This window comes from Cricetulus griseus, chromosome 4 (genome assembly GCF_003668045.3).
Source record: "Cricetulus griseus strain 17A/GY chromosome 4, alternate assembly CriGri-PICRH-1.0, whole genome shotgun sequence".
Taxonomy (NCBI): Eukaryota; Metazoa; Chordata; class Mammalia; order Rodentia; family Cricetidae; genus Cricetulus; species Cricetulus griseus.
In genome coordinates, this window is record NC_048597.1 from 159,821,237 (window position 1) to 159,943,866 (window position 122,630).

Genomic DNA, 122,630 nt, shown 5'->3' on the forward strand with positions numbered 1-122,630 from the left:
CTGGAGCACAGCAGACTGTGGAGAGAGGGGCAGAGTTGTGGATTTAGGGCCTGGGTCTGAGATTTTCCATAGGGGTCCTGAATGGAGTCAATATCCCGAACGAGCAAGACAGGAACATGAAATGTGTATTTCTGTGTGTGACACATGCCTGGGGGTGGTAGATATAGGAAGAGTAACAGCAGAAAGTGGAGTTTCCTCCCAGAACTGCCTCTCAACAGGAAGGATATAGCAACTTGCTTGTGATGTCATTATTGGCAGCCCGCCCCTACATACAGGGACAGAGACTGCTATAAAGAAAGGGGTGGGGTAAATTATATCATCTAGATCAGTACAGAAAGGACTAGGGCTACAATATCTTCAATTTCATTTTATTTTCTTATTTTATGTATTGTTTGTTTGTTTAAGACAGGGTCTCTGTGTAGCCCCAAATGGCCTGCAACACATTACATTCATAGACCAGGCTGGTTTTGAACTCACAGAGCTCTGCCTTCCTCTGTCCCTAGAATACTACCATTAAAGGCACATACCACCATACCCAACTTGAGACAATATCCAGTCTGGCTTTGAACTCACACTGTAGAGCAAGCTGGTCTTGAACTCACAGAGATCTGCCTGCTTTTGCTCCCCAAGTGCTAGAATTAAATGCAAGTGCCACCATACCTGGCTTGTCTTATATACTTTTCAGTTATAATTTTGCACGTTAATTGCTCTGTTTTAGATCCCATTTCACTAAGAAGGCTTTTGTGGTTCTTTGTCTGCACCTACTCAACAATATTGTCCTGTTATTTCTCACACCATTAAGCCATATACTTGCCTTCTCAACCATACTTACACTTTCCCCAATTCTCCCTCACGTGGCTTCTTAATTATTAATAATCTTAGCTCTAAAAGCCTATAAACTACATTTCCCCCAATCAATATCTTAGTGTTTCTGTCTCCAAACCTTATCAGGGACATGAGAGATTCACGCAATTGTCTTGTTAATGCAAGTTAATACGGAAACTGCTGAGAGATCATTAGGACTGCTAATGCAGGTGGCTTTCCCGTAGATGGCAGTAGGGGACATAAATCCAAGTCTCTTAGGGTTCCTGTTGCTGTGATAATACACTATGACTAAAAGCAACTTGGAGAGGAAGGGGTTTATTTCAGCTCACAGCTTATTGTCTATCATCCAGGGAAGTGAGAAAAACTCAAGGCAGGAACCTAGAGGCAGGAACTGATGCAGAGGCCATGGAGGAGTGTTGCTTATTCCTTTGCCCAGTTTGCTTTCTTGTACACCTTAGGACCTCCCACCTCGGAACCAGCACTGCCCAGAGTGGGCTGAACCCTTCCACATCAATCATCAGTCAAGAAAATGCCCCACAAGCCTTTTTTTTTTTTTTTTTTTTTTTTTTTTTTGGTTTTTTTTTGAGACAGGGTTTCTCTGTGTAGCTTTGGAGTGTATCCTGGCACTCGCTCTGGAGACCAGGTTGGCCTTGAACTCACAGAGATCCACCTGCCTCTGCCTCCCGAGTGATGGGATTAAAGGTGTGCGCCACCAACCCCCAGCTACCACAAGCCAATCTTATGGAGGCATTTTCTCAACTGAGGTTGCCCTTGTAGCATGACCCCAGCCTATGCCAAGTTGACAAAACAAAACAACTGGGACACCAAATGAAGACACCTCACTAGGAAGCTTGTCATAAACTAAAACAAATTAAGAGAGTGGGAAAGAGACATGTAAAAATGAATGGCTACATCTACTGTAACAGACGTGTAAAACACACACAAAAAGAAAGACAAATATGTGAGAAAACAAGTCCCTACTACATCCCCATGCGTGCAGTATTCCTCAACACCAGAAATCAAAGAACAAAACAGCCAAAACCCCAGAAAAACAAAACAAAACTTAAGAGTCTCACTTTTAAGAAGGACCAATGTCCATGAAATGGTTAAGAATTTGAAGGAGACATTTAAAAATATGTAGGGGAAAAAGTCAGACTGAAAAAGACCAGACAAAATGATGTATGCAGAAGAGTCGATCAATCAAATAAAGACAAAGTGGAAAGCATCATCAACAAACGAGGCCAACCAATAGAATGAGTATCAGGCTGGAGAGAAAGTCTGGGAAAATAAACATTTAAGAGACCAAATCCTAGACTCCACAGTATATCAGAGGGAACTGAGATTAAGTCTACACCCACAGCAATTATTCAATGGCATTATAGTAAAATTTTTCCCAAGCCAGAGAAAGAAATGGTCGTATACATGCAAGAGGCATTTAGAATCCCAAATACACATGATCAGAGAGGATCTCCAAATATATCATAGTCAAAATGTCAAAAATGTAAACAAAGAAACAATGTGAAAATCTGTAATGTAGAAGTGAGATGGCTCAGGGAGTAAAGGTGCTTGCTGTCCAGCATGGTTACCTGAGTTAGATCACGAAAGCCATATGGTGGAAGAGGAGAACTGTCTCACAGGTTGTTCTCTGTTCTCCACACACGGAGTGGCATGTGCACACACACAAGCAACCAATAAGTAAATTAAATAGCTAATTAAATGTTTTTTTAAAAGTCAAGTATACCATAAATTGTAAAACCCAGAAAATCATGGGATTATAATTTTCAAGCCCTGAAGGTAAATGACTACCAACCAAAATTGCTATGTCCAGCAAAGTTGTTTCTTAAAGTAGGGAAACAAAGAAATAAACACATAGTAAAACAATCCTTGATTAAATAACCAACACTTCAGAAATTATTTAAAGGAACGCTATACAAAGGGAAGAAGAAATACAGTCTCATTTATGAAAGTACAGAAAGAGTACATATTATGAAAAGAATGTATGAACAAGGGAGAGCTGAGAGGGAACCCATCATATCCAAAAAGGTAAACCAGCAAGTTCTGATACAAATAAAAGGAAAAGTAAAATAACTAACACTATCCAACCGACCAGAGTTACCAACAAAACCAAAGGCAATAGCAAGTCCCTCTCAGCAAAAAACATTAACTACAATCAGGATTCAACTCACCATTTAAAGCCCACAGGTAAGCTTTTAAAAATGATTCAAATATCTGTTGTCTCCAAGAAATTCATCTTACAAAGACACTCACAGATCAAGAGTCAAATTATGAAAATGAACCTACTAAGTGGATGAAGACAACAAATAAGCAGGAATAGCTATTTTGACATTCAATAAAATAGATTTAAAATAAAACTAGCCAGGAGAGATAAATAAGGATACTATATATTAATAAGAGAACAGCTCATCAAGGAGATAAAAAAATCTTTTGATATTTATGCACCAACTATTGGAGCTCTCAAATGTACACACAAACACACACATAGACACACACACACACATAGACACACACACATACACACATACACACACACACACACACACACACACACACACACACACACCACTACCAACACCACTGCCACTGCCACAGCCACCAACCCAAATAGCAACAAACCACACTTAAAAACATGAAAATGTCAAGCAGGTCTCTCTATATATATACCAGGAGTAGGAGACATCAATATCTTGCCTTACATTTAGCTAATTCTTTCAACTAAAAACCAATAAAGAAACTCTGAAGCTTAATTACACCATAAATCAACTGTATTTAACAGATAGCCATGGAATTGTCTGTCTATTAATCCCAGTATGGAATATATATTTTTCTCAGTGGGAAACCAACATGGAACTGATCCAGGCCCCATAAATGTGGGTGTCAGTGAGGAAGCCTCTGAAATACATGCGGCCTCTTGCAGTAGATCAGTACTTATCCCTAGCATAGGAATGGACTTTGGGATCCCATTTCACATAGAGGGGTATTCCCTCAGTCTAGACACACAGGGGTGGGCCTAGGCCCTATCCCAAAGGATATGACAGACTCTGAAGCACCCCCATGGAAGGCCTCACTCTCCCTGGGGAGCAGAAATGGTATTGGATAGGTAGAGTGTTAGTGAGGGGCAGGGGAGGAGGAGAGGGAGAGGGAATGGGGATTGACATGTAAAACAATCTTGTTTCTAATTTAAATTAAAATAAAAAAAGAAAGGAAAAAAGAAACTTCTCTGAAATTGATTATTTTATAGGCTTTATAAGAGGCCATAACAAATACAAAGGAACTGAATAGGTCTTAAGAGGTCATATTGGAATAATATAAGAAATCAACAGCAAGATAAACCACACAAATACCTGATTGAACAATGCACTTTTTTAATAAATGTGGGCCATTAACAAAATCAGAAGTAATTTACAAATTCCTAGAATCAAATGAAAATGGAATCTCAATAAAAAGCAGGAAAGGAATTTGACAAGGTTTAATATCCTTTTATGATGAAAAAGTTTTAATGAAATTAAAAATAGAAGGAATGAATACCTCTCAACAAGGTAAAGGCTAAACACAACAAATATGCATACAGAAGTTTACTAAATGGGTTTGAAGATATGTATTGAGACCTCAAAATCTGGAGAAAGACAATAATGTCTACTCTCTTTACTATTATTCAATATAGTACTCAAGATCCTAGCTGGATCAATAAGAGAAGAGAAAGAATTAAGGATATACAATAGGAGAAGAAACCAAATTATCCCTGTTTGCAGTTGACATGATCCAACACTTAGAAGACCCTATACACTTCACAAGCCAATTAAATAGATATAATAAACACTTACAGCAAAGTGGCAAGATACAAAATCAGCATACAAAACAAGCAGCTTTCCTATATATCAATAATAAATTTGCAAGAAAATATTAGGAAAAATCACATTTACAACATCTTCAAAAATGCCTAGGAATAGACCTAAGGAGGTGAAATATCCAAATAATGAAAACTTTAAGACACTGAAGAAAGAAATTGAGGAAGACACTAGAAGTTAGAAAAACTTTCTATGATCACGTATTGGCAGAATTGCAGATCACGTATTGCAAAAGTGACCATATTAACATAAGTGGTCGACAGAAGATCCAGTGTAATTGTCATAATATTTCTAATAACCAGAAAAAGGAATACTAAGACCACAAAGAATCCAAACAATACTGGAGATGTCATAGTACCTGGCCTCAAATTATACTACAGAGCCACAGTGACAAAGATCATGCAGTAATGACACAAAAGCAAATTTGTAGATCAATGGCATAGTTCAGAAGATTCAGAAATAATACCAAACAGCCATCACTACCTAGTTTCTATGAAGTTGCCAAAAATATACATTGGGTAAAAGATAGCCTATTCAACAAATGGTGCTGGGAAAACTGGATTACCACACATAGATGAGTGAAATTAAATTTGTATCTCCCACCCTACACAAAAATCATCTTAAGATGGATTAAAGACCTTAATATAAGACCTGAAATCTTGAAACTGCTAGAAGGAAAATGCTTCAACATGTAGGTAAGAACTTTCTGGAATGGATTTCAATAACTAGTATTGTCAAAAGCATGAACTGACAAATGGGATTACATGAAATTTAAAAACTTCTGTACTGCAAAGGAACTGATGAATAAAGAGGCATCCTACAGAATGAGAGGAAATTTTTGTCAACATCAGGCAGGTATTAAATTAAAATCAATAATATATATTTTAATATCAAAATTTAAAGACCCCAAACCTCAGATCGTCCAATCAACAAATGGGTCAATGAACTGAACAAACAGTTATCAAAAGAATAAACATAAGTGGCTAAGATATATTTTCAACTTGTTCAGTGTCCTTAGTCATCAAGGAAATGCAAAGTAAAACTACATAAGGGTCCCTCCACACCATAATCTCACCACCCTCAGAATGGTTGGCATCAAGAAAGCAAGTGACAGAGAATAATGCCAAGAATGTGTGGAAATAGGAATCCCTTTTCACTATTGGCAGGAGGGTCAACTTGGTGAAGCCAGATGGAAATCAATATGGAGGTTTCTCCTGAAACTGAAAATAGAACAACCATATGACCCAGTTATACTACTTATTTCAAAAATACTTAAAAGACTCTAAATCAACATACCAGAGATATATGCGCAACTATGTTTATTGCTGTTCTATTCACAATAGCCAGAAAATGGAACAAGACTAGATGTTCATTAGTGAATGAATGGGTAAAGAAAATATTATATATACTTTATGTAGCCTATTGCCTTTCCTCTTTCAGGAAATAAGCCATGCCATACACAGGAAGATGGAAATCTCTAGAAACCATTATGTGAAGTGAAATAAGAAAGACTGTGGTAGTTTAAATGTTATTGGCCCCCACAAGCTCATAGAGAGTGTCAGTATTAGGGGGTATGGCTTTGTTGGAGTGGGTATGTTCTTGTTAAAGGAAGTATGTCACTGTGGGGGAGGGCTTTGAGGTTTCCTATGAAGGATACAGCCCAGTGTTTCTGCCAACTTCCTGTTGCCTGTAAGATGTAGGACTCTTAGCTACTTCTCCAGCACTATGTTTGCCGGCATGACACCATGCTCCCTGCCATAATGAAAATGGACTGAGCCTCTGAACTATAAGCCAGCCCCAATTCAATGTTTTCCTTTATAAGAGTTGCCATGGTCATAGTGTCTCTTCACAGCAATAGAAACCCTAAATATGACAAAGACCAAGAAAGGTAAATATTGTATAGTTTCTCTCAAATACTGATTTCTTATTTTAAGAATGTGTGTGTGTGTGTGTGTGTGTGTGTGTGTGTGTGTGTGTGTGTGTGTATGTACATGTATGTGTGCAGGAGTCAAGAACATGAAACTAGAAATGGAATCGTGAGAAGAAAGAGGAGATATTAAGAGAGGAAGAGCATAAGAAAAAAGAGGGCAATAGAAATAATCTGACAGGAAGACAATGGAATTCATGTGACATGTGAGCAGAAAAGAATACTGCAGGGAGGAAAGGGATGAGCAATGGGGCCATGTCAGAGGGACATGGGATACGAGTAGGGGAGGGGAACCAGTAAGAACAAAGTGTATGAAAATGACACAATTAAATCCCTTATTTTATATACTAAGCTAAAATTTTTAAAAGTATTTCAGAAAAACCTGATGTTAGGTCCACCTGTATTTTTTAACATCTCCTATCACAATTATAATTCATAAATGATTACCTATTTGTTTAATAGTTTTTCCAGTTAGACTCTAAGCTATACAAGAGACTAGCCTTTCTGCCTAATTTATTTCAATATTCTCAGTATCAAATGAAGTGGTTGATAGATAGTTGATAAAGGAATGAATGCACACAGGCATCCTAAATCAGATCCCGCCCTGTCTCTCCAGTCATCCATCGGTATGGAGTGTCTTTATTGGCCAGAGCACCATCAATAGAGTGTTGTGATTTGGAACAAGAGTTTGTGAGCCAGAAAGACTTGGGTTTTAGTCATAGATTAGCAAATTACTAAATACACATAATACTTCCTTTAACTTAAAATTACACTTATTTATTGTATATATGTGCACGTGTGGAGGTCAGAGAACAACTTTCAGGTGCTGGTTCTCACTTTCCATGAATATGAGCTCCGGGAATTGAACTCAGGATATCATGATTGTTGGAAAGCATTTATTGGCTATCCTATCTTGCCAGTCTCGGACTTTCTTAGTGGTAGTTTTGGCCTTAGAACAAAAAAGATAGGTCAATAATATTTCTCCCTTCATGGTGTTGCCATGAGAATTGAATGATATGCACAAAAGCACTTCAGATGTTATCAAATAGTAAATATGAAAAAAATGCTGTTTATAAAGATATGAGCAGTCAATGTAAAGAGGAAGAAGCCCTGGAGGTTAATAAGCACATGAAGAGATGTGAAAATTAATTAGAGATCAAAGAAATGCAAATTAGAAAGGCAGTGCCACATTATCTTATACTTATTAGACCAGAACTATTAGGATCTTAACACATCCCGGTGAGAAGTGGGGTTCACGGAGCCCTTGAGCACTGACCACTAGAAGGATATACAGCCATTCTGGGCAGTGTTCTACACATACTTGGGTATTTCTGCAAGTAGAGCATCCAGCACTGTTGCTTCTTGAATGCATCTAGATATTTCCCCACACAGGTCCATAAGATGACAAGAGAAGGTTTCCATGGCAATACTGTTTGTGGTAACAATAGAAGGATATTTGGTGTTCATTGCTAGGAGTGCAGGCAGGTACAGAGTAGTGACTTTTCTCATTGTTGTGACAGATTATCTGACAAGAGCAATTTAATGGAGGAAGGGTTTATCCTGGCTTACACTTCAAGGGGACACAGCCCATCATGGGAGAGAGCACATGGTAGCAGGACCTTGAGACAGCTGGTCACATTGCATTCACAGTCAGGAAGCAATAAATAATGCGTATTAGCGCTTGGCTGACTTTCTCTGTTTGATGCAACCTGAGACCTCAGTCCATAGAATGATGTTACCCACATTTAGGGTTGGTCTTCCCACCTCAGTTGACTTAACTAGATTTTTTTTTCCGAGACAGGGTTTCTCTGTGTAGCTTTGGAGCCTATCCTGGCACTCGCTCTGGAGACCAAGCTGGCCTCGAACTCACAGAGATCCATCTGCCTCTGCCTCCCGAGTACTGGAATTAAAGGTGTGCACCACCAACGCCTGGCCTTAACCTAGATTTTACCTCTCAGAAATACTAGTTAACTTATCCTAGATTTTACCTCACAGACATACCAGCTAACTTAACCTAGATTTTACCTCACAGACAAACCAGTTAACTTAACCTACATTTTACTTCACAGACATACCCCCAGGTCTGTCTCTTTGGGGATTCTAGATTCTTTCAAATCAACAATAAAAAAAATCGAATTAACCATAACAGGGTAGATGGGTACCAGAGAGCAACCGTGCAGCATCTAAAAGCAGCAAACTGGATGTAGTCACGGATAGCTGGCACTTCAAAACAATGCTATGGGGGGGGGTGGGATATAATGAGATGCACATAATAAATGCACTAAGAACAAAAAAGATGTGCAGTAAACACAATAGTGTGGTTGCCTGGGAGTTTGGAACTTGATGAGAGTGAAGAACTAGAATAAAAATAGATAAATTTAAAGAAAAGATAACACAATAAAAGAGGCCTGGATGGAAAATAAGTCTGATTATGTGCCCTGTACTGAGGCCGGTGAGGAAGTCAACCCTCTGTATCTTAAGTATTAAAAACATTAGCAATTGTGATAGCCTAGCAGGATCACGAAATGAGCATGGTCACTTGTGTCAAAGAGAAGCTTCACTTGCAGTGTGACAGTGCCCAGGTCCACGGGCTTACCTCCCAAGAAAGCTGGTGAGAATTATTTTAAAATTTCAATCTCTGGAAATGGTCTTAAGGGGTCATTGAAGAAACATTTATTCAAGATGTTCTACTCCAACTTAGTTAGAGAAGTGAATGCCTTCAAATTGAACCAAGACCTGTCTGCTCTCATCTGGCAGCCTGGTAAGAATGAAACTGTCCTCCAGACATGTATAGATGGGAACTCAGGGCTCCTTCTCTAGGAACCTACATCCTGAGGGGCTGGTCACCAGCCATTATCATCCTGCCTCAGCTATTTATGGCCAAAGCTAGATTCTGCCTTCCCAGTCCCTGAAGAACAAAAGGAACAGTGGGCAGTCTGGGGCCACCATGGTCAGGACCAGTGTAGGTGCTAGAGGCAAGTGGGCCCCTGACAACAAAGTTCATGCTTTTGTGGAGTTTACACTTCAGTGAGGACAGACATAGAGCAAGCAAACAGCTATTGAAGCAGCTCAGTATCACTTGGTGGCAGACATTATGAAGAAAAGCAAATGTAGGGATCAGAGTAGGAGAAGGTAGGGGGCTGCTGATTCAGTAGGCTTGTCAGGGAAAGGCTCTTCAAGGGCACCTCTGGGTAGCTACCTGAATGAAGTGAGGGCTAAGTCGGGGATAACATTTCAGACACTGGGGCTACACAGTCTGTGCAGAGACTCCAAGCAAGAGCACTGTTAACATGAAGAGGGGACAGCCAGGAGGCAGTACAGCTGCAACGGTTGCTGATGAGTCACAGGACAATAGCCTGGGGACAGATTAGTTGTACAGCCCTACAGGTGATCATATTGACCTAGCTTGTAACCTCATTCTTAAGAAAGAGCTGACAAGATTTCCTGACAGTTGATGGTGGTGGAAAAGGAAGGGAAGACAGGAGTTATCAATGAGAGGGTCAAGAATAAGAAAGAAAGGAATAAAATATGACTCTGTGGGCTTTGAACTGGGAGGATGGGCAGATGATTGAATGATGTTTCAGGTTGGTCCTGGCTAGAAGAAGGGTGCTCAGTCCATGTGGATGTATCCATCTGAAGCCAGTCTGGCTCTTTCCTGTACAGGCATAGCATTTTATGATTTTGGCTGAGTGTGAAATGCTCATTAGCCATTCAGCTGGAGATGCCGAGGTGACAGTTGGATATACAGGCCTGGAGTTCAAGGAAGAGGTCAGATCCACAAATATGAAATAAGAAGCAATCAGCATGCAGATGGCGACTAAAACCACAGGACAGGATGAAATTAGACGAGGTCTATGGCCTGAGTCCAGGGCTACACAGTCACTCAGGGGTCAGGGAAATGAGGAAAACCTAACAGAGATGAAGAAAGGTCAACTTATGGAGCAGAAAGAAAACCAAAACACTGTGTCGTCCCAGAAACCAAGGAAAGATGTCTGCAGACAGAGGTGTGGGTCAGCCTGTCGCAGCTGCTCAGCGGTCAGGTGGCATGGGGGCTGAGAATTGACCCTCAGATTTGGGAAGGCAAAGCTCACAGTGACCTTGACCAGAATGTTTTCATGATGGAGTTGAAAGCTTGATGGAATCATTTTCCTGAAAGAATGAGAGAGTAGGACATGGAGACTTTAAGAAGCAATTCCTGATAGGGAGATGGAGACTAAGAGGTTCAGGGTTTTTGTTGTTTGACTATGAAAGAGAGTGAAGCAACTGCCTGTCACTGGAAATGATCCTTTAGAAGAGGAAGTGCTGATGACAGAGGTGAGAGAAGAGTGACAGGAACAAAGTGCTGGAGAGTGAGGTGGGCCTCAGCATTTCAGTAATTTAGTCCATGCACCAGAAAGAGGAGAGTGGTGGAGGATGTGAGCTCAGGAGAGGGGGGATGATAGATGGGCTGGTGGGAGTATGTGGAGATGCTGTTTTGGTTGCATCTATTTTCTCTGTAAAGTTGGGTACCAGGATCCTCTGCTGAAAGCAGGAGAGAGGATGTGGAGCTCTAAGGAAACAGTGTAATGGTCAAGGTTTTTTGTTTTTTGTTTTCATCTATGAGCAATGCAGATGCTCAAAACAACAGGGCCCTAGTTCAGTCAGGTGCTTGGAAATGGCCCATCCAGTGTTGATGCCGGAACCCTACTTGATGAGGTTCTAGGGGTGTCCTAGATTTGCTTTATAGTGCTGTGATAAACACCACAACAAAAGCCTAGGGAGGGAAGGGTTTATTTCATCTTTACAGCTCATAGTTCATTATTAAGAGACATCAGGTAGGAGAGACTCAAGCAGGAACATGTTTACTGGCTTGCTCCTCCTGGCTTGCTCAGCTTGCCTTCTTGTACAATCCGGCATCACTTACACAAGGGTGACACTATCCACAGTGAGCTGGTCACTCCCACATCAATCATTAACCAAGAACAAGCCCCAGTAACTTGCCTACAGGTCAATCTGATTGAAGCAATCCCCCAGTTAATATCCTCTCTTCCCGGGTGACTTTAACTTGTATCAAGTGACAAGAACCAACCAGCATAAAGTGTCACTTGCTTCTCAAGCTTTCTACTCCGTTTTTCCTAGGACACAGCTCTCACACTCATGGTTTGAGATTAAGTCTCAAAGCAGTCATGTCCACACTCCAAGCAGTGGGATATGGGATATGAGTAAGACACAAAGTGGAGGTAAAGCCAGAGGTGGTGGCACACACCTTTAATCCCAGCACTTGGGAGACAGAGAGAGGCAGGTAGATCTCTGAGTTTGAGGCCAGCCTGGTCTACAGAGCAAGTTCCAGGACAGGCCTGGATATACAGAGAAACGGTTTTTCGAAAAATCAAAATAAAATATAACAAAGATAGGGTCATGGGATCTGAAGGGAATCAGTCCACAAAGATTTTTTTTTGCGAGGAGGGGAAGACAGGCCATTAGCTCTACATGATATTGGCTTCCGAAACACTGTCCCCATAGTGTGTCAGATGTTGCACTATGGGTAGATGGAGTTCTAGGGAATTGTCATATCCCTGGGAAAATTAAACAGTGGGTACACCAGCTGTGTGTTATGGAAACCCAGGGTGCTGCAACAAGGAGCGGACAACACAGAATAGTTCTTCAGGAGGTCATCTCAACAGATGTGAAGTCAAAACATATCACACAAGGTCAAACCTACTCCTCATTTCAGTTTAGAATAGACAGATATGGCTTTAACATAAAAGTAATGTTTGAAAGTTGAAAAAACATTCTTCTTAATGTCATGAATAAGAAAAGAGTCCTCTATCATCACCATTATTCCAAATTGTTTTAGATACAACATATGGGTTGGGGAAAAAAAGCAAAGAAGTAAGTAGGAAAATAACTATCTTTAGATATGAGTGTAAATCTGGAGAAACTGAAAAGCATTAAAAAAACTATTAACTAAGAAAGAATTTAGTACAAGAGTTGGGTAAAAACTTCAAGATATAAAAACCAGTAGCTACCTTTTTATTGTATAAATGGTTATACAGTAACCAGTTATGAGATGTTTTTGAAAAACAAAAATTCTCACTCACAGTAACAATAGATAAAATAATGCAGTCAGTGTGGCTAAAGAGGTATGCAGGGCCTTATGAAGAAACACTAAACATTCTAGGGACAGTTATTGAATAAAATTTAAATAAGTAGAAAGATATACTGATCTTGAATAAGTTGATTAAGCTTGGCCATTTGTGTCATTAAAATAAACGAATCTATGTTCTAGTTTCATTTCTGTTGCTGTGACAAGCTTCCAAGACATAAAGCAACTTAAAGGAGAAGGGTTGCTTGTAGCTCATGATAGCAGGTTATAGTGCATTATAACAGGGAAGCCCAAGGAGCAGGGGTTTCAAGCAGCCAGTCACATGACATCCACAGTCATGAGCAGAGAGAAATGGATACATGGACGATCACTAACTTGCTTGATAGCTGTAATGGTTTGAAAGAAAATGGCCCCCAAAGGAGTGAAACTATTTGGAGGTGTAGCCCTGTTGGAGTGAGTGTGGTCTTATTGGAGGAGGTGTGTCACCGTGGGGGTGGTCTTTGAGGTCTCTTATGCTTAAGCTAAACCCAGTGAGACAGTTCACTTCTTGTTGCCTGCAAGATGTAGAACTGTCAGCTACCTCTCCACCATGTTTGCTTGCATGCCAACATGTCTGACCATGATGATCATGGACTGAACCTCTGAACTATAAGTCACCCAACTGAATATTTTCCTTTATAAGAGTTCCTGTGGTCATAGTGTCTCTTCACAGCAATAGGAACAAACCCGAACTAAGAAGTTGATACCAGAGATTGGGGTATTGTAAGGATACAGGTATTATGCGGGCCTGCCCCTGTCATCCCAATGTTCGATGAGTATTAGTCTACATGCAAGTACAAAGGACTCCTTTAAAAGAAAAGCTTCTGCCCACTCACGCTCTTTCTGGCTCTGCTCTCTCCCCACTCTCTTCTCTTTCTGATCTTTTCCAGTTCTCTTTCCTGCTCTTTCCTGCTGTTCCCCTGGGACAAACAGGGCTTTTCCTGTCTCCCTCTTCTGTCCTCTCTCTGTCTGTGTCTCTTTATCACTTTTCTCTTTCCTTCCCTCTCCTTTCCCTTTCTAATAAAACTTCTCACTTAAGCTCTGTCTGCCTGGCGTGTTTGTCCCTCCACCTAGGGAGGTGATCCTCGCCTGCCATGGAACCCACCCATGGTCCCCTTACACAGGACCCCATTGAGCTTTACCCTAACAGGTAGTGCTGTGATAGACTGGACCATGTTTTTGTTTGAGGAATTTGGACTTTGGTACTTTGGGTTAGGGAAGTAGTGCTTTCCTTTACAAGAGTTGCTGTGGTCATGGTGTCTCTTCACAGCAATAGAGGCCCTAACTAAGATACTAGCTTTCTCCACTCTTAGACAGTTTAGTTCCATGCCAAGTCTATGGGAACTGTGCAGCCCACAGTGGGCTGGATCTTTCTATATTAGTTAATTATCAAAATACTCCCCCACAGACATGCCCATGGGTCAACCTGATCTAGATAATTTCTCATTAAGAGTCTCTTCTCAGGTGAGTCTAGTTTGTATAAAACTGACAGTTAAAACTAACCACCACAGTTTGTAAACTTACTTTGGCCCCAACCAAATAATTTGACAAAACAATACTTGTGTTCTTCTAGAAAACAAATGGAGTGAAATAGTCAGGCAAGGTGAGGAAGGGAATGAAAGCCATGAATAGAAAGTTGAACTGCAAAATATGGTCAGAAATGAGTATATTAAGAAGCTGAAGAAATTAAATATTTAGGAGCTAGAGGAAGAACAGAAAAACAGAATCCAAAAATAAACTCAAATGTATGGTGCTATTGAACACTCTAAAAGTTGCATTTCAGTGAAGTAAAGGTAGACTATTGGAAAAATGAAATAGTATTAGGCTCTGGGCTAGGTGCTCTGGTGGAGGGGTGGGGAAAGGAGGACACAGAGCCCTCCCCAGATTAGTGACCTGACTTGGCAGTGGCTCATTTTGAGAGCTGGCAGTAGAGAAGATGGATTCCCTTCTGGCCTTTCAACTCTGGGAGAGGTGACATTCACAATTGTCTTGTGTGTAGGGGTCGCAGCAAGGAGCTGCAGAAATCAAGCTGTAAGGTGACTGATGCTGGGGAGAGGAAGCAGGAAGTCCAGGAGGGGCTGAGACAGGATGGAGCCTGGAGAGGAGGGGACGGGGGAGGGGGGGGAGGGATGCGGAAACAGCTCAGGGAATGAGATGAGGCAGGCGCCAGTCAGAGCCGGTAGGGCCACAGGCCACAGCAAGAACTGTATTTTATTCTTAAGTGCATTGAGAAGGCCTTTGTGGGCAGTCAGCTGCTGGTGGTGGTGTGATTTAATCTGATTTGTATTTTTAAAAATTATTGTAAAGTGGCTAAGATGGTAATTTATGCTATTTATGTGTACTTTGCTATAATTTTAGAAATACTAATTTAAGAGAAAAGAGTGTGTCTGACATGAGCAAGTGCTTTGGGCCCAATAGTAATTAGCCCATCTTGGGGACCTGTTTTTATTGTTTAACCAGCACTGTGACCTTGACCCCACAGAATCTTTTCCCCCTTCTCAGTACTGATCTATGCAATCTGCCTGGACTTTGGTATCTACAACCATTACCTTACCACAGAATAAACCTCAGAGGGCTAAGATATTCAAACGTCAAAATTACACATTGAAGGAAACGTGAAAGTTTATTCTCACCTTGAGGAAAGGAAGGTGATTCTAACTGTGACAATGGTCCAACAGCAGAAACACAGTTGTGTGGCAGAGGCTGTGGGAATCCTGCAAAGGAGCAAGAAAGGATAAGGCAGAGAAAGTGTCACAGGCAGGGGGTGAGTGAATGAGGGAAGACTGAAAGTCCTGGCTGTAATTTATTGAACACGAAATGTGAGAAGCGTTTACACATTTTACCTTATTGGTTTTAACAATGTCATGTTCACAGTTAACTTCCTGTTCTGTTAAAAAAAATAAATAAATAAGTGAACTGGAGCTCAGGGTAGTTAAGACACTTGTCCAAAGTCACTCAGCTGGTAGATGTAGGAATTGGGATTTGATCACATGCCTTAAACTGGCTGTCTTCTCTGTTGGAGCAGAGCCTCTCTGCACTCATTCTCCACCCTATTTCCACCCAAAAGGTAGGGACTCTTGTAAGAGTTCTTTGGTGAACTCCATGCCCTCTACTTCCTACTGGACTCTACCAATGGGAGGTGCTGGCAGGAGGCAGAACAGGCATTTGCCCCCCAACTTCCTTTTCCCTGGGTCTCTACCTGTATTTTTATGCCATTTCAAAATCCATACAGTTTATCTGATCATTATCTCCTTGTTCACAGCTTTCTGGCTTCCCTTTTATTTTACGTCTAGCAGGCAGTGGTGGCAAACACCTTTAATTCCATCACTCTGGAGGCAGAGACAGGCTGATCTCTGAGTTCAAGGCCAGCCTGGTCTACAGAGTGAGCGACAGGACAGCCAGAGCTACAAAGAGAAGCCCTGTCTCAAAAAAAAAACCAAAATAATAATGATAATAAAAATATAAAAGCCCTTGTCCCTGCTGCCACTGCTGTCTTGTTGGTCAATATTTCCTGTCAATCTCCAAGGCTGCCACACACTTTTATAAATAGCCCAACTGTGGGCAGGAGCACAGAGGCTGGGAATGAGTCATGAGCCTGACAACAGCGATGTCTAGGTGCCAAAGAGCAGGAAAAACAGTGGTTGGTCATGGCATTTGACAATCAGATAAAGACCCTGTTTAAAGTAGGGCTGAGGATCCCCAAGACTTTCCTTGCTGCCAAGAGCCTAAACCAGACGATTCTGCATTAGCAAGTGTGACAGGTTCCTGAGGATTACTCTGCCTTGTGTAGAATAAACAAACCCAGCACGGTACACACTCAGGGGTGGGGGCTCTTCTGGGGTTGAAGAGGACATCAGGGGAAAAACTGTTTCCAATGGCTCCAGTTTGACATGAACCTTTTGCCTCATGTGCATCCCTGGGCAGTTCAGCAAGGCCCTCCCCTACCCCCACTCCACCCCTACAGGCCCTGGCAACCTTTCCTCTCTGGCTGTAACATTCCAGAAAATCTCAGCTCAAGATTGATGGCTTCATAACCTGCCCAGAGTCCTTGTGCTGCTGTTGCCTCGTCATGAATCACGAATGCCACATTGCCTGACTCCCACCAAACAGGACCCGGAGGACACCCTTGAGCGTGGGCGGGCACTGGAATTACTCCTGCTAGCCGGACACTGGGCCTGTGGCCATGAGGAGTGTCAGGCCAGACCCTGCAGCTGTGAATCAGAGCTACTTCAAGGTCTCCATGCTCTGTGCTCTGCCTGCCTTTTCTCTGGCATTAATTTAATCTCACCAGCAACAATAGCAACAGTACTGGATTACTTGAATAGATCATTTAATCCAAACTTTACACGCATGTTCCAGTTTTGTCTCCTTGGAAGAATGCTAACTGATTTTTCTGTGTCATCCATCTAATGGTTGGGAAAACAGAAACACAGTGAGTGTCCAGTGGAGAGTAGGACGTGACCACATCCCAGATGCTGAGCCCATATTGGCTGGTTGTAGTCACAGAGGTGAACTTTATTGGTAGAATCTCCTCTGTCCTGGGTTCTTTCTGTCCATGGGGAAGGCTTCTTGTATTCCAGACACCGAATTAGTTTATTACTGTGGCTGCTCTATCAGGGCCCCACTAGCTGGGCTGGTTAAGTAGCAGACATTGTTCATCACACAGTTCTAGTCTCAGAGTTGAAGATTAAGGTGTCAGTAGGATCATGCTCCCTGAAGGTACTAGGAAAGGTCGGTGTGGCCCTCTCCAGTGCCCAGTGGGTCCTCTGCTCCAGCAGCACCGTTCTAATCTAGTGGATTCTTTTCTTTTTCCTCCTTTATTCCTTCCTTCTATTTTTTTCAGTGCTTAGGATTGAATGTAGGGCGTTGTGCACATTAGGCAACCCCCCTAACACTGAGATGTATCCCCAACCCTTTTTTGACTTTGAAACAGGGTCTTACTAAGTTGCCTGTGCTGGCATTGAACTCGTTCTGTAGCCCAAGTAGGCTTTGAACATGTGACCTTTGTGTCTCAGCTTCCCGAATAGCTGGGAAGATAAGCTTGCATAAAGGGCCAGCTGCAGCTCCCATCTTTGTCAGACTTTCTCCCGTATGTATGCAGGTTGCTGTGTCCAAATAATGAGATGACTCACTGAGGACTAAGGCCCACTATGATGACTTGATCTTATTTCCAAATAAGGTCACCAGTTTGGTTACTTTCCTCACTGTTGTGACAAATAGCAGACCAAAGCAGCTTAAGGAAAGAAGTGTGGATTCTTGCACACCATTTGAGTGGGATAGCCCATCACAGCAGGGACATCAAGGGCCAGCAGCTTGAGCTGGTTACATGGCCCCCATAGTCAGGATGCTGACAGAGATCCATATGGTATTTAGCTTGCATCCTGCTGTTTCTTTAATATGGCACCTCTAGCTCGTGAGATGATATTGCCACATTCAGGGTGGCTCATCCCTTTTTGGTTACGCTTTCCTGGAAGGACCCTTATAGACATACTCAGGGGTGCTTCCATGTTGATTATCAGTCCAGTCTAGCTGACAATGACAGCTACCCATTAGAGTCAAATTCGCCAGTGCTGGAGTCAAGGTTACAGTATCTTAGTGGGGAGACTCAACTCGACTTGTAATCCACTTAATCATAGGGTCCTACACATATGCCTGCCCTGCCTGTAGTCTGTCTGCCATTCCTGACGCCCACCCTGCTTCCTATGCAATCACTCTTCCTTGCTGGCACCCCATGCATACACCTACTCTGCCTTATCTGCCTTCCTTGCCTTCCTGTCCTGATGTTTAGGTGTTTTGGACTCGTCCATAGGACCTTGTGGAAGAAGGGAGGGGGTAGCCAGGAGAATGTCTGCCTTGGGGAGTGGGGTTAGAAATGACCACCAGGGAGGAAAAGCACAGGGGCCCTTCTGCCCTTTGCTGCCCTTGAGCAGAGTCTGTATTTTAAGAGGCTTTGGGCCGCCCCAGCTCCTGGCATCTCAGTTTTATGAAATGAGAGTTTGCAGGCAGGAGCTCATCCGAGTGCACAGATTACCATTAGCGATAGCACCTCACAAGCACTGTACCTATTGTCCCGGCTCACTGAGTGCCCGACAGCCCTCCGCAGGGGAATCGGAACGCACAGGACCCAGTTCTATCAGCACACTCTATATCTCTCTCTGCTGGCGCCAATGGCCACTCAATATCCCAGGAGATAGAGATCAATCCCAGCACCACAGAGGAAACTGATCAGTGGAGGGAGGCGGACAGCCCCTGCTCAGAGATTAGCTCACCTAGGGGGAGGGGAAATTAACAGTGTTAATTCAGTCACAATTTCAAGTCTTCCCAACAAGGAGTTTGATCTAGATCGAATAAAGCCGAATCCGTGCACTTGACATAACGGGACAACTTGATGAACCCTTTCAGGAACTGGGGATCAACCAGTTTTCTTATTTTCTTCCTATCTCTAGTCCTGTAGATGACTATTGCCAAGTGACAGAGTCTGCAAATGGTTTTGCATTTGATAACAGCATCGGATAAGATGGGAAGCATTGCTATTTGAATTCAAATGATGAGTTCAAGTATACATACCATTTATTATTCCCTATTCACTATGTGCTCAACAAACATTTAATAAGCAACTATTACGTGCCTGGCTTTGTGGTGGGGAGGCATGGGGGTCATGGTTATGAATATGCTGTCGTTCCTTCCACTCACGTGCTCTTCGTCGAGAAAATAGTATTGGCAATGAGGAAGCCACTGCTCAGGGCAATAAGTGCTTAGGAGACATTTGAGGGAGCATGTTTTGGGAAATGCAGAAAAGGATAATTAATTCAGGGATTTAGATGCAATATGGGCTGGGAAAGTGATATCTGAGGCATTTTTGAAGGATGAGTAGGAGGATCTTCCAGGGAAACATTACTTTAGAGTGGTGGTCAGGTAGTGTTCATTCGGTCATAGTTCCAAGGATTCGGGCTGCCAATGGCACAGCTAGGCTTGAACCCTGGACCCTGAGCATAGAGGCAATGCTCTCTCTGTTAATTGCATTCTTTTCCTTTCCAACTCTGAGATGAAGGATTCTTTACTGCCGGGGGTGGGGGAGCAGCTAAAAGAGGAAGCACCTGGAGAAGTCTTGTCTCAAAAAAACCGCAGGGCCAACTGTCCAGTGCTGCCAAGAAAGGCTGTGATTCAGGCTTGGTAGCCTGCCTTGGACTGAACCTCTAGGTGACCTCTTTGGCACACAGTGTTGATGAACAGTCACCCTCCCGGTCCAGGCCCGGCTGTATGGCTTCCTCCAACAACTGAACTGATTAGAAGAAAACTTGGACTTGATTAGAGATCATTGTCTCCATGCAGCCGTGCCTGTAAGCCTGCTCATTTTAGGGAGGAGAGGACGCTTGGAAAATACACCAGCAGGCATCTCATTGCCTGAGTGAAAGACAGGCTCAGCTCAGCCCCTCTCCACATCTGTTCTTTCTCTTGATTTGCTTCCAAATCAGTATTGGCCTTTCCTGGGAGGGGCTGGATGGGCAGGGCAGAGTGGGGTCCCTTGCCCACATCACTTCTACCCACAGCAGGGTACCAAAAGTGCATATACTACGAATGGTGGCAAACACCATTGTCTCTTTTTCCTTCTGCTTTCTCAGTCTGATTTCTTGTGATTATTCCTGTTACTGCTTCTCTGCCGAGTCTGCCCCGAAGAAGTGCAGACATTGCTGTGCATCTTCAGGCTCTGGCTCTTGTCTCAGATGATGGTGCAACCATTTACTGCCATCCAAGACTGCCCTAGAGCCCAGAGAGGTAGAAAACCACCAGGTCAATCATGGCCATTATTCTCTGGCCCAGCTGCATGCTAGCCGCATGAACTCTGGCAAAGTTTTGCATCTCTGAACTTGATCTTCATCTTCCTTCCCCTTCCTGAGATAGTCAACAAATAGCTAACTAGACCCTGAGATGGGAGTACCACAGATGGGTCTCCTGAGGCTTTGATGGACTTCTAGATCTGTCACATGACTTTGGCCAAATCTCTACCTTTGAACGTCAGTTCCCTATTTGTGAAATGAACGTCTTTCAGCGTTCAGCAAGGATTCAGTGAGGTAATGATAGAAAAATGCCTTATAAATGAAAAAACTCTGGTCTCAGCTGCAGATTGTCCCCCTCAGCTGCACTGTCCCCCATCCACCATCTCCCCTTGGGGGAGGGCTGGCTGCATTCCCAAAGCTGCTTATGAAGGTGCCCTTTTCCCCTTCCTCCTAAGGGACTCTGTTCTGTCTCCTCCAACCAGCTGCCTTTCCTGCCAACCTGGATGCCTTGCCCTGACAGACCCCTGCTAAACAGTCCTGTGTCCAAGAGTCCAGAGCCTGACCATGTTGGGTTTGTCCGCAAACTCCTGGCAGCCTAGCCGCTGATTTATCTCCTGATGCACTCTTTGCCATCTGTTTTTATATTGCTTTCAGCACAAGATAAGTGGTTCCCACACAGCGCTGAGCTTCAGAGATTGCAAAGTTCATGAGTTTGCAGAATTTATGATAAGGCAGAGAATTGTCTTAGCGCATCATTCATGGGCGCAAGGTCCAGAACGAAATGCTGCTGCTTCCAGATGTTTCTTCCCTTCCACCCATCCTCTCCTCAGGAGGTAGGGATGGCCAGCCAATATGCCCTTCTCTTCATCCTGGACCTTGTAAAGCCATTGGTTCCTTCTTCAGTGACAAAAATAGGGAGCATCTCTTCACAGGAGCAAGAAGGAGCAAGGAGCTAAGCATAGAACTGTCCTCCAGGGGTGGCTGGCCATCATGGTGCTGAGCCAGGGGTTGGATGGCATCTAGCATCTTTCTTCTGATCACATCTTTGTTTTTAAAATGTTCCAACACTTATTGCGATGACTGGTATCATGAATTATAAATGCACAATAATAGGTCCCAAATGATTGTTGGGAGTATAGACTTCCCTATCCACTACTATCTTCATCTGGAACTTTGAAGTCAATGACACTGGGTTGGATTCTTAGCCATGTCACTCGGTTTTACTGGGACAAGTTGTTTAGCAGAGCCAGTGACTACCATCTCATTAATTGAGAATTAAATGAGACAATATACATAATGATACATATTTCTTAGAAAGCCACATAGGTGCATGCATGCCTGTTGTATGCATTTATACGTGTGTGTGTGTGTGTGTGTGTGTGTGTTTCTGTGGAGATCAGAGGTCGACATTAGGTACTTTCCTCTATTGATCTCCAACTTATTTTTTGGGCCACTTAACATAGAGCTCACCCAACAGGGTTTCCTCCTGTCTATACCTGCCCAGCCCTGGGATGACAGTCAGGTGTTACCATAATTAGCCTTTTATGTGGGTGCTGGGGATCCAAAATCAGATCCTCAGGCTTGCTTAGAAAACACTTTACTGACTCACTGCCCCAGCTGCTACATATTTGATTTTATTGTTAAAACTATTGTTTTGTTTTTATTTCTGTGTTAGGTCCATGGTTACATAAACAGAGCTCCACAGTCCTGCTGTCAAGGAGTTCTGAGTAGTAGTTGTGCAGGGAATACTTATAGTTTCCATAGTAGGGGATCCTACCTCATAGGTTAGGGTTTGATTTTGGGGCTAATGGTTAGTGCAGGAGCCAGGTGGGTGAAGAAAGCTTGAGAATAGTCTAAGAAGGAGCGATGGTGGGTGCAAATTCTCAGAGACTGATAAGCACGTGAACTCTAAATCTAGAGCTATGAGTCAGAGTGTGGCTGGGGAGATGGGGACACATGGAAGGTATGACAAATGAAAAGGAGTGGGTGTAAAGTAGACTTGCTCAAAACTTACAGATCACACTAATCCACAGTGAGCCACAGGACAAATTTACTTATTTATTTAACATAAGCTATCGAAAATTCAGTGCTTCCTATATATGCGGTCTAGAAATCAAATATACATAAATTATGCCTTAATTTATATTTCACAGATGTTCTGCAAAGTTGGTCTGAAGATGTTCAGAGTACAGGTGAGGATACCAAGATGAATCCACTTGTGGAAGATGGCACAACATATGGTAGAGCTGGGATTTCTTTGTAGAGCATTCTGATATCAAAACCTATCACCACTATTTCGTGGTTCATCCTTGGTGTGTCAATCGGCACCTTCAAGACCGTAAACATCTTAAATAGCATCTTAAAGCTAGGAAAGCATGGCTTATAAATTAGAGCAAGTCTGGGAAAGCCATGAAGTGACTGGTGCTGTGGAATATTTGTTTAAATACGCAAAGATGTGTTACATTTCGTTTAGGCTACATTTTGTTTAACTGTGCAAAGATGCATTGCATTTGTTTTACCTTGCCTGACTAAGGCACCTGATTGGTCTAATGAAACGCTGAACGGCCAGGCAGTAGAGGGATAGGTGGGGCTGGCAGGCAGAAAGAATAAGTAGGCCGAATCTAGTCTTGAGAGGGAACAAGGGAGAAAGAGGAAGATGCCAGGGGCCAGCCAGCCAGCCATGCAGTTGCCAGCCAGCCAGACACAGAGGAAGCAGGAAAGTAGGACATACAAAATGAAAGAAAGGAAAAAAAAAAAAACCCTGAGGCAAAACATACTTGAAGAGAAACAGGTTGATACTAAGTCATAAGAGCTAAACTAAGTCATAATCCTAAACTAAGGCCAAACATTCCTAAGTAGTAATAAGTCTCCATGTCATGATTTGGGAGCTAGTGGTCCAAGAAAGCCTACTACAGACTGAGATGGACCAGGCACTTGGGTAGTAAGCTTTGTCTGCTAAAGTAACAGGTCACAGCTTGATAAGTAGTTGGCAGCAGTGAAAACAAGTTTTGGCTGAAGTGTCAGGTGTTCCAGAGTGTGGGCACAGGCATTTGAAGGACCCTAGAGGTAGTTATAAATCCTGGGGAATCAGTAAGGGTCTTCAGGAGCCACACGCCTAAGAGTCTATGTGGGTTTGACATAAAGCCACATCTCCACTAAGGACCCAGCTCCTGGACTTCCTGAGTCTTTCGTGCCTCTCCTATCTTCTCCCTTGACTCACAGTAATGAGCTCCGCTCTTTCTCTTACACTCCTCCCACCCCCTCTGAAGAACTTTCCTTGGTCCCTCAGATGATGTGTGTAACTTTGTCCCTGTTGTGATTTGGAGGTGAAATGACTCAAATAAGCTCATGTGTTTGGACATTTGGTCCCCACTAGGCACTACTGTTTTGGAAGGTGGTGAAATCTTTAATAGGCACATCAACAGAGGAAGTAGGTTAGTGGGAACAAAACTGACAATTTTATAGTCTGACCTCACTTGCTGTCAGTTCTCTGGTTCCTGACTACAGATGCAATGTGACCTAGTACTCCTGTGACCAGGACTTCCCTGCCATGACAGATTGTATTGCTTCAGAGATAAGCCAGCATGATCCCTGCCCACCACACACACACACACACACACACACACACACACACACACACACACAGGTATTTAGTCTTAGAAACAAACAAAAAAGGTGACTAGAAAAGTCCCCAAGAATCTTGTGTGCATCTCCCTAGGTGCCCCCACCAGCTTGCCTGGCCCTTAGAGACACATTCAGACAAACCCAGGTGATAGGTGGTGACAAAGCAACCAGAAAAAGTACAGAGAATGGACAGAAGGATGGTGAGAGAATGTGATCAGAAGAGGAATTTGTAGAAATGGTTATGAGCAGAGAACTGTATTTACATCCCAGTCTAATGACAGAAAACATATAGAGGTGTCCTGGCTGCCTGGGAACAAGGGACTCTAGTCAGTAGGGAAGAGCTGCCTGGGGTGGGTGGGGGGCAGTTCATAAGGAACACAAAAGTCCTTGCTTCAATGCCAAGCCCCAAAAAGAATCAACTTTTTTTTTTAATAAGCAACTTTTGTATAGTAAATTTATATTGTCGTGAATTTATTTTTGATTCCCCAGACTACAATAAATCCCTGGGAGAGTTAATCAGGCAAGAACCCACTGTGCCAAATCATCTGGGCAAAAGCCTTTAGAAAGTGTCCAAGAGATCCAGGCTGGGCAAGGCAGGACAGTTCTGATGACAGACACAAAGAGGGGATAACAAGAAGGGCACAACACACCATTCAACTCCCATGCTGCCCCTGCATGCTCTGTTGCACTTGGTCCTGGGCAGTGCCCCTCTCACAGGCCAGGAAGCAGAATTCTTGAAAGTCCCAGCCAAGGTGGTATCAGTGGTAAGAGGCAGAGTATTCCCTGGGGTCAGGTGTGTCCTGCTCTGAGTGTCATACTTCCATCCACTAAATGGTCGGAGCTACATAACATTCCTGTGGTGATTTGAATGAAGTGGCCCCCCCCATACCTCATAGGGAGAGGCACTATTAGGAGGTGTGGCCTTGTTGGGGTAGGTGTGGCCTTGTTGGAGGAAGTGTGTCACTGGGGTGGAATTTGAGGTTTCAGAGGCTTAAACTGGGCCCAGTGTCTCTCTTTCTTCCTGCTGCCTGAGGATCCAGATTCAGATGTACAACTCTTGGCTCCTTCTCCAGCACCATGTCTGTTTGCAAACGGCCATGCTTCCTGCCATAATGACAATGGTTTGAACCTCGGAACTGTAAGCCACCCCCAATGCAATGTTTTCCTTTCTAAGAGTTGCCATGGTCATAGTGTCTCTTCACAGCAATAGAAACCCTGACTAAGACAATTCCTATTTCTGTGTTCTTTCGTATTTCCCTGGGGTGTTTATATTTTAATGATGAGCTCTTGAAAGGAGAAAACCCATCATAACTCAAATGGTAAAGCTCTGGCTTCTTAATAGAATTTTGGGATTATGCTTTCTTTTCAGAGGTGCCTAATACATTAGCTACTAGCCACGCATGGCTCTTGAACATTTGAAATGTGGTTAGTCTGAATGGAAATGAGCCACAAGTGGGAAATACAAGCCAGAGTTTGAAGACTTGCATAAAGAAATCATGTCAAATAGCTCATTCATAATTTTGGTAAATACCATATGAGAAAAGAATAACAATTTGGATATAATGTGTTAAATAAAATATCTTACTAGAATTAAATTTATCTGTTCTTCCTGTATTTCTACAACAGCGGAAGAAATCTTGATTCCAAAACATGGCTCATATTTGTAGCTTGGTCCATATTTTTAAATTTTATTTTGTTTTGAGGCTTTCATGTATGAGTACATTGCTCCGTCACCGTAGTCTCCTTCTAACTCCTCCCATGTCCCCTCGCCATCCCTGTCTCAAATTTATGTTCTCGCTTACTAAGTTCTCTTAGTGTTGCCTGTATGTACTTTACTATAGGGTTGATGTTTTGGGGCACAGACAACTTATCAAACGGCTTGTTCATGAAGAAAACTGACTATCCTTTCCTTTGTAGCCACTGACTGCCTGTACGGTTCAACTAGGGGTGGGGTTTTGTGAGCCCTCCCTCTTCCATATAGGAAGGCTGGCTGGTATGGTCTTGTGCAGGCAATCATGTCACTGAAAATTCATGGGTGTGTGTTTCTGTCATGTCTGGAAGACACTATTTCTCAGCAGTCCACCTTGTTCTCTGGCTCTTATGATCTCTCTGGTCCCACTTCCTTGGTGTTCCCTGAGCCTTGGGTGTGGGGGTTGTGTTGTAAATGTCCCATTTGGGGATGTGCACTCCACAGTCACTTATTCTTTACAGTCCATTCTCTGTAATGGCCTCAGTCTGCTTGAAAGAAAAAAACAGCTTCTTTGATGGGGGGTTGAGAACTGCACTCACGAAAGAAGCCTGAGAGTGCTTGGCTTATATTTTTCATAAACATATTACTCTTGACAACATTTGTATATTCCCCATTTCTTTCATTCAAAACATATTTATTAAATGTGACTACTCTTTACTGAAGATTTATTATGTTCCAGGAACCTACATAGTTAATAGAATTGCTAATGTATCATTATACACATTTCACAGATGAATATGAGAATCAGGCTGATTAAACTCAATGTCCACCACCCTTGAAAAGCAAAGCACAGTGCATGAGTACAGATATGAGCTCTGGCTTGGATTCTGCTGTCATTGTATACGGTGACCTGGTGCCCAAGAATTAACCTCTCCACATCTTTGCTTCCTATTATATACCAGAGATCACACCATAATTTGCTTAGACTAGGTAAGAGGATTTAGAAACTTTATACATGCTAAATACTGTGAACAGTACCTAACACATGAAAAGAAATGACTATTGGCTGTGTGTTGCCTACCAGTGGTGAGCACCATAAGCCCATCCAGCTTTCCCCAATGCTCTCCCCACAAGCCCACAGGCCTTGCATGTATCAGGTACCCATTCTGCTACTACAGTCTTCAAAGCATAACTAGGAGATAGATTTACCCTCAACTGGTGTGCAGCTCATAGAGAAAAATGACACTAAAATGGGGGTAAGAAGAGGATACACAATCACCCAAAAATGACTTCATGGGTGATGCAGAGAAAAAATTGCTCAGAAGCTAAAGGGAGGTCAATCTCAAGTGGAGGTGACAAGATGAGGGTTGTTGGAGGAGGTATCTGGGAATGATCTTAACATGAATAATGGCAAGCAAAGATGCAACTTTGGAGTGAAGGCTTGAGTGTGAGAGAGTGAAGGCAGGCTTGGGGAGGAATCATGAATGTTCTGCTTGGGTGTGGATATGTGGCAAGCTACATGAGGAAGGAGGCTGGTTCATCAGGGTGGGGCTGGCGTCCTGGTAGGCCAGAAATGGCAGACTTCAGAGTTTGTTCATCACACACTGAGGAGTGCTGTGGACCACTAGGCAGATGGTATCTACATAAACACCGCCAGTCTGGAGAATAGCTAAGAGCAGGAGCCTGAATTCATCCATCTCCCTCGCCAAGAAGTTATGTGTCTTCCACTCTAGGAAGGACACATTTTTCCCTGGTGTCACCCTTGTCACCACTTTCTCCTTTACCAGGCTCACCAACCACTAACACCACATAGTGACCCCTTCCCCATTCTTGGGGTTGTAGTTTCTCTCTTTGAACTCTCAGGTAAAAGGTTTCTTTCTTTAAAAGCTATAGGGGCTGGTGAGATAGCTCAGTGGGTAAAGATGCTAAGTTTGGTGACCTAGGTTCAATACTTAGCACCTATGTATTGAAAGAACAAGACCAACTCTTGCAAGTTCTTTTGGTCTCCACATTTGCTCCATGACATGGTGTACCCACACATATACATACCCACATGCATACAAAAGGAATGGAAAATGTGAATGGACAAATAAATATTCCAATTCTGTGCAGAGCTCCATGAACAGGCATCTCCCTGCCCTCCAATGACCATAAATGAGGGTTCTGTCCCCAGTGGCACGCTGGCACTGTTCACAAGTGCCTTGATGTCTCATTGTCATGGCAGGAAGAGATTCAGGGTCATCTCCCATTCTCAATGACAGTGTCTTCTGTGACCTCAGCACCCAGCCCTGCCTCCACGGGACTGAACAGAAGCATGGTGCCTCTTCTGTCATTTCCTGAGGAGCTTGGCTCTCTTAGATTGAGTTACTCACTGCTCCTAACTTTGCCGTCATCATTCCCTTCTGCAGCCTATTATAACTCTATCCCTGACTAATGTAGCTGAACATACTGCTCCCACCCTGCTCTTCTGCCAGCAGCATCTGTAAAAAAAAAAAAAAATCAGCTTTGTCAGGCAGCCTTCGCTCCCCCCTCCCCTTGCCATGGCTCCCTCTCCCCTCTTCTCTCAAGAGTCTATTAGTAACCGTCCTCTGCAAATAGGCCAGAAAGCTCCCCATGCCCTTGAGCTGTCCTTAGCCCAGGATCCAGGATTCTGGCTGGCCACTTGTCTCTGGACCTGGCAGGTGGCAGGGTCCTTCTCTCAACCAGCTGCCCTCTCCATCAGCCCATATGGACAGACAATATGCTTTCCATAGAAGCCCTGGTAGGTCCCACACATCCCGGCACAGCCAATTCCCAGCCCTGCCTGACTGCTTTATGTGAGAAGCAGGAACAAACCAGACAGTTTGTTGACATGTTCCACACAGGCAGTTGAGGGATGGGATCCAGGTTGAATGTATTTGGGTGGTTGTTAAGTATGCTTTTCTTCAGTGGCCTTGATTTCATGCCTCTGTGTGTATAATGATCACACATGCATGTGTGTGTGTGCGCCTGCCTGTACACACACACACACACACACACACACACACACACACACACACACACCATGTGGCCACATAGAAACAGAGCCACTAGATTTCAAAGCAGGCAGGCAGTGGGCTTGTTTGTACATTTGACTCCTACACTCTGCCTGTTCTCTCTGATTTCATGGAATTCTGTGCTAGTGAATTCTGGAGATGTTTCACCTCAATCATGGACCATGAGGGAAGAGGCTTGTCAAGCTGCATAGGGTAGGGGTGTTTTGCAAATGTTAGAGAGTAAACAGTGTGAAAATTGTGCTTCCTTCCTCAGAGTATTTTTTTCTTTTCTGTTCTTTTTTAAAAAATCTATCTCATCTAGAGCTAGAGGCTGACTAATGTCCACAGCAGGAAATAGGAACAAGCAAATTTGTCAATTAGAATCCTGTTTGTACTTCTGAGGGCTGGGTCAATTATTCCACTAATTAGTTCATTCATTCATTCATTGATTTCTTCACTTATTTGTTCATCCAACATCAATTTTTTAAAATAATTTTTCTGATTATAATAACAATGCATATTTATTGCAGAATTGTGGAAGATTTGTTAAAGTATAGAGAGAGGAGTCTATGAGAATCACTTTCTTTTCTTTCCACCTAAAGTCAGCGACTGTCTAATACTTGGGTATGTCATCTTTTATCATGAGCTCCTAGCTAAGGCTGAACCCCTCAGGCTATCTTGCTCCCTGCTTCTGAACAAGAGTCTGCACTTGGTCACCTCTCTTCCAAGCAAACCAACCTTCACCAAGCAGAAAAGAAAAATGAAGATTTTACTCAAGTTTTCAGGACAAGGCAGAAGAAAAGTATACATACATGACACACAGCAAAACTTGTTAAAATGCCTCCATTAGACATCTGGGTTCAAGGCCATGCCTCTAACTCCAGTAACTGCCAACTGGTTTCTGTCCTCATCTACATCACTCCTCAGTCCTGTGTTATCCCCAGCTCTAGGCTCTCTCCTCATAGACACACATGCAGCCCTCCACTTAGAGAACAACAGATCCATCTTAGCATTCTTTATCTTCTTAACTCAAAAGGGGGAATTGCAAGAAATGTTCCTATTTCCTTGAAATGAATAATTTTGTTCTGTCTTTCAGCCCTGTATGCATGTATGCACATATGTACTCACACACAGGGATCAGGCATACATTTTATAAATATTAGGCACATTATATTTGTTATATTTTAGAACTAATGCTTTTTCTCCCACATATTTTCCTCTGATAATTAAATGTTCTTTCAAAACACGCTTTTCATAATTATCTAGTATTTCACCCGTGCAATGTTTACAACCTATCTGATTAGTACTCTGTTGTTAGAAGTCTAGATTTTATGTGCCTCTGCATTCACTTTCTCCCTCTCCCTCTCTTTCTCTCTGTCTCTCTCACTCAAGCATACCTACCTATCTCATCTATTTACATGGCAGTGATAAACCGTCTACAAATCCCTAGTTATCGTCTTCTTTGTGAGCACTCCCAGCCTTCTTCTGAGGATAAACATGTAAACTTGGAGTTTTCCACTGAAAACTCAATAAACATTTTGAAATGTGTTATAAATTGCCACCTAGAAAAAGTCTTAATTGAATATACATATATATTCAAGATAGAGACACAGGCAAGGACTTTCTGAAAAGGACTCCAATGGCACAGACAATAATCATAAGAATGAACTAATAGAATTACATGGAATTAAAAGGCTTTTGCACTGCAAAGGAAAGAACCAGCAGAGGGAAGAAACAGCTCCAGAGTAGGAGAAACTCTATTTCACAACTACACATCAGATAGGTAGGGCACATCTAAAATGTATAAAGAACTGCAGAAATTAAGCAACAAAAAACTGTCTAATCAATAAATAGACCAATGGACTGAATAGACAAATCTCAAAAGAAGAATCATAAACAGGCAATAAATACTTGGAAACATGTTTGAAAACCTTAGTTCATCGGGGGAAATGCAAATTAAGACTACTTTCAGATTCTATCCCACAATAGGGAGAGGGGCCAGCATCAAGAAAGTAAATGACAAGTGGTGACAAGGATAGGGATGGAGGGGGGAATCTTTCTATGCTGCTGGAGTGTGAACTGTGCAGCCACTGTGGAAATGGGCATAGAAATTCTTTTAAAACAAAACAAACAAACAAAAAACCCGAGATGAGAACCTCCATAAGACCTGGCGACACCACTCCTGTGTATGGACTTAATGGCCTCTAAATCAGCATGTCGCAGAGACACTTGCACAGCCATGTTTGTTTTTTTCTACTCACAATAGCCAGAAAACAGAACCAGATAGAATACTGGTAGCAGATAAATGGATGAAGAAAATGTGGCACAAGTACACAATGGAGTTTTATACAGCTGCAAAGAGAAGCAAAATCATTACATTTGCAGGAAAGCAGATGAAATAAGCCAAACACTGAAAGACAAGTGCTGCCTGTTTTCTCTCATCTGCCTAACATATATTTAAGTTTATATATAGGAGTGTGTATCTGTGTGTGCATATTTTAAAAAGTTATTGATCGTTTACTCAATGCTAGGCATTATTAGCTGCTAAGGATTTAAAACTATGTAAAATGTATTTTTTTGTTGTTGTTGCTATCGGAGAACTTATAATTGAGCATTTGCTTTAGCTAAATGGTGGGCTCCTGCTCTCCTCCCCAAATCTCTATTTGGATTTGTATTTAATAATATGTTGGATGAAATACTGTCTCTGCCTCTAAATATATTTTTCATCTGCATCTATGACACACACAGAAGACCTTTCTAATTCTTGAAGCCAACCTCCAACATCTCTGCTATGTGCTAGTTTACAAAACACATAGGCATATGAAATGCTTCTATTTTTATCTTCAGCTTGTATATTTGGAAGAACGGAATAAGTACTTACAGATTGCAATATATATTAATTTGGTCTTAAAGGGGAAATGACCACTTTGTTCACACCCATGCTGGATCATATAGGAAATCCTAAATTCTGGTTCTGCAGGGCTCATCTACCTGCAGCATGTGTTAACTTTATCTTTGTGTTTGGGCTTTCTCTGCCGCCTCTCTCTACCATCAGCTTTTGTGTTCCTCTAGACACTTCTCCCACAAGATCATAAGTTAATTGCCTGTGAGTGTTTCTTAGCATTCTCACTACAGTGAAATAGTGTCCGCACTGAGCAAGGACTATATATTATAATGATGTGGTGGTCATAATATTTGCATTTTATTTGTTTGATTTTGCCATATGTGGGGTCAAACCCAGGGCCTCATCCACACTAAAGAAGAGCTTTACATTGACTTTAAACCATGATCCTCCTGCATCAACCTCCCCAGTAGCTCACATTAAAGACCTACGCTGCTGTGTTGTCTAGATAGCTTTTTTTTTATTCATTATTTATTTTTAGATACAGTTTGATGTAGTCCAGGTTGACCTTAAATTGGCTTTGTATTCAAGGATGATCTTGAATTCCTGATTCCCCTGTTTTAACCTTCTGAATGCTGAAGTTACAGGTATGCACCACCACCAATTTTTCTCCTGGGTTAAGCATTAAACCCAGGGCTTTGTGTATACTAGGTAAGCACTCTACCCCTGAGCCACATACCCAGTTTCTCTGTTGCTTTTATTTTTCTATTTGTAGGAGCTTTGACATCTCTGATTCAATGATGCCAGCCTTGGCCGTATGATAGTCAATGAAATGTCAATGGCATTAGTTACATCCAAGCATAAGCTTTAAGAGCCAGCCCTCAGCTATGTAATGTCTCTTCTTTTGCCTCAACACTAACACATCCCTGACCAGAGCTGCTGTTTCAGTGTGGGTCAAGGAATAAAGATGAATACAACATCTGCGAAGCGTAAGTAAGAAATAAGTTTATGGGGTGGAAGCCATTAAGGTTTTCAGATCATCTGCTGCTGCAGCACAATGCAGCCTGAGATGACTGTCCTGTACACTAAAAGCAGTATGGCACTGTATGAGATGAGGTCCCTGTTCTCTCCTTAATCCAATTCATTTGTTTACATTTGTAACATGTGACTTTACTTTCATAGTATCAGCACATTGGATGACAGTGTAATGTTTGGAGGGTCAAGTAGGAGAAATGTCTTATATCTCTTCGCCATTTTTTTTCTTTTTCCAAACACTGAGATAGCATTTCATGATGATCATCAAATTTCTAGCTCTAATCTGTGGTATCAACCAATTACCAATTGACTTCGAACTAAAATGCAAGAAGAAATTGCCATCTAATTCAATCACATGAAAGAAAGAAAGAAAGAAAGAAAGAAAGAAAGAAAGAAAGAAAGAAAGAATCTTGACTTGACTGTGGTCTTTCAAGATTACTTACCAGGTAAAGGAGCTTGTTTCAAGTCAGATGTCCCGAGTTTGATTCCAGGGATCCACAGGATGGAGTGAGAGAAGTGACTCCCCCAAGTTGTCCTTTGACCTCTATGCACACACCTGTACTTATATGCATACATCAATCAATCATTCAATCAATGCAATAAAAAATCTATCTACCAGATCCCTAGATTTTCATGCTATTTTTAACTATCCTTTTCACAGAAGAAATAACTGTATTGTCTTTATGCTTGTATTCTATCTACTTGGTCTTTCCTTGAGAACAATGGGGAATATTTTGTTCAATATATAATGTATATTATGGCAACAGAGTCATTTATTTCCCCAACCATTCATTTACTGATTCAATGACTATTTACTGAGTAGATTGACAGATAAAGTTGTCAATCTAGGGAATCCTGTGGTGAGCTAACAGACATGGCCTTTGACCTCATGGAAGAGACAAACACTAAACAAGCAAGAAACAGAAAAGCAAAAAGGAATTTAAATGTTGTGAAAGAGAGACCCAAGTTGAAATACTAAGTGATAATGGTGGGTTTGTAGGTTCAGAGTTAGAAAGGGCTGTTAGGGAAGACTGAGGCTTGGTTTAGGAGCCAACTTCAGAAGAAATGCTTCATAGCTCTAAGAAAAAAGAAGGCCAAAATCTCCAGGACCAATAAGATTTAGATTGGTTCCTTGTTTGAGGAGCTGAAAGCCATGGCATTATAATAGACAGACTCAGGGAGGAGCAGTTAAAAATGAAGTGCCTTTGGTTGTGAAGAAGCATGTCTGGGACAGCAAGCATAAGGGATAGTTTAGCAGCCCCAGACTCCAGCTGGTTTAGGGTACACACACCCTCTTTCTCCACGCGCCCCCCCCACACACTGCTCTTCTAAATGCACTTGTCAGCTTGTGAGCCTTACCTGCATGCACTGTGCATACATAATACATACATAATACACACATGCATATCTCCAGATAATGCATTTCACAACCTGTTAGGAACATAGGACTGAACCTGCATCGAGCATGAACAACGGAACAGGTTTCTCTTCTGCTTAACAACCTCCAGTAACAACACTTCTAGGATGTGTCAAGGAATGTGAAGGCCACTAATGGGTCTCCCATGGGAGAACAGCCAGGTCCTGTGTGTGCTTTTTAAGACTATTTTTCTTAGGGATGATATGGATGAATTTGGAGGAGAGCAAACTGCCAGAGTCATGCACAGAAAATATGATCACAGACCAGATGGATGAGACAACAGTGATTGGGGAAGGAGAGGGCAGATTTGGCTAGGTTTCAGAACAAGCAATTCTGACATGGCTACCAGAGGAATTGTGGAGAGAGGAGAGCAAGGTGAGCTTCATGTTTCTGCTTTATGTAAATAAGCCATTTACCAATATGCAATCCACTGAGAAAGAAACAGCCTTACAGTGGGAGGAGGTAAGAATTCTCTGTTGGGTATGTTAAGGATGAAGGGTCTGGAAGATAGGTAGAAGGAAACGTTGTTGAGTGGGCAGCAAGAGACACGAGCCTGTAATAGAGGGAAAAAAGCTTTGAGCTTAAATTAAAAGCTTGGAGTTGTCAGCATATAGATGTTACATAAAGCCAGGGAATAGGTGAGATACTGTAGGGGGAAGACACTGGGTGAATGAATGAGTGAATGAGGGAGGGGGGTTGATGGCTCCCTTGTGAATGTGATGATCCTAGAGCAGCTGGCTGGGCAGTACAGATGGAGGGGAGAATGGGTGCTGCTTGGGTTCGTGAGCTGGCGACACCTGCTCCTCGTAAAGCCAGAGTGCCAGAAGGTATTCTCAAATGAGAACTGAGCTGTGGGAGGATTGTAGCTCAAGAGAGTATGTAGGGCTCATCAGCCTTCCTCGTGGGAGGATGAACTGTTAGAATGGATACTGAGATGGTTGGTTGGGCAGCCCACAAAGAGTGGGAAGAGAACTACTTGCTGCCTGGGACTTGAGTAGAGTTGAGGTGGGTGGAGGATAAGCATCTGAGAAGGGATTTAGGAAGGGATGAGAAGGGATGATGGGAAATGCTGCAATATAGGGACAAGAGAATTTAGTAGACCATGGGAAGGCTGATTTAGAAGTTCACAGCCAACAAAGTCAATGAAGCAGCAAATGAATAGGAGGTCATTGACTCTGCCCATCATAGTTGGATTTCCCAGGAAAAGGCTGAGGTAGTACAAGGAATGACTTCCAGAAAGGTGAGAGAAGTGGCAGCAGAGGATGGTGAGGGCCTCACTGCAGATGGGAAAGAGATAACTTGAGGGAAAAGAAGGTTGGAGAAAGATATTGTTGAGACATCTTTTGAGCCTGGGTATGCCGATCACGGAGAACACAATCATATATAGTAACTACTGTCCCCAGACCTCTGCCCAGGGAGGGAACTGAGTATGTAGGAAATTACTTTGACATGGTATAGTTCTGAAACAAATGATTAAATCCCCTAAGTTAGTGTGAGAAGACATAGCAAAATAAGGAAACTCCCAACCAGCTCTGAGTAAGACTCGAAGAATTTAAAGGTTGGGTAAGATGGAGGCTGGTGGCCAAGGAAAGGAAGGTGGTGGGGAGGGGAGAGGGAAGGTGGTGGGAGGGGAGAGAGAGGTGGTGGGGAGGCTGGAAGCTGGAAGGGCAAAGAGGCTGCAAGGGAATACTCCTCTTTGGATGAAGGTCTTCCTGGGAGAATGATCTTGTTAGTTGAGGTTGTTGTGGCCCATGATGTGGTTCTCTGATACCCATGTTTCAGCGTAAGTCTGTGGAACTCAGTGTGAATGTAGTGAAGAGGGTGATTATCACTGAATAATAAAGTGAGCCCCAAACTGAACTTACTTGGGTGCAATCTGGAGAAGCATTATGCCCCAGCCAAGAGCCTTCACAAGTCAGATTGGATATGTGGGCCAATTTCATTTAGGTACCTCCAAGTGACATTGGGTCTTATGAATACTCAGACATAGCACTCAACAACCTTAACTAGATGGCATCTTATACATTATTTGAGATGCACTAGCAGGTAAATATTATATATTTGCCCCTATTTTCAGATGGGAAACGTGAGCCTCAGAGAGGCAGGATAACCTGTCTGATGCCACACAGCTGGTAGTAATGGAAGAGTGGTTCAAATTCACATCTCCCAGACTCCAATACATCTTTTATTTCGCCTGACAGATCTTACGTGTACGTAAGTCCTTGGAGTGGGTGATTCGGAGGACAGACTGGAATCATGAACAGAAATGGCAGGAGAGGACTTGGGGAGATGGCTCAGTCTGTAAAGTGCTTGCCAGGCAAGCATGAGTCCTGGGGAGAAAGCTGGGCATAGCAGCACACACCTAACATCCCATTACTGGGAGATGCAGACAGAATTAAACCCAGGGAACTCTGAGTGGCCAGCCAATCTGGATTAATCAGCTTGTTCTAGATTGCTCTGGTGAGAGATGCTGTCTCAGAAAAAAATTAAAATGGAGACAGATTACAGAAGGCACTTGGTGTTGACCTCTAGACTCACATGTTCACACACCTGTCCACACACCTGCATACATGTTCATGCACACATACACATCAGGTACAAGTATGCACAGCTGAGGGAGGGAAGGAGGAAAGGAGGGAAAAATTAAGAAGTGGGAGGGCGTTTGATGATGTGAACTTATTTCCCTGTCTCTGCCCCTCCTCCAACTTTCCTTCCATCTGCTTGGGAGATTCTGAGAACAGCTTCATGCTATTGGGAGGGGGGAAGGAGGGAGGAAGAGAAGGAAGGAGAGAGGAAAGAAAGAGAGAAAGGGAGAGAGAGGGGAGAAGGAGGCTTTACTTCCCCTGCTTAATTTTGGATGCCTAGCCCCTTTTTAGGGTAGTTACTTTCTACTTGGCCAAGCAGATATGAGCAGTGCTAATTTTATAATTGGCCTACCACCCTGGGTGCCCGATAAGCATTTTGTGCCAAACAACATTCTTCCAACTCAAACAGCTTTCTCCTTCAAGCCATTGGTGCCATTTGTAGGCCCTGAGGCCTGTGCATGCTTCAAATAGGCTTAAACTGTATACTTGCTATTTCACAGCAGGAGCCGGCTATCTTAGCACTTGGTTTTCACCCAGAATCTCTCTGGATTATGCTCTGGCTTAATGATGACTTCCCCAGGCCCAAATGTGAAAACAGGACCTCTATTCATAAGTACACATTCCTTGGTGCCCTCTGCAGTTGTCAGGCACTCCCCAAACATTAGCACAGTGTCTGAATTATTGAGTCCTCAGAAAAAAAATGGCAGCACAGACTCCAGAACAGCACTTGGGGTTGTGAGTTGGAAAGGCTGACTTCTGTCCAGGTTTGTCAGTTAGGAGCTGATGGAGACACTTGTTTTGGGTTCTTCTCTGCAGAGGGAGGGCCTTAGACTGGATTGAGGAAGATGAGTGGGTCTCCAAAATGACGAAGGTTATCCTGGCAGGGAAGGCATGAAGTCGAGGGCGAAAGGCTAGCTGGTCACACTTTACAACAGTCAGGAAGCAGAGATAGAACAGGCTATAAAACCTCAAAACCTTACCCCCAGTGACCTACTTTCTTAAGCAAGGCTCCACTTCCTAAAGGTCCCTTCTCAAACAGCATGACCAGCTGTGACAAGTGTGCAAACAATTGAGTCTGTGGGGGCATTTCTCTTTCAAACAACACCAGCAGATATTGTACATTCACTTGCTATCTGGAATGTTCTTAAGATAGCCCTCTACACCATAACTGTTTGTAGCTGCATGCATGTCATGAATGGCTTTGTTTGCTTGGGAAAATGACCCACTTTGTGATTGCTTCAAGGAGGACTGCTTTAAGTCTATTCCAACATGTAGGAATCTGTCCTGTTCTTCACTCCAGGATTCTATTACATTATTTCATGGACTTTATGGGCATTTTATAGCTATTCCCAATGGGAAAGTCTTTGGGTTACAATTCCCCTGTTAGCATGTTAGGCTGCACCTCTATTTTTTCTTTAGTAGGAGAGAAGAATGATAGATTTCATAATAAAGTTAGGGAAGACCTTGGAGATCAACAGTAGGTTGATGTCACTAATAAGTGTGTATTAAGGCTTACTATCCCATTGGCTGTGGGTGTATTTCCTCTATTTTTTCTATATATTTATTTTTCTCTACTATGTATGGTAGATACAACATTTGGGTAGCAAGTGACCTAGGTGTGTTCAACTGTCTCACACTCCATTCTGCTGGCAAACCTATGTGTTATAAGAGACCAAAGTACAATCCTATCGTGTTCCAAGTTGGTAATCCAGTACAATTACTGTGGTTACTTGTAGGAATGTAGGTGAGGGGTCACTTACAGAAGCAGGGATGACTCAAAGGCATCATTGAAAAACTCTCCCCAGCATAGGTGACAACTCAAGAAAGCTGCAACCCTGGAGCTCTCTGCATGACTTACAGGCAGCTCAACAGGTCAGAGCCTCATCTTGGCAGCCTGCTAAAGTCTCTTGTCCCAGAAGTCATTTACTATTTCAATAAGCATGGGTGTAGCCCTGTGTATCTTGTCAGTTTTAGGAACTTCTTGAGACTTGTAAGTTGTTTATTTCCTAAATATCATGAGTCTTCTCCTCTTTCCTAGAAGGAATGTTTTAATTTAGAATTTCCTGAACCTTGAGGAGCTTCCCTCAAGCCTCCTTGTGGCTGACAACAGTGTGGAGGGGATGAGACTCTGAAAGGTAGAGCATGATTCACTTCTTGATTTAAATTGCAACTTTATCACTCACGACTTCAGAAACATTCTTTAATCTCAGTATGACTTCCTTACATTTTGTATATAAAGGAAAGAATTTATATTTTTTAGAATTGAGTGCAGCAATCCAAATATCTACATATTACACCAGTGATACATATAGTGGTGTTACTACTACTGACTTTACTGCTGCTGTCCTTATGCATTTATTCATCCTGCCATTTTTCCAGCATATCAGGTACCACTAGAGTCCTCTGCCCATCTTCTACCCCAACTTGCCTTGTCTCCCTTACATAACCAATTCACTCAGACGTATACCTCACCAACCTCCAGAAGCTTCCTTCAAAGCCTACAGTTGGGGCAAAGCCTTCCTGTGCTTTTCCTGTAGCATTATCATCCAACAGCCAGCCTGCCACTTTATGTCCTAGCCTAAGCCGTAAGTCACCAGAGGAAGAAGACCAGCATGGTTCCGTGTATAAGGGTACCTGCAGCAAAGCACAGCTGTATAAGTGACTAGTGAGTCATTCCAGTGCATTCACACTTACTCAATATTGAGAATGAGTGTCCCTTTCTTCTGTATTTACTCTCTCTTGGTAGAACCCTCATCCCTAACAACCCTAACAACCAATTGCAGTGGCATTTCTTTTGTCTCAGATGGAGGATGAAGAATGGCGGTCAAGGCTTCGCTTCTTTTTCTAAGACAGTGGAGTCCTCTATAGCCTCTTGGCTGTGAGTGCAGGCAATTCTGAAACTTTTCCCATGATATGTGTCTGTCCCCTGAGCCCACAGTACACTGGGCATGAATGGGTTAATCACAGTTTAGGAAAAGAACCTGTTAAGGGGTAGAAGAAATATAAATGGTCCTTTGAAAGCTTTTCTAATTTGCTACTAATCATTCAAAATATTAGCCTGCCCCTGCCACTGGAGCCAATCTGCTTCTCTCTTCATTAAATGTACAGGGCCAGCATCCAAATAAGAACCAGTCTTTGGTTTTACAAGGAAAAGGTGGATTCAGAGGCTGAAGGGAGCTAATCGTTTTCGATTAGTTAGTTTCAGACTTCACTGAGTTTTGTTTGGTGTAGATTATCTGAATCTTTATTAAGTGAACTGGCCTTGGCAGCAACAGCTCTAGGAACAGGGGCGTGGTGAGGGATGCGTTTACACAGTGGCAGCGCTGTGGGCACCAGGACACACATGTTCACCCGTGCTTGTGGTGTGCTCCATCGTGCCTCTGGTGAGGTAAATGGGGCATGGGCCTTTGATTTGCACATGCATAGGATTGACAGCAGATGGTTTCTGGGGTACAAGCTCTCCCAGAAGGCCAACGGGCATCTTCTTAGCCTCTCCAACTCTTTCTTCTAGCCCAGCCCCTGGGAGACTCGCCTGCCTGCAGGTAATTTTATTTAATCTTGGCAATCTTCCGGGATAGGCGTAAGTAAACAAGGATCAAGCCACTCACAACCTTAATTAGGCGACACATAAATAATGGATTGCTGGATTAGCCGAGAACATACAGGAGGGATGTGAGAGCAATAAAACCAACTTTCTTTAAGTGGTCCCTTACTTGAAGGGGCTCCATTTTCTCTAGGCAGGTGTCTGTGTCACGTGCCAAGGAGACATTCCAGAAACTCATCACTCATCCATTTATTCATCTGTTTATCTATTCACTTCACAGATTCATAAGAAACCATTTTAGAAATAAGATAGGATGCTAATATGTTTCTGGAGAAGGCAAAGGTGAAGACAAGAGCTCTCAAATGGCACAGTGACAAGACGGGCTTTTATAGTAAAAAAAAAAAAAAAAAAAAAAAAAAAAACCTTGATGAAAGTTGAAGAGGAATGTGACAGATTATCTTTTCTAAGTATGGCCCCAGCAACAAAAGCTCCACCCAGTTCTACAGGTTCTTTTTGTCCTGTCATCTTGACCTTTCTACCAACTAGTGGCAGAGTCCATTGAACCCACACAGACTTTTGTGACCACGTTAGTAAAGAGTATATAGCAGAAGTGATAGAGTGACTTCTAAGGCTGCATGAAAATGTCATGTGCCTCAATCCCTCAATGTTCTTGTTCCTAGAAGCTAACCATGAGCTCTACGAAGTTGAAGCCTGCCTAGGCCATGTGACTGCGGTCACCAGCTCACCTGAGGTCCAAGTGGACAGCAAACATCAGCCACTAGCTATGCCAATGTGTATGGCTCCAGGTGATTCCTGCCCCAGCCATTGTTTCATCAAGCTATCTAACTTTCAGGCCCTTCCTGCTGGGGCCAAGACATCACCGAGCAGAGATCGACCACCCCACTATGCCTTTCTGTGTTCCTAACTCACAGACTCTGAACTTAACATGGATGTTTGACGTTGCTATGTTAGGGGTTCATTTGTTATATAGCAAGGTGACTGTAATAAGTGGTGTGGGAGAAACTCTAAGTCCCCTGGGACTTTTCCTTCTACTTAATGACCCCCAATCATCAAGCCTTGGTAAATCTGTACTGATGCCCCCTTATTTCTTTCTATTTGTTTCTATTGTCGTTGCCTTTCTTAGTCAATATCACCTCCTACATGGACCCTCTGCACCTGTGCTTACTCCTTTCCTGCCTTCTTGCTGGGGCTCAGGGTACAGCCATGTACCCCATCATCACCAGCCCTCACCTTTCAACACGGAAGAGTGTATCACAGGGGCCTTGGTGGTATGCTGGGAATTAGAAAAACCACAGGGGGACACAGGGAACCTTAGTGTGACAATAGGAAGTGGTTGAAAATGCCAATTTTATAGAAAGAGAAACACAGATGAGATATGCCACACAATAAAAATTGATATAGATTTAAAAGATAAAACCAAGACATCTGGAACATTCTCTTGCAGCAGTGATTTCTTAGATTGCTACTGGTGTGACTTCACCCAATCGCTCAGTCCTGTTTGCAGCAGGCTGGTGGCAGCTGTTGAGGAGGAGAAATTTAAACCTTCAGACTCTCAGCATAGCACGTGAGGTCTGCCATGTCCATCCCGAACCCAGGTTGGAGGTTGGCTAGCATAAAACTAGTTTCCTGAACCAGCTGGGCAGTTTCCCAACACCTACCTGGAGAGAGAAGAAAAAATGGGAGAAGTGATGATCCACCCAGAGATGATCCCTCTAGCTAAGGGAATCCTTTGTCTCTCCTGGGATTCCCTGGTGGTAGATTCTGCTCTGTGTGTTCTGACCTTGGTGCTGACTGGCTCTAGATCAACTGTGCACTGCTTCCTTTTAACACATTCTTCAGGATGCTGCTCCATTATTCTTTCATCTTCTCAGGACAGCCTTCCAAGTGACTGTCCACCTTTCTTGGTTCCCAGAGCATTTCTACATATAACATTTATTAACTGGAGCAGCAGATCTTTCTGGGCATCTGGTTATCTCTACCATTACACATGAAACTGTTGGGGTGACAGTCATAGCTAACTCAGTTTTAAAAACTGTCTTTTTAATATAGCCGTCTTCAAGGTATTAATTCTGCCAACCCAGGAGCATGGAAGATCTTTCTAGCTCCAAGTATCATTTTAACTTCCTTTTCCAATGTCTTGACATTTTTATTGCCAAGACCTTTCTTTTCTTTGGTTAGGTGTGTTCTTAGATGCTTAATTTTTTTAAAAGTTACTATGAATGGGATATTTGTCCTAATTTCTTTCTGCCAAAGTACATTACCGGTATATACAAAGGCTACTGGTTTTTTAAAAATCAATTTTTGTGTCCTGCAATTTTACCGTGCTTATTAGATCTAAGAGATTTTAGTAGATGCTTTAGGGTCTTGTAAATACAGAATCATGTCAGCTGCAAATAGAGCTAAAAAATAACAGTCTTCTCCATTGGAGTCCCCCGCCTGACTCCCCACATGGTGCTCTGAAATGATCCAGTCTCTCATGATATTGGTTGGAGAAAATATGTTACTTCCTTTATTCCTGTTTATAAGAATACATACCTTCAGAGTGGTTAGCCCATCTCCATCTAAGTGAGCTTGCAGAGGCTCGTGAGAAGAAGTTGTATATTGTCTTTAGAAGCCAGTATTTCCCCAGAGGGCCTGCTTCAAGTGTGACCCAGGTCATTGATGTTGGGATATAAGGTGCTGTGGGATGGGATGCTGTGAGCCTCTTTCTTCATTGGGAGAGAAAGTGGGCTGTCCTTCCCAAGTCCCCCAGGTGGGCCATGAAGGCGGGGCCTGCATGAGGTGCAGGGAGAAGGTGAATCCCTGCAGAGAGGTGTCCCCAGTCACAAAAGAACTACCTCCTGATGTCTGAAACTCTACCATTAGGGATTCATTCATTCTTTGCCACTGAAGCCTTTTTTAACCTTTCAGAGTTCTCTGCTAAAATGCAGATAGTCCTGAGGTAGGTAGGGGGAAAGACTTGAGCCTTTTGAAAACTACCACCTCAGTAAAAAGTCAATGATGGCCCGGCTGAGAGCAGTGGCCCTTAAAGAAATGGAACAAAAGGTAAGAGCAATTCTGATGAAAAGAAGAAAAAAATTTTTTTTGCTCTGTTCACCAAATTGTATCAGCGAATCAAAAGGCTCTCTACTTGCATTGTGTGTATCTGTGGATGGCTGATATGCAGCATAATGGGGTTAATTCCAGGGCTTAGAGCACTGGCTGGCAATCGGAAGGATGCTTCTACTGGGACGAAAAGGGGGTGATGGCGGGTTTATTCTTTCCTATAATTTCTCTCTTTTTGTCTAGAAGGTGGAGGCTTCTCTCTCCCAGGACTCCAGACCTCAGAGAACATGAAAAGGGGGGTTAAAAGATAGCTTTTGTCTTTGAAGAAAATAAGATCTTTTTGTAAAATTTCCAACACTAGAAAACGCTATAGGAAGCGTCAGGTTTGGGGGGCAGAGAACAATGGCCAGGCAAGGCAGTAGAGAGCTACATGAATGGGAGGTGATTTTCCACTCCAGCTGCTCTCCCTGTTAGTTAAAAAATTGCTTTAATATCTGTGTGTTTAATTAAGAGGAGTCCCACACATAACTGGAACTCTTAGAAGCAGATGGCACATTGCAGATTGGCAGCTCTACACCCCACAGCCCCCTTCAGAGAGGTGAAGCCAATGTCCCTCACTACACAGTTTGTGTACAGATGAGTACCTACAGAATCCCTTGTCTCCCAGATGCAGTCCTGGGTACCACTAAGGGAGTGCCAGGCTTCCTCCAGTCTTCCCATCTCAGACTTGAGACGTGGAAAAGGTATTTCTTTTCCCTGCTTGTGATGGCACAGGGATGACAGGATGGAGACCCCATCCCATGAATACTGAAGTGTTGATGTGCAGACCACAGTAGAATCAGGTTAAGTGCCCAGAAGAACTGGAGATGCTCAGTGCCTGGCTGCTTGACGGCTGTTTTTACATTACAGACCTATGGCAAGGGGCCTGCCTACAGTAGAACTGTTCACAGGGAGGTGTCAAAGCCACTTGTCTATGTCCTTTTTAGTTCTGAGGATACAGCTGGTCCTTGGAGCTACACTCCAGCCTGCTTCAGGGGTCTCTCAGGGGACCTGGCCCACCTTGGTCTAAGATCAAGTTTACTGCTATATCCTATGTCATCTGTCCAATCTAGAGCCCTGCTCAGTCACATATAATCCTTTCAGTGGTGGCATCTCACCCTGATTCAGCAGCCTATGTGGTTGTCCCTGCCCTAAGATGAGAGAACTGAGAAGAGTTTAGCTGTTTACACAAGGTCATTTTATTAACAGTGAAATTGTTCTTACAAATATTGAGAGCTCAAATCTCTCTCTCTCTCTCTCTCTCTCTCTCTCTCTCTCTCTCTCTCTCTGTGTGTGTGTGTGTGTGTGTGTGTGTGTGTGTGTGTGTCTGTGTGTCTGTGTGTCTGTGTGTCTGTGTGTCTGTGTCTGTGTCTACCACTCATCCACCCATACCCTATGGGCTCCAAGAGCTTTTCAGAGCCACTGCTCTTTTGTCCTAGGAGACTGAGTTGGTAGAGGCTGACCCAGGACAGTAGTGTCCTCATGACCACCTCATAGTTTCTTCCAAGCACACTTGGTGGACTCCCAGAGAATCTGGCCCTTGTCACAGGCCAGTGGTTAGGAATTCAGTGTGCTCCTGGCCATTTCTTAGATTTGTTGGGGACACTGCAGTTTATAAATACTTTCCCCATTCTTCACAGTGACCCATCATCTGAACGAGGGCTTGAGAGAGAGGTGGTTTCACAGTCCTATCAAGGGAGTGCTGGAATTCTGATGAAGAACCAGAACTGAAGACCGTTGAGGTTCTTGGTTTAAAACTTCACAGCCTATGCTCAGGAACCAGAAGAGTCTAGATTTCCATCTCGCTTTCCCATTTACTGACCGAGTAGTCTTGCGTGACTAATTTTTTGCTATAGTTCCTTCAGATTTTATTTCTGTCATTTTTTTGGAGTAGTTTTAAGCTAACATAAAGACTGAGGGAAAAGACCAGAGAGCTGCTGTATGCAGGTCCCTCATATCCACCGCTTCTTCACTCAAGGTCTTGCTTTGGTGCCCACAGTGGCTGTCACAGTCAGTGAGCTGCCATGGCTAGCCTTGTGATGTTACCTTAAGTCCACATTGAACATGGAGCCACATGTGTGTTCTGCCTTCTCCAGGTTATGGCGTGTGTTGAATGTCACAGTGTTATACAGACCTTTCACCACCCTTAAATTCTTCAGTGCCTCTGTGCATCCCTTCCTGTCTCCTTCCCTCTCCACCAGCCATGGCAATTACTCATCTTTTCATTGTTGCTATGCCTTTTCCAGAATGTCATGGAGCTGGGATCACTCAGTGTGTGGTCTTTCCACAGTGGCTTCTTTCATCAAGCAATGTGCACCTTCTTGTGTCTTGACAGCATCTTTCCTCTTCCTCTTCCCTCCTCCTCCTTCTCCTCTTCCTCTGACTTTTCCTCTCTCTTCCTTCTTCTTTTTCTTCTCCACCTTTCTCCTTTCCTTCCCACAACTTCCTTTCTCTTCCTTTTCCTTTTTCTTCTTCCTCCCTCTTCTATTTCTTCTCTCCCCCTCTTCCTCCTCTCTTCTGTCTTTATCCTCTCCTCCACTTTCTTCCTCCCTCTCCCTCCACCTTTCCCTCTTGCTTTTCACTATGAAAACAAAGTTTCATTCACTCTCCTTTATTTTTCTTTGCATCTATATTTTATTGTTGAGGATTTTTACATTCGGCTGTAATTTTTCAAGGAGTTTTAACAAAATTAAGAAGAAACTAGGGACAGGGACAGTTTCTGACAAGCCTTCTGTGGCCTGCATTCAAGGCTTCCCTTAAACTATTAACAGAATGGGGCATTTGATGTAACTGATGAGCCAGCACTGACATGTCATTATCACTTAAAGCCATAGCTAATCTTAAGGCTCACTCTTGGAGTGTGAAGTCTATAGATGTCAGCAAATGTGTGATGTGATGTGTCCATGATTACAGTATCACATAGGATAATTTTACTCCCTGAAAGTCTTCTGTGTGGTGCCTCTACACACACACACACACACACAGAGAGAGAGAGAGAGAGAGAGAGAGAGAGAGGGAGAGGGAGAGGGAGAGAGAGAGAAAGAGACCCTTTCAAAACCACTGAGGTTTTTGACCTCTTCCCCAGTTTATAGGATGCCATACAGTTGGAATCAGACAGCCTGTAGTTTTGCCACATTGACTCTCTTTAGTTGGTAATATGCCATTAGGATTTCGCTATTTCTGTTCATATCTTGATAGCTCATTGACTCTCTCTCTCTCTCTCTCTCTCTCTCTCTCTCTCTCTCTGTGTGTGTGTGTGTGTGTGTGTGTGTGTGTGTGTATTGTTGTAATTTAAGAAAAGTGATGCTAGAGAGAAAGATGCCAAGTGACAGGGTTCAAGCAGAGGTTTTTTTTTTTTTTTAATTAGGGAAATGGATCATAAAAACAGGAAAGGGAAAGGGGGAGACAGGAGCAGCAGCAGGAGAGAGGAGAGAGGAAAGAGGGGTTGAGAGGATAGAAGGGTAGAGAGGAAAGAGGGAGAGAAAGAGGAACAGAGGGAGAAAAAGAGAGAGAAGGATGGGAAGTGGGCAGGGCCTATTTAAAAGGGAACATAGTGAATATGCACAGGTGGTGCTCTTGGTGGCTGCAGCTGAGAGTGTATCCTGTCAGAACCCCAAGGACAGGCCAGTACAGATGCCTGAATACTAGCATGTATGATGAAACCAAAGGTCAATGCTAGGCATCTTCCTCAACTAGTCTCCCTTCATCTTATTTATCCAGAAAAAGGATTTCCAGTTGTACCTAGAGGTCATCAATTTAGCCAGATAAGCAAGCTAAACAGGGATCCTTCTCTCTCTGCTGCCGCAAAGCTGGGATTATAGGTGCATAAACCACATGGCAGCTTTTATGTGGATCCTGGAGACTCAAACTCAGGTCCTCATGTTTGTGCAGTTATCACTTTACTGACTGAGCCATCTGCAGAGCCCCTCTCATTGGCTTTTGTTGGTAAATAATATCTCACTCTATAAATGTGCCACCAAAAGGTTTGCTTTAGATTGTTTGTTTTTATAGTTTTTATACTATAAAATGGAGCTAATAGAGCTGTTAACCCACTACAGGGTTTTTGCAGAGGCTGACAACTACTGCATCTCATAAGACACTAAGCTCATAGTGAACTCCACCCACACCTCTTACTGTTGTTACTCCTCCTGCTATCTTATTCTTACACACTGACTTCAGGACATCTGGGATGTTATAGAACATTGTTCTGGAATGGGCTGGGGAGTTTTTATAATACAGAATGTGAGATCAGGAACTCTGGGCTTGGGACTGGAGGATAACATCACCTGTGTACAACTAGGTCCTATTTTTCTCTGGGTCTCCACTCAACAACCCAGGAAATGAAAATGAAACTGAAGTGAAGTATGAGTGTCCCTCAGAAGACTTTTGGCAGGTCCATGTCAGCCCAATGCCTCTACTGCTATTGAAACCCCTATAGCCTGTTGTACTTATGACTGCATAATTCTGCCTAGTGTCTGATTGTCAGATGGGACAAAAGATTGGTCTCAATAGGGACCTTCCCAGACAAGTGGAGTGTTATAGTTCATATTTATACTCAAACCTCAATAGAAAATAGTGAGAATTGGGAGAATAACAAACTGTACAGACCCATGTCACTTTAACTCATGGGTTTGTGTGTTAATACCTAGAAAACTACTAGAAACTTTAGGTGGTATGACCCAGCTGGAGAAAGTAGGTCATTGGGAGTGGTGACTTGGGGGAGATATTCTTCCCTGGCTCTTTCTTGTGCTCTCCCTCTGCCGCTTGGCTACCATGGCGTCAGCTTCTGTAGTCTACCACAGCTTCTCCAACATGATGAGGTTAAGCCTTTGAAATGATGAGCTGAAAAGAAAAAAAGCTCTCCTCTCTTCATCCACTTCTCACAGGCTTCTGCCACAGTGCTAGGAAGTCTAACATGGAGTCTAGGATCTTCTGAGTAGAAAGGTGATTGGCAGAGATGGCTCGATGCTTCCCTGCTTGACTTGAAGGATTCCAAAGACTGTAAGCATTCATCAGATATCTGAACTCAAGGGCTACTGGAGTAATCAAGTGTGTGGGCAAAACCACAGGAGGAAGCAGCATTGGACAATGGGTGTGTGGACCCATTTTCTCATAATCATTCTGCTGCCTAACTTCGCTCCCATTATTACTATAAGGGTCAAATGAGAAGTTTAGGGAAACGCTTTGTCACAGAAACCAAGTATAAGTGTAATTCTCAGTACCTATTATGAATTCCTTACCATCCCAGGCCAATGGCTTAGCTTTTGTAGACTCACTTCCATTGACACCAGTGGAAGTCAGGGTTCAGGAGAGTTAATGAGATAAACCACCTTCCAAGTAGCCTGGTGCTTGGCGTGTGTCTGTCAGAAGTGTGCATTAAATGCTCACCACATTGTATGACTTCCACCTCAGGTAGCACTCCAAAGTCTGTTTGGTTCACTATTATTCTTATCATCTCCATTTTTTTTTTAAATTTCCAAGTCTCAAGCTCAGGGAAATTAATAACTTGCTCAAAAATACCTGCCTCGTTAGAGTCGTTTTGTTTTCATCTTCTAAAAAGCCCTGGCTGTAAAAATGCTACACCTCGATTGGAAAAATGCCAGGTAGCATATCTCCCACTGAGGTCAATTTAGCTCTCCGATCCTTAGAGGTGAAGAATGGGGAGGTTGTGGTAATAATGGCAAGAAAAATGTCTCCTGTCCAGGTGATTTCGGCTGGAGCTCCGCTTCTGTGCTGCGGAGAATGTATATGCATTCAGCCCAGGGCCTCCATCTGTACCGAGGAGAGCAAGTCACACTGTCTAGGAAAGAGAATGACTCAGGAGGAGCTGCGGAGACACTTGAAGTCAACCCAGTGTTGATGTATGATAACCAGGGCATGTTACTGAAAGGCATAACGTAATACGAAAAGTTATTTTTCAGCCAATCTGCTGATGCAGCACCATTTTGGGTCCCTAACTGAAAATGATATATGAATTATCTCAACCCAAAGTCAGAAGTATAAATTATAGAATATATCTTTCACTGTTTTATTTGGGCTGTAAAGCGACACCTTATTATTTCTCCCTCCTGGGCTTCTTTTAATGAATCGGGATTTGAAAGTGAAATATTTATTATATTGCAGGGGAGAGATTACATCGTGCCTCAGAAAGGGCGGGGGGAGGGATATGGAAATCAGCCGGCATCTTGGAAATTGGGCTCTTTCTAGTTATGAGAAATGGCTGATGCGGGTGTTTTTCCTGAGCTTTGTGTTAGTTGCAGAAGAGACCCCCCCCCCAGCGTGCTGAACACAGCTTGCTGAGTCAGGGGCACCCCCATCCCCCACCCCACTCTCATCTGCTCTTACCCACACACCCTCCTCATCCGACTGGGGAAGAGTACTACCTGGCTGTGAAAGAGGGAATACCATGAGCCGTCTCATCCCATGTGACCATGGAAAGGGTACCAGAGGGGGGCAGAGGAAGGAGCCAAGTCATCTCCATGGGTATGCTGGGTAATAAGATTTCTTATTTGTACAATAGGGCAGTTGTTGAGACTCAGCACTGGCATGATAGGTATGTTTCTTCCTCTAGATCCCTGATTAGTCCTGATGGATGGCTCTGGGAGTTTAGCATGTCATGTAACTGCTCAGGGACAGGCGGCCAGATTATCTGACTGTTAAAAGTAAAAACACCAACAAGGGATGCTCAGGGTTCCTCATCACACACGAAGAGAGGAGAAGCAGGTAAGAAGCCAGACTCGCATCACACCATAGCGCTATTACATGGCTGAGCCTGTAGTTCAGGCATGGGAGTCTGTGCAAAAAGTGTGAAGTACTTACTCTCCACTCATCATTTATTTATAAATAGTATGGATGCTTATGTGAGCTATGCCTGATGTACTGTAAGAAGGGAAATAGGATGTATAGCTCTTGTGCCCAGTGAACTGTGGACTGGTGGTGAAAACAAACGGTGTGTAGAAATCAAAAGAGTGTGTTGTGTCAGCCATTAGGGCCAGCAAGGGCATGGTGATGGCTAGCTTTGCTAGAGCAAAGCTTCAAGCCTGTGCAGGTTGATTGACAGGTAAGTATATGCTGAGTGGGTTCACTTGCCATAAACAGATGAACAGAGGCAGTAGTTAACTAGGAATGGGAGAGCAAGTTTGTTATGGTCCTTCACTCTGTGGACACAGATCTGTGCTCCTGTGAGAAATCTCTTTTGCTTTCACAGTGATCTCATCATGGTCATTCTGATCTTTATATTGTTCATATGGCTGCACAATGGAAATATGCCCCTTGGTCCCTGCTCTGAATAGTGTATTCTACAATTTATGAACTGGACTTAATCATCAATGTGATGGTGTTAAAAGGTGAGGTCTTCAAGGATGTTATTGTCATTGAGATGGAGCACTGGTGAACAGAATCAGGGACCACAGAAAAGGGCTTGAGACAATGTGAATGTGTTCATTCCCTTCCATTTCTTCCACTGGGGTGGACATAGTGTTTGTCTATTTTGGAGGCTGTAGCATCAGTACCATCTTGGAAGCAGAGAGCAGTCCTGGACAGACATTACATCTGCTCAGAGCCTTGATGTTGGGTTTCTAGCCTCCAGAGCTATGGAAGCAAAATTTTATTCTTTGCAATTTACCTAGTCTCAGGTATTCTATTAGAACAACACAAATGATCAAATACAGTCCTCTGACTTACACACACAACACCTATCAAAAAGACTGGTAAGCACAGAGGTAGACAGTTTTCTCTCTAGCCCAAGAAATCCGTCCAGAAGAACAGTGTCTCCTTCCCTACCCCCACACCTTTTTGCCCCCCAACATTCTGTTCCTAGCTGCCTATCTCCTGCAGTCTGATACAGTGGTGGTTACTGATGGGAGCATATTATCTACATATAGAGCCAGGGATGGGCACCTCTCTCCAAAAGCCAAGAGCCCTAAGCATTTTAGAGCAAGTGGCCTGAGGCTGCTTTGTAAACAGAAGGTGTCAGGGATGGATTTGACTGGTATCCTGAGCCTGGGAGGCTAGAAGGCTGAACTCCATTTGTCAGGGCAGTGTTTTTATGTTGAACACCATTAGCACCAGGGAAGGACCACATGGTTTGAAAGGCTGATGTACCAGCCAAGTGGCCGCAGCCTTGGTCCACAGCTGAGGAAGTCAGTAGTATGGGAACCCTGGCAGGGACTCTGCAGTTCTCCTGCATTAGCAATTCAGAAGGGGCTGGTAACAAGTCTGAGCTCTCCCCTGACAGCCAGCTCCCAGGAGTTGTGAATTAAGGTGAGGCCCCTGCCAATTGTAAAATCCCCTATGTGTTCTGATTTACCATGGCTGCGGCAGCCTGCAAGGGGAGGCCACGGCATTTCCTCCTGACAGGAATGGCATAACTCAGCCATTGCACCTCAGCCCTTTGCCACAGTAGCACATACATGTCATGCATGGAAGCACAGAGCTGTGTGGGAGCTTACACAACATCCTGTCCAAAATCTTCGTTCTGTGACTGCACAGGAAAGTGAGATTGTCAGGGCCTGAACCTAAGATTCCTGATCATTAGTCTGTCCTTTGGCTTTATCGCCGCATATCACCGTAGGAGAAACTAATTCCTGCAAACAAAATGTAGCATACTCACCATGCTTTTAATAACTAGGCATCAACTGTTTCAGAACTAGTATGCTCTGATTTCTGCTACATTTTTAAAAGTGGGTTCTTAGTCATGCATTCCATTTATCGGTACCAATTACTCAGAGCAGCATATATTTTTTTTCTCCCTTGCCTCAGCATATATGAATTTACATTGCAGCTAGCAAGATTAAAGAAAATAACAGAGACACAGCAATTCCATACCATGGGCAGGCAGCAAGAGCTGGATGAACCTTGGCTGTGGCTGAGTTTAGATAAAAACCCTTGGGAAAGTGAAACAGGACAGAGGTGTTGGCCACTAGAGGTCTCTTTCTGTCCTAGGATGAGGCCACTCCAGGCATGAGCAGCTGCCCAACCCGAGTTTGTCTAGGTGGGAATGTTAACCAGCCATGGGTTACCAGAGCTCTTGGGCCTTTGGGGGGGGGGAGTATAGAGTCTTGATATTTACTTTGAAATATCTGTTGTGGTTGGAGAAAATAGAGAACTTCATCAGATTTGGGGAGGTGTGGTGTGTGTGTGTGTGTGTGTGTGTGTGTGTGTGTGTGTGTGTGTGTGTACAAGCATGTGCATATGGAGGCTGCAGAGCGGTGTGGAGAGGTGATTTTCTTCCACACTGTCTCCTCTGCATAGCTACCAGGCTCCTCCTCCTTTTAATACCTTCAAAAGAGAAGTCAGAGACTCCTTTTCTGTGCCCCACTTCCCGGGCTTAGAGGTCAACTGCTTGGTAATGAAACTGAGTGTTAAAGGTGAACACTTCAGAACTTTCAAATGCTAAAGGTAGTTTCCTGTTTTCAATTGTTATCCTGAGAGACGAAGTCCACCTTTTGCCCAATAAAGAGGGCTGTCTTTGCTTGAGTGGTCCTTCAACCTCTCCTTTATGTGGGAATCTTCATTTGTGATGCTAGCATTCAGTCTTGCTTGTGCAGAACCAAGAGTGAGTTCAAGAAGGATGGTCAGCAAGAGATAGCACTAGTGTTGGTCCCAAACCAAGAGGGACCCTATGATAGTGAGATAGCCATCATCTAGTCTTTGTCTACCCAATCTTTGGTACCAGAAGCATCCTTCAGATAGTTGTATTATTCATTGCTATGACAAACACCTATGAAGAACACAGTGAAAGGAGGAAGTAATTCTGTTGACCCGTGTTCTCAGTCCATGCTCAGCACAGGGATTGTGGGGAGACAGAATGCCATGGTGGCAGGCTGCCCAACTCATTACAGCCAGAAGGCACAAAGGAATAATGGGAAAGGGACTAGATCAGGTGGACCCTTCATTTAGGCCCCGCCTTCCACAGTTCATCACCCATCAGAATGCTCTTCAGATTTTGAGCCTATCAGTTGATTAAACCGTTCATTGGTCAGACCCCTTAAGATCCAATTGTCTTTGGAAATTCCCCTACAGACACACCCAGGTGTGATTTACTAATCTCCTAGATACCTCTCGGTTTAATCAAGAGGACGGTCAATTAACCATCATGCCTTGTGATGCTGACTCTTGGTGCAGTAGCCTGCATTCCCTCTGTTATTTCCAATCTGTTAACAAGGCTGGAGCACTAGGGGGCCTGGGGTTGACTTTCAGTTATCTGCCAGATATGGGAACTTCAGGATGTCATTTGACTTCAGCAAATCTCAGTTTTCTGAGATACAGAAAATGAACACAATATTTCCCCCTTGAAAATTTGCTGTGAAAGCTAAAGCAACTAATAAAACGCAGTGTCCAGCTCAGATAATTATGTCTTTAGCCCCCTAGCTGCAGGGTGTGAGGAGACTGGTCTCAATCTGTCTTCTCACTTTTGGGATATCACTGTTATGCCTTGCATGACTTTTTCTTTCTCTTTCATCAAGAAGCTTTTGGAGGAGGAAGAGAAGAAGCAGTACAGGGTAATGGAAGGGGTAGATACAGCCAAGCATGGCTCTACCCCTATCTTAGGGATTACTCTGAACCTCACTGTACCCTGCTAATCTGAAAGCACCCTCTGCATCATGAGACTTAGAAGATTCCCTCTCGCATTTTGTTCCTTTTAAGAAAGAAGGAAATTTCTGGAAGAAAGCACCCAGAACAAGAGCTGAGGTCCACACTAGAATCTGAGAGTACAGAGGGGAATAAGGCCCAGTTCTTATCATCAGGGTATTTACTGTGTTCCATTCTCATTTTCTTGTTGAAGACAGAGGAGAGATAATAGGAACTCTCAAGATGGCCTCCAATGGACCCTGACTTCAGATGTTCATTTACTCGCATAGTGCCTCCTCTTGACTGGGAGTGGGCTGTGGTGACCACTTTGTACCAAGAATCTGGGAAAATGTATCTGGGGAGACATCTCAGGTGGTAGAGAGCCTGTATACAATGTATACAAGCATAAGGAACTGAGTTCAAACTCCCCAGTACCCATGTAAAGAGTCTGGTGTGGTGGTATACATCTAACCCCAGCACTAGGGGAGTGTAGAGATTAGAGACAGATGGACGCCTGAAGTTCATTCGTCAGCCAGTGTAGCCAAACCAATGAGCTCCAGGTTCGGTGAGAACCCCTCAAAAGATGCAGAGAAGTGAGCTTGAGGACAACCAGGACTGACCTGTGGCCTCCATACCCACATGTACATATCTGTATCCACACCTGCATGCACACATGCACACATCCACAGAAATATGTACATACATCACACACATCACACACGCACACACATGTAACAAAATTTATGGGATGTCACATCAGATATTAAGTTACCAGTAGACTATGACCTTGAGAGAAGCCAACTGGAAGGTTTTGAGCCACAGTGCTGGAGTCTAGGGAAGTGTCCAACAGAAGGTCAGCAAGTCACTGAAGTCCTCAGTTCAACAGGTGGCAGTGAATGGACTCTTGTCAATACCCACATGAGTGAACTTGGAAGCAAATCCTTCCCATGTTCAGCCTTAGTCTGAGACATGAGTCCCAGGAGACACTGTGGCAGAAGCATTTTGAGACACTCCTATGAAGTACCTGTATTATCTGGGTCTAGATTCTTGACCCATAGAGACTGTAAGATAATAAAGCTTGGGATCATTTGTTACACAGCAATGGACACCTAATTCAGAACAGATGGGGGAGGAGTAACTGTCATATACATTGTATTGTGTTGTTTTCTGTTTGAGACTGGGTCTCACTATGTTGGCTGGCCTCAAACTTCCAATCCTGCCTGAGCCTCCTGCAGACTGCTATTGCAGGCAATGGCCACTATGCCTGCCTCCATGTTTTTAAAAAGCAGAATATCTGATCTTGAAGAGCTATCAAGGGTGTGGGTTTTTACCAAAATTTTCAGGCAAGCAGGTGGCAGTGGCACTGACTGAATAATTCTTGTAAGTCCCCCTGGTCAGATTCTCCAGGTCAGGTACTGCATCCTTTCTCCTCCATGTCTTCCCCAGCCCTTTTCTATGTGTCTCCCTTCCTGCACCCGAGGTGCTCTTGCCACACCTCAGCTGCACCAAACAACTGGAGGAAGAAGCAATTCTGTCAGGACCCCCAAGAAGCCGCGTGGGTCTCATACATCAGACACTGTGAGGTCTGGGGCTCTTGTCTTGGTTATACAGGACACATCTGTAAATACAAAATATGCACTGCGTCTCCATAAACAGAGAGGCCTCACCAAGTTCTACTTTATCTGTCCAATTTAGCACCTTGTACCTGCAGCCTGGCTCAAGGTGTAAGCTTACCACATGACAGGCCAATAGTCTAAAAGAGGGTCCTCACTGTTCTTGTCATTCCTCACCTGGGGACAGAATTTTAGAGTTCCGGAGTCAGTCACTTGTGCTCTCAGAACCGGTAGTGTTGCCAGCCTAAGGTACCTTTCTTGGATCATCCTCATTCCCATAGCTGGTCAAGATGGCTTCCTGCCAACCTCTCATAGGTTTCCCCAACCAGCCTGGAAAAGCACAGCGATTCTCACAGTCTCAATATGTTTTGTCTCTTCAGTATCAGCCTATGTTCACTTATGCCTGCTTCCCCAAATCAATGCATGCTCACATGCAACACTCTCTCTCTCTCTCTCTCTCTCTCTCTCTCTCTCTCTCTCTCTCTCTCTCTCTCTCTCCTCTCTCTCATTTCTCTCTCCCTCTCCCTCCTTTCTCTCCCTCTCTTTCTCTCTCTTTATCTTCCTCCACCCCCTGATTCCCCTTGATTCTAAGTTTTCTTTTAAAAATGAGATCTATTATCCTCTCAAATAATCATGCCACCACCACCCCTCCCCAAAGTTGATTAGCATCTGTGAGAATTATTTAAAGTACTGCATGGTTCCTATTTTGCAAAGCTATTTCCCCCTCCCTTTCATGCCCAATCCCCAATGTAGGCTCGATGCAGGGAGCAGCTCGGCATGGCTGAGAGAGGTCAGCTCTCATTAATACCAATCCCATTTATTTAAAAATAGCAATATTATGCCACTTTCAAATAGCCCGAGTGAGCTAAGCCATTAAAGGCTTGTGCGTCGCTGACTTCGGACCTATTGTGAAGGCTTAATATTTCATAGCACAGTGACATATGGTACATAAGCCATGGAGCTGTGCTGCTGGTTTGGCTGTTCTGAAATGAGAAGTAAGGAAATAATTGAAGAGAACATTTTATAATCCAGTGCAGATCAGGAAAGAAAACAGGAGCTTGGAAAATGTTGTGAAAGCCTCCTGAGGCTAAGGGTGGGACCTGAGGCAGGGATGGGATGGCTATGTTAATGATGTATATGTACAGGGATACCCAGGGTCTAGATGGGAAGATGGATGGGTGGGTAGGTGAATGGATGAGTGGACTGTCCATCTCCCAGGACCCAAATTCAGTGTGCCACTGTGACTAGTGACATCCACATGTTTCCACTGAATACAGAAAATGGCCAAACTACGTGATATCGAGAACTGAGTCACATTTGGAGGACTTGAAGATGAATTGAGGAATTCTGGAGGGCTGCCACTGCTTTAACAACAGGAACAGTTCTTTTGTGTCTCTCTGTGTGTATGAATACCTGTGTGAGAATGCTTGTGTACTTGTGTGTATGTAGAGGCCAGATGTTGACACTGGGTGCCTTCCTCAAACATTCTCTTATTTTTAGACATTTATTCATGTGAATGAATGTTTTGACTGCATGTATATGTCTATGCATCACATGTCTTCCTGATCCCTGGTGATGGATTTCCCTAGGACTGGAGTTACAGATGTTAGTGAGCCACCATGTGGGTGCTGAGAATTAAACCCAGGTTCTCTGGAATAGAAGTCAGCACTCTTAAGTGCTAAGCTATGTCTCCAACCCTCCACCTAGTTTTCTGGTAGGGCAAAGTCTGTCACTGAACCTGGTGTTCATCCTCTCTTCCTCACACCCTAGCACTGGAATTACAGGTGTAGTTTTATGTAGGATCTGTGATTCAAACTCAGGTCCCCATGTTTGTGCAGCTGGCACTTTACATGCCAAGCCATCACCTCAAACCAGTTCCCTAATCTCTAGCAAGAGAGTAATAAAAGCTGTATCTGAGACTGTGGTAAAGTTCAGTGTTAGACACCAGTAAATCTGGTTTATTTTTTCTTGCACCTTTAATTGTGTATGTTAACTCTTCCCTTTAACTAACATCCAGTATTTTCTTCTCCATCAATAGCATGGAGTGTTGTCTCTCACAGGTGTGGTCACTGAATGAAAAAGTTATGTGAGTGCCAGGCTTTGGCATTGCTATAACCAAATACCCAAGAAAAACAACTCAAGGAGAAAAGGATTATTTGGGCTTATTATTTCAAAGGTGGCAGTTTATCACAGTGCAGGAGCAGGGAGAACTCCGGAACAAAGAAGGTCCCATTATGGAGGCCAGAAAGCAGAGGAAAGGGACACAAGAAGAGAACAGGATAAGGTGGAGCACCTTTGGTGACCTAGTTCCTCCAATGAGGCTCCATCTTTTACTTTGCATATCCTGCTAATAAAGAAGGCATGAATGCATTAATGGATCAGAGTCAGAGCACATGTGTAATACAACATGGCTGGTCTTCTCTTGGAGCTATCCCAGGCACACTCCAGGGTGTACTTAACTATGGTACTCAGCCGTATTAGTTGGATCAAGTTAAGGATCACAATTAACCATCATATGAAGTTACTCAGGCCTACCAGTCCAAACACCAGGCTCTGCTCTGTCCTCTCTTCCTTTGGTCTTGGCCTCGGCAAGACTATCTTATTTATAAGTGCTTTTCCCAAAGAGGCCAGGGAGGTACTCTCAGTAGAGATTGTGATTCCAGAACTCAGTGGTAGGAGGCACAGATCTTGGGGATCTGGGAGAACTTGGTTAGGTGGTCGTCTAACACTTTAGGTCTCCTAAGGCCTTTCCCAAGGCTCTGAGCCCCACGGACTATGGCTTCATGCCTAGGAGTCTTCCTCCGGACTTCTGAGATTTTTCCTCAATGAGGATGAGAAACCTAAGACATGTGGACCCTCCTGACCCCTTGAGGCAGCATGGTCCTCCTTCTGGGTCTCCTATGGTTTTGATTTGAGAGAGAGAAGAGGTGGGTTTCTCTGTTGAAGCACACCATCCCCTGAATCAGTCCCCTCTCACCTTAGAAGTGGGACATCTTGACAGGCATTTGAGATAAGAAGACAAAATCCTCTACCCGCCCATTTCTCCCTCTCCCACATCTGACACAGTGCCTCATGTCCTACACCTGTCTCTTATTTTCATGTTCTCCTTCTTTCTCGGACTCGCTCCTCTGCCCTCAGGTAACCACCTTCCTTTCCTTTCATTCTCTACTGATTTCTTAAAACAAAATAATAATAAAAAAAAATGTTTTCCCAAATCAAAGGTAACACAAGAGACACCTTCTGTTTTGTTGGTCTCTTGAAGAAAATAGGCTTTGATTCTCTCTGCCTTTAACCATCGGGGGCTTCTTGGCCTTTGCCACTGCTTCTGAGCACGAGGAGTCCCCTGCCACTCCAGAGACTCTTAATTAGACGACGAATGGTGGGGGTGGGCAGGGAGGGTGGGAGAGTTCATTTGCTCACCCACCTCTGCTCCAGCAGCTACCCAGCAAAAGCTGCCTGTGGAGCTAAAGATGCAGAAGTTTGCATGCTCCTGGAGATGCCATTGAAGTGCCAGGAGAGAAGAAAGGGACACTGGGGGACCGAATTTCCAAATATGTTACCCCACCCCCCCTGCCCTCTTCTGCCAGGTGGAATGCCTGCCTCCTCCTTGTCAAGGCTAAAGGATCTTTCTGAAATAAAATCATGCTTCATGGAATTCTGGTGACCTTGAGAGGTCATCCAATGGGGAGGGGCCAGGACAGTACTGATATTGCTGAAGGCTGTAATGCAACAGTTCTTCTAGTGGGACATTTCATTTAGCCGCATGTATGCATGTTTCCATGGTGGGTTCGTGTGTGTGGTTGTGTGTGTGTTTAGGCCAGAGGTTGACAATGGTTGTCTTCCTCTGTCACTCTCTGCTTTATTGGCTGAGGTGGGAGGTCTCTGCTCCAACTCAGAAACTGCTGATTTGGTTAGTCTAGCTTTCGATCTCCCTTGGTGGGGGGGCTGTCATCACCTTGCAGGTGCTGTGACTTAGCAGGCTTGCCTGACTTTTATGTGGGCTGGGGATCTGGACCCTGGTCCTCATTCTTGTGAAGCAAGTACTTTCCCAGCTGAGCCCCCTCCCCAGCCCCTTAGCTTCTATAATGAGGACCATGACTCAGTAGATTCTCTGATGCTCCCCTTCTTTCCCTTCATCCTTTTGCATGAATTCCCCCAATAAAATCTAAACTAGAGCTTTATGGTAGAGTGTGCAAAGTAGGGAACATCCTGGAAGACACTGGGTGGAAATTCTGTTTTTTTTTTTTTCCGCAGCCTTAAGGCCTGCCTCAGAGGCCAAGCAGAGCTACTGATGACATTTGGCTCATTTGTGACTTGGCTGTGTTACTTGGAGACACATTTTCCCATCAAAAGTGATTGATGACTGGGCTCTGCACTTGCTTGCAGATGCCCATTTAACCTAATGGTGGCCTTGAGACATGAGTCACCTCAAATTTCCCAGAATTCTGTGAGGAAAAAAAGTCCTGCACAGCCTAAATGAAGACTCCATCCATGAATTTTGGAGCCACTCTGAAGCTGGAGTCCCCGAGTCACTGAAAGTTCTCTGCAGAGGTGCTAGGGAATCTGGACCATTAGCTTTAGAATTAATTTCAGCTGCGGTCTCCATTCTAGAAACTCCAGAGAAAGAGTATGTGGGTGGGGAAGAGGGTGGCATCAGTCTCCTGTGTGTTCTTGGGAGACAGTGTGGTCCAGTGGGAAGCATCAATCTGTGTGCTGGAGAGCAGTGCTAAATCTTGCCTCTCCATTTTTACTTGTATTACAGAGTGAGTCACTGAGCACTTCTGTATCTCATTTTCCTAATAAATGTTTCAGACAAACACAGAGAAACACAAATAAAGGAACGCAAATGGAGCCTTATATGTCTATTTTGGCCATTTTTTTTGTCAATTTGACATAGCTAGAGTCATTGAAGAAGAGGAAGCCTAGACTAAGAAAACGCCTTCACCAGACTGGCCTATGTGCAAGACTGAGGGAATTCTCTTAATGGTGTGGGAGGGCCCTGTGCACTGTGGCAGGGATGGCCCTGAGCAGGTAGCTGTATAAGAAAGCAATCTGTGCAAGCTGTGAGGAGCAGTTCCTGACTCCAGGTTCTGCCTTGACCCCCTGCCCTGAATTCCTTAGATGATGAACTGTGATGTGGAAGTGTAAGCCAAATAAACCCTTTCATCCCCAAGTTGATTCTGGTCACGGTGATTCTGGTCACAGTGATGGAAACATAACTAACAGGAAAGAAAGTAACAAAGTTGTAGTAAATAGGCTATTTATTAAATAATTAGTGTGAGTGATGTGCCATCTTAAATGTTTGTACAGATAGAACAAGCTGAGAAAGTATTGTGTATAAACAATACTCTTTGTAGGGAAGAGATCATCTTTATAAAAATAGCATTATTATTATTATTATCATTATTATTATTGGAGGCAGATATGCCTGTGCCCTGGCATGCATATTATCAGAGGACAACTTTGGATAGTCCGTTCTCTCCTTTCACAGTAGGATCCAGCTATCACACTCAGCTTCTCAGGGTAGCACAATGATCACTTGCCTGCTGAGACATCTTGCCACCCTAGAAACTGTCTTTAAAAAATAGTCTGTCATAATCCTGCTATGTGAAGGGTGAGTTTTGAAGGCATCCTTTGAAAAGAGGCACAAAGGCAGAATCTTTGGAGGTTCTGCCTAAGAATTGAAAAGTGTCTGGTTCAAAATGGCAGATGAAGGCATATAAATCAACCCACCATTTCTCTAGAGCCCCTATTAACACAATGGCAGAGGAATGCAAAATGAATAAACCAGTAGCAATAAAAAGAACCAGAATGAGGTCACAGCCATCAGCAGAAGAGGCATTTCAACAACCCGTGGAAAATGAAAACTTGTTGAAATAGATACATGAAACACAGCAAGGGAGACAGAATCACTTCCAGAAGAGGCAGAGCCAATCTTTCCCCAAAACGTGGACCAGGCTCAGAGTGGATGTGAACGTGGAAGGAGATGGAAGAGAGAAGAAGTCTTCACCAGTCTCCCTGAAGTGCATGGCTCCCGTCCTACAGTAGGTGACCGACTTGAGTGCTAGAGCTACAGATTTCTCTCACTCTGGCTCCAGCTTTATAGGCGACTTTCTAGCTGACATCTTCATGCAAGCCTGCCACCGAAAAGAAAAAAAAAAAAACCTGCCCCTTGAGTCCCTCCACTACTTGTGAAACTCTGAGTCCTTATTCTCAGTATTTATGTACAACTGTGGACTGCCCCTACCAGGAAAACCATCTTAGTGACTTATGTAGACCAAGGGAATCAAGTGACTGGGACAAAACATGGTGAACTTAGCAGGAGAGGGCTCTCTAAACCCAAGCTCTTCCCAGTAAGACAGCTGACTCCCAGGTCAGAATCTGATGTCTCTATGATAGGACAAAAATCATACTTTTTAACAAAGTTATTTTTCACTTTCCACAGAGTAATCAATAAGTGACATATGATACCTAACACTTCATTATAAAATAAGCTTTGTGTCACATGACCTCGGTCTTCTTGTAGATCATGTAAGTGTTTGGAGTCTGATTATAGCAGGCTATGCTAAGCTGTGATGCTTGGTAGAATAGTTGTATGAATGTACTGTTGGCTTACAGTATTTTCCTGTTCTAACACTATTTATTATTATTATTGCCATTATTATTATTATTGATACATGTGTGTTATGTGTAAGTGTGCACCATAGCATGCATGGGGACATCAAAGGACATATTCAGGAGCCAGTTCTTCCCTTCCACTGTAGGTTCCAGGCATAGGACTCAGGTTGTCTGGCTTGCAGAGCAAAAGCTTTTAGCTGCTGAGTCACCTCACCAACCTAGCTTATGATATTTTCAACTTACTTCATTGTAAGTTTAGAAGTATCTATACTCTGTCCATCATCATCATCACCATCATCTTCTGGGACAGACACAATTTTAAGCATGATACATACGTGTGTGTGTGTGTGTGTGTGTGTGTGTGTGTGTGTGTGTGTGTGTGTGTGAAATATATGAAATATACTTGTGTGCATACATAGATCTGCATATATTTACTACATATATTAGCTCACTTATTTTTTATCATATCATGATACAACCGTCTTTGTGTTCCAGGTGAGGAAACTGTCACAGAGATCCTGAGTGACTCACCCACATTCATACAACTAACAAGACACAGGGTTGAGGTTTAAACTCGGTTGGTCTGACTTCCCAGTCTCTGTTTTTAACCATGACACTAAACTTTTTTCTCATTAAAAATAAAACAAAATAATAAAAATTTAAAAATTAAAAAGATAAAAAGTCCATGAAATAGAAATAACCAAAGAACAAGAAGTTCTTGTGAAAATTAAAAATATATGACTGCCAAAGTAAAAAATTCAGTAGCAAACTGTAGGATGAGGTCAGAGACACTTCTCAGGGTGTAGAGAAGAAAGAAAAAATGAGAGAGGGAAGAAAGAGGTCATAAGAGGAGAAGAAGAGGAGGAGGAAGAAGAAGAGGGGGAGGGGGAGCAGATGGAAAAGAAGTATCCAAGAATACTTCCCAAATTCAAAGCAAATCACGAGGCTGAAGGGATCTGAGCAGAATCTATTATGAAGAAGGAAGTGATCCAGCATTAGCCATAGCATGACAACCTTGGGGACCAGTAGTGATCAGGAGAAGAAAGGCACGGCACCATGCTGACTGTGTTTTGTTTACGATGTCCATCAGACATCTTGAGTGAGCTCCCATTTTTGTTCCTCCATTTCCCCATTCCTTCTCCTTTCTTCTCAGTTTTCCACAAATATTCTCTTTGAGCTACTAGGAAGGAGGCAACAGAAGACAGCAGTCACCATCTTCATCTTTCCACTTGGGTCTGTGCAGAACACCTTTGCTTTCATTTCATGCCTGCACTGGGCTGTGTGCATTCACCTCTGGCTGCTTACCAGCTGTGTCCAGACTCCATCCATCCTCTCTGTGCAGCTGTTCTCTTGGGCACTATTAGCTCTTCCCTCTCTTGATGGCCGCTCCTTTCTGCTTAGAGGCATCATAAGAAGACGTCCTTTCGCCTCCACCTCCTTCTAGCTATTTCCTTGCTATTCTTCCCTCAATAGAACAAAAATGGTTCCTATGTAATAAATAATTATTAACCTAATGATATAAGAAGGTATTATTCTTTTCTCAAAAAATAAAGAAGTAAATTTTAGAAAGCACCAAAGATTTATATAAGGAAATAAACAATCCCTATTTGAGGCAAACCACTTTTTTTTTTAAGTATAATGCTTGACCATGGAAAAGGAAATGATATCCAAGACAGATCACAAGAACATTGTCTTGCAAGTGGCAAAGCCCTACAAGTGTTAGTTCTATTGAAGAAACCATGTCATTCTAACTTACTTCTTGGCTGGGGAATAATATTTCAATGGAAATGTTAATGTATGATACTATATGAGTAATAATTGAGTAGATTATAATGAGTTAGCCCCAATTCACATGTACTATACATACGAGTCTATTTCTCAGTCTCTGACTGGTACAGTCAAGTCAGCACAGGGATCTCATCTCCTTAGTCACATAAAAGCTCAGGTGTAGGAAGCCTTGTCTCCTCTGGGATGCACCATAAGAGTCCTTGATATCTTCAGCTATAGCAGCAAGAATAGACAGATCAGCAAAGCTTGTGAGCTTTTCGTGGGTTCAGCTTGGAAATGACTCACAAGATAGTTCATATCTCACTGACTAGCAGTGGTCATAATTCTTGCCTCACCCAACAGTAAGGACAATGATGGAGAAATGTGTTTAGTGGCTGTCACTGCCCATTGTCATTTTCTGTCACATCTAACTTTTCACATAACTTACATGATAGGTTCTAGACCTACAGAGCACATGCAAATTGCAAATGAGCATGGGAGATCTAGTATCTATTAATATTTATACACATATATACACTGGAATATCTTCAAGTTGAGCACACTGTTTTGGGAACCCTAAAGTCTTTAGTACTCCCCTTACCATGACTCAGGGTCCCAGTTGACTGGTAGACACTGACAGTCTCGTCCAAAACATTCATGGTCATGGTTGCTGTACATAACACAGGGAAGACCCAGAGCCTTGCAGTATAAGGTGTGTGGGTAAAAAGCAGCAGAGGTACAGCTGACAAGCATAGAAAAGTAGATGTAGAAAGAGAAGGAAGAGCAGACAGGCTCTTGTATTCTATGGAAATGAGGTGGTCAGATAAACTGCCTGACTGGAGAAAACAAACCATCTCTATTTACTGGTGTGAGCAATTAGTCTAACTGGAAAACATCACAGAAATTGCAAAGAAGAAAGGAAAGGGCATTGACTGTGCTACAAAGATAAATCGTTATATTTCATAGTGGGCAATCAATAGATGATATCTGTGGTCAATAAATCAAGAATTGGAGGCATAAATATATTGTTCAGTATGGGAGGAAACCACCAGAAACCCTCAAATCAGAAATGGCTTAAAGTGGTTTACTCTGGGGAATGGAATTAGAGATGGAGAGGGGTAGAAGAGGCGACTGTTGATTTAATTATGAGAATGTCTGCACTGTTTGATTTTTTAAAAAGTAATATTCATGCATTGCTCTGATTAAAATATTCTAAAATTCTTTTAAAAGAGAAATAAATAGGAATTTGCATGTGGAAAAGAGTGAAAACCATTTGAGAGAGGAGGATGACGGGCAAGATGGGGTGATGGGTGGGAAGCTGAAACCAATAGGGACAGGAGGAAGGCCAGATGTCCTTTGTGGAGCTAAGAATTTTGGTGTCCTAAGAATGCAAATCCTCGGGGTTAGAGAGATGGCTCAGTGGTTGAGTGTTCTGTTCTTGCAGAGGACCTAAGTTTGGTTCCCAGCATCTATGTCAGAAGGCTCAAAGTGACTCCAGTTCCCAGGGGTCTGACACCTTTGGCCTATCTGGACACCTGCATGTACACACACACACACACACACACACACACACACACACACACACACACACACACACAATTTAAAATCAAAAGTAAAATTAATTTTAAAAAAGAAAGGAATTCAAATTCCAAGATTTGCCTTTTTGGGTATTAGCATTTGAGTGATGTAAATAATTGTCCTCGACCCAAACTCTGTTAAGCATTACACAGTCGGTTATAGTCTCAAACTTCATTAACCACCATACAATTAACTATATACTGGCCCTACTTTAGATGCAGGAGTGAGACAGAGTGCAGGGCCTTAGGAAGAAGAAGGAAATGAGAGCAAGCAACAGCAGGATACACACCCTGGAAGGGTCAGGAAGACTGACCTCACAGGATCCAGTAAGATGTGAGGTGCCCTGGTGAACAGCAGATAGAGAAGCAGGGTCCATTTTCTAAACCTGGGGCATAGTGTCCTTGTCTGACATTCGGGGTGCCTCTCTTGTCTAGCCCTCAAAGCAGTCTTCCAAGGTATTCCTTCATTAGTCCAAAAAGCACCATTAAATGTTTGCAGGAATCATGCTGTCATTTTTTTTCCAGCAAGATCAAGTGATCATGAAGCCATATAGAGCCCAGATAGCCTATGAATGGATGGGTCCAGTCTCTGCTCCTATGTGCAGGTCCTATCACCTGGTCACATATGGACAGCTCTACAGAGATCCAGTTGTGTCTTGCACAATTCCTTTGCAGTTGTGATTCTAGGAATTATCTGTTCAAAGCCAGTGGAGTAGGTTGCTTGATATTTGTTTATCAACTTATTTAACAAATGAATGAATAAAGGAATGAATGAAATTATCCAAAGCCTAGATCTTAGTTTAAGGCTTTCTTTCCCTTCTTTCTCCCCCTTCCTCTCTGTCTCTGAAACCATAAAGAAGCCCCCTTTGGGAGGGGGCTCCAGCAAGCCAGCATCCATCCAGTGAGAGATGGCCACCTGTTTCTCCCCAGTCCTCCCCCTCCTCTCCAGGCCCACTCTCACAGTTGCTCCTTTTTGCTCCCCCACCCTCTTCCCTCCCTCCCTTCTCTTCCTCCAGAGGCCCCAGACTCAAACTTCTGGGAAGTCTCTTCAAACAGGATTGAAATGGCCTTAAATATTAGAGGATTAGGGGAAGACAAACAGACCGAGGAAGGTCTGTGTTTGGGGATTCAGGGTTAGACCTCCTCTGCTCTCTAAGAATTGGTGGAAGCCATGCTGCCCTCCTCCAGACTCTGGCCTTTGAGCTGGGGCAGCTCCAAGTTCAATCTCCATGCAGCCCACACCTTTGGGCTAGTCCCTCTGCATCTGGGCTTGTTGGACATTTTGGGGACAGTCCCAACCAGGCATCAGCTGCTGCTTCTCATCCCTGGCCTTGCTCACCAACGAACTGCCACACATTGAGCTAGCCTGGTGTAAGTCCTATTTCCTTTTACTGACTATACCTTACCCAGTGAAGTACTCTTTGTGTTCCAGCTGAGGATCTTTTTGCCAGTCAGGGGAATGTCACAGAGGAAAAGAACCCCTGTATGAGTTAAAGACACAGCTTGAGGCATGAAGTATATGGGTATATGTACACCATTGTGTATAGAAACAAGCATTTAATGTATTGTGACTTTTGTCCGAAGCCCCTATTGTGGGTCATAACTCCATATATAAGAAGAATGTACCACTAACTAGAGTCTTGGACTCCTAAAGGCTGAGTGAAGCATAGACATCTCACTGAATGTGTATTTCCCTTTAGCATCCTTGGTGGATCACATCTACTATGATCTGGAAACATCTGGGTGCCAAGGAGCAAAATAATCCAGGTTTGTCTCTCTCCTCTGAAACATTGTAAATCATTGTATTGAAAATATACCTCTTTCTAGCAGCAGAAGTATTGATCCCAATTCTATAAAAAAAAAACCAATCTACATGTGTATGTCACACATAGGAAATTCTCAATTTGAACTTAGAGTTCAGGAAGAAAAAATTAATATGACAAAATGAATTAACCACAGATTAAAAGAAAGATGCACATGAGAGCATAAAAACTGTGATTCTGCCCATCCAAAGACTCCATTAAAACATAAATATAACTCATATTTTAGGGTAAGATATTTGATATACATATGTGCAGCCAAGGACCTCAATTGATGGTATGTCAACAATTCCTCCAAGCAATGAGACAGAAGAAAACCTGGAGAAAAAGTGATCAAGGACTAGGTGGTATTTTCAATGCACATGGGAAAGGGCTCTCAACTCAAATGATAACTAGGTGTATGCAAATTAAAGCCACGATGAAATACTGGTCTATACTCATCACACTGACAGGAACCAGAACATCTGACAGTTACAGGCATGAAAAAGATGAGTTGAGAAGTTCAGCCTCATCCTTGCTAGTCAGATTGAACAGTTGAAAAAGCAGTGTTTAGTGTCAGCCCATACGTGCAGACTCCTCTCCCCGGTGGGTGCCCTAGGATGTGCCGAGGAGACAGCTCAGAGCATCCCTGTCAGGTTAATTGCCTTGAATTGAAAACTGCTCCAATATTTACCGACATCATGTTGAATTAACAAGTTAGGGCATATTCGTACAAGGAAAAACTATACACTAATAAAAATGAGCAAACTGTAATTATAATATGAATGAACCTTAAAAAAACAAATCAGTATACTATACTCTATTTGCAGAAAATTAAAAAAAACAAGTACAAATAAATGATATCATTCTGCTTACATATTTAGATCATAAGCAGTTTTTAAAATGTTGCCATGGAAGACAGAGCTATGGAATTTGTGGTCCCATCTCATCGCAGGAAGTCGAGTGTGGTATGGGAAAGGCAGGGAGTGAGTGGTGTGGGAGGCAATGCTACATATGTTGACCTGGGAGATGGTTGCATGGCTTTCTTTCTACAGGTTGGGTATAATATATGTTTGCTTTCATATTTTCTGCATGTCTGTTCTTCACAATTAAAAAATGTTTTGAAATACAATTCTAACCTTGACAGCTACTGAGTTTCATTTAAATGTTCATTTTGTTTTGTTTTGCTTTGTTTTGTTTTGAGACAGGGTCTCTCTATGTAGGCCAGTCTGGCCTCTGAACTACCTTAACTTCCTACCTCGGCCTCCAGAGGGCTGGGATTATAAACATGAGCCACCCTACAGGGCTAAACCTCTTTTCAATGCTACAAATGATTGGTTTCTTCAAAAATATGACTTCCAAAGCCTTACTATTTCTATTTAGCGTTCTCTCTCTTTCACTCCTTCCCTCTCCCTCTATGTTTCATCTATCTGTCATCTGTCTGTTTAAACAAGGACAGTTAGAAAACCAAAGGTAGAAACGGCCAGGCCTCAAATAAGGGCAAGCACAAGTCCAATTTGTAACATTCCAATGAGGACAGATGCCATCGATAAAATAAACAAACCATTAAACAACAAACAAACCATTAGGATGAGAACAGAAGTGTCTACACATTCATAATTTCTTAATTTCAGATCCTTGATGATAATGAGTCCACTGACAGACATTAGTTGGTGTAGGCAGCAAACAGGTGCCAACACAGAGACAAAATCAACTGCTGAGATGCGGGCTGCAGAGAGAGGCTGCCAGGGCTGGGGGAAATGGGCCACCTCATCATCTTGCCAGATGCGTCTGCTGCCTTCCTCCGAGGCTCCTGCTCAACAGCCTGGGGGGATGAGAACGGGCTCTGCTCGCCTTCTCTCCTTGCTCAGGGGTCTGGCTCAGCCACGGGGCAGATCACTGGTCTCCCCAAGCTCCCTGGAGACTTCCCCAGAAGGCCTTACTTAGAGACATCCCATCCTTCCCTCCTTTCCAGAGAGACACCCCAGGGAAGGAATAAAACCTGGGGAAAAGTGAGGTCTTGCCTAGTCTCTAGCAAATGCTAATTAGCCATCAGCAGCCTCTAGCCCTTTCTGATTACCAGAGTGAGAAGGTATGAAGAACGCTCAGGTGAATTGTAGCTGACAGCCCCTGGGAATGGGAGCTGAGCTGAAAGGCAGATTCTCCATCACCTAGCCCCACTCAGACTCTGGTGACAGACACCTGTGTCTAGTCAATCAAAACATCTGTCTACCTGAAGCTTCCCTCCAGGTCTTTATTTACCATTATTACAACATCAGACTACCTGGTTTTCATGATGTGTATAGCCCTCCTGGGCCAGAGGCTCCCAGCAAGCGTGCAGTCAAATGAAGGAAAGTCTATTTGTCCTGCTTGCTAGGGGTGACTAAGTCCCTTGACCTCAGCTGTGAGTTTCACCAAGTCACTACCTCTGAGACACACAGACTAAAGTGCAAATGGCAGTTTGGAGGATAGAATTCTGCAATTTAATGAAACTATGGGACTTGGTGATGTTTCCTTTCAGATGAGAAGAATAAGGTGTCTTTTGGGATTAAGGTGCCTTATTTAAAAGAATAGTTATAGTCCTCTCTGGGAGACTAGAGATGACTCAGTGGTTAAGCTTATTGGCTGCACTTCAAGAGAAACTGGCCTCAATTCCCAGTACCCAAATGGTACCTCACAACTGTCTATAAAGCCTGTTCCAGGGGACCTATTGCCCTCTTCTGGCCTCCAGGGGTACTGCATGCATGTAGTGCACAGACAGACCTGAAGTCAACCTGTAAGCCCCATCTGCCCAAGGACCAAGTAATTTCCTGGAATTCTGGCAATTCTAGTCTTTAAAAGATAATGCCCACCTAAGGACCAGGTAACTTAGGATTCTGGGAGTTGTAGTTGTTGGAAAATAACAACAAAGCCAAAGAGACAACTACTGTGGCCTATAGGTTTTGGCCATATAAGCCCCGACAACATGTGTGTCTCTAGGCCACTTACCTGGAAAGTTTCCAGGTGATGATCCTGATCAGATTCCGTCTTGGTCAGTATTTAAAATTTTAATAAAAACTTGCTTAAATTTGGCCAAAATGGTGAAACTATTTTTTTTTCCTGGTGAATCTCAGTATTAACAATACATACAAACACTCAAACACATCTAAAATAAAAATAAATAAAATATCTAAAAAATACTTTTAAAAATCCCCTGTGGTTGCCTAATCAGCACAAGCCTAGAGATTCAGGTCAAGGCCACCAAACATCATCTGGGCTAGCCTCCTTCCTTGTGATCTCCAACATTTCTCCTTCCTCCTGTCATTGCCCAATTCCCTTAAAGGACCAGGCAGATGCTACTGAGAGAGGTTTTTGTGACATTAGGTGAGTGTCTGTCAGGGTGATAGGCCTGCCTCCCTGGGTGCTGAGAGTGCACTAAATGGCCCAGAAATCATCATCAGAAGTGGACCTTACTCATCCAGTCAAGGTCAAAATCAAGACTGGCCCAGTACCTCACATAGGCTGTGGCTTCATCTGACTCTCTAAGCTACTGTCACAGTGCTGCCATCTGATATGTTTCAGGTTTCTTCCCATGGAATTGTAGGGTCATCAGATGAGGGAAATAGCTGATAAACCCACCTATTCCTTTGTGACAAATGTCACCCATTGGGGAATGAGGTTTTGTGCTTTGGATGACTAGGCTGGTTCTTGGAAAATTAGAACTTGTATCCAGAACTACTGAGTCCAGCATTCGTGTCCCTGAACATTTATTCTGAGCTGGCATTTCGTGCGTGTGTGTGTGTGTGTGTGTGTGTGTGTGTGTGTGTGTGTGTGTGTGTGTGTTTGTAACATTAATAATGAACAATAATGAAATCTCAAACACTTAACAGTAGGAACATCCAGACAGTTTAAGAAGGCACACTCAAGGTCATTGTATGGATAATCCAGTAGAGGGGTGGACCCCTTTAAGCTCTGGACTTCAGGCCGACCCCATTGCTATTCAGCCTGTGACTTACTTTCACTGCCCTCCCCACCCCCACTTCTTTCTCATCTCCTTTCCACATTTTTCCATAACATCTCTTGTAGCACAGAAGGCTCCAAGCCCCACAATGGAAATAAGCGCCCGTCAGCAGAAGGACACTCGCAGTTGCCTGTCCACCCACCCGGGGTTGCTGGCACCGTGGCCAGGACAAATGTCTGCTTTGGAGATGGGATCTGGAGATGAAGAATAATAATAAATTGTGAGTGGAACAGGACCGAGCAGTGCACACACCTCCCCATCTGCTCTGGTACAGGCTGCTGGATTTGCCTTAGATTAGGTCCCTGTTTCTGTTCTGACAACAGATGCCAGAGCCATAAATAACTGTGTGTTTTTCCCTTGAACTTTCGCTGCCATCTCCTGATGCCTTGTGTCACATTGCATTCTGGGGAGAGGTGCAGTGGAGCATGCCGCCATCTCTTCGTCCTCCCTCTGTCCCAGCTTCTGAGCGCTGCCACCCCAAGTCCAAGGGCAAGCGCTAAGCTGTTGGCTGTGGTGAGGTTCCCTGTGGAGCACACAGTCTGGGGACCAGGAACCCTGGCCTCTCTCCCCAGTCATCCGGCTTGACCCCAGATTCTCCTGGGGGAACTCTGAAGTTGTTGATTTGTCTGCACAGGCGGGGGCACTTGTGTGAGGTCATGGGGACGACACATCTCTGGCCGGGCATTTAAGAAGGTAAAGGAGATGAAAGGAAGGTCCCACAGACCGACAGCCTAGTCCTGGAATCCCCCAGGCAATAGACGGCAGCATGTGGCACCCAGGGCCCCAGCCAAGGACTGACAGTAATATTTTGAGGAAGTGTCTCTTCCCGCTCTGGGGGTGTCACTAACCAACTCTGTCTCTCATCCTTAATGGTCACCTTCCTGGCCCCGCCTCCTTCTCTGATTTGTTCTAACTGCATTTGGCTCACTTAGAAAGTCAGAGTTACCCTTGGTACAGACCAGAATGGAACAGTCTATAATCAAGAAAAGCTAAAGCTGAGCTCTCTCAGCCAGGCTTAGTGCCGGGTGACAAATGGATAAGAGAATAACAAGCTCAGATGTTGGCAAACATTCAGAAGGAGGACCCAATCCTCTTCCTGCAGCTCTGATTCCAGTCTTGGTCTCCTCCTCCACCACCCCTCGCTCTCCTTCCGCGTCCTTTTCTCTCACTATCCTCTCAATATCATGACACCCCTCACCATTTCTCTTCCAATTTCCTTATCACTCTTGTCTCGTTTTTCTTCTTTATCAGACCATCTGCCATCCCTATAGGTACTGCCCTGACACTCTCCCTTCCTTCCCTGCCCTTCTCCTCTCCTTTACCCTCCCTTCCTCTGTTCTCAATGTTTCTGTCTGTGAGCACCTGCATCTGCTTCTCCTTTTGCTTGCTGCAGGTTTTCTGAGCCTTCAAAGTGCTTCTCCTCTGGTCTTTCTCCTTGCTTTCTCTTTGGATTCCCCCCTCTGTCTGTCTCTGAACCTTCTTCTGGCTGTCTCATTCATTCCTTTCTCCCCACACTTTTTTTTTATTTTCTTCTGTCCTGTCTCATGACCCTCCCCTTTCCCTGGTTTTCTCCATTCTGTTCTCCTGCAGCCTGTATCTGTGCCTCATCCACCCCAACTTCCCCCTTGCTCCTGTGAACATACCCCTGCTTCCAGGGTAGCAATGCTCTCTTGCCATTAGCATCTTAGTTTCTTTCCTGTTCCTCCTCCAGCACTGCCCATCTGCTTGGAGGTTTAGCATCTACCTTGTCTTTCTGTGGCAAGCTGGTTGTGTGCTATATACATGAAGGTTAGGTGTGAGTGGTCCAGGGTAGAATAAACTAGTGGAAAACCAGAAGGAGCAATGCAAGGGGAAGCAATGAGAAAATATTCCTGGGGGGATGCAGGAGTTGACTGGCCTCAAGGAGAGGAGACCTTGAGGGACTCGATAAAGTCTGCAAATCTGAAGAGGCACCAAAAGGCACTGAAGAGGACAACGTGCATGAAGCTATTTTTCATCTTTCCCATGGAGTGTAAAACAAAGAATGAAAGATTAAACTGGAGCCATGGAGAAGGATCTGACCAGGAAATTCAAGAGCAATTAGAAACGGGAACCCAGGAGGCTTTGAAGCTGCTCTTAGATAGCTTTGAGACAGGTTCACAGGAGTGATTTTTTTTTTTTTTTGGTGTTGTCCTTCCTTGTGGCAGATGATGAGAACCCCTCCCCTTTTAACTCAGACTCCTTACTTTCTCCTCACCACAGCAACATTCTGACTCTGCACTTGCGACTCCAGACGCCTCATTAGCCCCTGTAAACAGATGATGCTATGTGAGCCTTTGAAGACGTGATTCATCATCCCAGTATCACTTGACACAGCCACTCCCACCTCAATGCCATGTCCTCTCTCCCTCTTCTCCAGGTCCCAAGCCCATCCTCAATACCACACTCCTCCCTTGACTTGAAAGTCCTGAGGAACTTGAGATGCTCAGGCGTGGGTCCCAATTCCTCATTCAGATTGTCACTTCATTTCACCTCCTTTGGACAGCCCCTACCACCTTCTTCCATCTCTCTTCACCCCAGGATGCACTGGGCAGCCAGTACGATAGAAAGTAAGACCATGCGGCTGGCCAGCCAAGACCATTCTGTGCTCCCAAGCTTTGAGACAGAGTCGTCAAGGTCTGAGGATTGCCAAAGGGCATCCCATTGAGTGAGACATGCATTTTTAATAAACTATATTTGACTTCCATGATGGGCAAGTTATTAAGTCGTTTGACAGCCAATGGCATGAGGAAATGAGAGAATACCTTAGAAGTAGACATTTCTTGGCAGATAAGGGAGAAATTCAGTGAGCTGGAGGCAATAGAAAGGGAAATGCAAATAAAGATGCAATGCTTTTGCCTATCTGCATACAGTGGAGAAGCCATTAATATAACAGTGAATAGTGGGATTTTTATCAGTACTTGACTTGAATGTCTTGAAAACTAGCCTAGCCTTGAAAGGATCAGTCTTTTTAGCTTCAGACCAAGCCTCAGTCCTTTGTCTCTGTGTGGAGAAGATGAATTTGTTTTCTGATGTGTTTTCCTCCTCCTTTCCCCATCCCTCTGAAATGAGATCTGGGTTGGTTTTCCATCACTCTCTGATTCAGAATTATTAAGGATAATGATAAGAAGTAAATGGGTCTTTCTTACCCAGAGGCATTTTATTGAATTGATGGATTCCCATCCAGGCTGGCAGTCTCTCTCCCAGCACCACAGGTGGTCAAGTCAGCGATCTTCATTATAGGGGACCCATTTGAGACCCACTCTTCTATGTCCTTTCCTGGCCAACGTAGGGTGCTACAAAGTTTCCCGTTCCTCCAGAGCCTGCAAACTGATTGTCTGTCCTGTCTGTGTGTCCATCTTTCACTGCTTTGAGAAATCATTTGCTTTGCAGCTTGGGTTTTTTTTTTTTTTTTTTTTTGTGAGCTCTTCTAGGATTTGGGTTTTGTGTTTCCAAATAGCTAGCTGACTGCCTCACCTTTCCTTACCCTCTTTGGGATGACTTCTACTAACCTTGGAGCATCTAGGAAACACACTGGCAAATGCAGGCTACAACCTTAGTAGCAGGGTTTGGGCTATCTAGCAACTTGACATGACCTTGAGAAGCCAAGGGCATAGGAGAGCTGGCTCTGCCCCTCGTCTGAGGGATGGGAAGGGGCAGCCCCAGTGGCCTGGATTGACCAGATCAGCTATCATCCAGCCCACAGCTGGGTCTGGGGTTGGTCCATCCTGCCATCTTCCCCATCTAGGACCTGCTGGAGCTTATGAAGGAACTGGTCCTGTGGAACAATATCCACAGGATCTCCACGACTCAGGGCAGCCACGGGATATCACAAAGGAGTTTCAGTGAGGAGCCAGTGATGATGGTGTACCAGAAACTAGAGGCCTTGAACCAGACCAGTGACTCATTGCAGTGAATATTTGCTAGTAAAGCTGATTGAACAAAAGGGTATACTGTGTGACACAGCAAGGCTCCCAATGCCACCAGGACAAATGAAGAGGTGTTGGAGAGGCAGGCAAGATGGAGGAGCCAAGAGGTTTTTGTTTTTGTTTTGTTTTTCTTTTTGTTTGTTTGCTTGGTTTTGGTTTGGTTTGTTTTTCTTTTTCTTTTTTTTTTAAATTTCTTTTTGGGGCTGGCTTCAGGAAGGAGGGAAGGAATCGAAGGAACTGGAAGATAAGAGGAATTGAGGTGCATGATGTTATATTCCCAAACATTCCTTCATCAACTGCACATGTCAGACCTGCTTTTCCACACAGTCTGACTTCAGTGACTAGTTCAGCCACTGATTCAGCTGCTCTCTGAGTTCCTTGCAGTTGTCCTTCACTTGTATCATTTCTATTTCCCTACATACACTCATTTGAGTAAATCCTGTTGGCTCTTCCATCAAGACCCTGCCTCCCCAGGTTGCTTAATTAGACCTTCCTATTGCCCTTTGCTCTAACTCTTCTTCGTGTCAGTACCTCAAAGGCAGACGTGGGCTTCCTAAACCCCTTTATCTGTTCTTCCCAATGTGGCCATCTTGATTAACTGTCTTTTCCCCACTATTTGTCATCACTCATCTTTTAAAAACTCTTCAGCCCAGGTAGGCACACATGTGTCACGGGCTGCATTTGGATGTCAGAGGACAGCCTTGGGGAGCAGCCCTCATCTTCTACCTTGTTTGAAATACGGATTTTTGTTGTTCATTGATGTATATGCCAGGAAAACTGGTCCTCAACCTTCTGGAGATTCTCCTCTCTCTACCTCACTTTAGCAGATATAGCTGTGGACTACTGTGTTGTGTACCACTATGTCATGTACTACTGTGTTGTCTGGTTTTCTGTGGGTTCTGGGCCTCTGAACTCTGGTCCTCATAGTCAATACTTTACCCCTGCACCATCTCCCCTACTGCATCATCTTTTGAATTGGTGAACTGGGACAAGTGGCTGAGCCCAGCCTACTTGGCTGCTAGAGCCCAGGCTTCTTTTCTGAGACTAGTTTCAGCAGGGCATTGCAAAGACACAAACTTGTATCTCCTCAGCTCCAAACTCTCCAAAAGCATCTCATCCAACTGAAACAAGACCCAAAGCCCTGACACATTCAAAGACTTTAATCACCCATTAAATCACCCAGTGATCTTAGAATGACCACTGTTTCTCTCACGCGCGCTGCTGTGCAACCCTACTCTCTTACTATGTTTATCAACTATAGGAAGACTGGCTCATTTTCATACATGTCACCTAAACCTACATTTTACCAGCCATCAGTCTTCCCTTCTCCTCTTACTTAGGTCTCTTCTTAGCTCTAACACTCCTTTCTCAGAGAGGTACCCTCAAGCTCATTACCCTCTGCCCAGCACCCTGAACAAAGTCTCCATGCTTCTCTTCAGAATAAGAACTTAGGACTGCCTGGCAGCATGTTAGCATTCATGGGTTTAATTGCTCATTGTCTGTCTTCACTTCTGGACTGGATCACTTTTAGGTTTTGTTTTGTTTTTTCACTGTTGCCTATAGTGGGAAATTACCAATACGGAGTCAAGTAGAAATATAAGGGTATTTAATAGGGAAAAACCTTACTTACAGAGCGACCTAGCCAGCTGGTGTGGCAGCAGTCTGTACAGCAAGTACCAAAGAGAAACCGAAAGAGAAAATGCAGTCACACACCGTCCCCCTGACCACGCCCTTGCAAGCGTGGTCAGGCACACCTGTAGCCAGCCCCTAAGTAGGCGTGGCTACAGCTTCCCCTACAGTTGCCTTCTTAGTTTCCAGACCAGGCATATGGTTTCTGTTCAGCAAGTATTTGTTTAATGAACAAAAGAGTAATAGGAATGGATCACTGCAGGCTATGGGGGAGGCTTGAGAAATGTCATGCACAGTTCATGATATTAGTACCAAAGAGAGAACAGGACCTATCCAGAGGTTCCCAGAGAGTAAAAGATTCAAACAGCTACTTTCAATGAGCACAGGAAAGAGATGATAATAAGGGACCCGGAAAATTAGAGGAAGGATTTCAATGACACAAAGGAAGATTCCCCTGCCTTTGAACTGGACACCTCTTGAGGAAGTGAGCAAGGAAGACATTTTGTAGTCAGTGCCTTGGTCCTTTGCTTCATGGATGCATGAAGAAGTCTCAAGAGAAGGGAAATCCATACATTTTACTTCCTGCTATAACTTCTCTGACAGGACAGTGAGCCTATGAACACAGTGAAGGGCGGGGGCTCCCACAACCTCCACTATTTTACCAAACTCCTATTAATGGCTAATTACTTTATGAATTTCCTTACATAGCAGCAGCTCCTTTTTCCTAATTGTCCCAAATCACTTATCATTTTGTGCATACCTTTGACACAGAACTTTTTCCAGAATGAGTTTGTTTTCTGTTTACACTCCCATTCTCCCCATGAGGCTATGAAGGAAATGGTCATGTTTTATTCATCTTTGCATAGTGCCTATGGTGCTACTTAGCAAACAATGGCTCCATCAGGGACCAACTCTCTAAAGCAAGGAGTTGTCAAGAAAGGGACTCCTGTTCCTTTCTCTTCCCTCTTCCCTCTTCCCCAGGATGTTGAGTTGCAATGCCAAGTTTCTCCTTTGTTATCTAAGGCCAGTGAATTTGTGAATTCAAAGCTCATCCTCACTGGCACCCCTTGGTTCTGATAAAACAGAGCTTTTGCTGCAACTGAGCAAGCCCTGTCCTCTTGTCTCCCAACTCTGCCACCTCTACTTCTGTATTCCACCCTGTAAGCTCATTTTAGGTACTTGTCTATTCAAGATACTTGGTCAGCATCCAAGGCCCTTTGTCCTCTGTCCTGTACTATTTCAGATGACTAGCTAAGGGAACTAGAGGGGGAAAAGGGGATGCAGGAACATTGCTAAGTCAACCATTAGTCCCTAGCCAGAAATATAAGTGCTAAGCACCAAGCTCTCTAGATAGTTGTATTTAATGAGGCATGTTGATCAAAAAGAACAGTGAGGCAAAACTGTCCACTCACCTTAACATTCCACTCTTGGTCTTTGGTAGGACTCTCTGTCTGGTTACCCTTCTTCACATCTGCACCTGTGAAGGGAAAATGAGTTGGCCTTTAGGCATTGTGGGAATAGACGGGATGTGTGTGGACAGAGCCTCATGCCCAGTCTTCTCATGTTTTAGATTTTTTCCACTGTCAACTTAAAGCCTATTTCTCAGAATCCATCTAGTCTATGAGTCCTCATAACCAGTTCACTTCTTGTTGAGTTATTAACATAACACATCAAAAGTGGATCTGTTTGTGATTTGTTGAAAATTGAATCATCATCTTCCTTTCTCCATTCCCCAAGGTTATACAATCATGAACAGAACTTGGGATAGGGGGAGCCCTCATACAAAAGTCAACCTCTCCTTTTCTCCCTTTCTATTTGGCAAATCTCTGCAAGTGACCAAGATCAGAGGCAGCTAACTTCACCAAAGGGCTACCCTCCCTCCTCTCTACTCATAAGTCTTCCCCCGGGGAGAAGATGCAGATGCAGAGGCCTTGCTGCCCTCTCTTTACCGATAGCAACTTATGTTGAGCACTTGAGGAGCTGAGGGTGGTCAGAGAGTCCTTCCTCCCCTCTGGGTACCTCCAGTGAAACGCACCTTCTCCATGACAAACTATCAAGTGTTGTGCCTCTTTCTTTCACTGATTTTCTTTAGTTAGAAAGCACTTACAAGAGATGCAGGTAACTCTGGCTTGCTTGAGTTTGTTTTCTGTTGCTGTGACAGAATACCCAACACCAGGACAATTTTTTGAGGAAAAGGGTTCTCCTTATGGCTCTTCAGGTCAGGAAGTTCAAGATTGAGAGAGCACTCTTTGCCTTCAACTTTCCCATACCACAGCCCAATCACAACTCTAGTTCCATTGCAATTAGTACTATGAATAATGAGAGTTATCTGTGTAGGTACTGTCCTAAAGACTTTATGACCATTATCTTTCTTATCGTCACAACAACCCTAAAAGGAAGTCATTACCATTATCTCCACTTTTAACCAAAAGACTGGTGCCTGCAGAATGCTGCTGACTTGGCTTTCTCATGAGATGGCAAAATTTCCGTGGAAGAGACCAGGATTCAGCTTTGTGACTTCTCAAGGTTATTAACACATCTGATTAATCAGGGCAAGGGGGTTTTCTTTCTACAAGATCATGTAAACCCACCTATTCATGGCTATAGTAGGGAAGGGCACTGGAGTATAAAGATCGCTAATCTGTAGGTCTAACTTTCTGAGTCCTGGGATAAAGAAGAGATGGAAGTGTGTGTGCATATGTGTGTGCGTGTGCGTGTGCGTGTGCGTGTGCGTGTGCGTGTGCGTGCGTGCGTGCGTGCGTGCGTGCGTGCGTGCGTGCGTGCGTGCGTGCGTGCGTGTGTGTGTGTGTGTGTGTGTGTGTGTGTGTGCACGAGTGTGCATGTGTTTTCAGGGTCCAGGATCTTCATCCACAAGGCAGTGGTAAGTACTCTGATGAACTCTGTGAGGTCAAAGAGGCCATTGTTCAGAAGAGAAAACTGCAGGTGCTTAACCCTGATCTGAAGGGTGACCAGTAGTCCTCAGAAATCTGGTAAATGGCAAAACTCAATCTCCCAGTTCACCAAAGAGGAAGCTGAGGCTTCAGAGAGCTGGAGACTGGTCGCAGTGAGGAGGATGACACAGGAGGTCATGCAGATCTTGTATCAGTATTTAGAACTTGTGTCCTGAACACTTCAATCTTGTCTTCAACTTCTGCCTGGCTGATCTGTCAAACAGGGACTGGCACTTGACTGGAGATGGCAGGCTCCTGGAGTGGCTGAAGTCACCCTGTTCTTTCCCGGTCAGTAGGCTGGTGAGCTCCAACCAGAAGAGCAGAGTTCTGATCCTAAGGAGTTATGTGTTCTAGTGATTTCTGGCAGGTTAAGTCAGTGGGTTGACAGTTTGTAGAGTCTTGTGGCCTGTGTGTGAGTTTTGATGTCTCTTTGTGTGGCTTCCCTGTCTTGATAGCATTCTTACCTCGGAGTTACATGCTACATTAATATTCCAGGTGAATGTTTGTATGTGAATGTAATTAAAGAACTTTTTCCCCACTTGTCTCATTTGTAAAATGGGAGTCACAGTGCTTGCCCTGGTTATTTTAAAGGGCAGTGGGGAGGATTTCCTGTGGCATCACAATGAAAGCATTATAGGCTTAAAGTGCATTACAGGACAGACTTCTTAGGCTTAGTAGTCTAAAGCTGTTGGACCCAAAGTAGTGACTTTATAACTTGAACTCAAAATTATTATTTTGAATAAAACATAAAAGTCAAAGTTATTTGTAGAAGGTCTCACAACACGTCACCTGCTTTTTCAGGGTGGTGGGATAAAGTGAGCCAAGGTACTTGACCAGCACACCAGACCACTTACTTACCACACTGTTGACCAGAGTGTATGCTGTGCAGTGTGAGCAGCAGGCAGATGGGGCATTCTATGGGGCTTTTCAGACTCAGTACCACTTGTGTGGATGAGCAGAACAAAGACATTCATTGGTATTCATTGTTCATAGCTTTATAGGTAGACTTAGAACTCAGATGTCACCTTGTCTCAAAAATCTCTCCATAGTCACTTCTGTCTCTTTGTCTCTGTCTGTCTGTCTGTCTGTCTGTCTGTCTGTCTGTCTGTCTGTCTCTCTCTCTCTCTCTCTCTCTCTCTCTCTCTCTCTGTGTGTGTGTGTGTGTGTGTGTGTGTGTGTGTGTGCGCGCGCGCGCGTGCACGGACACATGCACACACACACAAAAGTTAATGCTATTTCAGCTAGACTGGTTGGCCACTGGCTGGACAGTGAGTTCCAGGGATCCACTTGTCTCTCCTTCCCTCATTTGGGGACTACAGGCATGCAGTGACCCCAAACTCAGCTCTTTACATGCTACATGTGGATCCAAACTTATATCCCCATGGTCATATGGTGAGCAATTTGCCTGATCAGCCCAGGCCTGTTTCTCACTTTTGATAAAGAGGCAGGGCATTCTTTCAGAGGCTGGTCTTGCTAAAACTGAAGGAGGAGCTCCACTGTTACAGTCTCCTTACATAGGCACAGAGTCTCTTGGTTAGAGCCAGGGAGCTCCATGTTGGAGCCTGTTCCTCCTCCCTATATACCCCAGATTCTGCCTTCTTTTGCATGTGTTGCCCTGAGGGACTTATAGGGTTCTTCTTCACTATCTCCTCCTGCTCCAAAGAAGCCCTGCTGTCCCCCTACTCCCAGCCTGCAAAACTGAATTTATCTCAATGTCATTTCTTCAAGATGTGAGCTGGAACAAATCTGGAGCAGCTGCTCCGTTTCTAAGTGTCCTTTAGGGACCCCCTCGGCAGACACTTTGCAGAGTATAATGATGACATTCTAACGAGCATTAATGTACATGTTGTCATTTTTCTATATTTACTCCTCCCGCAGGAGGCATAGCTTTGGAAGGAAACACCAAAAGCAGGGAGACCACCAGCTCACTGCAAGGAACATTCATGGTTAAGGAAAGAAAATCTGCAAGGGTCAGTAGGGCTGGAAAATTCTGGAAGACAAGAGGATGGAAAAGGAGAGCAAGAGTAGAAAGAAGCCATGGAGGCAGAAGATGAAGAGATTAGGTAAAGTTTCCAAAGTGGATTTAGGACTCAGAATAATCTTGATACATCTTCTTCAGCCAATGACACTGACCACTGTATGTGCATTAATGAATCAATTCATTCATTTATCCGTTTAACAGGTAGTAAGGGAATCCTTCCTGCCTTGCAGACATTGTGCCAGGGACCAATGGTGCAAGGATAAATGAGAAGAGAATTTAACTGATGGTGGATGAGCAGGGTCTATCACATGAAGCATCATTGTGCCACTGGCTTGCCACAAACCTATGAGGTACATAATGGATGGAGGTGAAGGCTAGGGAAACTTCGGAAATTCTCATGGCTTTCACTGTGTGCACAGCTGCACCAAGGCTGCCATCCAGTTCTGATTAGTGTGAAATCTGATTAGTGAAATTTCCTCCTTTCTTTCTTTCTTTCTTTCTTTCTTTCTTTCTTTCTTTCTTTCTTTCTTTCTCCCTCTTTCCTTTTTTTTTTTTGTGGTTCCCAAGAGTACTGTGGGATTTTGAAGATAATTGCCAAGAGCTCTTAACCAAAATATATTGAACATCAAAATTAGGGCACCTCCCTGTTCTTACACTGCCCACTTAAGATCTTTTTTTTAATCCTTCCAATCACAATTCTCTCTCCTGGAGAGATGTTTTTATGCCATCATATCTATATATCTATATAGATATAGATATATGGGATACAAATCAAACATTCACTGATAATAAATCATATAAAATTATTTTAAGATAATAATTTGGGGTCAATGGCGAACAGCACTTGCTGCTCTTGTTGATGACCAGGTTTCAGGTTCCAGCACCCACGTGACTGCTCACAACTGCCTGTATCTCCAGTTCCAAAAGATCCCTCTGCTGGCCCCCATGGGCACTGCATGCAGGCATGTATGTAGTACACTTATGGACATGCAGACAAAAATACACACATAAAATAAAAATACAGAAAATCTTTTAAAGATAATTTGCCATTTAGTAAAACTGAAAGCAAATTCTCATGCTATTGCTTTGCAATATATGTGCTTGTTTATTTGTACATAAAGAATAAAATCTTGGGCTGGAGTGATGGCTTAGAGGTTAAGAGCACTGACTGTTCTTCCAGAGGTCCTGAGTTCAATTCCCCGAAACCATATGGTGGCTCACAACCACACTGAATGAGATCTGGTGCCCTCTGCTGGCATGCAGGCAGAAGACTGTATACATAATAAATAAATAAAATCTTAAAAAAAAAATCTTGATTGAATGATACCTGGAAACTTTTTAGAGTTGATCACTATTTTGATTTTATAATCATCAATGCTGAGAATCCCACTCTACATAAACACATAGCATAGAATAGTGTGTGTAGGGTCATTTTAAAAATCATTAGCAATTCTTTACTAACCCCAAACCAACTTCAGTTAATGATTTTTTTGTATGAAACAACTCATCAACATAAATGGTAATTTTTAAAGTCAAACACTTTAACCCAAACACAAGCCAGGATATAATAAGTAGATATTCACATACCGAGGGATAATGGTGGGGAAAGTCTTCGTTTTCTTTAATTAAGCCATTATGTTTTTGTAAGAGCTCAAAACTACACAAAGAGTAAACTTCCCAGAAGTCTGAACATGAATAGTCTTGAATCTGATACAAGGGATTTCAGATGCCGTTGGCTGAGTCACATGTTGTGATGGCATGCCTGGTTCAAAGTGTGTGTCCTGTGTGTTTAGAACAGTGGTTCTCAGCCTGTGGGTCATGATCGCTTGGGGGCAGAGGGCTCTAACAACCCTTTCACAGAGGTTGCATATCAAATATCCTGGATATCAGATATTTACATTATGATTCATAACTGTAGCAAAATTACAGTTATAAAGTAGCAATGAAAATGGTTTTATGGCAAACTGTATTAAAGGGTCACAGCATTAAGAAGGTTGAGACGTGCTGGTTTCGAACCAAGGCTGCAGTGAAGTGACATGGTGTAACACAGGTGGGTGCCACCAGGAGCACCTCTCAGATCCAGCTCATGTATTTCTTTTTTCATTAAATTTTGGTCATTGTTCATTCAGAAACCTTTGGCTGCTATGGAATTTTTGTGACTCCCTTGCCAGGCTGAGTTATGCAAACCTTGTTTGGATTCAAGATTGATGGTGTACGTAGCTGTACGCATTACATACCCAACAGCAGAGCTTGAAGAAGCTTCCCGGGCCATTCTGAGCTTCTCTTCTCCCTCCAGATTCTACAGATACCTCAGTCTTTCCACTAATTAATCAATCAATTCACAATTAAGTCCACATTTATACAGTCCTTCCCTGTTTTCAATGCCTCTCTGTTCATTATCCCTGTAATAACTCCATGAGGTGGACAAGGGAGGAGTCAGCACCCACTATGGACATACTGGGGAGCAGGAGCTCAGACATATTACTGACCCAGAAATTATACAGTAAGAAAGTAGCAATGGCAGAACCTTGGAACCAGGACTTCTTTCTCAGTTCTCCCAGAGACCTGAAGCTTTCACAGTCAGGGCCATCAGGATCTCCCTGTCTACAGAAGAGAAGGATGCTGGCAGTATTCAGTCAGTAGACAAGGACAGCAGCCAGCCTGTATCCATATTCTTTCCCCAAAGTGGGGCCTCCTGCCATGAATCTCAGATGGATCTGTGCTGATTGCCACTCTGGTCTTTGTCTTTAAGAGAGAAGAACAGGGTGTTCGGAAAACCACTGAAAATGATTCCAAGGTTGGACACAAGCAAACACGTAAGGGTGTGGTAGGAACCTCAGGGAAGAAAGTCACATCGAAGCCAAGTTTTTGTGGGCTGACAGTTGCTGGCTTCTAAGAGAAGGAGAGCTTTTCAAGCACAAAGGAAGATTCCTTGAACAAGAGAAAGGAAAGAGTCCTTACTTTTCTGTAGCGAAAGGATAAGGTCAAACTCTGTCCTCTGCTGCCCATAGATCTTATCTGGGTGGGATTGTATCAAATAAATAATGTATCAGAAGATTTGTCCCCTGTTACATTAGCCCTATCCGAAGCCAAAGCACAGCCCCGGTGTGTGATAAGTGGTAATAAATGGCAGTGCTTGTCGGTGGAAATTTTTCTGGCAAATTTTCTGAACCAGATTAAAAAGTAAATTAGATTTCTTCTGAAGAGTTACTTTCAAGGGTTTTTATCCACTGACGTGTGTATGCAAGATTGTAGCTTTGCCAAAGGGGAAGAGAATGAAGCTGGGGAAGAATAACAAAATAAAATAAAAAAAAATCAGCATGCAATTATCTGTCTGAACAAGGCTATCGTTGGGAAGGCACCTAATCAGAGATGTCTCAAATTTGCTTAAAATACAGTGAGCAATATAAAATGTATTTATAATGTGCCTCTGATGCTCCAATAGAATGGTTACCAGGGTCAAAAAAATTGTCCAAGACAGGGGTTGTAAAATGGAATGGCTAGAATCAAATCAGTTATTAATGATTGCTGAATAAAATACAGCTGTGTGAATAGGGAGGCAAGCATTGTTTTGCTGGGGTTCAAGTGTGTGTGTGTGTGTGTGTGTGTGTGTGTGTGTGTGTGTGTGTGTGTGTATGTATGTGTATGTGCGTGTGTGTGCAAGCCAGTGGTCAGGCATACATGTATACAAATGCATACGGAGGTCAAAGGACAATGGATATTGTTCTTCAAGCACTATTTACTTTTTTGGGGGGAGCGGTTTCAAAACATGGTTTCTCTGTATAACATCTCTGACTGTCCTAGAACTCCCCTCATAAACCAGGCTGGCCTCAAACTCACAGAGATCCACCTGTCTCTGCCTCCCCAGTGCTGGGATTAAAGGCGTGTGCCACCACTGCCCAGCAACAATCCACTTTTTTACTTATTTATTTATTCATTTTTAATGACACAGGAACTCTCATTGGCCTGAAACTTGTCAAATAGGCAAGGCTGCTGGCAGAAGGCCCCAGAGATTCACCTGGCTCTGCCTCCCCAATTCTGGGACTACACCATGCCTGGTTTTGTTTATGTGGGTTCTGGAGATCAAACTCAGGTTTTCGTGCTTACAATGTAAGCACATGACAGGCTGAGCCATCTCTCGGCCCTTGACCAGGTCCCTTAAAGGCTGTGTATGTTGAATGTCGATGACTCTTGCCCCCTTTGTGTTCTGTCTCTGTCCTACAGGCCTCTGCCCTCTCCTCCTTACTCCATTCCTATAGTCTCTTGGCAGCTCATCTGTCTACTATCTTATGAACCTTTTCCAATCTGTCTTCTCCACTATGCTCAGAGTGACCTTCTACTCTGCAAGCCTGACTGCCATCTCCCTGCTTGATAGTCTTTTGCTTCTCGTCATCTGTAAGACGGTTTACACTCCCTAGCCAGCCTCGCTTGTGGCCTTACTCTGTACCCACATCTCCCTGAACTCAGGCTTCAGGAAGTTTGACAACACTGAAAATATTTTCCAGGTTTCAATTGTCTCCCCTCAGATCCAGTGACTCACACAACCAGTAAGTAAATCCATGGGCAAAGAAAGGGATACAGTCCCTGAGATGAAGAAGCAGAAACAAAATAGAGACAATGGGAACCTCAACATCTCAGGACTAAGCATTCACTAAAGACCTTCTCCCTCACTCGAAAAGCCAATGTTTTCATGGAAAAACATCTTTTCTTTCTTTTTCTCCCATTTATTTCAGTTTACTTTCCAACCAGTTCTCCCTCCCACTCCCCAAACCTCCTCCAAGCACCCCTCACCTTTCCCCTACCCCACACCCATAACACAGACTCAGAAAGACAAACAGGAGCCCTCATCCAGTAATTGATGGAACCAGATACAGAGATCCACAACCAAGAACCAGGCCAAGCTCTAGGAATCCAGGAGAAGAGAGGGAGAAGAGAACATATGAGCAAGAGAGGTCAAGATCATGGTGGAGAAATTTACAGAGACAGCTGAACAGCTCACGGAAACTCATGGACTCTAGACCTACAACTGTGGAGACTCCATGGGACTGAACTAGGCCCTCCATATGTGGGGAACAGTTGTGAAGCTTGGACTATCAGACGGGCACCTGGCAGCAGGACCATGATACAAACCTGGTACATGTGCTAGCTTTTTGGAACCCATTCCTTAGGGTGAGATGCCATGCTCTGTGGCAGTAGGAACACAATATAATCCCAGTACATGAGCCAGCTTGTTGGAGCCCACTCCACATGGTGGGCATCACACTCTGTCTTAATGCATGGGAGAGGGGCCAGACCTTGCCCCAACCCAATGAGCCACCTTCTCTTTCTTAAAAATATCAGTAAAGGACCAACCAGCTAGATTCACCAAATAACAGCTAAGGAACAGATTGAATGAATGGGAAGAAAGGAGGGAAGGGAAACTGGTCAGTATGTAAAATAAATGAAAAATAGTAATAAAAAAACAAAAAGGCAGAGGCAGGGGATTGCTGCAAATTTGAGGACACCATAGTTCTAAATAGTGAGTTTCAGGCCAGCCAGGGTTACACAGTGAGATCCTGTCTACATAATAAATGAATGAATGGATGAATGAATGAATGAATGAATGAATAGGATTTTACTTTTTTTCTCTTAAAAAAGAAACAGATTGGTTAATTCCCTTATGTGTTAGGAGTCATGACTCTGTCTGGATTTGGAGTTATTGTAGACTTTTCCCTCCTCTTCTTGTTCATATCTAGCCTTTGGTTATTTACATTCTCAGAAGCAGGTGCAAGAGAGTTGAAACTCCAGTCAGCTCATTATCTCCCCACTGAAGGAAAGACTGGCATAGAAGGTGATACTCTCTTCCCAGTTTCCATGAGCTGGTTCAGCTGTCTCTGTAAATTTCTCCACCATGATCTTGACCTCTCTTGCTCATATGTTCTCTTCTCCCTCTCTTCGCCTGGATTCCTAGAGCTTGGCCTGGTTCTTGGTTGTGATACCTCTTCCCAGCAGGTCCTGCATTATATCCTGGGGAAAAAATTATTCTCTCTATTTGTCTCCCAGAAAGATGGAGAACTCTGTAGAATTTCCCCTGCATACTTGTTATTCACCCAGCTCTACCCCAAGAGCACTTCTAGCTAAGGGCTAGTGATTCCTGGAATATCTTTAAGTGTAACCACTAAGAGAACCATCTTTGTCCTCCTACCTCAGGAATACAGATTTGCCCTCCATCATGAAAGACTAAAAGGAAGAAAGAGGGGTATGGGGTCTGATGGTGTTATGTGCGAAAGTGAGACAGAAAGAGGCATTGGAGAGAGGATCCAATGCCAGAGCCAAGTCACACAAATTAAGTGGGCCTTGGAGATGACTGAAAAGCTACTTCCTTTTACCCAGCCCCCAGAAACCACCCTACTCTGACAATACTGACTTTCAGCTCAGGTACTGTGGACCCATACAGTCTTTGCTGTGCTGTGTGAAGTGAGAATGGCATGGGAAAGACATATCAGCCTCTTTTCCATAACAGGGAGCATCCAGGGGGGTTCCTGCCCGCAGAGCACAGGCTGAACAGCTCCTCAGCATAATGTGCCTCTACCTGAGGACACATGTGCTTGGAGGGCCAGACCAGGACCTCTACATAGCCTGTGAGAGGGAGGTACTTTGGGAGAGTTGATAGGGTTAAGTCTAAGGAAGATAGAAATCCAGTTGGGACCAGTTGAATCCAGCTTGAGTCTGTCTTACAAAAGACATTCATCAGTTTTTCATAGCACACTTAGACATATCTCACTGGGGGAGGTAAGAACAGGAAAGAAGGAGCAGCAGGCTGTCCCCTTGTGTTGTGACAACTGTCTATATGAACGAGCTAACAGTGGGATCTTCAGTGTGGGACCTGTTAAGAAACCTCACATCCTCTGCCTCAAGGTTTTACAGTCACCCTGACTCACAGATGCTCTGGTGTGTGTAGGCCCAGTGTGGGCTAACCCTAACCCTGGGGTCTTGTGAAGATCAGAAGTGGGAGGAAGCGAGCTCCTGGGGCAAGGTCCTAAGTACTGAGATTCCCTGGAGGTCATCTCCTCTGTCTGCTCCAGTGTTCTCCACCCTCACTTCCCTTTATTCTTCTTGGCTTATCCTTCCATCTTTTCCCCTCCCTTCTTTTGTTCTTTCCCTCCCCTTTCTCTCCCCTCCCTCCTGTCTTCTTTGCTCCCTTTTCTGTCTTGTCTTCACCTTCCTGAGGACTCGCCTCCTCCTCCCTCACCATCATTCTGTGAACAATGGTAGCAGATCCACAGTTCAAATGGCAGACATACAAAAGAATGAGACTGAGATCTGTTCACCACAGACCAGAGAAAGGATCCCACAGCAATGAATAGTGAGACATTGTGGCCCAGGTACGCACAGGGTCCCGATACAGCTGGAGAGAGCCTCAAAAATGAATCCAGCTTTGTCGACTCAACAAAGACCTCCCAAGTAAGGATATAGTAGGGGATGCGTGGAAGTTTATGAGACAAAGCCAGAAAGCCTCCCCCCCTCAAGAACCCTAATGACAAAGACCTAGAGGTGTAACATGAGGTATTTTGTTTGTACCTATATTATGTAGGTACAACATACAAGCAGTGAGCATACTGTTTGACAGGGTTTGTGCATGACCAGATGTTGGTTTGTCTTTTGCAGGTCATGAAGAGAAGCCTCAGTAGTTAAAGTATTTTCTGCCATCCAGAGGACCTGCCCTTTGAGATGGGGAAGGGTACGATTCTATTTGCTCCTTTTATTCAGTTAAACATCCCTTTCTTCTTGTGTTTTGTCTTAGTCCAGTCCATTTCAAGTGGTTATGACAGAATACCCAAGACTGGTAACATATAAACAATAGGATTCTATTTGGCTCACAGCTATAGAGCCTGGTAAAACCAGGACCATGATGTCAGTATTTGGAGGGGGCCTCCTGCTGCAATCGTCCTAAGGTGGGAGGTGAAAAGGCAAGTGGATATGTAAAACAGCGGAGAACTGACCTCTCTCCCTGTGTGATGAACCCACTCCCATGATGGCCTCGATCTGCTCATGAAGATGGTACCCATTATCTAACACTCTCAGCACTGTCACATGGGGAATGGGGTCACTAACATGAACATCTGGGGGATGTCTTCAAGCCGAGACGTCCTTCCATCTTCTCTTTGTCTCCTCTATTTCTCTCCTGATTCTCCTCCACTTCCCACTCCCTGCTGTGCTTCCCCAAGCCATCTTCACTCCAGAATCAGGGGAGGAGCCATATATGTGCACAGATCTGATTTGGGGGCAGCAGACACAATAGTTGCCTGCCTCTCTTCCCACAGTCATCTTCTGTCTTCTGGATGCTTCTTCATGCCCTCCTCCCCTTGTTCTCCCTGGTTCCCTTGTCTGGCTCTGGGGACACAGGAGTAGAGAGAGTGAACGAGGGCCTCTCTCGTGCTCTTTTCATTTTTAGGAACTGGTCTGTTTGTGGATTTAGCATTTAAAGCTCAGCCACACTACCCATCGTAGTTCTCAGAACAAGCTCTGCCTGGTGTCTTTCAGTGTAACCCATCACTACAATACTCCATTCAAAACTCACAACTGGATCCGTGTGGGTAGGACACCTGTCGTTTTCTAGCAGATATTTTGTTGGGCCCTTGACCTACCTGCCAACTCCTTTAGTGTTTACAAGAATCTCATGAAATGTGTATTTATTATTTCTATCCTTCTACACGAGCAAACCTATGATGTAGGGTAATATGGGCTCAAGGGGGTTTCAATGTGATTCAGGAAATGAGCCCTGATACAAGTCCAAAGACGACACTGACACTATGGCTTTCCCCTTTCCTCACGCACTAGATGGTTGCTCTCCTCCCTCTGACCCATTTGCCACCTCAAATTTGTGTCAAAAGCAGGCAGACCTGGGCAGAAGAATGGACGTGACTGGGTGGGGTAGGGAGGAGGGACCTTTGAGTCTATCTGTCACTGTAACATTCCTATCTCTTTCTTGATCAGAAGGCTCTCACCTCCCCCAGAGCAGCTCATTTTTCTCACCAATGCTGTTGGCTGAGGAGCTGGAAGCCAGCCTCCTCCCACGCTGGGGACTAAAGATGTGGTGTAGCAGTGTCATCCCACTCAGCTGCCGAGGGGCAGCTGGGGCAGATGGAGAGTATGAACTGGACAGCCATTGTTCTGAGATTGGAGCTGACTCCTTCCTGAGTAAATGCTACAGAGAGGCAGGCTGCCTGGAGACCCACTCCATGGTGTGTTTAGGCATCTTGGAGGTTGAAGCTGGTCATGGCTAGGGAGGAACCAGAACAGACTAAGTGTGATGCTCTGGACTTTGACAACTGTCAGTGCTCGGGTGGGTTGGGGACAATGGTTTCAGGCTCATCCCACTCTTTTAGGAGCTCCTCATTGACATAGAAAAGAATAACAGAGACATGGGGAGCTGTGTTCACATAGGAGCAGGAAGAATACGGGTATATTTATTTAAACAAAAATCCATTTTCTAGACAATATGGTATCAGCCTGTAGAGATGGCTCAGCAGCTAGGAGTTTGTTGCTCTTCCAAAAGATCCAAGTTCAATTCCCAGTACCCATGTTTGGTGGCTTCCAACCACCTGTGACATTGGCTTCAGGAGGTCCAGTGCCCTCTTCTGGCCACCACAGAGAAATATACATACACATGTGCTTACTCACAGAGACATGCACACAGACATATAGATGAAAATGACAAAAATATTTAAAAACAAGGACAACATGGTATTTTAAAGAGAACATGGAATGAGGGTCAGGAGTCTTGTGTTGTGTCCTGGTGGTGTGGTCTTGGACAACCTATGTTTCTTTTTTGACCTTTGCTTTCTGTATCAGTAAAGAGCAGATGCTAATGTCACCTACTAACAGAGGGATGGTGGAAGATAAAATATAGAAAACAAAGCCAGACTGTCCCCACCCCAAATGCCTGGCACTCTACAAGATATAGGCAATGGCTCACAGCTACATTGGTGCTGGAATTAGATGTACCTCATGACACTGTGAATAAATGACATGCTTCTCTAGTCCCTGTAGGTAGGTCATTAGAAGTATCACAGGGCATAAACTGTTTAAGTGGCCAGGCACAACGTAGATGTTAAATAAACAATAGCTGTTGTTAGGTATCTACAGGGGTAAGAGTTTTGTTGACTTCAACATTGAGAGGAAATGAAACAGTTAGATTTGAATGTTCTAGACATTTCTTTTTGGTTATTATTGGCTACTGCTTTAATGAAAATGGGACATCTTACTTAAAGGCAAATGATTAGTTCTGCTAATAGAAAAGTACAGACTCTTAATCTATAAACCGTCCATGGTTCCTCATGCCTGAGGTACTGTCAGGAGTCCCACACTACTGGAAAAATGTGTGGGCTCCCCAGAGGGGCCTTGTTCCATCTCCTCTTCACAGCTCTCAGGAGAAAGCTCCCGGTCAGGGGATGGGAACTCTGTCCCATGTCACACTTAAAGCAGGCAACCCTCTCATCTTGCTAGAGGTATCTGCCAATTTAAAATAGGCCTCATTATCCTCCCATTTCCTCTCATTTTCTCTAATCCATTCTGTATACCCCAGTCAAAGTGATCTCTTAGAAACACAGGCCTCATCACTTCTCGCCTCTGCTTAAAAACTCTGTAATGACTTCTCAGTGCTCTTAGGATGACGTCCAAGTTCCTTATCAAGGCTTACAGGGCTCTCAATTATGCCACCCTCCTAAGCCTGTAGTGTCATCTCTCCTCCACCCAGCCCCCAGCCCAGGCCCTTGCCCACCTTACTCATTACCCACCTTCCTGGAAAATCCCAGACTCCTTCCAGCTCCAGGAGTTTCTATGTACCGCTTTCTCTGACCCAGATGCTCTCCATTTAGCTAACCCCTATTTATTCTTCAAACCTCAACTTAAATGTTCTTCCTTGAAGAATCCTTCTCTGCTTTCCCGAACTGGCTTTTTGCTCTGATAGCATCAGTAAGTGCCAGCTCGCCCCTAATCTCTAAGAATATAAAAATGTGTAAGTAGCACCATACCTTCTCCTGTATCCATTCACCGAGAAATGCAGCTGTTCCCATCAAAAGATGGACTCATTCTCACCCTTCCTTTTAGGCTAGCGCTGTGCATGATTCTGCTGATTGACTATGGCTGCAATGATATACCCTAGCCTTCAGGAGACATTGTCAATTTCCATTAGTTCTCTAGGAGCTCAGTCAGGTTACCAAGGGAACAAGCTCCAGCCAATCTGCCAGGTAAGAGACCATATTGTCTAGTCAACCTCATCTAACCACGTTCTAGTCACACCCATTTAGCTTCCAGAAATGCAACTGCCTAGCCAACCAGCACCTGCCTGCAGGCTCATGAATGAACCCAACCAAGACCAGAAGAGTTGCCTAGATGAGCTTATCCCAAATTGCACAGAACCATGAACTAAATCAATTGTTGCAATGTTAAGCCAAAGAGATTCACATTCCAGTAGCTAATACTGGCTTCTCACAGGGCAAAAACAGATATGTGAACATCTAGATGCTCAAAAATACGGGGTAGAGGGTGCTGAGTGGACAAAGAGAGATCAAGTAAAAAGAAATGAAAGTTCACTGCAGGACTGAAATTACTCACAGATAGTAATTAATTTATATATGTCATTATTTCCACTGAAGACATGGACTATATCTCAAAATTATTTTGTATTTTTTGCAATGCCCAGCCTAACATAAACTACAGCATCCAAAGAGTAGGGAGATGGTTCAGCAGGTAAGAGCATTTGCTGTGCAAGTGTGAGGACCTGTGTCCAAATCCCCAGAACCCATGTAAAGAGCCAAGCATGATGACTTGCATACCTGCAACCCCAGTGCTGTGGGAAGCTGAGACAGAGGGTTTTGCTTGTGCTGGCTGATTACCAGCCTAGCTCCAGATTCAGTGAGAGACCCTATCTTAAGAGACTCATGTAGGAAGAGCTAGAACAGGATACCCAATGTGTTCCTCTAGCCTTACACCTGTGCATACACACACACACACACACACACACACACACACACAAACACACACACACACACACACACCTACAGCACTCAATTTTAATAGATCTGATGGGAGGGAGACTCAGTTTCTTCAGGAGTGAGTATGGCCCAGTAGGTTGCCTATTTTCCAGTGGACCCTACACTCATGTGCATATGGTTAGCACCAAGACTCAGGGAATTGTTTTTTTTTTCAAAGCAAAATAATTAAATAAATAAAACTAAGAACGGGGCATGAAGTTGATAGGGCAGATGTGGAGGAGAAAGGTTTAGAAGTAGGAGGAGTGGAGTTAGAGGTGGGTAGGATCAAAATACACTGTATACATGTGTGAAATTGTCAAAGAATAAACAAATTTTAAAGAACATACCTTCTGGGTGATTTTTTTCATGAAAGACATTGTATTTACCTTGCTTACTTTTTTGTTCCCAGAACCTGAATGTTACATGGAATACAGGAGGGATCCAGTAAATACTCAGAGTAAGTAAACAATGACTGGTTTCATGAATAATAAAAAAAAATTCCTATATATTTCTAAGAAATGTTTAGGCAGCGTTTGTAGGTACAACACATAAGGAAAGGCAACAAAAACACAATGGTGTAGGGCTGATGATCTCTCCTGGAACCATTTCTAAGCACTTCAGAAGCCACAGCCACCGGATGGTTCTCTTTCCACTTGTCCTACAATTTCTCACAACTTTCTCTCTCTTCCCACTCCCAATTTCTCCAGACCTTTCTTAGTTAACGTCTCTACTGTGCACATTGAATCAAGTTCAAGGTGAGAGCTTTGGGTTAGCAGTGGCCACAGAGACAGGAGTGGACAATGGGAGGACTCTGGGGAAGGTGCGTGGTTATGATGGGTCCTTCACACCCATTGTCCTTTCTCTTTCTGTTCCCTGAAATGGGAAGTGTGAGTGGTCCATTTGGCTTTGCCTAGCTGTTCTTCCATGTCTGCCTGGCCACCTAACAGCTATCTTCTGGAGGTCACAGTATTGTATGCACCCATACCCTCTGTGGTGGTCTTGATAACTGTATCCCTGCCCTGGATGGCACAGGTGACTTTGATAGGTATCTCTCCTATTCCACCCTCAGGACACTTGGCAAATGTATGCATTCTGCATTTGTCTGTCCATCTTGGTTCTGTTTCAGCTCTTTCCAGGCAAGATCACCATCTATTATTTGGATCACTATCCCTGGTACCTGAGCAATGCCTTGCATTATCCCTTCCCTATATGTCCCAGTGCATAACCATGCTACTAATTTGGTATTAGACATCCAATAAACTATTTCATGACAGTTCTTATTTTTCTTTTTTCTTTTAGATAAAAGTATCACAATATTGCTCAGGTTGGCCTCAAACTAGGTTCCTTCTACCCCAACCTCCCTAACGTTGGGTTTATAGGCATGTGCCACCATGTTCAATGAGATTTCTTGCTCGAAGCACTGTCTCCATTTCATATCCTGCTACTGTGATAAACTATCCTGATAAGGGAAAGGGGGTATGTTTGTTATTTGGCTTGCAAGCCCAGGTTAGAGTCCATCATTGAGGGCAAGTCAACCAGGAACTTGGAGCAGCAAGTCATATCCATAGTCAAGAGCACAGAGAGAATGGACACCCACATCACGAAGCTTACCCTCTTCTGTTTATTTCATGGGTTCAGTCCAAGAGATGGTGCCACCCACTTTGGGTCTGTGTCTTCCCATATCAGCTAACATAATCAAGACATCCTTCACAGACACGTCCTCAGGTCAACCTTGACAATCTGTCACTGAGACTCCCTTTCCACGTGTGTCAGGTTGACAGTCGAAATGATGCATCCTCATACCAACAAGCTCTTTGAAGGAAAGGCATGGGTTTTATTTGCATGTCTCATGGATCCACAGGCAGCTGGAGACATTTAAAAGGGACTCAGACTTCATGCCCATGAGTGTATGAGAACATGGCAAACTGGGAAAGGCCAGTTTGCTTTGAAGTCTTACTACATTTAAAAAAAGTCCCTTAGCCAGGCGTTGGTGACACACGCCTTTAATCCCAGCACTCGGGAGGCAGAGGCAGGCGGATCTCTGTGAGTTCGAGGCCAGCCTGGTCTCCAGAGCGAGTTCCAGGATAGGCTCCAAAGCTACACAGAGAAACCCTGTCTCAAAAAAACCAAAAAACCAACACAGAAACAAAAACAAGTTCTTTTTCTATTTTCTAGTTTTGCTTATTTGACCATTTAGTGCAATGATCAAACGTATGCAATGTTTCCTGATTACTCAACCCTATACTCTATGTCCTTCCCATCACTAAAAGTTACTTTATAACAAGCACTTGCCAATCCCAGCACTCGTGAGGTGGAGGCAGCCGGATCTACAAGAGCATAGTTCCAGGACAGCCTCCGAAGCCACAGAGAAACCCTGCCTCAGAAAAAAAGAAAAAACAAAACAAAAAACAAGCACTTACCAGTCAGAAATGGAAGAAAGCACTTTAAGTGTGTTCTGAATTGTCCTTTTTCACTATGTCCCCGGAAGGTGGGCACCATATCCATTTCTGAGTTAGCAAGGTCTAGGTGCCTGATTAAATCTAGCTATCTCTAGAGCAGGCACTCACTGACTCCCAGAAACTGAAGAACAATATCCACCTCTCCAGTTGAGAAAAGTGCAAGAGATGTAATTTCTCCTTTATGAAAACGAATGGGGAAGGTATTATTAAAGTGTTTTCCCTCATGAGGGCTCTGGGCTTATCACCAAGCCAGTTACCAGTTGCCTGCCATATTGCATGTGATTCATTTCATTTTCTCAAAAGGCCTGTGACAGTTACTACATAATAATTCCAGTTGTTACCATGTGCCAGGCACTATCAATACTTCACAAAAAACATTTCACCTAATGTGTCCAATAATGTTTAATGCCAGTGGTGTTGGCGTTGGTAATGTGCTGGTGATGATGACAACAACGATGATGATGATGATGATGATGATGATGATGATGATGATGATGGCTTTTTTTTTCCCATGGGGAAATCTAGGAATCAGAGGGGTTAAGTACCTTACCAGAACCACTAATAGGTTTTAAGCATTTATCAGAGTCCTAATCTCTCCCACTCAAAAAAAAAAAAAAAAGTGTCCCCTTAGCCAAAAGCATGAGGTTCCAAGCTTCAGCGTGCACTGGGTTCTGGGGAGCTAGCCACATGAAAATTCAATTATCTAGTGGCTGTGCATGGAACTCAAGTCTTCATGCTTCCGCAGCAATACGCTGCTGATGGGTCAGTCTCCCTAGACCTAGATTCCACCTTCCAAACATCCCCTTAAGTGAGCCTGCTACAGATTACTCATGGACTGGGTTCACGGTGACAGCTCCCTCTCCAGGTAAGTGACTTGAACTGGACCTTCTACAGGAGTCACCTGGATGTCATGTGTTTCATCCTCTTGGCATGCAAACTGGTAGCAGTGCCCAGAGGTGTGTGCAGGGGCTTGCCCTATATCTTGCCATCATGGCTAGGACTTAAAACACTCATGGCTTCTGTGTTAGGAATTCTGCCCTGTGTTGTGTGGTCTCACTGAAACAAACAAACAAAAAAATCCACTTTCTTCTTGCCTCCCAGATGTCACCTGATTGAAATCCACAAATCTATGCTTCTTTCTCCTTGGAACCCTTGCAGCTCATCACTACCCTTTTCATCACTCATGGACATGAAGCAAGCATGTAGACCTCTCAACACCAACCTCTTTCCTGCAAGAATTGCCCCCTGATTGTGAGAGAGATTATTCGTGGGGAATTGGCACGGTGGCTCTATAACTTTCTTTTGTTCTTCACCAGTGATCTGGAAGGTTTCCAGAGAAAAGTCTCTTTCTTTCCACCTCGGTGAATTCAAGCAGGGTTGTTGCTGCCCTTCTTGCCTGGAAGACATTGTCACAGAATTTTGGAAGAGTCCTGCTTGCTCCACCACAAGGCAACTTCTCTCATTCATACTTGTGTTTCCTGTGAGAACCAGTGCAATGGGGGGGGGGTTATTCCCTGAGGGGGGCTTTATCAATATCTCTTCCAATATTTATATGATGGCTGGCAGATGCAATGTTGAGCAGCCCAGGTTTCTTGCACATTGTAGTGTGGCCACGATGCCCTGTGACTAACTTGTACAAGTTCAGGGTGAAGTCAAGCTGCCTCCAAAGGCGCCCATGTTCCTAGGATATGTGAGACCTCTGCCCCTTGTTTTTCTGTTGTTTGTGGTGCTGAGGATTGAACTCAGGGACTTGGGAATGCTAGACAGTGCTCAGGGCTGTGCCACAGAGCTGCATCCCCAGCTCTGTGGGAGAGCAGTCTTAATGGCAAATAATTCCACACAGTGAGCAGTGCAATGGCTTTGCACATTTTTATAGAGACAGCAAGATGTTTTGTGTACTACAGTGATGGTTGCAAAGTAGCTTTGGGGTGACTGGTTTAGTGTTATCTCAAGTAATTTAATTTCTTTAAATGAGTCTTTTTACCCTAAGCCTCCATATTAGCATGCCAAAGGTGGATAACCACTGGTCCTGATTCATTGTCCCATGATTACTGATGTAACCATTCATTCATAAGTATTTGTCACACCTCTGCAACCTAATAGAGGCAAACTATACACACAAACCGGAGCTCTCAACCGTGAGGAACTCACAGTCTGCTGAGGGAGTCAGGAGTTCTACACACAATGTCCTATGCTGGTTTTAAAACATGCACCGTGAGCTCTGAGTGCCCAGATGGAGGATAGGAGAGGTCTCAATTCAAACTGAATAGAGGGTTTCAAGATATTCACTGGAAAGGGTTTCTCAGGGTCGAAGTGACTGGAGAGGAGGTAGGGAGATGAAGTGAGAGGAGGTGATGGATTCCTGCCCTCATCCTCTCCACTTGTCAGTTAAGCTTCAAAGTTGTCCAGGTTCTGCCACCTGTCAACTAAAATTTAACTGAGAGAAATCTCTCATCAAGAGGTTAATTGTGGCACAGAGTCTCATTTCCGAGGCTGGGGCGACCCAGCACCGGTGCAGACTGTTTCCTTTCCAGCATCTGGAGTGTACTGCCTGTTAGAAAAATACAGATATTTGCAATTGTGTCATTTCTAGTCCCTAGCTTCTTCCTTCACAGGGGCTCTCTCTGTATTTAAAATCTCTTGGCTTTTCAGAGCTTGTCCAGATGGACCCAGAGCACCTCCATCTCCCTTGGGCCCTCATCTCCCTGGCACACCAGGCCCAAGCTGAAGGTATTCTCAAGGGCAGTCTCTCTTCTTTCTGGTGGTGAAGGTAGAATCCTCTACCCAGAACACAGGGCACACAGGGCACAGTCTGCGTGTTGTTTTCTTTGCAGTTGCAGCCTCTTGCTGTTTCTCTAGCTCTCCAGTGCCAGACAGGGGCTTCCACTCCTCGTTCCCACTGCTTGGAAAGCATCTGGAGCCTTTGCTTCTCTCTAGCTTCACTAGACTGCTTCGCTCATCCCATCCCACCCTCTCCTCCTCCCTATCTAAACTTTGCCCCTCTCCATCTGACCTCTATTCTTAGATGATGTATGTACAGTAGGTGTCCCTTAGCCATTGAGATCCCACACAGTAAGTTGTGTAAAGAAAGTAGGAGCAGAGATAGTTTCTAAGTGACTCCAAATTTAACGTGGGATGTTGTTTCATTTTTTAAAAGAGACTAAGAATATAGATCAATTAATGAGATCAGTGGGAGCAGATAAATCAAGGTACAGTAAATCGTATAAAAGCTTGATAGGCAGAGCCAAAGCTGGGAGTTCACACAGTTAAGATCTATTTGATCCCTGGGGATGGCGACAGACAAGTTTTGTTGCAGACAAGTGTTTATTGCAGGTGGATCTTATTTTTGCCATAATTATGTAAAACCCAATAGAGTTCATGAGGAGAATGGACATAGAACCCAAGAGAAGCCTGCCATGGTAGCCAGAGGCCGACTGAGCAGAGACACTGCGGCTTACCTGCTAGTAGAGCTGGAACCATATGCAGAAACAGATGTCACTGAGTGATGAGGCTGTCAAGCCCACTCTAGGCTGTTTGTGAATTTATGTCATCCCAGAAAATAAGAGAATCTTTTCACCAAGACCACAGATAGTGCTGACAATCTCAAACCACGGGGTCTTGTAAATAGGACATGCTGATTCAGCTAAATTAAAGTGTTGTCTGTGGAGAAACCTAGGCTACACATTAGACAGGTCAGAGCTCCACCCAATTCTGAATTTACCTGCTGGACACCTCAGATGGTGCCTGACTTCTCTGGACACAGTCTCTTCAAATGAAGTTGGATTGCTAAAGCCTATCCCACAGGGTTGTGATTTTTCATGGGAAGAGATAGACATAATACCTGGGTATACTAGCTTATGGTAGCACTTATCCTAGCTGTACAGGTCAGAGAGACAGGGAGACGGAGGGGGGGAGGGAGGGAGGGAGGGAGGGAGGAGGAGGGAAGGAGAGAGAGAGAGAGAGAGAGAGAGAGAGAGAGAGAGAGAGAGAGAGAGAGAACAGATCCAGGTAAAATATCTGAACAGGTTAAAAGTCTCCAGAAACTAGAAGATGACATGAATGTTATGTGATTTCAATAAATTTACTTAGTAACATGATCATGCACTATATAAAATTTTGATCAACAAAATGGGCCACATTTATGCAGGTCATCCCATAAAATTGTATCATCTAGTAACATCTTAATTTTATAAATATTATTTATCTGTTATTTGTACAAAAAAGAAGTTATACAATGTCTCATTTTTAATAATTAAGCAATGTACCACTGTACTGTGCCTTAGGTTTACACTGGTGCAATGGACACAAACATCACAGGTTTTTTTTTTTCCCCTCAGAAAACTTGAGGGCTGTTGAAAGAAAGGCACAGGCAGAGGCTAGCAGCCCAGTTGGTGAATTGGTGTAACTGACGAGGGGGGTAGAGAAGACAGGTAGCAACCAGGCTGAGCCGGGATTCCAAACAATATTTGTGAGTGAGCTGTCACCCATGAGACTGTGGAAGGACAAGGGGACAGGGCCCACAGGCCAGGGGGTGGGGAGACTATGCAGTCTTCCTATCCCAGGAAGAGAAGTTAGCTCCCTAAGGCAGGCTGGGCAGATGATGACTTACAAGTGCTTCATGCTCGCTATTTGCTGACAGACCATGGACAACTTCCTTATAAGTAAAAACAGTAGAAAAGGGTAAGTAGATTGAGCAATTTCTCAGCCAAAAGAGCTTTCCCAGGCTTGCATTTCCCTATGGCTTGTGCATCCAATGGTTGCTTCTTTACCATTTTTCTCTCGGAGGTTAAATTTATTTCTGGTCCTTTGATCCTACTCAACCTATTCTTCTTGGCTTAGAGTGGAGGCAATTCCTCCTCCTCAAGCCATCCTCTGCCTTCTCTGGGGTGATGGCTAAGTAGGTTGGGGTGTCCATTTATTAGTTCACGACTTCTCTTTGTTGCACTAGTTCCAGTGGGCCAGGATCCACAGCTTGGGGGCAGGGGACATTGCAGGGAGATTGAGGAATCTTTCTGAAGGTAAGATGCAAGCACTTCCTAGGGCAGCAGCACCTCCTAGAGGACATTGACCTTGACCGACTTTCTGTTTCAGGAAGCTAGGAAATGCAGGGGTGACCCCTCCCCACACTCCAAGGACAGAAAACTCCCTCTTTGGTGAGCTTGAATTCAGGAGGATTTGACTGCATCCAAGATGACAGCCTTGTCTCATCAGCCAAGGGACTGTCATTTGGAAAACCCTGAACCTCTATTACAATGGTACTTTTTGGTAAAATTTTCACATAAAATATATATCATACTACATTCTTGAAAGACAGCTGGGTATAGTGAAAAGGGGCATGAAGGCATGAATTCAATTTTTGCTTATATCGCTTTTTACCTATGAATTTCCTTCTTTGACAAGTGGAAATAGCTAGCTTTAGCTACTGTGAAGATTAAAGGAGAACATACATTTATTGATTCCAAAAGTATTTGTCAAGTACCACATTTACTAATTAGGACAACACTTACTACCTCCATATGTAAGCCTCTAAAGCCCAGTGGTTGAACACAGCAGAAGCCTGAAAGTGTTCATATAAGCTAGTGGGGTTCACCCGCCCATGACACAGGGAGTCCAACCTCCATCCTGTGATGACCCTCTTTCATCACCTACCTGCCAAAGCAAGGGAAGAAAGAGATGGGTGAGGAGCACTGTATCTGCTGTGCCTTGGGCCAGGGGTGACACATCGCTTCTATCCATGTCCTGTCTGTCAAACATTAGTCATCTGCTTACAATTTGGCTCCAAGGAAGGCTGGGAAATATCCCCATGTCTGAACATTAGAAGAGGACCCTCAGCAAAGAGAACAAATGATCTCAATTCTGCCATCGCCTGCTAGGAACTGTTCTAGGTGATAAGAATGTGAGTTGAACAAGACAGGGTCACTGTCCTCAAGGATTACATAGCACAGAAGTGACTTCCCAAATAGTACAATGTAATATTTAGAACAATGTAACTCCCCTTTTAATTCTCAAAATTTTCCCTCTTTCAGAAGGGGAGAAGAGGAGGGGAGAAGAGGGCATGAGAGAGCAGGAAGATTGACTCAGGGGAAGAATAGAGGAGAACAAGAAAAGAGTATAAGAGAAGGAGCCATTATAGGTTTAAAGAGAAATCTGGCACTAGGTAAAGTCCAGAGATCTACAAGGATGACCCCCCCAACTAACAACTTAAGCAATAGTGGAGAGGCTACCTTAAATGCCCGTCCCTGATAATGAGATGGATGACTACCTTATATGCCATCCTAGAGCCTTCATCCAGCAGCTGATGGAAGCAGAAGCAGACACTCACAGCTAAACACTGAACTGAACTCCTGAAATCCAGTTGCAGAGAGAGAGAGAGAGCAGTGATGAGCAAAGGGGTCAAGACCAGGCTGGAGAAACTCACAGAAACAGCTGACCTGAACAAGGTGGGGGGCTCCTGGACTACAGACTGATAGCTGGGAAACCAGCATAGGACTGATCTAGACCCCATGAATGTGGGTGTTTTGAGGTCTAGACAACCTAGGGGGCCACTGGTAGTGGATCAGTATTTACCCCTAGTACATGAATGAACTTTGGGAGCCTTCTCCACATAGAGGGCTAGACACATGGGAGAGGGTCTAGGCCCTGCTCCAAATGGTGACAGACTTTGAAGATCCCCCATGGAATGCCTCACCCTCCCTGGGGAGCAGAAAGGGAGTGGGATAGGGGGTCGGTTTGGGGGAGCAGGAGAGGAGGGGAAGGAGAGGGAACTGGGATTGACATGTAAAACAAGCTTGTTTCTAATTTCAATTTTAAAAAAGAAAGAGAAAAAAATTGCCCTCTTTCCTGCTGTCAGTCATTTATTTATATTCTCAAGATTCTGTGTCCTTAAAACTTGCTCTGCTTGTTGGTTTCAGGTGACTCATCCTTGCCCAGGGCAGACTCTGCTCCTGCCCCAGTCACCTGTCAGCCCACTAATTGATACATTATTCTTTTTCCCATGGATAGTTGTTGAATTTGAGTCTTATGCTTATATCTTTTTTCACATTTTTAAAGAGCTTAATTGTATGTGGATGAGTGCTTTGCCTGCATGTGTGCTTGTATGTATGTGCACCACATATGTGCCTGCTGCCCATGCAGGTCAGAAGACGGAGTAAGACCCCCTGGAACTCGAGTTATAAGCAACCATGGGGGTGCTAGGAACTGAATGTATACTGAGCCATCTCTCCAGCCCAGCGTTGGTATTTTTTTGTTTGTTTTCTTCATTTAGTTATGTTCCTGTCTTCTCTTCATCCTTGGCTCTGCCAATGCACCCTTCATCTTGAGGTAGACTCCTGGCTTCTCAACTCCTTCCCTCCAGTGATTTGGAAGGACTCAGCATTCTCCTGGGTAGAAGAGACAACTAGACAAGCCCTTCTTTTCTCCTTTTCTCCCTGTCAGATGCTTCCTTCCAGAACTGAGGGAGCTGAGCCCCTGGAGAGCTGCCTGGGCTCTAGGAGTGGGGGGGAAAGGTGCTGTCCACAGAGTGGCCCAGCAGGGGCTCAAGAAGCTGAAAGTAAACAAGTCAAAGGATGACAATAAGAAATTGTCACTGTAGGGAACTCTTTGACACCATCTCTCTGGGCTCCTTTCTTCTAGGGTGGCCTCTGACAGCCCTCCTCCAACCTGCTGTCCTCTGGTAGAGGTAGGCAGCATCCAGCAGCAAGGCACACTTCACTCTTGTCTGACAAAGGCTGGTCCAGACTCGATTCTCTTATCATCCCAGCAGCCAGGTCCTGCCATGTTGGAGAACAATAACAGATTCAGCCTTCCGTGTTCATCATTACCCTGCACCTTTAATCAGGAGTGTTATCCGCAGCTCCTGCCCGGGCCTCATTTAGATTTCTTGTTTGTAGCAATAATACCCTTTTAATATGCTAAATGAGCGAGCAAATGAGCCTTCCTCCACTTGCGAGGTTTTTAAAAACATCCCTTCTTTAGTGGATGAAGGTCATTCTTTTGGCAGATTAATACTTAACTAGGAGGCACTGTTTATTGTCTGGGGTCACTTCGGCGGCTGTCACAGCATATTAAAGAGCGCAGGATTGCCCCTGCCAGAACAATGCAGCTAGGTGGGGGACACAGGAGGGGCAACCACTCACCCGGTTCCCTTCCTTGGCTCTCATTTAAACTCTGCAGCCGTTATTAATACTTTAATTTGTAGTGCATTAATGAATTCTAATCCCCATTATGTGTTGAGCAAATGGGCCTTCAACAGGCTCTGTGCAACCCAAGTGGGTCCTGGCTGCAGGTTAGAGAGACACACTAATGGTATTAGCAAGGGGTGGGGCATTCTTTAGAAGGGCTGGGGTGGGGAGGGTGGGCAATGGTAGCAGAGGGAAAGCAGACAAGCAAGAAGCAACCCTGGTGGAATTGTCTGAGACATTAGCTAGCTCTACCGTTGGACTTTCCAGATGTAGCAACCAGATTTATCCATCCCTGTTTCAAAATTCCCTTCAGGCAATAAAGTACAGATGATAATGGAGCCAATAGTATCTATTCATTGAGTGGTATGCATATTCAATGAAGTACTATACTTAATTTTCCTAGGGTTTACAAAAGACAATAAAGGCTACTTGTTGCTGGTCCCAACTTCCCCAGGAGGAGGGACTGGACAAAGTGGCTGTGTGTTGCCTTGTGAATCACCATGACCACCATGCTTCCTGTCTGCCTGCCTGCCTGCCTGCCTGGAGCATACCACTGGAAACCCTGTTTAGGAACTGACTTCTCTCCCAAAGTCGGTCCTATTAAGGGTAGGAACTGTGACACCCCAATCCTCTCCACTCTCGGTATTTAATAATAGTTTTTATCCTCAAAGGAATCGCTTTATCTAGCTGTCCATAAACAGCTGAACCAATGAAGCCTGGGTGGACTCATCACTTGTCTCATTGCTGTGACAAAATGTATGACAAAAGCATTTTGAGGAAGGAAGGGTTAATTTCAGCTACTGTCTGTGGGCACAGCTGGTGGGGAAGGCAGGAATGCCAAGAGGCTAGTCCTATTGTGGTGTTGGCAGTGAGGGAGCAGAGTGAGTGCTCAACTCACTTTCTTCTCCTTTTCACACAGAGACCCAGCTCATGGAATAGTGTTGCGCAGTTAGAGTGTATCTTCCCACCTCAACAAATGTGTCTAGGAACTTCCTCACAGACATGCACAGAAGTCTATCCCTTAGATAGATCCTGTACCATTTGCAGCTATTACCTATCACGCTGAGCCTGGACTTGCCCCCCAATTCCAGTTTTTTCTCCTGTCCTTGGGACATGGGCCCCTGAGACTATAAACCCCTCTTCTTGGTGTACCTAGATCTTCCCTTTTACCTTCATTATGGCAACAGCCCAAGATGACAAAGAACTTAAAACCATTTAGAATAAGCATTTGTGTTCTCAGTTCATATGCCTGTGGATCAGAGGTTTAGGAATGTCCAAGGCCACTCAGCCACTCTGTGACATAAGCCTCAGAGCCAAGCTCTCTTCCACCAATCACATCTTGCTAAGGTGTGCCAACTACAGCCCCATTCTACTGTTACAGTTTGGATCTTAAATGTTCTCCTGTAACCACTCGTTGAATGCTTGGTTTCCAGACTTTCATGTGCCTAGGAATTGATAGAACTTTCAGGAGGAAGGGCCTGGTGGAAGGCAGTTAGCTTACTGGGGGGGGGGGAGTGCCCTTGAGTAGAATCACAGACCCTTCGATCAAACTTTGTTTCCCAGAATGCCATGAGGGTGAGTAACTCCATACACTACAATGTTCTGCTTTGGCACAGGCCCAAGGCAGGAGGATCAATGACTGAGCACCAGAATCTCTGTAACTGTGAGCCTCAACAGTATTCCTCTAACTTATCTTGGGTATTTTATGACAACAGCAGAAAAGCGACACATCCAGTCACCCAGCCAAAGCAACGAATGGACCAGATGGGACTAGATGCTGATGCCAGGCCCCTTGGATAATTCTGAAATGTAAGATGAACCCCTCCTACCCGGGACCATAAGCTGCTGAGTCAGGGCCTGGTCAGAACGGCTCTGCCCTCAGGGTTCTCAGGCGATATCTTTTATAAAACTTTAATAAAGCCTCCAATCAATCTAGTAAGTACCTGCAGCTCTAAGGCAGAGAAAGCTCTTGGTAAAATCAGAGCCCCTCATTCCAACCACGTGTGGGTTCTGAATTACATCAGGAAGAATCAGGCCAGTGGGCCCATCAATAAATAGGCCAGACTGTCCCAGTTCATTTGTGACTGTAGGTCCCAAGGCCAATGCCTCTCAGCCCCTTCCTTAATAACACCAGCAAACAGCCCTAGTCCTCCACCTTGTGTGTTTTCCAAAGATTTAGCTACTTAGAAAAGAAGCAAATACTCTTGATACATTCCTTCTGCCTGATGCACCCAAGCCCAACTTATGGGAAAGCATGTGGAGATTTCTTTGGCTCAATGATAACAAAGAAATAGTTTTCATGGTCCTCTCTGTCACCCACTTCTCTCAGCACAACATATTTAATCACTTTTACTGGCAGAGATGAAAGGGATCCGAAGTTCACTGAGTCAGAAGTCAAAAGACAAAAGAGGAGACAATGATAGATTAGGGCTCCTCTAAGGAAATGGGCTCTCTGGCTGAGCTGCTGCCTGGATCTTTCTGATGTATTCATCTGAGGTCACCAAGTTTGGCCTCTGCATTCTTGAAGTGCAGTCAGATGCAATGAGCAGACTTTCCTATGATGGAGGAAGCAGGCTCAGATTCACATTCATGGGTGGGTGTGAGTGGACACAGACTGATGGGCACTAAAATACGTGAGTTGTATTTGTAAGGAGATGGGGGATCTACATTGAATAAGTCCACATAGATAATATATGTAATTATGAGTTCATGCAGAGATGGTGGTTAGTCATAATGTGTTTGTTATGAGGAGTTGTTGTGTAGCTTCTTCCCACATAAAACATTCTTAGAGTGAAGCTTATTAAGACACAGAATGTTCTTAAGGGAGGTGAAGCATTCCATCCTGCAAGGAAGCTCATGAGTCTCAGGAGATAAACAACTCAATAACTTCAGGAAGTTCCTGAAACAAACCAGATTCACTAGGCTCCTCCCTCCCCTAGAATATGTAAGGTGTAAAGACTGCTGAAGGACACTCTCAGACAAAACAAACTTCCTACAAGAGACTCAGACCACTTCAACTCTCTAGATGCTGCAGAGACCAGCCAAGTGCTCTGAAAGAGACACCTTTCAACCTGTTGAGCTGCCTACTACTTGTGGAGTGGCCGCTAGGTCCTCAGCTTCATGAGCCATCACTTATGCTGGGGTGGGCTTTTGGTGATGTACCTGTCTTTGACTCATTTCTGTTCTCTTTAGTAAGCCCTCACTCATACTCCAACCTAAATAAAACTCACTAGCTCACCAAGTTAGACTTTGTGGTACCCTTGCTTTGGGCTGTCATCTGTTTCCTACCTGGGAGAGCAGACATTTGTTCAAGTTTCTCCAGAAATATAGTTATACTACAACAGTATAGGAGAATTATGCACACTTAAACATGTGCATACAGAACCATACTTGTAATGGTTCATGAGTACCTGAGTGTGTTTGGACAGTGTGGATGGGTGCATTGACATATTTGAGATGTTTTTCATGAGTATAACTAAGTGTTGGTGTGTGTGTGTGTGTGTGTGTGTGTGTGTGTGTTTTCATGAGTAGGAATTTTATGGAAATGGTTGTGGGAGTGAATAATAATGATATAACTGAGGTATTATATTTACAAGATTGGGGTCATATGAGTTTGAAGTTATGTTTTAATGGTATCTTTATGTTCACCTAGTATAGTGATGTATGTGATACACATGTGAGGTATGTATGGATAACTTACGTCTAAAGGTGGAGAGATGTAAGTGCTGTGATTATGAGTGCAAGTGGAGATGTTAGTGAAGAGAATGTTCATGAACAAGGGTTCAAGGACAATTGTGAATGTGAGAGGAATTGGTGTGGAAAGTAATCTTAGGTTAGGTGCATCTGTGCTCATATATTGGTAATAGTTATACAGCATATTGTGAGCCAATTGTTAAATTTAGGAATTTAAATGGAAAATATATTTAAAAATTAGTATATATTTAGTTAAATAAGTCATACAACAATAAATGAAATAGATAGTCAAAACTCATCCCTGCCTAATCAGTTTACAATTTGCTCTCAAGTATGACTCCAAATACGGTGTGTGTGTGTGTGTTTGTGTGTTTGTGTGTGTTGTATGTGAGTGTGTGGATATGAACATGTCAGGGGAGTCAGAGATCAATGTAAAACGTCTCTCTCCATCATCTTCATTTTACTTTTTGAGACAGGGTCTCTCACTGAACCTGGAGAGCTTTTTGATTTGGCTGGGCTGACTGGCCAATGAGTTCAGAAATGACTCAAAAAGCAAGAATGTTTTCTGTCTCTGCTCCCCAAGAATGGAATTATAAACAAGGGTATCACAGCACCCTGCTTTCCTTGAGGTGTTTTATATCCACTACACTGTTCATTTCTTCCAGCTCTGGGCTTCATGACCCTGCATTCAAAGCTTGAAACTGGCCATGGTGGGCATCTTAACACAAGACTGACACTTCCAAAAACACCTGTACAGATGACTGATAAACCTTTACTAGTACAGAATTATGTGGGTACTTTTTAGAGTTAGAGTGGAAGTTAGTTGGGTAGTTTTTGAAGTTGGATTTAGAAATGCGTGGGTGGATGACTGGTGAATATGTGTGTGGAAATGTAATGCATGAAGGCACATACGCTTTATAAATATGTATTGTAGGTAAATTAGGGCAATCATTAACCTAGGGTTCATGGGTCTCTGAGGCTCCAGGAAAAGATGAAAGAGCATTTGTGTACTTGAATAAGTAACATTTTTGTTATCATGACTGAAATATCAACAGCAGTATTAGTGGTGTCTATGAGTTTAGTGTCAATAGAAATGTCATATATTTTCATATTATTTTATAGTTATTTGAGATATATCAAAATATTACTTATAGCCTTTACACGATTGGTCCATAAGATCCATCACTGAATATTATTTAAAGTAGGAAGCACATGTACTGACAAACTCCAGATTTTAAAGGTATTTTGAAACTGATTAGTTTTCTGCCTAATCCTGGACATTTTCATTTCTGCATTAACAACTGCTTTCCCAGGGAGTTCCTGGATTTCATCAGACTGCCTAAGTTGTCCATAGCATGAAAGAACCATTGCACAATGTTATATGTAAATGAGGCTGACAGAGCAAGGAGCGGGGTTAATATGAACGTGCATATGCATGTATATGTGTCAGCTATGTGCGTTTGTTTGAGAGCTGGGATGTGGGAATGTAAATGGCTGGCAAGCTACTGAGGGTGGTGCATGAGTGAGAATAGGGAATGTTTATTGTCCAGTTGTACACAGAGCTTCCCCTTTCCTCTAATAGCTCCAGTGAGCCTGAATCTGCAGGAGGAGGGGGTAGGGAATGTTTCCAGCATGAGTGGGCTCTAAACTGAATTTGAAACCTCTGCCTTGTGAAGAAGGCTTTCTCTAAAGTCCTTTTCATACAATTCTTGCTAGCAGAAAATAAATTTACTTTTAGAAGCCTGGCTGCCTTGCTGAGGCTGCCTGGGGAAGCATTTCTCTCCTAACTTACACACACCACTGCCTTGTCCCTGCAGACATCTTTAGACTTCTGTGGACACAGGCATTTTGGTCTCCCCATCGGCCTGCTGATTCGCTTGTCTTTCTCCAGATACTTGAAAACCCACCCTGATAAGCTGCAGCTAATCCCTCTTGGCTTAGCTAAATACTCCCTGATTTCAGCCTCCTGGCCTTGCATATGCCCTCAGATCTTCCTCCAGCTGACACCAATCCCCATTTGACCACCTCCATAGCTCTGCTTCCTGTCTGGGCACTGGCCAGCTTGGCTCAACCAAGGGACAACCTTAATGTTCTCACAGAGAAGCCAAAGGGAAGAAAAGGCGAAGGCAGGAAAGAGAAGGCTGTGTTCTTCCAGCTTCTGGCTTTCAAAGTTTGCATGCCAGAGTGAAGAATACAGTAAGAGTAATGTGCTTTCCTTGCCAAACAAAACAAACACTTTAATTTCTGGTGCCCATTGGGATTTCTTTTCCATTGGCCTCTGAGACTAAAATAAGGCTCAGAGTAGTTTTTCCCTGGACTTTCCACACACCCTCCTCCAGGTGGGATGCTCTCCAGTTCTTCCAAAGGACAATCAGTGGACACACCTGTACGCTTCTGGCTAAGATGCAGCTCTTCACCCTGTTAAAACCAGGTCTCATGGCATTCTTCAAAATCTGGTCTAACCCCAAATCCCCTCTAGCTTCAGCTTAAGCCTATTGATCAGCTCTCAGAGGCAACAGAAATGCTGTGTGATCTTCCGGCATTGGAAGGAGCAGCCAAGGCTCTCTTGGTGCAAACCAGGGTACTATGCTATCTGAGAGCAGTGCTGGGGCGTGGTCTTGAAGAGTTTCTCAATGTTGAAGTGGCCTGTGCTCCTCTGGGAGGCCAAGAGGAGGGAATATTTTGGGCTCATAATTTCACTGCCTACTGTTGCCCTGTGTTTGTGTCCTTGGGTGAAAACTGCACACATGGCTTAAACACTCACAATGCCTTTGGGATTCTTGACCGCAGCCTGTGTAAGTCTAATATCCAGAAATAAAACCAGGAGGAACTTCATGTACTTTGAGGAGTGTGGAGCCTTGCTAGGAAACCCTGCTCACACTAGAGTTGTGTGTAAAACCTTATCCATGTTTTTGAAACAAGAACTACAACCCTGGATGGGGAGATGGCTCAGTCAGCAACATGCTTGCTATGCAAACATGAGGACCTGAACTCAGATCCCCAGTACCCACTTGAAAAGTCAGATGTTGCGATGTTGCGGTGGCTGTCCCCATTTGTAACCTCCACACTGGAGAGGCAGAGACAGGAGGATTCCTGGAGATTGCTGGTCACAGTTCTACTCCAGCTGCGCCCAGCCTCCCAAAAGTTTCACATCTTCTCAAACAGCACCCCAAGCTGGCAATCACATGTTTAAACACATGAGCCTGTAGGGAACATGTGACCTCCAAATGCTATCACCAAGCTATCGTTAATAATTCCTTCATTTTCCTTAGGTACCGTTGGTTAACTAGTCTCTGTACCCTTGTGCTGAAAAAACTAAATCCATCTAGTAAGCCCAGTGAGTTCTCTGAGGAACCTGACTCAAGGCAGGAGAAGAACTTGACTGACACTCAATAGGCGCTTAGAATTCTACATCAGATGGACAGAGAGAGTGGGGAGGTTTTTAGGGAGGTTAGCCTGGGGCTCAGCTACTTGGGCTGTACCCGGTGGCTCTTTGTACATTCTCATGACCCAGTATTTGTACATGTGTTCTCCTCACCAACTAAAGGAAAACACAGTCTTGAAAAGTTAGTGAGATTCCCCAAGCTTCCACCCATCCCTTTTCAGTTTTCTGCATCCTCCCAGTCTCTTAAAACCAAACCACAGATGCAGCTGCAGCCTGCAAGTTGTAATCCTTATTTCAGAGGAGGCGAAGGCCAGGCAGACACTGTGGGAACAGCATGATGTCCTTCACACACATTCTTCCAGATCCTCAAAACCTCTCTTGGGGATTGGAATCAAGGAAGTACCTCAGTTTCCTACATCAAGCAACAAGAGTGAATCTCTCCTCCCCTCTGTGCTGCCCCTTCCCAGCTTACATAATGGACGACCCACTTAGTGAAGAACATGGGTCCAAGGGGCTAGAGAGATAGCTCAGAGGTTAAGCACACTTGCTGTTCTTGCAGAGGACTCTGCTTGGTTCCCAGCACCCATGTCAGGCAGCTCATAGTGGTCTCTAACTCCAGTTTCAGGGGGTCCTATGACATCTTCTAGCCTCAGAGGGTACCAAGTATGCATGTGATACATATACAAATATGCAGGTATTCACACAAACACATAAAATAAGTAAATTTAAAGAAAATAAGCCTAGAGGTTCTTGATACTGTGAGCATCACTATTTGTATCACTGTGGAAAATTACACAAGCTTTCTAAACTTAGCATCCTCTTTTCCATAATTAGGTCAATTAGACCTTTGTTGTACAGTTATAACAAAAATCTTGACACACCATGTGGAGTAATCAGTACCAAGTCTGGACATCAGTACTCTTCAAGCATTGCCAGTGGTATTGTCATTGTGTGTCTGTACCTTAGAATTCTATCTTTTGTCCCACTGGGCTTCTTCTAGGGTGCTGCTTTGTTCTCCAAATGCATCTTCCTCATGTGGAAATGTACAGAACCATAAGTAGCCAAGGATGGTTTCCTGGATGGGCTTTCTATATATGGAGATGATGATGTGCCTGGAGTTATTTCTTCATCAACACTTCGGATGTTGGGAAGTTAAGCAATGACCCTGGGCTCTGAGAATCTTCCTAAGGCTTTGATGGAGAGCTGCCAGAGCAATGGAATGCAGAGTGAAGAACCCTGGGAGGTACTTGATTAAGGCAGTGTGGACCATTCATCCACAAAGATGTTGAGAGCAGGCAGTTGGGGAAGCTAAGTGTCTCTGGAGCAGGACCTTTGGGAGTTCGTTAAAGTTGGAAGCTGATTGGTATGTTTGCAATTGTGTGGGGGATGGAATGGCAATTGAAAAGGGAGAGAAGCTGGGGAGAACACATCCCACTTGAACTTGGAAAGTGACAGTTTTCATTGCCCACACTCTTGCGTAATCTCTCTTCAAGCATTCTTTTTAAAATATTTGTCTTGCTCTACCAAAGCTTCTTCATAATTAGGCTGCCATCCTGTTTTGAAGCCTGTCATGGTAGCACAAGTTCTAATTGCTCTTAATAACAAAAATCCAGAGTCAGATATAGGGATAAATGCTGAAAGATCAGAGAAGCAGAGCATCCAGTAGAGTTCTTATCTCTACTGACTCCTCAGACCGAATTGCAATCCTGTCCCTACGAATCCTCAGAAAGAATGCTCTGAGCTCCTGTCTTCTCCTGCCTTATATTCCCCTCTCCACCCAGCCATATCATTCCTGTCTCCACCTCCCTAGTGCTGGGATTAAAGGTGTGTGAACCCAAGTTCTGGGATCAAAGACCAGGTTCTGTTTCTTTTTTAGACTGGATCAATCTTGTGTAGATCAGGGTAGCCTTGAAGTCACAGAGATCCAGCTGCCTCTGTCTCCCAAGTGCTGGGATTAAAGGTTTGTGCCCACCACTGCCTGGCCTCTATGGCTAACTAGTGTTGCTAGCTTTGCACTCTGATCTTCAGGCAAGCTTTATTTGTTACAGCACAAGCAAACTATCACCACATATCACCTCTCTGCTTAATTTCCTTTTCTTGTAAGTGGCCCTGGGTCTCTGAGAATGACCCTTACTGCAAACCTCTTCTGGACCCAGTGAGACCACCCCTAATGCCTGAAAAATGTTGTTACGATAAATCTTTCTGCCAAAAGCCGCCTGAGCCCCACCGCCACGTGTGAGCTTTATGCCAGCTGCACACCCGAGTTAGGAACCAAATGAATACACAGAAACTTGTATTAGGTACGATGCTGCTTGGCCAATGACTAGGATTCCTCATCTGTTAGCTCAGTCTTAATTATCATAAATCTATATATTTTATAAGACTTATCTTATCAGATGCCTTATTGGCGTCCCTCCTTGCCAGTGGATCACATTGTGCCGCTGGAACAGGAGCGGAGGGGGAAAGAGGGATGCTTCCTGTTTCTCCTTCATTAAATATGAGTCTCCTTGCTATGTCACTTCCTGCCTGGATCATCACTTATCTACTACATTTCCCAGAATCCTCTTTGACTCCTAGTCCTAACTTGCTGTCTCATTGGCCAAACAGTATTTTATTTAACAATCAATAAGATAAACATAGACAGTACATTCCCCATCAAAATGTCCTTGATTTTATTAGAAAATCTTACAGTCACACATGATTCGCTTAGGGGTGAAGAAGCCCTATAGAGTTATCTCCCCTGCTGGCCTGGTAGAGGTAAGGATTGTTCCAACAGGGGGATGGTAACAGACCACCCCCACAGACTAATGCCCTTCATCTAACTCCTCCTACATGGAATATATATATGAGATATTTTGGGAGAGGAGAGGATTATAAGGCTTGACTCAAAGCAAAGTAGTATTCTCTCCACCTCCACCCCACAGCCATTGGTAAAACAACATCTCAAAGAGTAAACAAACAAACAAACAAATCCAGACCTGAAAACAAAGAGAATCAATTCAGAATGTGAGAACTCATCACCTCATTGGAGCAAGGCAGGAAGACACCAAGGTCTCCTGGTAGTGATGTTATGTTAAAAGGAATAAGCAGTATTTTACATAGCTAGAGAGAATGTCTGGAACCTCTTGTGGGTTTGATACAAAATTCAGTGCATTTTTACAAGGTCATAAAGCAGATTTGTTGTGGGTTTTGTTTTTATTTTTATTTATGTGTATGTGTGTGCCTGTTTGTCTGTATGTGCACCAGGTGTGTGCAAGTGCCCTCAGAGGCCAGAAGAGGGAATCAGATCCCCTGGATCTGGAGTTATAGGGGCAGTTTAAGCCACCTAATGTGGGTTCTGGGAACAAAGATCAGCAAGCACTCTTACTGAGGCATCTCACAGGCCTCATTTTCATAATTCTGCAGGTTAGAAGCAACTGTTATTCTTGTGGTATAGATAAATCTCATATAGACCAAGGAACATATCTGATTGAGAGGCAAACTTGGGAATCAAATTTACACATCTTCCCAACTCCCAAATTTCTGGTCTTCAGAACATTCTCTTTCTCTAAGGCCAGTGAAAGCACATGGAGCTTAGGCTGCCTCTGTAAGCTGGCAGCAGCTTAGAAAGATTGGCATTCATTTATTCCTGCTCTTTGCATCCTGTGTTCAATCTTTCCCAGGGAGTTGTACTTCCTTAGGCACTATTGTGTCTAATATGCACACTATATATCATATTCACAGCATAGGACCACAAACATGACCTTAGATGTATGGCTAGGACCAAACCACCAGGTTAGTGTCTAGCATCAGGAAATACTCAGTGTCCATGACTCATCAAGGCAGTAGAAAGTGCTGGGTATAAAGAAAAGAAGACCCTGTGCCCTGAGCCGACTGTGTTCTACTGAATTCTTTCAAATTCCATCATTAATTTGTTTTCCAGTTACTGCCTCCACATGCTCTGGGATTCTGGTACAGTTGGCATGGCTTTTCAGTGGCTAAAGACGGCTGAATTATCTGCCCCAGTAACCTCTTATGAACAAATAAACTCTGCCTTTTGTCTAGAGAGGAATAGGAGCGACCATGACCCTAGCTAGGCCAATAGCTCCACACTCTGGCAGTCATATCTAGGCTGAACATTTCTCTAGCAACACCCCCTCCCTGCCCAATCTCTTGAAGCCTCGTGGACCATTTGCATCAGCACCCATGCACACTCCAACATCTCTTACTAAAGTAACTTCCCTTGACCTGTTCTTATTACAGTCACTTCCATTTCTCTTTCCCTTTAAAACAAGACCGTGAAGGTGGTTGAATGGGAATAGTTTGAATGCAAAATGTGCCCCATAGGCTCATGTGTTTGAACATGTGGCCCTAGCCAGTGGTGCTATTTGGAAACAATGTGGAACCTCTGAGGGTCAGGGCCTCTCCAGAGGAAGTGAGTCACCGGGGGCGGGCCTTGAGACTACAGTCCAGCCCTACTTCTGTTCTCTCTTCTTCAGTGCGGATGTTTCCTGCTCCTGTTGCTATGCCATGACGGAGTGTATCCCTCTGGAACAAAATGAACCCTTTCTCCCTCCAGTTACTTTTGTTGGGTTATTTTATCTCAGCCATGAGAAAGTAAGGAAGACGGTTGTCTGCTCTCACATTCTCCAATTTCTCTCCTCCATTTCCTGCATATCCCACTCCACATTGGCCTTCTCCTCCCACCACTGCACCAAGCTTCTTATAGGATTACCCCGACCTTAACAGACATTTCTGATGACTCACACCGTTTGACCTCTTGATAGTGATATGATAACTATACATTGGATCCCTGTTGATGGAAGTTTCTGTCCCACCCCATCCCATGTCCATTTAGTCCCAAATAAATACATAGAGGCTTATATTAATTATGAACTGTTTGGCCCATAGCTCAGGCTCTTATTGTCTAGCTCTTTCTTGATTATTAACCCATGTCTATTAACCTGTGTATGTCCACATAGTCTTGGCTTACCGGTGATGCCCGGACCTCTTGCTTTCTCAGCAGCTACACAGTGGCATCTCTCTGGGGACTCACTCTCCGAGTTCCTCTCCTCCAATTCTCCTAGTCTAGTAGCCCCACCTATACTTTCTACCTGGCTACATCCTGCCTGTCCATTGGCAGAAATCGCTTTATTCATCAACCAATAAGAGAAACATATATTCACAGCATACACCTACCCTTGTAACCCTCTCTCCACCTGGCCTCTAGATGACTATATTCACTAGTTTTCTATTAACCTGACTATTTTGTCTAATGTTACTTTTGCTGACTCTTCTCACTCTCTCTTTTTCTCTGTCTCTGTCTCTTCCTTTCTTTTTTTTTTTTTTTCTTTTAAGACAGGGTTTCTCTATATAAAGCTTTGGCTGTTCTGGAACTTGCTTTGTAGACCAGGCTGGCCTCCAACTCACAGAAATCCACCTGCTTCCCAAGTGCTTGGATTAAAGGCTTGTACCAACACTGCCCAGCTGACTCCTCTTCTTATACCCAACCTCTAAGCACTGGCACATACCAGGGTCCGGGCTTTGGAGTTCTTTCTTCTTCCACCGATGTGCTCATTGCCTTGAGGGACAAGCTTATCCATGCCCGTAGCTTTAAATGCCACCCCCCAAATAGTCTCCCCACTCTGTCCCACATCTGTATATTCGCAGATGCCTATTGACATCCCACATCTGTGACAAGCACCAGGAAGCCTGTGTGCCCAAGCATAGTCCCTGACCATTCCTACCAAACCAGCGTCTCCCAGACCCCCAACCCTCAGTTTATGGCAACTGCATTCTTCTAGTTGTTCTAACTCAAAATCTCAGTGCTGCCCACGACACTGCTTTTCTGTTATTCACCATAACTGCCTGGCCCGTCAGAAGTGTCCTCAAAATATACTTCCAAAATGCATTCAGAATCCAGCCCCTTTTGCAGAACCCATTGCCAAATTGTACTCCCAGCCACATCTCTGGCCTTAATTTTACAACAGACTCCTGATCTTTCCCCCAACTCTGCTCTTGGCCACTGTCTTCAGCACAGCAGCCTAGATGATCTGGTTCAAGATCTAGGTCCCTCAGGCAAGAGCCCAAGTCCTCAGTGACCCAGAAGTTAGGACTGACCTGGCTTTCCATTTCCATCGTGGCCTTATTTTCTGCTATCTACTTATTAATTTTGTTCCAGCCACACTATTCTCTTAAATATTTCAAGAGCATTCCTGCTCCAGGGCCTTTGCACATGCTTTTCTTTCTTTGTTATAGTTCTTTCCCAAGGAGTCCATATGGCCAGTTGTCACACTTCCCATCATTCAAATGTCACTTTTGTCAGGAAGCCACTTTTTTTTTTCCAGACCAGTGTCTCTAATTTTAGTCCCAACCTCTATATTTTTCAAACTATTAATTCTATACTTTTTTCAGAAATACCTTACCAGCACCCCATACTGTATATTTAACTTAGTCTTTTACTGTAAATCTATTTATCTTGTTTATGGGCCTCTCTAGGCAGACAGTAATCAACGGGAAGGTAGGGGCCCTTCGTGGTTCTATTAAATCCTAGGGCTTCAGCACTTGGAAGAACAGCTTATATATCACATATGCTCAAAAAGCATCAGGTGAGTCTATTGAACATTGAGGTGGAGGAGAAACCTAAACGAGATAAATTGCCTACCTAACAGCATTACAAAAGATGCTTGAGGAATACCAAAGGATATAAAAAGCCCAAACCCTAACACTGCAAAGGAACTAAATGCTGGCTTCTATACCTCTGAATCTTGTCCTTAAAGTGCTTAATAAAGTAAAATATTTTCTATTCTTTTCTGGGTACCAGGGGAGAAAATTGCACATACTGCAGAAGTATCAGGTGAAGCCAATGATAAATCAACTAGGATATTGCTTATCATGCTTTAATATCAGCAATAATAAGACACAGTGTGAGGCATGACTTAAGCATCATTATGGGCTTTCATCAAGCCGAGATTTTTCCTCAGACATTTTGGGTCTGCTTCCTGGTCCATGAACACGTGCTTGGTGTGCAGGTGCTAAATGCTTCTTAGCAACTCACACAGGAAGTCAGCTGGGGAACTGAATGCCCGATGGAGGTGAGCAACCACAAGGTTGCACCCAGTGTGTCATGTGATCTCGAGAGAGAGCAAGATTCACATCAAACATTGGGTCTACTTGTGAGCAGAGCTGAGACCTGGGTGATAATTGTAGGAGTTTACTGGGCCAGCAACAAGGGGGAATCTTCCAGCAGGAGGTAGATGGAGAGAGAAATAAACCTGAAAAAAAATAGGTAAATGCTTCAAGGAACAAAAGGGCCCTAACCAAAAAAAAGGTCAGAGATTTTCTTTAAGCCATTCCTACTCATGTGCATACTTTGTAACTGACAATCACCAAAAGTATGATGTGACTTGTGGGTCCCATGGTAGCCATTGCTGTACCTCTTACTTCTTACTTCTGTTGGTACCAGCAGCTCCTAGTTCTCACCTCCTGCCTTCAATCTTGATTTGTACTTGCTGACTCCCATTGGTTTCCCTATTCCTACCTCCATGCTGCTTGCTGATCAAGTGTGAGCCTCTCTAACTTGATCTCCCCAATTTTTGTCCCTTGAACACAGGATACCCTACCTTTATATCGTCGGTTCCAGAGTCTGAATCCCCATTAGTGAGAGGAGAAGGGTGGCAGGCCTGGTGAGTATTCATCAGGGTTCCAGATATGCACCTGGCATATAGAAATTGGGCAGCCAGGGTCACGCCATCTTATCAGAATCTCCTTGTTCTTTGTTTAATTCAACAAACTCCATGGCAACGCAAGACCTGCTCAGCTTCTCTGCTCCCTCCCTGATCTCCTTGTTAGCAACTCTGTCACTTAGCTGAGTGCATGTGAGTCTCTTTCCCTCTCTGTAGCCTCCTTTGATGTCAACATCATAGCACAGAAGTGGGATAGTCTCTCCCCACACATGGGACAATATGGGGGGGGGGCGGGACTAAAGATGGAGTGATTCAAGCCTGTGGGATGGGACACAGGGAGCTCTGGAAGTTCATAGTTCCTTGAAAAATAGCACCTGGCTGCTGACACTTACATTCAATTAGATGTCATGCATGTTCTAAGATCATTTTAGGGCAGCTAGCACAATGGATCATTTATGTCACTCAGGATCCCTAAAAACTTGGTGTGAGGATACTATCTTTGTCCTCCTGATCAAGAACCCAGAAAGGCTTTTAACACATGGGTTTGAACACTTCTCTATCCCCCAAAGGAAGCTTTTCTGAGCACGACAAGTACCCAGAATGCATTGGAAAGTGGCAATCAATCATTTCACTGTTCCACCAATATATCTTGATCTTTTTACCATGATCCTTTTGCTATGGTGAGGATTCTTTTTGTTGTTTTATTTTTCACTTTATGTGTGTAGAGTGGTAGACAGTTTATGAGCATTGTCCTATACCAAGCCATTTGACTCACAGAGTCTTATAAGGAAGACAATAAAAGTGTCTTCCAGGGAGCGCCCTTCTGGAGAATGTTACACTCAAGGTCCAAGGGTCATGAGGACCTTGTTTGTGCCAGGAAGTGATCCAAAGTTCTCTGATCCCAAGTCCAAGGCTTTCACCCCAGCCCATTCTGTCTCTTTATGATCACATCCAGGAAGCTGCAACCTGCAGAACGTGTGAGCATGCGCAAGAAGGGGATTCGATAACAGAGTGCCATGTTGCTGCTGTCTAGGGTGTGTGATTGCTGTCAGGGACTATTGGTGTCACCTCATCCCGACACTTTTCTCTCAGGCCATCTTCCCTAGACAGAATCAATCTCCCCGCCTCTGTTCTCCTGCACCATGTAATTCAAAAGTGCTAGGAAATCACTTACAAGATTGTAGTACAGATGGGTGGAAGGGGATGGCCTGGCTGAAACTAGAATATGACAACTGTGGGGTTAAGCAGCACCCCCCTGGAGGCCTTCTCTGTGCTCTGGGCAGAGAAAAATCACTCCAACTGTCAGGCAATGTTCAGGGACTCTGTTACAGGTGTCAAGCATATCCCATGATTTCCCCAGAGCCTAGGAGCTCCATGGAAAACAATCAGATGCTTTACTCTGTTTTGAGTGCAGAGCTTTGTGGACATATCTGATGGACTAAAGACCGAAGTCCCCACAGAGAAGAGGCGATAATGGGAAACCTACAGAAAGAAGTGTCCACAAGTGAGGAACAACCATGACAGGGTAAGCTGGGCTCGGCCATGTGGTCTGAGGGGTTCAGGACAAGGGACCCTCATTCTAGGAGGTATCCTAGGAAGTCCACTGGACCTCATCATCCTCTACTCTCTAGAGAATCTGTGCCCCTGTGGTTGAAAAAGGAGGAGACAGGCACCTAGTGTGGTATTGTGCCCCAGCCCCTCTTCTATTGGCCCCTCGGCAGGGTCTAGGCCCTAAAAGAGTGTTGTTTCCCCACCAGCTGTACCATAATCAGTAGTTTGGCAGCTAGAAACATTCAGGAAATTCTTAACTACACTGCTGGAGAGAATGCTTACACATACACACAAAATGGATGCTGGTGAATCACACTTCAGAGGCATCCAAGTTCCAGAGACCCATGGAGACATAGAGGAGGCTCTGCAGGAGCCAATAGTCAATAACATGGCTGTGTGTGGTATGCTTTCGCTCTTTAGGGGTCCAGAGGAAGGAAGACTGAGACTGTAGTAGATGGAAAGAAAACCCATAGAACAGCTGAACTGAAGATTTCCAAACTGAGGAGATATTTTTATGGGGTGGCCTCTCCTAATCTCTCAGGCTCCCAAAATAGAACCAGGTCTTGTCCGCATCGTGGGGCAAGCTTAATGATGATCACAGATGTCGTGTCCATGTGTATAAAATTTGTCTTCTGCCTTGTTATAAAATGTATATTACATAAAATCTAATTTTTGCTATCCTGAGAGTCTATTTCAAAGGCACAAAGTACATTTTCATCCCTGTGTAACTATCCCCACCCCATCTATCTGCAGATCTTCTCAGATTAAGTCACTAACTACCTGTGCTCCTCTCTGCAGCCACTGGAAACTATCGTCCTGCTTTCTGTCTCTAAGAATTTGCCTTCTCTGGGTTCTGCATCTAAGTGGAGCTAGGTAGAATCTGTTCTTTGGTGCCTGGCTTATTTGCATTGAACACAATGTCCTCAAGGCTCATCCCTGCTATAGCAGGTACCAGAGTTCCCTTCCGTTTTACTGGGTGACACACTGTGGCATGTATACATAGTGTTTTGTTGGTCTATTCATCTGTCAGCAGGAGTGTAGTTTGTCTTGAAGATTTTTTCTGTTATTATGATTAGTACTGTAATATGGACACATGCATACCTCCTCCATGTTGTTTCTCATGTTATTTCTCCCTCCCCCATCCCATCATCCTCTCAGCTCTCTAACTGTTGCCCATGCCCCTGATTTTATCTTTAAATGTCTTCCAGGAAGCCTTCTTGACCCTACAGGCCACTGTAGCTTCCTCTACTATGTACACCCCTAACTAATCCTCTTTGTAACATAGATCACTCTTGTTACTTACTTGTGTTTCCAAATCACCAGTGAACTTCCTGCCAAGGGAGCCTTATCTGTCTAGATCATGTTTGGATACCAAAGGCCCTATTAAGGCACCCATTGAAAGCCTAAAACAATTCGAGGGCGTTAGATCATAGTTGCTAATCCAAGTAATGATAAAGTGGAGTCTACAGATAAAAGCAGGAGTGAGGGCTTTTGTGATATTGTTTCTCATTTAACCATGGTTCCTTCTTTTTAATCTTTTTAAATGTTTGCATGTATTGGTGAGTATGTGTGTTTTGTGTATGTGTGTTTGTGTGTGCACATTGAAGCCAGGGGTCAATGTTGGTTGTCTTCCTCCATCAATCTTTGTCTTTTTTGAGTCAAGGTCTCTCACTGAGCCCAAAGTTCACCAATTGACTAATGGCCCTGGCTGGCAAGTTCTTCAGTCTCCATCCCAGGCCACTGCCAGTGCTAGGTTTGCAGACCCTTGCTGTTATGTCAGGCTCCAGTTCTTTCTTCTCTAAAATTGTTATGTGCTATGCTAAACCTCCAGGATGTGCAAACGCTCTGTGC

At 43.9% G+C, this 122,630-nt stretch overlaps 2 long non-coding RNA genes across 10 annotated transcripts; both read left to right on the forward strand.

Annotated features, from left to right (window-relative positions):
* The first annotated feature begins 25,118 nt into the window (after positions 1-25,118).
* LOC103158648 lies at positions 25,119-102,450 on the forward strand. Of its 9 annotated transcripts, XR_004769610.1 has the most exons (10): positions 25,119-25,282; positions 26,626-32,679; positions 34,339-34,517; positions 36,220-36,352; positions 40,239-40,269; positions 40,952-41,077; positions 92,922-93,061; positions 94,257-94,304; positions 97,408-99,036; positions 101,398-102,450. It is a non-coding gene; the product is annotated as an uncharacterized LOC103158648 (long non-coding RNA). The 9 variants fall into 9 exon arrangements; XR_004769606.1 differs by lacking the exons at positions 40,239-40,269; positions 101,398-102,450 and having other exon boundaries at positions 97,408-98,892; XR_003484733.2 differs by lacking the exons at positions 34,339-34,517; positions 101,398-102,450 and having other exon boundaries at positions 97,408-98,892.
* Positions 102,451-118,167: 15,717 nt separating this feature from the next.
* Positions 118,168-121,639, forward strand: LOC107977615. The gene is made up of 4 exons (XR_004769865.1): positions 118,168-119,228; positions 120,184-120,262; positions 120,643-120,753; positions 121,200-121,639. It is a non-coding gene; the product is annotated as an uncharacterized LOC107977615 (long non-coding RNA).
* Positions 121,640-122,630: the final 991 nt, after the last annotated feature.